Source organism: Equus asinus, chromosome 8, assembly GCF_041296235.1.
Source record: "Equus asinus isolate D_3611 breed Donkey chromosome 8, EquAss-T2T_v2, whole genome shotgun sequence".
NCBI classification, from domain to species: domain Eukaryota; kingdom Metazoa; phylum Chordata; class Mammalia; order Perissodactyla; family Equidae; genus Equus; species Equus asinus.
The window spans coordinates 18,742,455-18,876,412 of record NC_091797.1 but is presented as its reverse complement, the minus strand read 5'-3'; the positions used below and the strand labels follow the sequence as shown (position 1 = coordinate 18,876,412).

The 133,958-nt window shown below is 42.3% G+C and overlaps 1 protein-coding gene and 2 long non-coding RNA genes across 5 annotated transcripts; 2 read left to right on the top strand and 1 right to left on the bottom strand.

Moving 5' to 3' along the window:
• Positions 1 to 12,283: 12,283 nt before the first annotated feature.
• On the top strand, positions 12,284 to 36,121 carry LOC139045826 (uncharacterized). The gene is made up of 4 exons (XR_011504952.1): positions 12,284 to 12,452; positions 23,180 to 23,272; positions 35,792 to 35,893; positions 35,985 to 36,121. It is a non-coding gene; the product is annotated as an uncharacterized lncRNA (long non-coding RNA).
• On the bottom strand, positions 23,279 to 65,889 carry ADGRF1 (adhesion G protein-coupled receptor F1). Of its 3 annotated transcripts, XM_070514805.1 has the most exons (16): positions 65,495 to 65,889; positions 54,214 to 54,356; positions 53,878 to 53,975; positions 52,500 to 52,557; positions 50,336 to 50,485; positions 48,926 to 49,099; positions 47,150 to 47,250; positions 46,042 to 46,100; positions 42,235 to 42,386; positions 40,987 to 41,150; positions 39,118 to 39,306; positions 35,812 to 37,185; positions 34,067 to 34,108; positions 32,993 to 33,052; positions 29,302 to 29,368; positions 23,280 to 28,052 (listed from the first exon to the last, which is right to left on the bottom strand). In XM_070514805.1, exons 3-16 carry the CDS (start codon positions 53,944 to 53,946, stop codon positions 27,979 to 27,981), a joined length of 2,733 nt encoding a protein of 910 aa, XP_070370906.1. In that variant the 5' UTR covers positions 53,947 to 53,975; positions 54,214 to 54,356; positions 65,495 to 65,889; the 3' UTR covers positions 23,280 to 27,978. The 3 variants fall into 3 exon arrangements, with proteins under 3 accessions (XP_070370907.1, XP_070370906.1, XP_044632753.2); XM_044776818.2 differs by lacking the exon at positions 54,214 to 54,356; XM_070514806.1 differs by lacking the exons at positions 47,150 to 47,250; positions 54,214 to 54,356 and having other exon boundaries at positions 23,279 to 28,052; positions 65,495 to 65,563.
• LOC139045827 (uncharacterized) lies at positions 36,170 to 39,107 on the top strand. The gene is made up of 3 exons (XR_011504953.1): positions 36,170 to 36,306; positions 36,478 to 36,606; positions 37,123 to 39,107. It is a non-coding gene; the product is annotated as an uncharacterized lncRNA (long non-coding RNA).
• Positions 65,890 to 133,958: the final 68,069 nt, after the last annotated feature.

Here is a 133,958-nt window from a genome sequence, read left to right as displayed (position 1 = left end):
TGAACTTAACCACTATGCTGCCAGGCTGGCCCCTGAGATATGCTGGTTTTCAGTGGAATGGCCAAAATCCTACTAGTGGGCAGAAAAGAACAAATACAGCAAAGAGGAGATAAAGAAAGAGAAAAGGTGGATGTCTCAGGTCAGATGGGGAGAAGACATTTAGGGGAGCAGCGCTGTGCCTGCGGGCCTGTCCCTCCATTTGTAGAGCTGAGCAAGAGGACACGTGGAGAGTCACATAGTCTGTTTCTCTGCATCTAAAAATTATCAGTTAAGCTAGCAGTATCAGTCAGGGTTCCACCAGCGCAACAGAACCAGATGGAGACCTATATTAAGAGACCTATTGCAAAAACTGGTTTACGCAGTTGTGGGAGCTGGCTAGGCAATCCGAGATCTGTAGGGCAGGCTTTGGAGGGATGGCTGACCTCTCGGGCACAGCCTGAAGCTGCACGCCACAGGCTGAATTTCTGCTTCCTCGGGAACCTCAGCTCTGCTCTGAAGGCCTTTCAAGGATAGAATCAGCCCACCCAGATTACCTAGGGTAATCACCTTTACTCAAAATCATCTGATAAGAGATGCAGATCCTAGCTACCAGATGCCTACAGGACAAGACCCAGGTTAGTAATTGTTTGAATAACTGTGGACAATAGCCTAGCCAAGCTAACACATAAAACTGACCATCACACTGACAAACTGTTAAAGAAAATATGTAACTGCCTGCCTGCCTTGACAAATACACCATTATGATGACAATATAAAAAAGTATTAAGCAATGGTTTCTAAAAAAAGTGATAAATCAGCAAAATATCAAAGATGGCTTAAAGTAATTACTGCTCATTTCTGGGTGTTCTCTTGACCAATTAGTGAAGTTTGGATGGTTAATAAAATAAAGATATATGTAATTTGTAAATTAGATACTTATTTCCTAAAATTTATGTTTGTGCCTTAATTTCAACAAAATTACTCATTTCATTGTTAGGATCCAGATTTTGTTCTGCTGATGTAATGTCCATTTAGATAATCTTTCTCGAGTCATCATAGTTTCTAGGTAGTTTTTTGTTTTTTGTTTTTTTGGTGAGGAAGATTGGCCCTGAGCTAACATCTGTACCAATCTTGCTCTTTTTTTTTTTGTATGTGGGATGCTGCCACAGCGTGACTTGATGAACAGTGTGTAGGTCTGTGCCTGGCATCTGAACCCACAAACCCCAGGTTGCCAAAGTGGAGCACACGAACTTAACCACTACACCACTAGGCTGGCCTCAGTTTCTAGGTAGTTTTATAAATTGATTTAAATTTGGAGAAATTCTGCTCTGCAGGAGAAGTAGCAGATAGGATTGTTGATAAATGTCTTAAAGAAATATTTAGGTTGGAAATAACCATGAATTTTATATACCTTGTTTAAATGTTATAATAGAATCACATATGATAAATTAGCATTAACATAGGAGATACTATAAGATATTTTAATTTTATCATACAAATTGCTATCATATATTGTGATTTTTAACTACCTCTTCAAGCAAAATTTAGATCTATATGATATTTTAAAATTTCTTTTTCTTTCAAGTTTTTCAAAGCTTGGAAATTATAAAGAAAACTGGAAATAGCACTATGTTGCTGCCTTTGTTCAAATTGCTCTTCAATAGAGAAATCAATATGATTTGATTGATCTATAATGACCAGAAAATCATCCTTACAAAAATTTCTTTCTTTTCTTTTCTTTCTCTGTTTTTTTTTTTTTTTTTTTTTTGGTAAGGAAGATTGGCCCTGAGCTAATATCTGTTGCCAATCTTCCTCTTTTCACTTAAGGAAGGTGTGCCCTGAGCTAACACCTGTGCCAGTCTTCCCCTATTTTTTGTATGTGGGATGTCACCACAGAACAGCTTGACGAGCGGTGCTTGGTCTGCACCTGTGATCTGAAACCACAAACCCTGGGCCACCGAAGCAGAGTGCATGAGGGTAACCACTACACCGTTTCCTCCAGAAATTTCTTTGGGAACTATTTGTACAGGAACCTTCTTTACATTCATGCACACATCTTTGTTTCCTTGTTCTAATTAACTTATATTTTATTGGAATGTCACTTTGCTGTACAGGTCACATGCAGTTCTTTTGATTTACAAAAACTCTTTTTCTTTAAAACTAAAAAACCAAACATTTATAACTCTTTTATAAGTGAAACGGCCAAACTCAAGATTTTGCCAAACCGTTCGTATCAAATAAAGTCCATTCCAAATAACAAATTAACATATGCAGCTCGTGTTCAAAATTAATTTAATTTCCTGCTAAAGACCACGGTGTACTGTCTATTTGAAGCTCTTATGTTTTTCACTAACTCTGCTGTATATCTGCTAGTTTGTCCAGATTACATCTTCCTGCTTTGACCGCATTCAGTCAGCATCACCAGAACGTGTCTAAGGGTGGTTGCTGGCCAAATTTGATACTGGTTTCCTCAATTTTCCATCTTTTGGCGGATACAGACGATAACGTATATACTCTTTAAATCATTCCATAGAATGCCATTCTTATCCATGATTTGACACCTTGTCTCCTGGTAACAAATTCAAACTATGTTGAGTATTCTGGCTTATGTGTTTTTTCTTTCCCTGAGCACAATTCTCAACGAACTTTTAAATCAGTGCCTAAAAGTGAAAGTTGGCTTTTTTCAGCTTTTCATAAGAGTCAAAACTCATACTTTTTACAAAAGATGTAAAACCAATGAAATATTTGTAAATTTTGACTTCATTTCTTCATCTGGTAGTTTTTAGTAATTTTTGTGGTAAACGTAGCTCTATAGAAGACTTTTGTCACCAGTATAAACTAGTTGACCTGAGGTATGCATCCTTAAAGATTTTATGTATTAAATATTCTTATTTTATTACTCATGACTAACAATCTCTTTTAAAATTTTCCATTTTAGATAGCGATCATTTGTTTCATTACTTTTTATCTGTGTTTTTTATCTGTTTGGCCATTAACATCAAATTTTGAAGTCATTTCTGCTTAACCTAGAAATTTTCCATTGTTTTCTGTAAATATGTTCTGTTATTGCCACAAAAAAACCTCATTATGCTTGGATAAATACTGGACACGATATTATTCGTTTAAAAGTATCATCCAATGCCCAACGATCTATTTCAGTGATTAAATGCTACCAATTGTTTTCTGTTTATTCAGCCTTTTATTTTAGTTCTAATAATTGCTATTTACATTTTTTTCTTTTTGGTGCATCATTTACGTTCTTTTTATTGAGAGCCCAAGAGTTTCCAGTCACACATATCTTCCTTGGCTGAAGCTGATCTTGAAAATGGATTGTAAAACGTGGACCAGTAGTGTCAAAATGCTCTCTTTGAAGTGAGAATATACAAACTGATTAGCTAGTTAGACGGCACAGGTTTTATTTATTTTGTTAAAATACCCAGAAACTTTCATGCAAAAATGCCTGCAAATAGAAATTTTAAAGGACGTCTCTAATTGAGTACGTTAGGATCCAGTACAATATTTATATGTGTAAATAAATATGTTTGGAAGACAAAAGCCATTTTATCATACCACTCAAACTGTCAAGAAGGACTAAGGCAAAAGTTATAAGCTTTTGCTCGGTGGTAGTTCTATTTATTTGCCAAGACCAAATGTCCTCCTTTAAAATTATTTTGCCTGCAATGCTGAGATTTCAGCCTATTCTAAGTGCGTTAATGAAGCCATCTCCTCCTAGTTCAGCCCTTGTGCTAACAGCATGGCCGTTCCTCCAGTCCCTTGGGCTGGACGCTTGATGCAATCTCGGACTCATTCTTCTCCTTCACCTCATGATGGATCAGTTGCCAAGTCCTGACAGTCTTACCTCAGTACTGTCTCTCCTCCCTGTCGTCCACTCTTTGGTCTCTACTAACACTTCCATAGTTTGGGCCATCATTACTTCATGCCTAGACTCTTCAATAGCCTTCCAAATTGGATTCCCTTCTCCCAGGCTTAAGTCAACCACCCACTGGTACCACATTCATTCTCCAAAATCTCAGCCTGGTTTTCATTTGTGGATATCCTACGCATCCTTCAAAGTCAAATTCAGTTGCTTCCTCTTCCATGAAGCTTTAGCTGGTCCTCCCAACCAGAGGATACCTCTCTCCCTCTTTGAGTCTCCTAGTCTCCTCTGGGAAGAACATTCTTCTTGCTTTGTTGTTGTCTGATTCCTCCTCTTATTCCCCTTATTAAACTATGAGATTCTTGTGGTCAAAGTCATGGTCTCTCTCTTTTTTATCTGCCCTGTATCACTAATGTGATGCCATGTACACAGATGGGATCACCAAAAATTTGCTGAGTTGCATTAAACAGAGACTTATGGAAGCCTCCTCTTTTAAATGAGCCTACTTTAATATATATTCAGGGTGAATTTTTCATTAAATTTTTTTCTTTCTCTCGAATATCCAGAAATTTAGGGCTCTAGTAGAACTTTTCTGTAAGGAATTAAAGGCAATCTATCTTCACAGTTCCCCATTGTATGAGTAATGATTCAAATTCCAGATCTGTGGACAAACTCTTCTTAGCCCAATGGATTAGGGTGCTTGTAAGGATTAGGAAGCATCAGGTAACGGAAATAACTTGGCGTTGTCTTGAGCATTACAAAAAGGGAAAAGAAACTGAAATAAACTATTACTGAGTTACCCTAACAGGGGTCCTCAGTCCTCCAAATCTGAGGACATCGACAAGATAACAGTTATACCTTCTAATTCTATCTCATTTAACAGCTCCCAAAGTATTTCTATCTATCTATCTATCTATCTATCTATCTATCTGTCTGTCTATCTATGATGCTCAGAGCATAAGTTAACCAAGTTAGATCTTATTAAGCTAATTTTCAGAGGGCAAAATAGATTAGAAAATGGGAAAGTGAGGATTCCCTCCACCCATCCACTGAACTAGCATTTTTTGAGTATCTGCACTCGTGTACTATTCCTTAAATTTAAGGAATACACTAAAAATTCCATAGAATACACTAAAAACTTTCCAAAGATTTATTCTGTTAACAAAAAATAGAATCCTGGGCTGGAAAGACCCTTAGATAATATCTAGCCTTCAAGTAATAAATGGGTTACATCTTAAGCATTCCTAGTCTACGCAATTACTCAGTTGGTAGAAGCTGCCTATAGCGTTTAATTGAGAAGCATTGTAATACAGACTCAGGGCTAAGTGGGAAAGAGACCAGTGATGGATTCGTCGTATCTGCCAAGGATATGGGAGGAGAAGGGATAGCACGCGTGCAGCATATTTGATGAGTCTAATGTAGTTCAACTCCCTTGTTTTATAGGTGGGGAGACTACACCTCAGAAAGTTGGAATGACTGGGTTTAAGACACATTGCTCACTGAGAACAGAAACTGGACTAGAATCCAGAATTTCGGATGTACAGAGACATGGCATGACTACCTCAGTTCCACGTCTATATTCGTGTACACAGTTATGTCTGATGTCGCCGACAATTAGAATCTCCAGTTTGGGGAGACAATGACTCCTAAAGAACACATACAGGGGTAATAATCTAACTGCTGATTCAGGAAAGGTCTCTCAGTTTTCGTGGGAGTGAAAACACCTGTGGAGAAAGGAATGCCTACTGCTTTCCAGGGGTAGGAGACTGTGGAATACATTTGTTTTCAAAACTTCTGTTTGAAAAATCTCAACCGGAACCACAACATGAAACAAGAGAAGATCTCCCTCAGCATGTTTGTTCCTGTTTGTTTAAATGAGCATATTCTAAGATGTTTTGGCTACCTCGTCTGCTTGTTTCCATGCTGAGGGACATTCTGTCCTCTGGGAGGAGAAAGGAAAGAACAAACCTTGAGCCTGGGAAAAGTGGAAGTAATCTCTTTCCCTAAAGCTCATCTTGCAAAGCCATAAATATGACATGTTGTTAATGGAGGATAATTAATTCATTCCTCATAAATATCATTCTTATTTCACCAATGTGGGTATTTTCTCCAATGTTCTCATTTGCCCCAAAGTACAGACACCTGATAAGATGTGGATCCCCTGACGCAACTAAGTCCTTGCCTCAAGAAAGCAAACATTTTGAGATTTACTAGGGCAATTCACATTGAAGGCAAATGATACATTTATCTCAACACTTGCTCCCATCCCTCTGAAACATTAAGACAAATATTTACCCAAGCCATCAGGAAATATGGCTGTGACCAACACAAAATTGATTTTTCACATACATATCAGTCTCAGAAAGGTGAGTTCCAAGAGAGTAGATTCACAGGCACACTGGGGACTTTGGAAAAATCTGGAAAGGAAAGCTATTTTTTCTTATACAGCATTCTCGGTTTGAGGGAAGGGGGCTTTCAAACAGCATAGTGTGTAATTTTAAATACAAAGTGAAAAATCTTAAATGTCTAGAGTCAATTATTATCTTGTGTGCTTTACACATGACTTCATCACCCGAAGTTCCAACTAATACAAAATATTTGCAGAAACAACAGTATAACACACCTGTGAAGGGCAATGGAGCCAAGTAAGAATGTTGTAACCTTGAGCTGTTTGTTCTTCGACCCTTGACCACTTTGGAAACTACTGGAATCTTCAGAGCTTGCTATGAGAACCCGGGGCTTAAACCATGCCAGGCTTTGCACATTCCTCTCCAGGGTCCGTCTCTGAACTGATAGTTGCAATGGGGATAAAGAAGAGGAGGAGGATGTGAGAAACATTTAGGAGGCAAAAAGGATTTGCTGGTAGACTGATTGGGAGAGAGCTTGGTGAAGAAGAGGAAGGAGTTGAAGACAATGCCCAAGGTGGCTAGGGGGACTGATGAGATCAATGACGGGGACATTTCCTGAGACAGGGAATATAAGAGGAGGATCCTGTTTGGTGTTTAAGACAAGGAAAGAATCATGGATGCCTGTAGTTACTACCAAAGTCTTCCTCCATAGGATGTGATGGTGGAAGACATTAGCACGGAATCTGGAAGTGAGGAGAGATCTCAACCCTCCCAATCAGTGTGTGAAAGGCTCCCTACACCTCACACTCCACCTGCACCATTTCTTGTGCCCTCAGCCTGGCCAGATGGATATTCACAACACATTTAACTATTAAAGCTAAGCTGATTCAATTATACGCCATCAGAGGAGGAATGAAGAGAGAGAGACTTTAGACAGTTGAAGGGATTCTGCCTGCCACCCCATGAACATAGGTCCCTTAGTAAGTTAGAGATGGGCAGCGCCACCCCTAGATCTGAGTACGGGGAGCATTCTCCAACCTCACACTAGATGGGTGTGCCCCTGGCCCCCTCCCACCACAAGGAGTCTCACACAAAGGGGTGTGAACATCTGGGTTGGCACGTCTAACCTCTAACCACACACTCTGCAAATAACCCCTCCTTGGTCACTCTTTGGGGTTAGGGGTGTGCACACTAGCAGTAGACGCCATTCCAAGCAAAAAGCCCACACAGGCCCAGAAAACCAGATTGAGATCTTTGGCAGGGGGTTCCGGAGTCCTGGGGTGCTGTAGTGAAGTCTAGCGGGTATGGGTCATGGGCTGTGGATGGGCTTGTGCCTTTGTCCCTGTGAGGAGAGATGTGGCTGGAGGGTGACCTCTCTCTGCACTGCCACATTCTGGCACAAAACTTCAAGGACTTCTGAAAAATTTCCAATTGGATCCTACCCTCCCAGGCCGTTATGCAAGTGTATTGGTCAAGGAAGAAGGATGAAATACGTTTTATTTAACAGTTTGTTTGCTTGGTTTATAACTTCAAAATATAAGGATGTGCTCTGTGGGCCTCTATTTATATTCTTGTCCCAGTTTCAATAAATATCAAGGATAGGGTCTGCAGAAGGAGGATTGGCATTGGTTATTTCCTCTGTGCAATCCGTGCCCATGTTCCTCTCACACTGAGTATGTTTTTAGGATTAAGAGACGCATATTACTCATATCACATGCAAATCAGCTACCTCATGTGATACCAACTAGGACACAGCCATCGTTTCTAACCCTGAGAAATCACTGGTCATGTCAGGCTCACTGAGTGACAGTATGTCGTGTCTCTCTCCTGTCTGGCCTGTCAAGATGAGTATTCACATAGTTGTCTATGTCTTATAAAGGTAATTTTCAAGGTTAATTTTGCCTATATTTTATTTTCACTCTATTCAGATGTACATACTGATCGAAATGACTACCAGGCATTCTGGTGAAGATAATCCTTATGCTAGACGTTGAAATGCAAAGAGAAAAATGTAAGTGAGATGATTTGGGTATGATTTCAACTAGAAGAAAATAAAACACGGGATAATTTAGACGTTTTATTCTTTTGCCAGCCCAAAGACAAATGGGATGCTAACACACTCGTTTGAGGATGATTAAGACATCCCACATCAACCCTCTCACTTGCCTACTTTAAAATTGATGAATTAGAGCAGACAGGCAAGTGCTTTGAGGATAGGATAAATAACTCCATTTATAAAGAGTGGGAAAGAAATACAATAAAAGGTCCAGTTTTAAAATCCCATTATAACGACTGGATCCTCTGCTGTTTGATAAAAAGCCACAAGAGAACCTTCACACTCAGCCTTACGCCCAGTGATACAGCCCCTGTGCCTTGAACTCATCAACAGAAGGACAAGCCACTTTCTGATGAAACTAGTTCATTCTGATGCCTTGAAGCGAGTCTCCTGGGAACAAGCTGTTGGAGAGATAGATAGTGTTACCGAATCTATCAGGGCTAATTTTCAAGGACGGGGACAAGCAAAATTGTTTTAAGAAGGATGACAGTGCCAATAATTGAGTCCTTCTGAAGGAAGTTTGAAAAGATAGGTCAGTAAACACTCAAAGAGAACTAAGTCTTCATTTTAGGACGAGTTTCACATGGTAGAAAACAAAAGGTCTGTCTTTTCTGTCTGAAGGATGGATTCAGATGCTTTACTTTAGAAGAAATGTCAGCTATTATTTGGGAGTTGTTGATTATGTGATTCAATAGATGTAGAGAATCCAAAGTTAGCAGGAAATGAGACCATGAAAAAATCATTTAAAAAGAGAGGAATGTGTATCATGATGGTGAGGAACCTCCAGGGGTGGAATAAAGTAGACTCATAACAGAGGGGGTTGTGGGAAATATATGGACAAAGCATGGGGGGAAAGCTTGAAGATTTTCAAACTTAGCCTTGATAATTATTTATTAGGACTACTAAATGTATTTCTTTAAAAACTGTTTTCTGGGGCCAGCCCCGTGGCCGAGTGGTTAAGTTCGCGCACTCTGCTTCAGCGGCCCAGGGTTTTGCTGGTTCGGATCCTGGGCGCAGACATCGCACTGATCATCAGGCCACGCTGACGTGGGATCCCACATGCCACAACTAGAAGGACCCACAACTAAAATATACAACTATGTATTGGGGGAATTTGGGGAGAAAAAGCAGGAAAAAAAAGAGAAAGATTGGCAACAATTGTTAGCTCAGGTGCCAATCTTTAAAAAAAAAAAAGAAAACTGTTTTCTCTTTCAAAGTAAGATCTGTATATAGGGCCCCGCCCCACGGCCCAGTGGTTAAGTTCGCGTGCTCCGCTTTGGCAGCCCAGGGTTTTGCCAGTTCGAATCCTGGGTGCAGACATGGCACCGTTCATCAGGCCAACAATTATGTACTGAGGGGATTTGGGGAGAAAACGCAAAAAAAGAAAAGAAGATTGGCAACAATTGTTAGCTCAGGTGCCAGTCTTTAGAAATAAATAAATAAATAAATAAACAAAATCTGAATATAATATCAAAATAAAGTCAATTTTTCAAGAACAAATATTGTCTACTGCATCTTCAACTTTGGAAGAGGTAAGAGACATGTAAGGCACAGGTCCTGATTTCAGAAAGGTTTTCTACCTGGGAAGAATGCAAAACCAAGAATGTGAACTGAATTGTCCAGACAGAAGCAAAGAGGGCTGCCTAGCAGGTGAGCCTGCCTCTGTCATTTACTACACATGTGACGTTGAGCAAGTTTCTCAACATCTCCATGCCTCAGTTTCCTCATTTATAAAATCAGGACAAGCATTGTGCATCTCCCTTACGGAGTTGTTGTGAGAGTTAAATGAGTTAATATTAAAAAAAAAAAAAAAGAGTTGGGGCCAGCCCCTGTGGCCTAGTGGTTAAGTTTGGCACACTCCACTTTAGCAATGCAGGTTCGTTCGGCTCCCCAGCACAGACCTACACCACGCATCTGTTAGTGGCCATGCTGTGGTGGCAGCCCACATATAAAAAGAGGAAGATTGGCAGCAGATGTTAGCTCAGGGTGAATCTTCCTCAGCAAAAAAAAAGCGTTAATATACGTAAAAATACTTAGATTAGTTTCTAGCACATAGTGGGTGCTCGACACTTTTGACTATTGTTACTATTATATTGATTATTTACTTGTTAAATAGACAGGTTTCCTGCGGTGTGGAATAACATATTTTTGGATATAAATTAAAGAATCATGCTCCATGTATTCTTTTAATATTAATTACTATAATTGTGATGGTTATAACATATTGTGTACCAGGCAGGTCATGTATACTACGTTTTCTTATTTAATTCTCATAGCCACTTTTCAAGATGGGCACGAATATGTACATTTTAATTGAGGCTTGGAGAAGTTAAATACTTGCTGAAGGTCAGTGATCCAGTCAGTAAGTTTTGGAGCTGGTGTTTGAACCATGCAGTCACTCTTACGCAAATTGGGAACCGCAAGGCTCTATCACTTTTTTATACAATGCAATTATATTCCGCACACAGCCCTCATAGAGCTATCACTCCTCAAATCCTTTGAAATACAGTCAAAAAGCGGGAGAGAGCTGAGCATGAAAACAAGAGGAGACACAGCCTTCCATGGAGACTGATCTCTTGGTTAAAGGACTCGCCTGCTTGAGAAGAGAATGTACTTCTCCCTGGTTACTTAGGAGCACAAAGTGGGAGCGCTTTAAACTTGACCTGGGTTCCAAAATGTGCTTGCAGCTGTCTCCTTCTGGATCTCAGGTTTGCAACTTTCGGGAAGAGCACAGTCGGCTGACGACATTTTTATTCTGTGTCCCATCAAGTGAGGAAGTATTTAGTAAGTCACTCAACTGGAAAACTCACTTGAATGAGCTTATTTCCCCTGTAATGCTAACAGTGCAAAAAGAGGTATATCTATCCAAATGAAACAGTGTGATAAAATACTTTTTCTCCTAGTAAGTTTTGCTCAAAACATTTCTTTTGTTGAAACTAGCGGTTCTCACACTTGCAAGTCTCAGGAATGCTTTACATGAAAAATCAGCTTTTGTTTGTGTTTATGTTATGATATCGTACTGTCAATATTTATCAATATTAACCATATTAGGACTTAAATCTGAAATTTTAAAAAATATATTTAGTAAGTCATTTTAAATGACAATAGTAAACCTATTACGTATTAACAAAAATAATATTTTTTGTGAAAAATAATCATGCTTTCCAATACAAAAATAGATTGAGTGATGGGAGTGGCATTGTCTTACGTTTTTGGAGGCCTCTTTAAGGGCTTCGGTAGAAGATAGCTGGGTCCTCATGTTTGCTTCTGTATTCCATTTGTGCTGATATCACGTCACACAGCCTTTGGAAACCCTCATTGTAACATATGAGAAAACAAGAGTAAAAAAAGGCAGGTTATATTTTAACATTATTTTGAAAATAGTTTTGACCTCATGGACTTAGGGACTCTAATCACTGGACCATGCTTTGAGACCCTCTGGGTTAAAGTCTGACAATCTTTATACATTTGTCGCCAGGGTCCTTCTCTGAACTAGTTCAGGTATCTCCTGTGCAGGCTGGATTCTCAGATGGCAACTACGATCTGCACTTTCTGGTGTTACCCCTGAGATTAGGTTATTTTACAGGGTGGGGAGCGGGGGAGAGTTTGCAGATGTAATTGAAGTCACTAACCAGTTGACCTTCAGATAGGAAGATTTTCTAGTGCACCTAACCTAATGACATGAGTTCTTTAAAAGCAGAGAGTTGGGCCAGCCCCAGTGGCCTAGTGGTTGAGTTTGGCGCACTCTGCTTTGGTAGCCCTGGTTCACTTCCTGGGTGCAGAACCACACCACACATCTGTCGGTGGCCATGAGGTGGTGGCAGCTCGCATACGAAAAGAAGAAGATTGGCAATAAATGTTATCTCAGGGCGAAACTTCCTCAGCAAAAAAACCCAAAAAACAAACAAGAACAAAAAAAACGCAGAGAGTTTTCTTCCACTAGGAACAGAAGAGGAAGTCAGAAATATTTGAAGTGTGAAATGAGGGGGTGGGGGGCAGTGGCCCTAGAGCAAGGAACCGAGACAGCCTCTAGTTACTGAGAGCAGTCCTCAGTCAATAGCCAACAAGAAAATGGGGACTTTTCCTGAAAAGAGGACAAAGTTCCAGAAGAGAATGCATGCAGTGGACACTATGATTTCAGCCTGAGCGGAGAACCCAGCCACACCTAGCCAGACTTCTGACCTAAGGAACTGTAAGTTGATAAATTGGTATTGGTTTCAGCTCCTAAATTTGTGGCACCGTGTTATGCAGCAACAGAACACTGAAATAAATCTCTAATAACTTACTCTCTATGTATCTTGCTTTTAGAAAGGTAAGATATCAACTATTATACAAAGAGACAATGCATATACATTTCTCCTAACAAATACATTCCTCTAGAAAAATCTATATTTGGGGGCCTAAAATGAAACATGTTTTCCAAGTATGAGACTATTTTAGCATTGCTTAGAATTTTTGTTATTGTTTCTGTTTGCTTTTTTGTTTTGTTTTAGTACAGGTTCCAAGTTCAAAGAGCAAAAAATTTAGTGGAGTGCCATATGATGAAAAATCATAATTGAAGTTTTTGTGGAATCACAGAAATATAAAGTACTAACTTACTTCATTTAAAAAACAAAATGAGAAGCATAATACTTTCTTTTAATAAATTCAAGTTTAGTTTTGAGTATAGTTTTCTTCACTATAGTAAAGGCAAGAGTGAATCCTGAAAGCGGAAAGATAGAGAAGAGGAAAAGAAGACTAAGAGACCTAAGGAGGAAGGAGAAGGCAGCCCTGGAAAAGCACAGAGTGAAAGTCATTCAGATATTGAGAGACAGGACAGGGTAGAGACCGAAGAAGAAAATCTTGGGTAGATTTTGAAGTATCAATGTAAGTAAGGAGAACTGCTTTGGAAAGATCCTATTCAGATATTACATCAACTGGGAAATGCCGATTAGCAACTTAGCCACTGTTGACAGCTTTTCAGTTGCTCTTATCAGTCAGCCCCTGGAGGATCACCTCTCAATAGGAGCCGGGACCCAGTGCAAAATGAAAGTGCACGTATGGGCTCCTTGTTCAAAGAGTTTCAAGACAGTGATAGCAGAGCAGTAAACCAAGCATGAGCCCTTCTGAATGCAGAACCCGTGCAACTCACAGGTTACACACTTGTAAAGCTGGCCCTCCTGGGAGCAATCGGACAGGAGTATTGTTTCCTGGGCTACACTGGCAGTGAACAGGGCTCTATTATTCTTTCTTTTTTCTTTTTTCTTTTTTTTTTTTTGAGGAAGATTAGCCCTGAGCTAACTACTGCCAGTCCTCCTCTTTTTGCCGAGGAAGCCTGGTCCTGAGCTAACATCGTGCCAATCTTCCTCTACTTTATACGTGGGACGCCTACCACAGCATGGCATGCCAAGCGGTGCCATGTCCGCACCCGGGATCCGAACTGGCAAGCCCGGGCCGCTGAGAAGTGGAATGTGCGAACTTAACCGCTGCGCCACTGGGCTGGCCCCCAGGGCTCTATTATTCTTGAGCATGAACCAAATTGTTGGAAAGCCACACATCTTTTTCTCACCCCTTTCTAGGCTCGCTGAGCACATTTTCTCAAATAAAGTAATTTCTATCAATCTTTCCAAATTATCTAGAAAAGCATCTTTGGGAATCTCATATATTTGAACACTATAGTTCAGAAGGTGACTATTTCTTCCCTGATACTAGGCCTACAATTTGGGTGATAGCTTCCGTCCATTTATTATTTGATATAACATTTATCAAGTACCCTTTATGTTCAAGAGCCTGTCCTGGGCTATCGGCATGGCAAAACTCTCATGGCACGTATCATGCTATGTGATTGAGCCCCAGTAAAAACTCTGGACGCCCACGAATTGGGTGGCATTCTCTGTTGGCAATACTCTGTGCATGTTGTCACACATTATTGCCAGGAGACTTCATGCTGTCCATGATTCTGCTGGGAGAGGACAAATGGCAGCTCCGCATTAGGAATTTTCTGGGACTCTTCACTAAGCACATCTTCTCTTGGCTGATTTTAACCGGTATTCTTTCACTGTAATAAACCACAACCATAAGTACAACAGTTTTCAGTGAGTTCTGTGAATCCTTCTACTGAATTATCGGACCTGAGGGTGGCCTGGAGAGCCCCAAACTCTGCAGCTGGCATCAAAATGGAAGGGGTTTTGTGGACTGTACTCTCTAACTTCACAGGAGCAATACTGTTTTCCTTTATTCTAAGTAGCCAATGATTTTTAAATGAAACATGAATTTAAAATAGCATTTTTTAAAATAAAGAAAAATTTACATTAAGTATACATCACTTGCAATATGCATTGGAAAGGTCAAATGTGTTAAAGTGTGGCTCTTAGAATTAAGAAAATAAGGCAAATTGTTTAAATTTTTTGTAATGTAAATAATAGGGTAATGTATACTATGTACTTCTACGTGTATCTTTGATCATTTCCTTTCATTAGCTTCACAAAAGTAGGATTAATGGGTTAAAAGGCCTGAACATCAAGCTTGAAGGATGGGAAGCATTGGGACGTATAGCATGAGATAGGGGAAGGGAGGGTACAGTCTTCCAGGTGGGCCAAAGAGAAGAGGCAAATGCATGGAGGAAGGGAGGCATAAGATTCTTTTGGAGTCAGTGAAAGAATGATCTGGGCTGAACAGAATGAGAGCTTGGACAGGTGGGTATTTGAGGAAAACGATTAAGAAGGTAAATCTCATTACAGCAGTGAAATAAATCATCCAAGATGCTTAGAGGCCTGAGAGGGAATCCTTAGAGGCAGGAGATATTTACTGGGGCTCAATCACATAGACATGGCCTGTGTGACAGTGTGGCATATGCTACTTAGGCCAAGAGAATACCTCCAGTAGCCAAAGGCCAAACTTCTCTTTGGGTAAGATTAGTTCTTTACAACAGAGCCCCCCAAATGAGGGATTGGTTCAATTAAATATAGTACAACAACATAATGAAAGAGCATGCTGCTCATTAAAATTATGTTTTGAAACTTACTATGACATGGGGAAATTTGTAAAGCATAGTTTTGTATACATCTTTTAAACTGTGTGTGTGCATGTGATGTCCTTCAGCTAACCATTGATATATTTACATTCTTGTGTTTTAGTAATTTTTCCAATTGTCCACATTTAGCTTCCATGAAATGTATTTTTTAATTCCCCATTCAGATTCTGCATTTTCTTACAGAATAACAGAGGCTTCTCCTTCCTTCCTATTACCCTTTTCCCCACATCAGGTCTTGTGGCAATGTTTAAAGTCGAAGAATGGAAATTCACCTTGGAGTCAGTTGTAGAGAGAAGAGAGTTTCTCAGTAAGAATTCTCTCTGTTTCTCTGCCTATTAAATTTATTCTTTCACTCCTTCTTTCACTGAACAAACCTTAGAGAATTTGTGCTAGGACTGGGGCTATAAAGATGAGTGAGCCACATAGTCTTACACTCAAAGAGCTGAGAATCTGGAGACAGAAAGAAACATGTAGAAGATAAGCTCCCATATATGACAGAGGTGTCCTCTCACCCCGTGAAAACCCACAGTGCTCCAGCATCTTCCAGTCGACAAACTTAGAAAATCATCGAGAGGTTACTGTAGCTGGAGCCATAGAGGTAGGGCATTTACAGTAGAACTCTCTTTCCACCATGAGTCCTACACCTTCCACGCCACACGCAGATCCCGGGATGTGATATTAGGATGGGGACTCAGGCATATGCCACCCTATGGACTCAGAATCCAAATTCTTTCTTTTCATCTATTTACTTTGGAGTTTGACCCCTTTCAACTCGCATACTCAAAAGGCACATTATATTGCTATTCAAGACATTAGAGCAGCAAGACAGACATCAAAGCGGTACCTCAAGAGGTTCCAAGGTTTCTACACTTAATCTTTAGTGACTTCGCAGTCATTTACCTGGCACCATTTCTGGCCTTGCCATTTGTTGTAGAGCAAAACAAACAAAACAAAATAACGACAAAATAAACTAAAATATAAAACATGAGTTTATTTTCCATCAAAATAAATGATTGATTAAATGAAAGAATAAATTATAATTATTCTTTAATATATACAGGTATACAGACAAAGTAGAAAATACTATAACACCAGAAAAAAAGAGCACAAATACAGAAACAAAATCAGCACAGCCTACTGAGGGGAATTAGATGTCATGCCCCATCCCTTCACACCCTGAATCTACGTTAACTCCCCATATTACTCGGTATTAAGACCATAAAAATTGTCTTTGGTTCCACGTCTACTGACAGTCACAGTTGCTGTGAGTAACATCTAAGTCAGCTGTTTTGGTGCAGCGTTAGGAATTTTCTCCAGCACTCCATAAGTCAGCATTGTTATCACTAAGTTCAAAAACCAGCTCCACCCTTCTGCTGCAGTCAAAGCCCAGGGTCGTGGGAGAAATCCCTCCACCTCGAAGCCAGGCAGCGCACACACAAGCACACGCACGCACAGGTCCACAGACCAAACAACCACCGAGAAGGAAATGCGTTTCATTTTGGCTTGTTCACAAGGGCTTGGCAAACAATGCAGAGAATTGAGATGGGAAAATACCAAAAAGCTACTTGAAGTACTCCTTTGTGTGTTAAAAAGAAAAACAGCCATTTGTGACAACATGGACGAACCCCGAGGTTATTATCCTAAGTGAAATAAGTCAGAGGGAGAAAGTCAAATATTGCATGATCTCACTCATAAGTAGAAGATAAAAACAACGACAAACAAACACAGAGAAACAGAGATTGGGTTGGTGGTTACCGGAGGGGACGCGGGGAGGGTAAAACGGGTGATTAGGCACACGTGTGTGGTGGTGGATTATGAGTAGTCTTTGGGTGGTGAAACCAGAATACATAACGATGTACACCTAAAATTTATGTAATGTTATCAACCAAAGTTACCACAATAAAAAAAATAAAAAATGAAAATAAAAAAATAAAAAGAATGGAAAAAATAAAGTAAATAAAATTTAATAAAGTAAAGAAAACAAAAAGAAAAACAGAGAGATGTGAGTGGCTCTATATTACAGTGTGTTGAAGTGGATACATAGAATCATATTAAATGAATGGGCCTTACTTTCCTCATCTCCTCCACCCATATTTTCTCTACCAAATCCAGAGCTACTTTTTTCTTACATCAGGTTTACAAATGCATAATTGTTTTGACCAGAGTAATGCCCCTTTCTCAAGTTGTACGAAGAGGGAAAAGTCTGTGAACTACTGATTACTTAGTACTAGTTCACGGATTAATTGGTTAGTGTTGAGAAAATACAGGTCAATCGTCTGGTGGTTTCTTCTCTACATTTTCAACATCTGGATGATCAATTCAATCTTTTTTAGCTTTTATCCAATCACCTAGCTTTCCTGTAGACAATTCTAGCTTAATATGAGTTCTCTAAAACAGAGCAAAGCTGACCTTTCCTCTTATAAACCAAATGTAATATGTACCACACACACTCACGAATGCGAACACACGAGCAATTTCTGGTAACCAAAAGCAAGAATTACAAGGTGGAGTTATTTTTAATTTCAAAATTGTTGAATCATTTATTGGCTCATTTAGGAAAATGTGAACCCCTCAAGGGCATATATTGTGTTTTCAACTTCCTTTCTATCCCCCACAGCACTACGTCATTTGGGACATAATAGGAACACAGAATACATTAAACGAATATATATAGGAATGACTCAAAGTGTAACTCAATTATTAAAAACTTTTTAATTAGCAAAGGTACACTTTGAATGTGTACAATTCATATTCGAGTCTAATACCAATAAGTTAGCTATCATCAAAAAGTAAAGCACAGTCCTCCCTGGCGAGGAGTGCCAATCTAGTAGGTGAAGCAAGATTAATGGAGATGAAAAACAGCAAGTGATAGAAAAACTATGTAATAACCCCCTGTAATGTCTTGGTGGTTACCTGAGGACTACAAGATTCAGAGGTGAGGGGAGTGGATGGAGGCAAGAGCAGGCAGAAATGTCTCCATGAAGGATGTGGGATGCCTCTGGAACCTTGAAGAGCCAGGGAGATTTGCAAACATGGAAGAGAGAGTGTATGGGCCTTCTAGGTGAGTGAAACAACATGGTGAGTGATAAGTTTTTCTTTGGGACCTAGAGCATAAAAATAGATAAATATCAAGTTATTTATTGACTGGGCCTAAGTACTCCAAATCAATAATAAAGAACACCTTGCGAGATACAGAGGTTAGGAGAGAGCAAGGAGAGATTGACCAGACAAGCTGAAACGTTGTAGACTTGTGACGGGTTTGTAACCACGTGGAAATGCATGATGGCCGAGAGACACACAGGTTCCACATGAGCACTCGTTTGCCTCATTCTTTTTGTTCCCACTGTATCCCCAACATCTAGAACAGTGCCTGGTCCATAGAGGAGCCCAATAAATTTTTACCGAGTGGATGAACGAATCTCGGAAAGACTCAAATTGACCCAGGCTCATACATTTCCAAGCAGAACCATTTCAGGGAAGTGCAGAGCTGGTGCTATGTTTGTTTTCCTGAATAGGTTGGTCTCCCAGTGGTGTTTGCTAAAAATACAAGCCTATTTCCCTGTTAGTGTAAAGGTGAAAGAACTCAAGGAATGTTCTCTTCCCCTCAGAAGTGCGTGAGGGTAAATGGCCTTTTCTAAGCCAGTCTGTCCCCTTCCCAGGCCTAGAAGCATGAAGTTTAATTGCCCATTCCAAAGTCTGCATAACGATCAATGTTAATAAGGTCACAGAAGTGCTCAGCCCTTTACAAACAAGCCAGTTATTTATTCTGCCTGTCTCATTGGCGCCTTCTGAAGACTGAGCACGCGCGGTAGAGATTATTGTGCATAATGCTTTAAATCGAGTCAAATGCCTGGATTTAGCTTCAACTAAATACAAAGAAAGGATCTGTCTCAAGATTTGTAGAATACATTCAGGAGGAGGAAATGCTCCAACTAAGAAAATACAGAGTGAGTTGAGCTGTCATTTCATAAGATGGAAATGAAAACAAGAGCATGTTTTATACCTTACCCTGGAACTAAGGGTAACTGTGATATTTCAGTTTTTTTCTGAAAAGGACGATTTCATCTCATGCTTTCCACCTCTTTCACCTTGACCTTTTACTTCCGACAAATACGAGAAATTAAAGAGATTCTCCCCTATACACATCTCTTTTCCTTTGTGTGGTCTCATAACCACGACCTTCAGGAAAAGAGGAAGGTCAATGTCACCCATACAGTAGTCCTCAGCGTCTGCACTGGTTTCCCTTCTAGCAATATAAAACCTTTTGTAATTTCTCCACAATGCACTCTCAGTAACAATAGGAATAGAAATGATTTCTTTTTCTTCTCCTCTTTCCTTTTTTTCTCTCCCTCATGCCCTCATGCTTTCCAACATCCATTTACAAATGTCCTAAGTCAAAGTTATAGTATTGCTTTTTTGATATATTTTTAAAGTCTATTTTGTATTAACAAGGGAAAAAAAAGTAGAGATTTCTTTTGGTTTGTAACTGTTCAGTTGTTCTTTTAAGAGCCTTCTCTTTCCTAGGCTATTTTTTTTTCTCCTTATCAAGGGTCATTAAACTTTTCTGTAGGATAATGAACGAGAAAAAGAAATATACACAAGAGATCCCTCTCTCCTCCACAGCCCCGATTGTCTCTTCCCTCACCTTTAAACAGTTATTTTCTCAGCCATCTGGACACAATGCCCCAGTAAGAATGTTTTGCTTGATTGAATCCCTGGCACACTGACCTTCTTACTCTTAAAAATTTGAGTTTATTTGGGCCGGCCCGGTGGCACAGCAGTTAAGTGTGCACATTCTGCTTCGGCAGCCCTGGGTTCGTCAGTTTGGATCCCAGGTGCGGACATGGCACCGCTTGGCAAGCTGTGCTGTGGTAGGCGTCCCATGTATAAAGGAGAGGAAGATGGGCATGGATGTTAGCTCAGGGCCAGTCTTCCTCAGCAAAAAGAGGAGGATTGGCAGCACATGTTAGCTCAGGGCCAGTCTTCCTCAAAAAAAAAAAAAAAAAAAAATGGGGGTTTATTTTCCTACTGAAAAAGAGGGAGGGAAAAGAAAATCTACTGAACACCTATAGTATTTAAGGACTAAACAAGCTGCCTTATTTACTTCTTCATTTAAGCCTCCCAATGATCCTGCAAGGCCGTTGTCATTTTTCCCATTTTACAAATAGAGGTAAGACAGCCTATCTACAGTGTCAGTTGCAGAACTGAGATTTGAACCCTTGTCTATGGTCCCTGAAGATTGTATCTGTCCTCTAAGTGCACTGCTTTGAAGCAATAACAAAGTAGTGCAGAATTTATGCTTCATTGTTAACACTAGCATTATTAATATTAATAATAACCACCATTTTGGGATGCTTACCAAATACCAGGCAATATGCCAAGAATTTTCAGGCTCCTCTCACGTGCTCCCAACAGTAACTTCACAAGGAGTTATTCCTCTTTGCTTACAGGTGAAGTGACCGCGGTTGGTAATGTAACCAAACTAAAACATTTAATCAGTGTTGGAGCCCTGCCTCAAGCCCTTTTCTTTCTTCGTATTCATATTACATTGCCCAGAATACTGCCACCCGGCATGAAACACTTCTCTGCTCACACTGTTACCAAGACGTTCTTGACTCCTAAGGCTCGCGCAAGTGTTAGCTATGGAAAACGAAACTGGAACTCCTCACCCCCACCCTCACCCTCCCGCAGAAGGAGAGGCTTCAGAGCCCACCGACCCTCATCTCCAGCCCACGGTCCAGACAGCCCTTCTCTACGTTCTCTAAGTGAGTGGTCCCCAAATTTAAGTGTGCCTCAGAGTCACCTGGAGGGCTCGTTAAAATGTGGGTCCCACTCCTTAGTTTCTGATTTCAGAGGTCTGGAGTGGGGTCCAAGAGTTGGCATTTCTGACACGTTCCAGGTCAGGCTGATGCTGCTGTTGAGAAATACGCTTTGAGAATTGTTGTCTAGTCTAAGAGGAAGCAGAGTGTGAGCACTTCCTGTTATTGCAGAACTGTAATATGTAAACGATTGTCAACAGACCTTCTGGAGTGATTCCATGAATGCCACTTCTGATTTATTCCCTTTGAAATTGATGGGGAGAGGGACTGTATGACATTTCCTGCCATCAGGTGAACAGACACCAGGTGGGCCTGGCTCTCCCACCCAGCCAACTTCACGCTATCACCAAAGTCATATTATCGTCAGCGCCAGGTGAAGCTTTCATGCTGCAAAGAGTTGTCCTTGGCAGTGCCCGGCTGTGTGTTGTCATGGAATTCACAGCTGCCTTGCCTGTGCCCTGTTGGTGGACATGGCTGAGATCTAAGAGCCAGGAAACCTTATGCACAAAAGCAATGTGTTCCTTGGCAGCACATCACGCTGGGCCGCTCCTCTGCTCTGGTTTCAAGCATCAGGTCAGAATACCAAAGAGGTGTTGCCTCCCATCTGGTTGGTATTAATGTTGCCTTTGGCGAGTCTTCATCCATCATTCCTACCCGGCAAGATAAGGCCTTGCCAAACCCCCTCGGGCTGGCACTCTTTGGTGATAACTTCTCTTCTCCCACGGTGTTACCTATGAAGACACACAGAACCAGAGGAAGACAGGACCGGGAGGGGTCTCTCAGTTTATCTGATGAAGGCCGCTCTGTGGTTCTCCTGATGGGAAACTGAAATGCAGAGAAACCCCAAAGACTCTGTCCCAGAAAAGAAGCCCCCACAAAAGCCCCACAGGCGCCCATCAACTAGCATGTTTGGTTAGGATCAAGCTGGGTAAAATGTAGACCAATTCTGGGAGAATTCATGGTAACTAGTGAGCTATAGGATTCTTGCCCCATCACTTGTTTTAGTTCTTTTCTCAAGTTCCAGCCTTTCCCCCCACCTTGCCCAGGTTATCAGGAGAATCTGGAGTAGAGAATTTGGGAAAACATCTCTTCATAGTACACTGTTAGGAATGATATCCTTTTAAAACAGAGCCTCAAGGTCCAATATTTTCCCAAAGGGATAAATCTCTCTTCACAAAATATCAGGACCTGTTGCTGCTGGTGTGGAGCAAGGCCGGGAAGCTTTGGAAACAGGGGAAGTGAGCAGATGCTCCTCCCTCTGCGTTCCGTCTCTCCACAGGCAGGGTACCCAAACTCTCTGAGCCCCAGCTTCCGCATCTATAGAAGACGGGAAGTAACACACAACTTACTGTGTTGTTTTGAGGATCAAAGGATGTAATCTCTGCTGAGTCTAGCACAGAAACTGGAATATGGAAGGGCTTGATAATCTCTGTTCTCTCTCTTACCCTTTTCCTCAAGTCACACTGTGTGCCAGGCAAGCCCAGTGGTAAGGTGAGGGCTGAGGAGTAAGCGGCAAGCAGCCCTCATCCTTCCTGATGAACCTTTGAGAGCCTCGTAAATCCCTGCTCCAAATGCCGACAGATTTATGTTTGTTTGTTTTATCCCCTCCACCCCTCAGTCCTTGGCTACGAAGTGGAATCTGTGAAGAGTTTGGGTAATTCAGTCATGAAAGTGTGGCTCATGTCTGACAAAACATATAAAACTTGCCAAACTATTTCCTCCCAATGTAAGAGATGAATCCAAAAAGCCCAGAATATTCCCAATCTATTTTGCACCACATACTTGAATTAACTCTCTTTGCCCGAGGTACATAAGGTATAACCCATTGAGGCAGCCTAGATTTAAATAAAACACTGATTTTCTAGCAGAGAAAATCCTACACCAACCAAAGCTAATTCCCGCATTGCTTAGAAGCAGCCTCACTGTTCACCAGCACCCTTGGGCATAAACCCAAGGCATTGTCCCCATGTTGAAACAGCTCTTGTGTTCTTAGCGCCCCAATCTCTTTTACTGTACAATACACAGCAATACAACTGGAAATTGTTCCTAATTAGAGTAATTGGATTAAAACGCCTTTCACACCCTCAGGTTCCAGAGTGGGTCTCAGGCGTATTCGAGCTTGGAGCAATTTGTCCAGGACTTATTTCTCGGTGAGAGTCCGCCCCCTGACGTTTGACAAAGGTAAGTACAACACAGTCCCACTGCCTTCTTAACAAAAGGCAAACTGTCTTTCCATTTAAGAATCATTTGGAAGGAAATAGATTTGGGGCTTTTACTGAAATCTTCATCAGTTTGAGAAAATTCTAGATGCTACAGAATGACTATCCCTCAGCCCCTTTATTTGTTCTGGAAGCATCAGAAAAACTTGGAGAAAATTAATCTTTCTAAAATAGCTAGTTACAGATGTGGAAGAGCATATCCGATATAAGGCCAGGTAAAGGCTACACGATTCCATTCTGTATATTCAGCGTGAAACTTTCCAACAGCGAACTCTCTTTCTCTGAGCGCCTGTTATATTCATACATCAATGATGTTCATGTTTCCCACTGGAATGGGCAAGTTGGGGTCTTTTATCTTCCTTGACTCAGCGGTGTTGAACCCAATAGCTATCCTTGAAATCCGTCTTGAAATGCTTTTCTCAGCTTGTGGGACGTCACATTCTCCTCGTTTCCCTCCTGCTTCACAGGCTGCTTCTTCTCATTCCTGTTACTGGATCCTCCTCTTCTGTATACCTCTAGATGATGGGGTGCCCAGGCTCACTGCTTGGGCCTCCTCATTTCTTTCCCTGTACACACTGGGGGATCCCATCTGGTCCCGTGGCTTTAAGCACAATCTCTAGGCTAACGACTCTAGAGCATATCTCTAGTCCAGATCTACCCTTGAACGATAGATTAGTACACCCAGTGGCCTACTTGACATCTCAAATTGGAGGTCTCACAGGCATCTCAAAGACCTGAAGCAGCTGACTAAATCCACGTAAGCTTGGAGAGCACTGTGGCCTCTGAGTTCAAGCAGATGAATCAAAGGGACTTCCAACTTTAGGGTACCCCATGCTTTCTCCAATTTACACAAACACACATATTTATTTATATATAACCACAGTTACATCAATATGATTTCAAGAGTTAAATAATTATAAATCCCTGCTTCTCAGAGATGATCTCTTTTAACTGATTTAGTTTATTCTTTTCTTTTTGCTGAGGAAGATTCTCCCTGAGTTAATATCTGTGCCAATCTTCCTTTATTCTGTATGTGGGTTGCTGTCACAGCATGGTCACCAACAAGTAGTGTATGTCCATGCCTGGGAACTGGACCTGGGCTGCAGAAGCAGAGCAGGCCGAACTTAACCACTAGGCCACGGGGCCCGCCCCTGATTTAGTTTCTTCTTTTGATATGTATTTTCGTACTTCAAAATAACATGATTATAATGCCTCTTCTTGGTTTCTAGTTTTATTGATTTCCAAAAACAAAGAATGAAGATTATGTTCTCTTTGCCATCTCCCCAAAAATACTTCCTATTTTCCACCTTCCCAATATACTTATATTGTTATTATTTGGGCTATGTCAAAACCATTCTTCATCACTGGCACTCTGTATACTCTGCTCATAGCTGGCTGGGTAGTATATTACATTGCTTCTCTTGTTCTGCGCAACGTTTTGTTTCCGTTAGATGTAACACTTTGTTTTTCATCTGCTTGGATTTCTGTGTTCTTATCAAAAGTCCATCCCCCATCCACCCCCAGGTATGTAAATCTCTTCTAAACCACACTCAAATACATTAGGTGTCCCACCGCTTTCATCTTCTTGAGCAGTCTCCCCTACAGAGCCGGTCTCGACCTGCCCCACAGCTCTTGTCTCGGTAACAGCCTTTACTCCCACCCCCAGGGTTCCCTCTGCTCTCTCTTTTATTGCATCTTTTGTTTTGAGGTCCCAAGTCTTTCTCTTTCTGGGTTTATTGCCACATTTGGTACAGTCCATTCCCCAACAGCTTCTGGGAAAGGAAGCATTGCAGGAAAATTTATCGAGAATTTCTGTGTCCGAAAATATCTTCATTCTTCCTCACACTGAATTGCTTCTCCGTTGCAATCATTTCTTAACGTTTTGAAGGCATTCTCCACTGTTATGTAGCTTACGATGCTGCTGTGAAGAGTTCTGGTAATATTCTGATTTTCACTCTTGATATAAAGACAACTTTTTCTCTCTGAAAATTTTTGGACCTTCTTTTTTTCTTCTGTGACCTAAAATTTCACAATGTTGTTGTCTTAGTTCATTTGGGCTGCTATAACACAATACCATAGACTGGGGGACTTATAAACAAGAAACATTTATTTCTCACAGTTCTAGAGGCTGGAGGTCCAAGATCAGGGTGCCAGTCTGGCTGGGTTCCAGTGAAGGCCCTCTTCCACTTTGCAGACTGCTGATTTCTCACTGTGTCCTCACATGGTAGACGAGACTAGGAAACTGTGGGGTCTTTTTTATAAGAGCACTAATCTCATTCATGAGGGCTCCACCCCCATGACGTAAGCACCTCCCAAAGGCCCCACCTCCAAATACCATCAGTGGGTAGGTATTAACATATGAATTTGGGGGGTGGGAAACAAAGATCATAGCATGTCTAAGTGTGAGCCTGTTTCTATCTGTCACCCTGGGCATCATTGTAGAACATTTCAATAGAGAAACCCATGTCCATTCATGAATAAAAATTGTTCTCTATTTCTTCAATGATGTCCTTCCTTCTGTTCCTCTAGTCTTTCTTTCTACAAATCCTATTATTCAAATGGTGAAACTCTTGGCCCTGTCCCGTAATTTTCTTATCTTTGATTTTATATCTTTTTCTTTTACAATCGGCCCTCTGTATCCATGGGTTTCACATTCACAGATTCAACTAACCTTGAATTGAAAGGCCTACAATGGTTGCATATGTATGGAACATGTACAAATTTTTTTTCTTCTCATTATTCCCTAAACAACACAGTATAACAACTATTTACATAAGTAATCTAGAGGTGACAAAGTATATGAGAGGATGTGCATAGGTTATATGCCAATACTACACCATTTCATATAAGAGACTTGAGCATCTGTGGAGCTTGGTATCCATGGGAGTCCTGCAACCAGCCCCCTCGGCTGCCAAGGGACAACTATACTTCTATTTTCTAGGTCATTTCCTCAACTTTATCTTTCAACCCATCTACTGAAGTATTTTATTTATGCTATTGTACTTTTAGTTTCAAAGATACTTTTTCTCGCCCAAGTATTCCTTTTTCATAGCATCCTGTTCCTAAAGGCAATATCCTATTTGAGGACCATATTGATCCCTACCCCGCTCCCCCCAACTCCTCCTAGTCTTGTTTTTTCCCTCAAGTTGCCTTTCTCTGTTTTCTTCTTCAGTCCTCTAGTCAGCGTATAGAACAAGATTCTAGATAACACCATGCTGGCTCTTTTTGACTGTTTTGTTTCTTTGTTTTGGCTTCTGCATTTAATACCAGATGCCTTCCTAGAATGCCTAGTGATCTGTGACTGTTTGGTTATTCTTAAGTGTGGGACATTACAGAGCTGATTGGAAGATCTATGTATGAGGTGGCTATGTTGACTCTTGGCCTAACTGTAGGGTGATCTGGGTGAACGTTTCATTAGCAAATATCCAGTCAGTATCTTTCAGCGTTTTCTCCTGGTATGACCAGATTCTCCAGAGAGCACTGTCCCAGTCTCTTGCCTGGAGAAGGTAAGTCTTGCTGCTGATGTTATATGTTAACTTTCTCTGAACCCCTTGTTTCCAGGATGGTAAGCTCTCCCTCAATGGCTTCTGGAGTCTCCCAGTCCCAAAACTCCATTTTTTCCCACATCACCATATGATCTATTGCTAGGATGGAGGAAGGGACAGTTACCTGGCTGCTTGGGATTAGTGAAGGAGCTGAAAATGTTTCCTAAATTGACTCTGAGCCAACTGCACTGTTTAGTTCCACATTCACCCCACTTCTTAAGGAACCTGGTGCTGCCTAGTCTTGAGTCTCTTGAGGGATTCTGCAATGTAAAGCAGGTTGCTTCTTAGCTTTCCCCCCCGTTGGCTTTCTTAGATCTACTAAGTCAGTTAGCACTGCTTTCCACCTGCTTCCCAGAGTTCTGTTGTCTCCTCTCTCACTCCTTATCTTTGGGAGTTCACGTCTGTGGCCACCGATGATCCCTTCCCCCTACTGTTCACACCTTTTGAAATCCCCTCCCCTTGAGTGTGCCCAGGACCTGTGACTTACTTCTAACCAATAGATTATGGCAAAAGCTATGAGATGTCACTCCTCTGATTACCTGATATGATACAAGACTCTATCTTCACAGCAGAATGGAGTATGAGCTATAAAGTTATTTCATTGTATTTCTGATTAACTTTCAAAGTTAAGTGACAAAACCCAAAAAAGCAAAAATAAGCCTAAACTCCAGTGGGAAAATTGAGAGGGAAATGCCTTTTCTGTAGGAAATTTGCACCAATGACTTTTTGATAAGAAGGTAAACATAATCCATGAATTTATCTAAGACAATTTCATAAGGTTTCTTACTCCAATTCAGATGATTGGAAATGCCTCATGAATAATGCTATTTTATTCAAAAAGAAACCATAGTTTGTGGCAGTGAGAAGCTGGTACAATTGACACAATTTCCGACAAAATCTGCTCATCTTCATTTATGGAGAAATTCTTTTGAATCAAACCACATGGAAATAAATCTTTCCATTTAACTGACCATAAAGAGGGCAGTGATGTAGCCGCTGAAACCTCCCAGACTCCTCAATCAGAAAAATTCCTTCTAATATTGAGCATAATTTCTTCACTGACATTTAGCTCTAAATGTCAAGTTGTTCCAAAAAATTGTCCTTGATTTTAGGGCTCCTAGCCTTATTCGGCTGCTGAAAACTGCGTTAGCATGATGTTGCTGGTGGACTCTCCAGTGTGAGACAGTGCATAAGCGCCTGAGAGAGGAAAAAGAGGAGAAGAATTATTGCTACCACGTTGGAATCAAGCATGAGACCAAAATCAATATAAGCCTATGCAATTCCTTAGAACCCTGGACAGTTTTACAAAGATGTTAGGAGAAGATAGAGAATGCAGTTGGTCTATAGGCACAGTATTTCATTAATGCCGTAGAAGCTTGCATTGATCAGACTTCTCCCATTTGAGAAGAGAAGCACCATATCTGTCAGATATTCAGATATTCAGCTGGAAAATGAGATAAAGTAGATTTGAGATCACAGAATGTTATTGCCGGAAGGAACCTTCGTGATCTCTTAGTTTTTCTCTTTACTGATGAGGAAGAAATGCCTGAAAAGGTAAAGAGATTTGTAAAAGCACTCAGGCTGGTTGACAGCAGTGATCACAGGACCCAAGGCTTCCAGATGAGCACATGGAACATTTTGGGAGGGAGGTGACTTTTCAAGTTCAGACACTTGAAGTTTATCTGGAATTCAAATAATTTTGATTGGAATCTAAAATGAGTTGCCTGTTCCCCCACCTTAATAAGGATATTAACATAATTCACGTGAAATGGGATTGAGGCACTTAAATAAGATTTCAACTTAACTTGGAATGCCATCACTCTTCCTCAGCCTCATGCTCCACCCTTCTCCTCCAGGAATACTGGGACCATTTGCAGTGCTTAACTATCAGTCTTCCAGTAGCTGAATACCATTGTCTTTAGCAACAGCCAATATATGAGCACAGGAACCATGCATGTCGTAGGTGGAGGGGGCAGTGCTCTCTTGCCCATACCATGTAGTGGCTCCTCCCTTTCCGGGAACACTTTAGGGAGGAAGATATGTCCAACATCAGGGCACAAGCACCTGGCCCCAAGCCCACTGCCCAGCAGCTGGCACAAGAGTTTGCTTCTCCAGTAAGGACACAATTGTTGTTAGTGTAACCACACTCCTTCACCGCATGGCTCTGATGATTAATATCGCAGATTTATGTAATATTTAACTGAGGAAATGGCAGTAATTAGTGATGACATTAAAAGTGACACCTGCTAGTCTCCATGAGTGTCAAATCTCCAACATTGTTCTGTCAGCCCTGAGCATCATCCAGATGAACTCTGAACACGTGGCTGGCTGATGTCCTCACACTTGTCACGTATATTTTCTTAAAGTTGCCATTGAATTTTCCTCATATGATGCACTCATATTCCTTCTTCCTACCTTTTATAACCTTTGGTTTATTGTAACTTACCTTTGTGTTGCAATGGGTTGAAAGGCTTTGCGAATTTGTGTTTGGCAGATAAATCTGATGATTTTTGCTGCATAAAAGAAAAACAAGTCATTTGGACATTAGTAGTATTCTTTTAGTGACAGTCTGCATTTCCTGACTTCTGGATGTCATTAGCGATCTTGTACTCCGTTTACGTAGTGCACTATTCTCTTTTCAAGAAATTAGAGTCTTTACTTGCTTACTCTTCCCTCTGCTTTGATCTATTTAAATATGCTTAAGAACTTATTTCTAAGTGAATCCTGTGTTCCTATATATTCTCACAACTTTTAACAACAAACTAGACAATAGTTTTAAAGGAGATATTATCCTTTTTCACATCCACACTTACATTTCTTTGATTCACACATTTATCATTTGAAGAGGAACCCATTAAGGAAAAACAATGCTTCTGGTAAAAATGGCCTTCAATAAAGCTTTGCTTCAGTGTCGCTCATCTTCACATTCAAATCTCTCTATGAATAATCTTTTAGTTACTGACGCAGAGGTGAAACGCAGTTCAAAATTTTTAAAACTGAATTATCAAACTGAAATAAAATATTTCAAATAAAGAACATGCACTTATTGGGAAAAATAAAAGTGTTAAGATACATTGTATCCTTTTCCCACTCATTAATTGATTTCCCCATTAATTTAACGTTTCATATTGAGTGCCGTTGTGTGCCACACACTGTTTTAGACACCAAGAATATTGGAAGGAATGAGTTTCATTTCCTACTACAGAACATGTCATTAAGAAGCTAAATGAAGGGGTTGACCCCGTGGCCGAGTGGTTAAGTTCATGTGCTCCCCTGCAGGTGGCCCAGTGTTTTGTTGGTTCGAATCCTGGGCGCGGACATGGCACTGCTCGTCAAACCACACTGAGGCAGCGTCCCACATACCACAACTAGAAGGATCCACAACGAAGAATATACAACTATGTACCGGGGGGGCTTTGGAGAGAAAAAGGAAAAAATAAAATCTTTGAAAAAAAAAAAAAAGAAGCTAAATGAAGACGGGGGAAATAGGTTCTTGTTATATGCCACAGACAGCCCAGTGATCATTTCCTGATTTTCACTGAAATAGTTAAGCGGTTATCCCACATTAAACTATGAAAAAAAATTATCATAGAGACGGGAATGAGAAATGTCTGAAAGTTCCAAAGTAAAAGAATTGATTTTCTAGAATTTAAAGCTCAGTAAACATATAATACTATAACCCTCAAGAAAAATCCTAAAGTGATGATCATTGCATTTAAAACGGCATCCTGCCCCATTTAGAGAGAAGAATCTTAGATTGCAACACACTCAAGGACTCTACATGGCCTGAGAAAAAGCAACCTCTTTGGGCATGTAAAGTTGTATGAGTTTAAGCTATTGGTCAAAAATAGGACCTGAATTGGAACTAAGAATACAAAAATCCCTTCTTTGTGGAGGGGAGCCTGTAGAGGCCACCAAAGCCTACCTCTTGGTGAAGAGTCACAGAGAACACAGCTAGAGACAATGGAAGGGCCAAAAAGGAGCCTTGAGCCCGCAGCAGGGAGAGGATTTTGAGATAAACCACATTATGGGTCCATACAGCGTTATGGCGGCTTGGGGGAAGGTCCTTGCTGAGAACATTGTTAGTTTCTTCTTCCATTCCCTTCAGCCAACCATCCAAATTTTCACTGCTCTTTTCAAGATCGCTACTTCATCATCCCTTTTCCCATTGCTTCGTGGATGGCCATGTCTCTTACTTTAAAAAAAAGGTATCCAGATCTAAATTCTCTCAACATCATGACCTCACTCTGTACATGTTGATGGGAATCTGCATCAGCCTGATACTTCCTGTGTCTAGGGAAGAAGCTAATCCCTCTATCTTCAGCCCAGCCCTCCATCCATCTTCCCAGGAATCCTCTTTTCTCAGTTAACCTCCCTCTCTTTTAATTTCAAACTCTCTTTTGCTGGCTCCTCCCTCCCAACATATGGACTTGCTCACATCCTGGCAGCTCAGCTCAATGTTGTTACTCCAGGTCCCATGTCTGCATCCGGTTACCACTTTCACCCTCTTTTCACTCATAAGCAACCTTTTTGACGGGAGCAGCCATGCTGAGCTTTCTCTTCCTCGCCTTATTCCTCAACCACTCTAATCTGAGTTCCTGCTTTTTCATTCAAACTCCCTCAGAAAATTACAAATATTCATCTTTTCTTCTGCCAAATGTACTTTTATTTTAAAGCAAATGAAACACCTAATCAGAAAACAAAAATCCCATTATTGCCATGTGATTTGAAAACAACGGAGAAGGGGTGCACATCCAGAAAACGCAGAGCCCTCCCCGACCGCTGTTGCCTCGTGAAGTGTCCACGCTTTACTTTAGAAATGGGGAAAAAACAGTCAAGGACCTTTACTGTTGTTTTCACTTGATTTTACTTTTGGGTGTTTTACTCTTTGGTTTTCAAATGAGAAAAATTCTGACTTCCTGCTTTGGAGGGTGGGGGCTGTCCTGTCTCACTTTCTTAACTAAAGGTGGTCTTTAATTCAGCCACCTGTGCTGTAGCTCCCGCCTTGTCTTAAGAGAAGTGAATGATCTGCTAGTTTCACATTTTCTGGTTCAAGGGACTTTATTTCTCCACAACATAAACTCAAAATCACAGAACGTTAGCACTTCCGCTTTGAGTAACTAGTCCAATGCTTCATTTTAATTCTGGAGAAAATTGAAACCAAAACACACTATGTGACTTTCCTAAGATCACGAGACCAATTGGTCACTGAATCAGAAATACAGGGCAGGTCTGCCTGCTCAGGGGCCACTGCTGCCTAATTCTCAGCAGTGTCCTCTACCTCAAAATGCAAACCCGGGAAAATTTTTTCATGTCAAAGGTTAATTTCCTCACTGTTTTTTATTTCAACAGGTTATGTTGTCCCTTGTAAAAAATCTTTAAACATCTGCGTAGGCTTTCATGTACTTAACTCTGTTGACTTTTATCCAACACAGAAATCTCTGCCTTAGAATCCTTTCTGAAAGGTCCTTAATGTTTTGCCAAAAAACGAAAGTCTAAATCATCATCAAAAATGCAAACTATGGATGCAAGTACTTTTGTTTCTAACTGTACTTTCCTCCTGTGGATTGCACTTTTATGGCAAAGAATGAAACGAAAATCCTCTGTTTCCCTGCAAACTCATCAGTTTGTAGACTTCAGAGCTTCAAATTGCAAGTCTGTGTCAGTTATACCAGCTTAAGAGAGACAATTCAGAGAGAGTATTTTCTACATGAGAAGTTAATCAAACCTTCACCCTTTACTTTTCTGGAGAAGGAAAAATTGTCTGCAGGAGGTCCAGAAAGTCAGGCAGAGAAATGGGCCTTCCTGATTCTGGATATTGGGAGACAAGTCAGACTAAAGCAAACGATATTGTTCAAAGGCATTTGCTCACAATAGCACCCACAGACCTCAATGCTTGAGCATCCTTGAAGCTTTCCATGCTTCTTATTCATTCATTCATTCCCTTGCTTGCTCACTCAAGAACTCTGTTATGAGTATTGACCATGTGCTGGGCACTGTGCCAGATACCAGGAATATAATGGTGACAGAAACTCAAGGGGTTCACACAAAAGTGGGCTTGCTGCGGGACTGCACAAAAAGAAAAATGCAAAACTGGAACTTCATGCATTGGCTCCATGGTAGCAGGAGAGAATTACCTTTGATGCATGCTTCCAAGAGCTTAAAGGAGACAACTTGTTGAACAGCAGTTGTCGCAGCTATAAGGGCAACAAAAAAATATTGAGGAGATAAACATATACCATCATACATCAAATCAAGAACAAAACTGCATAGAAATTGTGATTTTACAGTAGTATTTTCTGGAAGCACTTAATATACCACAAGCATGAGGATCTGATGAAAGCATTTACTTTCTTTTATTTCTTTTCTTTGCCTATAAACAAATCCAGAATTAAACAAATAAAAACAGTACCAAAAGCCATAATGACTCAGATTCTAGACGTTAGTAATTGGCACTAATTCCTAAACTGAAGTTTACCTTTGAAGTGAAGTTTCCTGACCATGTGAATGGTGCAAACAAGGGAATACTTAGTCCAATCAGGAACAGAAAATTGCCTCTTTGTAAACAAGAGTTTTGTGCATGTGCAAAAATTGTGCTAATTATAAAATATCCTTGTCTTCTTATTACAACAAAGTCTATGTCTACTAGCTTACTGTCTTTACCTCTCAATAGAATTGCTCAATGCTTTGGAAAAATCATGAAACAAGTTTATTTTTAATTTTTTTCTTGATCTTTCATTTACATTGATCATCCTTCATTAGGAATTTTATTTAATGCTAGAGATTATTTAATATTTACTATATAAAACTCTACAAATATAGAGGTAGATATCTCTTTCAGTATATTCTAAGTAAATGGATAAATTAATCAAAGGAGAAAAAGGAAATTCACCCCTAAGGAAAGTACTTTTGCTCTTGAATTATTGCCAAACCATAGCTGAAGGTAGAAAAATTAACAGGAAGAACAATTTCTCTTTTTCTTCTGTAATGTTCACATTATAAGTTGTGATTGGCTCCATACGGCTTTATCATCAGCAGTGAGTGTTTAGTTCTCTTGTCTCTTGACTGAGTCTGCCTTTTGTAAAGTTATAGAATTTTATTTAACAAGTACCCGTAGTCCACCCTCTTACCACATGAACGAGGGCCCCAGAGTTGAAGGGGAAGGATTGGATGCATGGGTTGGGGATGAAGAGAGAAATGAACATACATACCTTACCATCCAAGAGGATTCCAAAACATAAGATGAAAAACCCCTTAAAAAAGGAATAAACCACATGTATTATCTTTTTCTTTTCTAGAAAAGAAAGCATTTATATGTTATAGTATTCCCTCACCCGACACTGAAGCTGTTCTCTTGTCTCTTTCCTTACTAGAGTATGGGCCCCTTGAAGTCAAGGACACTGTGTGACCTCCACAGTGCCTGGCATAACACAAAGTACTCAAAAATCTTTTCATTGAATGTATAAGTAAATGAATTATTGAGTGAATAAAGTTTTGAACACATGAAGAGTTTCGTCTTCCCCTTTGCGTTATCCTAAACCCAAAACAAATAACTTCTGTTTGCTCCTATATCTTAGTCTTTTTTCAGAACAGGCATTCAGTTAACATTTCCTAAGCATCTATGATGGCAGCAGGCACTGAAGGCCAACCCTAAGGCCAAGCAGAGGAAGTTGACCTATATCAACACCCTTTCCATCAAGTCCATCCCTTGGGGAACCCTTGGCAGAGCCTTTCTTGGACCTTGAAATCCTCCTTCCAGTCAGAGCACCCTCAGTTGGTGTCTGTTCAGACAGCACATCACCACGAACCTACTCCTGACAGGAGCTCCCCAAACCTGCCACCACTAGGTGCGTGCTCTCCATGATTGCCATCTGTACCATCACTTAAACTTCCACTGAGCTGCTGAAGAAACTGGAGAACCAGCTGCATTTAGGAGACAACTATGGAGCATTTATGATGTACCAGGCACTGTGCCAAGTGCTAAATCATCTCACTTAATCCTCACATTTACTCTGTGATGTAGGTAACATTGTCCTTATTTAGCAGATGAGAGAATTGAGGGACAGAGAGCTTAAGTAATTTGTTAGAGGTCACACAGTTGATAAAGTGACAAGTTTGAGCCGAGACCTATTTAACTCCAGGGCTCAAACGTTTAACCGCCACTTCCCTGAGTCATTGTCCAGAGGTGACCCAGCAAATCAAGATTGAAGACTCTTTTCCAGATTCATCAAAACCTAAGGATTGCTTGATCCACCTACTCGCCAAACATGCTCTAATGGTAGTGTGTAAAGCCAGCTTTTGCAGCAGGGGTTGGCAAACGTTTTCTGTAAAGAGCCAGAGAGTAAATATTTTAGGCTTTGCAGGTCATGCAGTCTCTGTCGCAACTCTGCCAGCGCAATGAAAGCAGCCATAGACCATATGTAAAGGAATGGGCGTGGCTGTGTGCCAATAAAACTTTATTTACAAAGGGCGCTGGCCGCAGTTTGCCAGCCCCTGCTCTATCTCACTCTAGGGACCACCTTTGCACCATTTAGAGTTAACCAATACTCTGGACTTTCCCTGTGGGCTTTTACAGAGGTCTGCACAAGAGAAAGAGAACTGAGTCAGCAGCCAGAGGGGTTAATCTTAGCTACATAAACTCTAACAGATTTAAAATCCTGGAATCGATTACTGGAGAAGTCCAATATTCTGCTTCAGTCAGTATGAGAGCAACTGTTGGGAAAAGTGGGTCCTTTTTTTTTTTCTTTAATTCACTGTTGCCAGACAGTTTGGGTTATAGTCCTGCTGGAGACAGGGAGATGAGAGAGCCTTCAGAGTGGTCTTACCAACCTCAGTTCTGTATAATTTGTCTAATTACCTAATGATATAACAGGTTCTTATTTTTTAAAATTATTTTATTGAGTTCATATTCGCTTATAACATTGTGTAAATTTCAGGTTATCCCTATTGTTCTCACCTGGAATGCGTTGAGTGATGCAAAAATAACGTGCCAAGCCGGATTCTGTCTGTCCACCATTATTCCTATGCCAAAGCCCCAGGTGAGCCCCAGCAGTGGGGTCAGAATGAGCAGGCTCTTCCCCATGCGGACGATCGTGGCCTTGTAGTCCTGACTCAGTCTTTCTCCCACAGCAGGCCTCCAGAGCTTCATGAGAACTAACAGAACCACAACCAAATTCACAGCCACAATAGTCAGTGCAGGAACACCGAAGGCCAACAGAGGTTTGCTCCCTTCAGCCCAGTTAAGCCAACACACATCTTTGCTTTTGTAGCTATCGCTAGGTTGCGTGACTGCAATGGTGATGACAGATATAATGAAAGGACATCCGTAGCCCAGGCAGAACCCGACAGCCATCATTGAAGGCATGGCCATGTGATGGAACACGAAGATGATCCGATAAGCCAACAGGATGCCGAGCATGAGCATCCAAAAGAACAAGGAGAGGTAGAAAAGGTGCGTAAAGAACACTGCAGCTATGCAGACTCCAGAAGGGTTTACCGTGGTATCCACAGTGGCAGCAACAATAAACCAAACATCAGCAATCAGGAGGCACAGGGCTATGTTCACCATGCAAATATGACGTGTGTGTGAGGTCTGGCTTTTCTTGACCTGCTTCCAAAACAGAGCTTCAATGATCAGGCATAAGATGAGACTTCCGATGGAGATGCCCAGTCCCACAAAGGTGATCCATTTCACAACGGGGATGATGGCAGGGGGGACAAAAGATGACATCAGCATGGAGAAGGAGGTCAGGTGAGTACATCGACACATCACCGTGTCTGGAGTTTCATTCACCAGGTGACAGCCTGCATTGTTCCATCGCAAATGACTGAAATCCCAAAACACACAACGAGGCTGGCTCAGGTTTGACTCTATCTTGGAAAAAATCAGGAAAATTTCATTTATGGTATAGTTTTGGATAACCGTAGATATCACAGGTCCATTAACTTGAGCATTTCCATTTTGGGTAATGGGTAGAATGTTCCCCATGGTCAATGAGGCCATGCTGATAACAGTTTCTGGAAGGGACCTCTGGAATTGGTCTGACCCAATTAGCACATGGCCTCTGATGGGAATGGAGATATTTTGAGGGAGCATTTCAGTCTGATAGTTGTAACCCTTCTCGAGTTGGATTTCAGACCCTGGAATCCCTTTCCAGTTAATGAACTCCCGAGAAAAATTCAGAGGCAGAGCTGTCGGAGGTACCAGCATGCTGATATTTTCCAATGTCTCTAGTAGCTGTGAGCTGGCATGCTTTTCTTCCCGCAGCAATACTGTCCAATTGGTTACAGATGATGAATTAAGAATATGGTCAGCTATCCTGATGACATCCTGAAATACAAAGATGAAAGTGAGTTTGTATTTTGAATAAACAACTCAGAGGACTAAGAGTGAATAGTCATTAATATTAAGCATAAGAAGATTGCCCAGAGAATTGGCTCAGTTGAGAATCACATGAAAACTCATCAATGAAATTCATCTTGGTTGTTCTGCACAATAGAAGCTTCGGTTTAAGAAACTTGGGTCAGCAGAATCATGTAAGTTCGGGAGTGATCACCCCAGGGCATTCATATGCACACCGGGCTTTCAGGATGAGTGACAAAGAATCCTGCAATTTGGGCTGCAACAGTGTGCGTTTGGTTCCTCCTGAGATGGCAGACATGACTGCATTGCTACTCAGGCTGAGGTTCAAAGAGTGAGACATGACTTAACTGCTTTCCCATCTTGTTTGTTTTGCCAGCATCTGGATTTCTAAATTCATGTCACAGACGGTCAAGTTTTAATTCATGTCTGTTTATGACTTTTGTTTAACAGAGAAGAATATAACACAAAAATCCTCTAAAACTGGACCTAGCAACAAGAAAGCATTGAATTGTGGGTTTTATGGGTCAGTCTCAGTTTGAGAGATTCTTTTTTCAAACAACTCCTCGAAAGGTGCTGCTTTCTCCCACAGGACCCTCTCTTGCTTGTGGCTCTGGTTCCCAGGCCTTCCGCCACAGGCATCTGTCACTCTGGCAGAGTCTCACCCTGCTGCTGTGGCTTCTGGCCCACAGTCCCATAGCACACTTCTTCTATGCACCCCCAGGAAGCTCTGCTTTTTTTTTTTTTTTTTTAAGGAAGATTAGCCCTGACATCAGCCACCAATCCTCCTCCTTTTGCTAAGTAAGATTAGCCCCGAGCTAACATCCATGCCCATCTTCGTCTACTTTATATGTGGGACGCCTGCCACAGCATGGCTTGATGAGCGGTGTGTAGGTCTGCACCCGGGATCCAAACCGGAGGACCACGTGCCACTGAAGCAGAGCGGCGGAACTTAACTGCTACGGCATCAGGCCAGCCCCTCCTCTGCTTTCTTTTGGTTTGTTCTTTGCCTGCTCTGTTTTTGCCCTTTATTTTATTTTACTTTCAGCCTTTTGCGTTTAAATTTTTGTTTTAGTCTCTTGTAAACAACACATGGTCAGGTTTCTTTTTTTCAAACAAACCTGAGCATCCTTTCTTGGATTCGGGAAGATTAACTTATTCATGTGTAATGCCATCTCTGACATAATGCTTACCTTATGTAGTTAAGTATAATTGTGTGATCATGTAATGTTATACATTCTATAATCCAGTTTTGCAAAATATTTTATTCTTTAAAATATAAAATGCATACATCCAAAATGTTTGGAAGGGATGTATTTAGCAAATATTTATCAAGTACCTCTTAGGTGTCACTTGTCATTCTTCTGGCCACTAAGGTGATACCTAAAATGTAAGCAGTGGCTATTCCAGGGTGACCAGATTACAAACTATTTTTCTTTTTGCTTATTTGCATTTCTTATAGTGACCAAGACTTATTTGTATAATTTTTGAGTTAATTTTTAAATATCTATACTAAATGATGAATTTCCCAGTTGAAAAAAGAGTTCTTAAAATATATGTTACTCAAGTCAGAGCTTATGGCCACAGGAAACAACCATTGTAGATTGCAAACAGATGTTAAACAGTTGGCACCTGTGTCATATGGTGCAAAGGCACTAAGCTTCCTCTACGCCAGGTGCTGTCCAGGCAGCCTGCCCAGGGGCAGCTCCCTCTTCCTTTGAACTCACATAATTGATCCCATGAGTTCCCGGTACACCACAGAGGAAGCAGTAAAGCTCACACAAGGACTGTTTGCTGGCTCCTGGGTCTTTCTCAGTCGTGCCCCATCAACTCAGGCTTTTGTCGTTCCTCCTGCGAGATCGAGCATTTAAAGAGAGCCCTCCAAGCACACACAGACCATACCTCCATTGTCGAATTGGACACCCTGAAATGGCGTGCCGTAGACAGGGATGAAACGTTGCCCAGAATCGACACCACCGAAGCCAGATTCCCAGCCGTGGTTGATTGGCTTTGCTGAATGACAACTGAAAGACTTCGCACCACGGATGACACGGCTGCCTCAGTGGCATTGTCTGCGATCACACTGAAATTCTAGAAATAAAGATGGTTACATTCCAAAAATCAATAAAATGCTTATGTTTCATCAAATTTCTTGACCACATATCACTAACATTTGTATGGTGCTGTATAACGTAGGATAATTACATAGCAATGATAACAACAATGGCTGTTATTGAGTGCTTTCTACACTCCAGACACTGTGCTAAATGCTTTACCAGGGATTTGCTGAGTTAATCCTTTCATCACCCCTTGAGGGAGGTGCCATTAGTATTTTTATTTTATAATTAAGGAAACTGAAACTTGAAGAGACTTATTAAAAGGTATTTGCATATGAATTATTGTCCTAATTTTACGGTTCCTGATGTTCAGGGAGATTCTGTGACTCTCCAAACAGTCCCCAGCTAGGAAGTGGTAAGGTAGGGTCTACTGGCACTAAATCCTATGCTGTATACACTATACTATGCTGAGAAATCCTTGTCAGATGGGCAGTAGAGGGACACGCGTGGAGATGTGACTACACTTGTCACTGGATTTGGAATTTTAGTTTTTCCTTGAGGCTCCCATCTGCATCCACTACACTGAGCTGTCTTGGAAGGCACCAAAGGGCTATTCCCTTCCATTCAAAACAAGTCAGCCCAGGAGCCCAGATCCCACCGGTTTTTCTTTTCGCTCTTCTCAGCGGACAGTGCAGTTCTCTGCCTGGGGCACCTGAGATCTGCCTGCCCTCACACCCTGGGGTGGACTAGTCCCAGCTGTGGTCCACGTCCAGAACTGAGGCAAAGAAGGCAAGAGCGAGGAGGCACCAGGAACCATCTGATCCAATCTCCCTCCTCCGTGTACAGATAAGGAAACTCAGGTCCAGAAAGGGAGAAGTAAACACTCTACAGTCCCTTGATAAACACCATTCTGGGGTTCTTTACTGCAACAGCGGGTCTCTGGCTGGGACAGAAGTTCTGCTCAATATGGGGAGCTATTTGCAGAACAGTATCTGTGATCGGGTCTTGGAGTCCCTCTTTCCCATGACTCAAGTCCTAATTCCTCACCATTTGCTTCCATCTTTCTATCTACCTTGTCTTAAATCCTTGAACCTTCCTAAAAGAGCATCATGTGGAGGTTACAGCACAGGACTGAGAATCAGGTGGCCATGTTTCCAGTTCAACACTATTGCTACCAAAGGGACCATTAGCCCCTTAGTCTTTCATTTCCTGATCCTTGAAAGACGTTGGTAAACCAGATGACCCTTACGGTCCATTGCAATTCTATCATTCTATATGGCTCACCTCTGCCCGACCCACTCCCTGCCCTGAATTCCGACGTGTGTACATCCTCACTCGTACTAAGCCTACAGCTTCTGACCCATGCCTTTCACTTAGATCTTTGATTCCCAGGCTTTCTGGACTTCGGAGGCCAGCTGACTTGCTGTTCTACCATCTATCATAGATGATTCAGCATTGATTCACTCTTCTGCAGCACCCCTCCCCACCAAAACCATCAACTCTGACATTTTCTGACCTTCTCAACTGCCACCTAGACTCTGATACTCATGCCCACACTCCCTGGGTTGATCAGTGTCTGATGTTACCCTCACATTCTGGCACTCAACAATGAAACAAATTGATAAATTTTATCCCCCACCTAACCGTGCTCACTGGGAGATGCCCACTGTGAAACTCAAAACCAGGGCGAGTCTGCAAGGAGGAAATGCTTTACCTTCTTCAGTTCTTCCAGCTGAGAGAGCACACAGGTCTCCCTGAGGACCTGCCACCCAGAGGGCTGGCACCTGGCAGTGACGCTGCCAGTGTAGCCGCTGCTACAGGGAAGAGTGTACTCATCATTCATAGACCCAAATCCAAAGCCAATGCTGTTACACTGGACTGGAAAAGAATGGAAAAAGAGGGAAAATGCCTCTGAATATCCTGGCACTCTATGTAAACTATATAGCAGTGCTTTAGAAATCATAAGTTCAGAGACAAAACCCAGGCAAAATTCAGGAGGAGAAGTTTGTCTCTGATGCCCAGCTTCATTCACATCAGCACATCTTTCTCCTTCCTGATGCCCTCCCCTCCCTAAGGCTGACTCCTCTCCCTCCAGGTGTCTGATCTGTGCCAACAATCTCATTTTCAGTGGACTATCAACTACTATTTGGTGCCAATAAGGTAGAGTAGGATAACCACCAGGAAATATTTTCACTCTTTAAGGGAATGCTAGAAAACCAGACAACCTTCAAGACACTATGGAACAAAGAAGTAATGACATGGTTAAAAGATGGGCAGTTGCCATCAGAGGTGACATATCCTACTTCGTACCCCTTTAAAGGTTTCTCACGCTGTGACCAGCCTCTAGCAACTCTTGCAGCTGGCCCTTAATAACATATTCTACCATGACTGGGACTGAGAGACAGAAACCTTGAATGGAAGATCCGCAGGGCTCTGATTTTTGTTTGTTTACCCCATTGCTGCGTCCCAAGTGCCCAGACACTTGGGACACTTAGTCAGTGTTTGTGGAATAAATGGTGTTGAAAGTGGCACAAATTTTGGTGGGAGAGGTTTAAGAGTGAATGTAAAGAAGTGAAAGAAAAGTAAAAATATCTGATCGGGGGGTGTGTGTGTGGACGACCTCAATGTATGCATTCCTCCCTGGATTCTTCGGACTACGATTTAGGAAGACTCTCAGCCCCAGCGACGTTTCAGCACGTACACACGTGCATTCCCGTCACAGCCTGCACTGAAACCAGTCTTCTGTGACGTTCACAGTGGAGATCAGGTCACCGATTAGCAAGGGTCCAAACTAGTTGGCTGAAAGTGAATCTCACCATGAACAGCTGCCTGTTTCTCCTGAAAGTCAGTCTTAGAATAATTCTGTATCAGAAACTTCTCCGATCTACTTCCTGAAGACGCAAACGGGCTACTAATTAAAGGACTCTCTTAACCTAAGCCGAGGATGGAAGTCCAGTATTACCTTTTCCAAAAACTCTGAAAGAGTCGTCTTCTAGTGGAAACAGCTGGTGGAGGCCTGCCTTAGCCTCCTCAGCCACCTGCTCAATGGCTGACAGCAGCTCAGCCGTGCTGCTGGAGCCAACCACCTCATACCCAGCAAGGATGCTTCCATCCCTGTCGTGATTATGTGGAAAGAAAAATGAGATTCATTAATTTAATCACTCAGGGCCTACTCTACGTGTGCATGGCATTAGATCCCTGGGAATAAATCAAACAGGTTTGGTCACTGCCTTCACGGAATATACATTCTAGTGGAGAAGGCAAGGCAAATATGAAACAAGTAACCACTATATATAAGTAATTTCATATATATATAATTATTATATATAATTACATAATTAAGTATATATCATTATATTTAATAATATATACATATACATTATTATATATACACATTATATTTAATAATGATATGTAATAATATATACATATATAAAATTATTACATGTAATAATAATATATAATTTTATATATATAAATTTTGTAAGTGTTACAACAGACAGGTACAGTAATAAGAATAACAGGTCAAGACGAGGCCTGCTTTAAATAAAGCTGATCAGGAAAGGCTTCTCTGTGCAGTCTTTGAAGCTGAGGCCTAAAAGATGAGAAGAAGAGGCCAGTGAAGCAAAGAACACTGGTGTAGCATGCCAGCACATGTGAAGGTCCTGAGGCAGGAAAACATCTATGAGTTTGACAGATTTAAAGACTAACATGATTAAAGTTCAAAGAGCAAGAGAGAGATAGGCAAGAGATGACATAAGAGAAGCAGCCAGGAGCCAGATCATATAGCGCCTTAGAGTTCGAATTTTACTTTTTATTAAAAGGTTTTAGGGGCCGGCCCTGTGGTCGAGTGGTTAAGTTTGTGTACTCCCCTTCAGTGGCCCAGGGTTTTGCTGGTTCGGACACTGGGCACGGACCTAGCACCGCTCATCAGGCCATGCTGACGCGGCATCCCACATAGCACAACTAGAAGGACCTACAACTAGAATATACAACTATGTACTGGGGAACTTTGGGGAGAAGAAGGAAAAAGAAAAAGATTAGCAATAGATGTTAGCTCAGGGCCAATCTTTAAGAAAAAAAGGTTTTTTTCTTTATTGAAAGGTAATGGCATGATCAGATTTATTTTTTAAGATCATCACTCTGTCTGTGGTGTAGAAAATAGACTGAAGGGAGATAAGGAGGGAAGCAGGAAGACTAGTTAGGAAAGAGGTGGTGGTGGCTTGAATTAGTTGGGTAGCAGTGCCTGTGGGGGGAAGCGGTCAGATCCAGGTTGCATTTGAAGACTGGCCATAGGACACGCTAATGGAGCAGACTTCCAGTGTGGGAGAAAGAACCAGTCAAGAGTGACTGCAAGGAATGGAAAACAAACCAATGTATTCGGACAACATAATCCTACTGGGCAATAGGAAGGAAGGAACCACTGATACTCAGAAAAACAAGGATGCATCTCAAAGACACCATGCTGAGTGAAAGAGGGCAGACACACAAAAAGCTACACACTGGATGACTCCATTTAAATGAAGTTCTGGAACGGGCAAAACTAACCTATGAGCGTAGAAATAAGATCAGCGGTTATTTCTGGTAGGAGGGTGGGGCTGGGTGTGGAGACCGGCTGGAAAGCAGCACAAGAAAACTTTTAGGATAATGGGAATGTTCTGTATTATGGGAGGTGACTTGTAAACATTTGTCAAAGCTAATCAAGCTGTACACCTAAGGTTTGAACACACGTATGTAAATTATACTTCAATAAAATAAATTAAAACAAAAGACGCCTCCAAGGTTTGGGTGTGTGCAACTGGAAGAATAGCATGGCTGCAACCGAGACGGGGAAGACAGTGGGAGAAGGAGGTTAAAGGTCAGGAGAGGTGAGTGGAGGACCCCTGTTTTGGACATGTTATGTTTGACACATATACCAGAAATTCAAGTGGAGATGTTAACAGGCTTTGGATATTTGGGTCCAGAGTTCAGGGGAGAGGCCAAGCTTGAGCAATAAATTTAGAAATCATCAGCATATAGATGGTGTTTGAAGTCAAGAAAGTGAGATCACATGTTAATTCTGCAATAACTCCATGAGGTAAACACTGTACTATCCCCATTTTATAGATAAGGGAATTGAGTCCTGAAGAGAAGTTGAGTCAGGTAATTATCAATTACTAATTGATGAGTTAGAATCTCTGATGCTTTCAAGTTCAAATTCTTTTTTTTTTTTTTCTTTTTCTCCCCAAAGCCCCCCGGTACATAGCTGTATATTCTTCGTTGTGAGTCCTTCTAGTTGTGGCATGTGGGACACTGCCTCAGCGTGGTTTGATGAGCAGTGCCATGTCCGCGCCCAGGATTCGAACCAATGAAACACTGGGCCGCCTGCAGCGGAGCGCGAACTTAACCACTCAGCCATGGGGCCAGCCCCTCAAGTTCAAATTCTTAATCACTACATTAAACTACCACTCGCAATAGCTAAATCCAAATAGGCTTTTATGTAGTGATGGTCACAGTGTCTTTGTGTTCATATGGCCCTTCTATATTGTTTACAAAGTAATTTCTTGCCTATTATTTCATTTTACTTAATGAAATTAAATCAAGTTCCACAGGTATTAACAGTCCTGTTTGACAGATAAGTAAATTGAGGCAGAAATTAAAATTTACTTTGAATCACATATGTAAAGAGTAAAGCCTAAACACTTGTGTTTTATAAACTTATGCCTACTTTTACTGTGATTTTGTCTACAAATTATTAGAGACAGCTTCTAAGACATAGATGATGGAATGAAAGTTGAAATATAAATAGAAAACCAGGACCGAGGAAAGAAAAATATGAGTACTGAATATAAAACCATTATGACTGAGTTTCAATTTTGTCTATGAGTTCAATGACAGCAAAGTCAAGGGAAAATATAATCAATTATATAGATCTTGATGTAAGAAAAAAAGAGGCAGTGTTTTTCCTAGCATTGAATTTTAAAGAAAATTATACATTTTATAGGGACGTGAGATGACCTAAAGGATAATGTCCAGGACAATTATTCACAGCAAATGCTGTTGAAATTTTTCTATGGCTGTTCTTTCAATTAACTGTGAAAAAAAATATGTCAAGTTTTCTCACCTCTAAGCCACTTCCTCTATCAAGCTGACTATTAATGCTTGGTAAACAATGCACACAGGGGTAACTAACCCAATCCCTTGGAATTAAAGCATAATAAATAAAGCATAATAAATAAATAAAGCATAATAAATAAATAAAGCATAAACAAAAGGATAATTTATTTGTTGTAAACAATGACTACCAGGTTTTGAACTATGGTGCATACATGATATCTACACAAAAATACAGTATTCTACCCAAAGCTCCCCTTCCGGCTCCCAATTATACATCATACCCGCTCTGTGGTCGTGGAAGGAGAAAATCTAGCCCTCTGCGGCCCATAATCCTCATCGCCACCCCACACCCCTTCCCATGCATGCGCATGATGGTCTCCTGCCTTCTTTCAAGTTCTGCCGTACTATGTGGGTTTGTAATCCCAGTCTCTGAGCCATAGCTTTGAGAATGTCATTCAATATTTAAATTCCTAAACTCATTTAAATGAGAATATAGACTTTCTTCTTCAGACTTTTTAAAGGATCACAGACTCTAGTCCAGTTTTAGTAATCCTACTAGAAAGATCAATTCTGCCTTCTTTTCTGTCAAGGTCACTTGAGAACAGCACTAGGCATTCTGCGGGCCTGGTGCACAATTCCGGGGATGCCCTTCTAAGGCCATTGTGTTACTTACCGAAATTGGGTGACTCGAACTGACTCAAAACCTGGAATTCTTTTGTATGCTTCTTTGAGCTTACAAAGAGAACAAAAGGCAATATGTTGGTCTTTGTCCCCACAGAAGAAAGACGTTTGAGCGAAAAATGGATGCAGACAATGAGCAAACCAACAGAGTCACTGAGCAAAGGAAAGAGACACAGCGGGAGGTAGTTGCATGTTGTATGAATACAGTTAAAATGACAGTTGAGAATGTATGCATACACACACACACATATAATTTACTTTTGAGATTGCTAACAAAGAGTGAAGAACCAGCTACTTAGAATGGGGCGTGAATTTGGTGCCAGTTAATACAATAAATTTACCCAAAATCTATTTATTTTCTCCTTCTCAAAAATAAACCATGAATTTCCATACATACTTAAACTGAATCTATCGGCAAAGTATTTGCACGTCTTCAGTTAGAACCACACCTGAACCATCATCTGAGGCAGAAGTACACTGATCTCATCTTTATGTGACTTTACCGTGAGTTTAGAATTTTTCTCAGTAACTCTTTAGCTGTCAACAAAAGAGGCTTCCTTTTTTCCTTTTTTTAGTGAGGAAGATTGGTCGTGAGCTAAAATCCTTTGCCAATCTTCCTCTTTTTCATATGTGGGATGTCCTCACAGCATGGCTTGATGAGCGGTGTGTACATCCGCCCCCAGGATCTAAACCCACAAACCCCGGGCCACCAAAGCACAGCATGCGAACTTAACCACTGCACCGTGGGACCAGCCCCAAGAGAGGCTTCTTTATGGAACAAATCCCAATGAAATTTTCCCAAATGAAAATTGCATTTGATAAATAAAAAACAGAAAATAATCAAGAAGGCTTAGCATAATATTACCCACATAAATGAGCAAAACTGAACACAAGTGGAAAAAAGTCAACTGCTAAACTCTCTTAGAAAAAAATTGTTCAAAATACGTCAGTTGTGCGTAATGCTGTTAACTGCTCTGTAATAACTTTCTGAAAATGAATAATTAAGAATATATATTAAATAAACATGCTAAATTGAAAACATCTGAATTTCCTGGTTAAACAGCCAACAATTTCTTATGTAGTGAGTAGAAACTGCTTACTTGAAGTTCAATTCCAGCGGTATATCTGGAGTGTGTAGCAGAGGATGAATTCAAAAGGTCTTTGGTAAATGTTTCATTAATTTTGAAAGTGCCCCAAACTTCTATGGGAATTAAAAAGAAGTTTATAGATACAAAAGCTACTCGATTGTATTATAGCATAAAATTACAGAAGTACAACTTGGAGCCCATCTATTCAACAGAGGTATTTCAATTGCTTTTTATGATGAATGCTCACCTAAAATAATATAGGAAGTGTACATAAAACCAGAGCTTTCAATTGTGGATTTGGAACATAATGGGAAAGTGCTGGTAATCAAGGCCACCTCGTAAGTAGGTAAACGTGTGATCACTCAGGTGTGGTTAAATAAGGCAGTCACTTAACACTGAAATACATCCCCATCTAGGCATTGAGCTTAAACATTGTCCCCATTAAAAATTTTTTTTAAAAAAATCACTACTTGCTAACTCCAACATACGCCTTGCTTACTCATCGCTGGTGGTTTTTTGCGCTGAGATAGGTGTTTCCCCATCTTTGCACGGACAAATTCTGTTCATCCTTCCTTCAAGACCTAGTCAAATACGCCTCCTCTCAGAGAACTTGCCTGATCCCCAGATGCAAAGAGTCTTGTCTTCCTCTAAATGCCTACAGTACTTTATCCATGCCTCCCTTATAGCCTCTGTACCTACACATTTGTGAACATGTCGCATGTATATATGTCCACACTCTACTTTGGGAAGCCCCTTATGAGGGTAATCACTGTCTGATCCATCTTTGCATCCTTGAAGATGGCGCAGACATGGACCGCCTTTCAAAAGGTAGGTTTTCATCAAAATTTCTTGAAGAAATTACATTGTCTTCTTTCTTATACTAGTAAGATACTTATACTAGTCTCCACAACTAGCCTGCTAATTCACAGATAGCAAGAGAAATGCTTCATTGTGTCCTCCCAGAATTTGACTCAGATCTGAGTATAAAAGTGGTGCTTAATCAATACATGTTGCCTTAACCTGAATTTCTGGGATCCCAGGAAAGGGAGCCAGGAATACCCAGGAAAGCTGGGCTACGTCAGGTCCTCTCTCACTCTTTGCTCAGCTCTACCAAAATCCAGAGCCTCCAGATAACTGGTGTAGTCTTTGAGGAAACTTCTTAAAGTCCTTCAAGTCCTGGAACACACATCATTTGGCTCACCTCTTCATCCACTGAACAAAAACCTGAGTCAACAGTAGTCTCTCAGCTTCCACTGGTTTCCCGAGCTAGGCTTGTAATTTGTTTCATTTTGGTAATGCATTCAGTATACATATTTGTTGGCAACTTAGAGCATTTCTTTCAATATGGTCACTATGTATTCTCCCTGCTTTCATACCTCTAGACTTCTCTTTTCCGGAAATTGATAATGGCAAAAGAGGTGAAAAGAAGGTAGGAAGAAACATTTCATTTACTCAAGCATTTCCCTTACTTGGGATTTCAGCGAATCTCCCTAAATCTCAACAGAATCATAGAATCGCAGAGCTGAGCCAGAGGCTCCTCAAGGCTAAAGTGACACCCAAACATCTACTTGCATTTCTGAATCTTCTCCACCTCTGAGGCTCTCGCTGTATCCAGCCAAGCCTAGCGGGGTGTACCATCGCTGCCCTTCAGTCTCCCTGCAAACACTAGTTCTGCTGAGGGAGGTGAAGAGTAACACATGGGCAAAGAGCTAGAGTCCCCTCTCTATCACATGCTGGGTGGAAGGGCCCCAGCTCAGAGCTCCCCTCCTGGCATCCGTCTGTGCTTACTTGTTCTCTCACAGAAATTGACGCTCTGGGTGAGGTTGTTGAGATGACAGTCACAGCTCTGGTATGATCCAGCCGTGTGAAGATAGCATTTCTGGGGATCAAGGCATGAAGGAGGAAACCAAGTATAGTCATCTTCACAGGCACACCTCAGGAACCCATTCTTGTTGTAACAGTCTGCACAAAAAACAGAACTTCATCTCATGGGGCCTAGTTAATAAATTGACTACTGCCCAGTTCTGATCTATGGCTCTGAGATAGGATCTGACCCAAATATTTCTCACCATAGGCTAGAAGGATGAAACTAAGATGGCAAATTGTTTAAGGTAAAGAAATGCTCAACTCAATGGATTATGAGGTTGGTATCAGAAATCTATCACACACTAAAATCAAATGGCTGGGACTGGCATCCAAAAGAAAAATGTAGATCCAGTAGATATCCCTTAGAATGGCAGAAAGAAGCAGAAGAAGTTACATCACCCTGGGAGTTATTTGAAAAGTTCTAGAGGGTCTTTGTCCACTATCTTATCGGAGGCTCCCCTCATCCACCTAGCACCACTCCCAGGTAGGCCCTGTAAGCAAGATAGTAAAGGCAGAGTGCCTTTTTTTTTTTTGAGACTCATGATAAAAAATTCCATCTGCGAATCCTGTATGCTCATTCCCTTCAAACTGACCTAAAATTCCCACCAAAAACCATTCCTTTTTAATAGACAAAAAAATGAGGTAAAATCATCAGACATCTTTGTGAAAATAAGCATGACAGTATGCAGTGTATGGCTCTCAAATTTGATCACGCATCAGAATCACCTGGCAAGTCTTATCCCCGAATTGCTGATTCACTATGTCTGCGATGGGGCCCAGAATTTGCATTTCCAGTAAGTTCCCTGATACTGCCACTGCTGTCAATCTGGGTACTACACTTTGAGAAGCATTGCTTTAAACAAATCATTTAACTTCTCTGAATCTTACTGTATGCTCATTAGTGCTATTTGCCAAATATGCCTTGTTTTCCTCCAGGCACATGGTAGGATTGCATATTCTGGGCCCCTGAGGTTGGATGGGGCCATGAAACCAGTCCTGGCTGATTAGTTGTGAGCAGAATTAATGTGTCCCTTCTGTATTAGAGGATTCTACTGCCAATGTGAAACCCTCCAGTGTTCCATCTCTTTTTGTCTCAGAATGGGTGCATTTGAGATAGTGTCTGATTCATCAACCTGGGTCCCCAAGTGACCACACAAACACAGCTCTTCTGCCAACTGCAATGGACAGAAAGCATGAAGAAGAAATAAAATGTTTATTCTTTTAAGCCACAGAGATTGTGGGGATGATTGTTTCCACAGCATAACCTGACCTAACCTGACTGATACACTCACCTTCCCCAACCTACTCCCAGTCCGCAGAGAGCTGACTTACATGTGGTGGCCTTTGCTCTGATAATCGTCATTGGCCCATTTGACCATAATGACGGAGGATTCAAAAGCTTCAGAAAACTCTTCAAATCTCTTTTCTCCTTGGAATCTCGATAGGCCACCTGAAGCAGCAGCTCATACTCCTGGACTGCGCCTAAAAAGAGGGAGATCATCAGAAGCCTCCTTTCTCAGTCTGGGAGGGAAATATGGCCGAGGAAGTGACTGGGAAGCAATCATCAGATTCAACCTGGAGGTCACGAACTGCCACACTGCTTGTTATTGACTTCTGCTCATCCAGACATTGACTAAAAATGAGCATCCAGAGCAAACATGCAGAGTCCCACATGTGCCTGATCCATGTCTATCTACCCTTTCGCTTCTGCCAGGCCAGCTGCCCCCACGCTCTCAGACCCAGCCCAGCATCACCTGCTCACTTTACACCCATCCTCGGGACACATCCAAAGTCAAGTTTCAGGGATCAAGATTGAAGGGAGAAGGGGTGAGAAAATCCTCGTCACTGTTCCCTCCTCCTCCCCCAGCTCTGGTCTCCTTGAAGTACCTCCAGTATAAACCCCCAGTCTTATACTTTCCTCCCCAAAGAGTCCTTCCTTCACTTGTAAAACTGTTCCATTAAGTATTTGAGTTTGAATATTTATATGAAACGCAAAAGAAAAACAAAACAAACCCTTATGCACATTCATCTCCATCCTATGATTTCTGAGCAGCACTTTTGTTTCCCTAAGGAAAGGCCATTATATGTTTTCGGCTGGGAGAGAAGGTAAGGCCTGTGAGTCTTCTCCCCCACAGAATTCACGTAGGCACAGTCACATGAAACTTAGTATGAAATTCCACGGGGTTTCAAGACCCTCTGAAGCTCCTCTATGGACCCCAGATTAAGAACGTAAGGACCTTACAGAAAAACAGGCAAAAGGTGAACATCCTTTTACGCTGGGTCCCATTTCATTACCATTGGTGGTGAAATTTAGATTTCTCAGGACACCCCCATGCTTTTTGCAGGAACAGAAAAGATGAGGAGCTTCTATGAGACTGTCTCATTTCTTAGGGGCCCTGTGGGGCTAGACAGAGGAGGTTTATAGACAAGCAAAGCACTGGACCAATCCCTAGGCTTCTCAGAAGAAAATCAAGAGGGTAACAGGAAGCTGGCCGAGGCTGCCACACGTCCCAGGACATTTACAAGAGACTTCTGTCTGCCATAGCTCCCACCATTTCACAGCACAGAGCCTTAACCGCCTCCTCTTACTCTCCCCAGCTCCTCGCAGGCTGGACCCTCTGCCCCAGGCCTTGGAAGTCACCCCAAGTGGTGGAGCTAAAGGGATGCCCATTCCCACTGTGCAAGCAGGTGAGGAGTGGGGATCAGGGGAAAGGTTAACTGTGGTCACACTGCCAGGGGTTAATGGCACTGGTTCTGGAGCTAGACTGACTGGGTTTCATCATTCCTCCTGCCCCTCAGCTCTGTGATTTTATTTTACTATCTGTAAAATAAAGATGACCATTGTACCTAACTCAGAGGGTCAGTGTAAGGATTGAATTCATCTAATGCATCTCAAATAGTGCCTGGCACGTAGTAACAGCTCAACAATTATCAGCTGTATTTTTGCTGTCAGGGAAAATGTATTCATGGCATTCCAAGTTGAATTATTTCATTTTTCTGAAGAATTATAGCCTTGCATGGTGGTAAGTTCCGTGGCACTATTAGCACATTGCTGTATGGCAGATTTACTGCACTGTAGGAAGACTTCTGTGGACTGACCCGGGAAGCTGACGACCATCTGGGTGCATCACTGTTTCCATGAGGAAATGTATTCGGTGCTTGAAATATCAGACCCACAAATGAAATTTCATAAACAACTCATTCCCAGAATGGAGGCTGTGACCATTAATTACATTGTTAGGATCAAGGTAAGGAGGAAAAGGAAGAATATGGAGCAGCTGCTTGCTAGGTATGGAGCAGGATCCTATGCCTTTGTTATATTATTTAATCCTTACAAAGTTTTACTAGCAAGAATTACTACTATTCTCATTTTACGGTTTTGGGGTGTTTAGTAATGTGCCAAAGATCACACAACCAGTCAGAAGTACTGTTGGGGTTTGAACCCTGGTCTCTTGGCACCAGTGCCCACTGCACCATCTATCTAATGGAATCTCACCTTGAGGCTTTTTCTCATTCACAATGAGTTCTCTTTTTGTTTTGATGCCATCTCTTTTCTGTTAAAAAGAAAGAAAGAATAATTACGGCGAGGCTCGTAATGTTGTACTTCATGAGGTCCTGTTGGATTTCCCAGATAAACTGAAATCGTGTATCTAAAATGAAAGCCAGGGAAGGTGGGGAGGTGGCAAGAGAGGGCCTCACTGAGGCAACTTTTAAGCACAAACCTGAAGAAGGAGGGGAAGTGAAGATCCTTAAAGACAGAACTTTCCAGGCAGAGGGAACAGCATATGCAAAGGCCCTGGGATAAGAATGCACCTCGTACATGAAGATAGAGCAAGGAGGCCAGAGTAGCTAAGTGGAGCAGGTGAGGGGAGAGGGGCAGGAAGTGCGATCAGAGAGTGTCTCTGGGGAGGCCAGCTGTGTAGATCTTTACAGGCTAGACCAAGGGCTTAGCTTTTACCTGAGTGAGGCGGGAACCCACTGGAGAGATCTGAACAGAGGAAAGACACACTCAATTTGCTTTTTGAAAGGCTCCATCCTGCAGCCATGTTGAAAATAGACAAGCACAGAATCAATGAGAACATTCCAGAAGTTATTGAAATAATATGGCTGGGAGGTGATAAAGGTGTGGATTAAGGTAGTAGCTTTGGAGGTGGTGAAATGTGTTTGAATTCCAGATATATTTGAAAGATAAATCCAAAAAAAGGAAGAGCCAATGGTTTAGATATGGATTATGAGAAGAGTCAAGCATGAAAATATGTTTTCTGCCTAAGCAGCTGGAGAGGTGGTGATATCGCTTGCTAAGGCAGGAAAAGAGGAGCAAGTTGGGTGAGAAGAAATCAAGAGTTTAATTTTAGACATATTAAGTTGAAGCGTCTATTGGGCACCCATTTGGAGATCCAAGTAGGTAGCAGCAATGTGAGTGTGGAGCTCAGGGGAGAGGTCTGAGGTGGAGACATAAATTTGGGAGTCATTGGCGTGTAGGGAACTTTAAAACCACGATCCTAGATGAAAGCATCAAGAAAGTGAGTTTAGATAGGGAAGAGAGGGTGCAAGGATTGCTAATTCCAACCTAAGTGATTTTTCTCCTTCAAAGATGCCATAGGAAAGAATGTGTTGAACTAGAAGAGATCTCCAAGATGTTTAGTCCAAGATCCTTGTTTTGCAATTAGGTCATCTAAGCTCCAAGAGATGAAATGACTCATCCAAGGCCACCAAGCTAATATTGGTAATCTTGAGACAACAACCCAGGACTTCTGATCCTGAGTTGGTTAAATTATGTAGTTTCAGTTGCTTAAAGAGTGATGGATTCTAAAAGTGCCAGAGGGAGAGAGGAGAGGTGGTAGAGAGGAAAAATGGGACGGACATCAACTCACCTCCAGGAAGCCACCACGGCTCTCGGCGATTGCGAAGATAGAGACGAGCCAGAACACTCGAACTCTCATGTTCAGCAGGTCCCTCTCCTTTTCCTGGACTGAACACAAACAGCTGGGTTCACAGTCTGTGACTGGACAAACGGTGTACCACACAAGGCTGAGCACAAAAACAAGTCCCTCAAGCCAAAATTTAAAAACGCACCCGGTGGTAGGGCTGACTGAGCTGATCAGAAGCCCTGAGTGTGGATTGTTTTTCCACTTCCTGTACACAGCCTGAGGCACCATAACCCCTGCTCCCACTGTAGAAGCAGTAAATTTCCCTCTTTGCAAACTTACTAGAAAATGTCTGAAGAGCTGTCTTCTAGGTGATCAAATTTAACTAAACACAGGCTATTTGAAAATTATGACTTGCTCAACTTTGAAACAAGGTACATTTAACATCCAGCCTTCTGTGCTTCCCTGAGGTTTCCTTTTTATCTCTGTAAAAACAAGCATTAAGATAACCAAGGACCTTTAGAACCATTAATGTAAGCGTAGAATCTGAGTGTTTAGGCATAAAAATAATAATGAATCAATCTGACAAATCTCCTTCTTTATAGCTGATGCAATTAACAACAATTGTCCTCCAGTTTATGGTGATCTCAGAATAATTTAGACAAAACTCAGCACATTGGGATGGTCACAAAAGTAGTCATTCATACCCAGGTTATTTGTGTCAATGAAACAAATCATGATAAGTTAGAACTGTTCTCTTCAAAAAGTAGTTACTAGGCACATGTGGCAATCTAGATTTTTTTTTTTTTTTTTTTTTTTGCTAAAGAAGATTTGCCCTGCCAATCTTCCCCCTTTTTTGTGTGGTGAGCCACTGCCACAGCATGGCCACTGACAGATGCGTGGTCTAGGTCTGCTCCTAGGAACTGAACCTGGGCCACTGAAGCAGAACACACTGAACTTAACCACTAGGCTGCCAGGTCTAGCCTATGGCAATCTAGATTTTAATTTTAATTACAATAAAATGAAATTAAAAATTCAATTTCTCAGTCACACTAGCCACATTCTAAGTGCTCAATAGCCATATGTGGCTAGGGGCTACTACATTAGGCAGCACAGACACAGGACATCTTGGCCAAAAGTTTTATTAGGCACGGAATATTATTCAGCCTTAAAAAAGAAGGAAATCTTGTCACAGGCCACAACATGGATGAACCTTGAGGACGTTATGTCAAGCGAAATAAGCCAATCATAAAAAGACAAATACTGTATGATTCCACTTATATGAGGTATCTAAAGAAGTCAGACATAGAAATAGAAAGTAGAAAGGTAGTTGCCGGGGGCTTGGAGGAGGGGAAAATGGAGAGCTGTTATTCAAAGGCTATGAGTTTCAGTTTTTCCAGATGAAAAAGTTCTAGAAATCTGTTGCACAATGATGTGAATGTACTTAACACTACTGAGCCACTACATTTAAAAATGGTTAAGATGGGACATTTTATATTGTGTGGGATTTTTTTTACTACAACTAAAAAAAAAAGTTTTATTGGACAGCAGTGACAGAACATGAAGGAAAATTTCCCTGCGGCCTCCCAACGTTTCTTTCACATCTCCATGGGAAAAGACGAAGAGCTAGGATTCCCAAACTCAACGGCCCACCAGTGGGCTTAGTGACTTGATTGACAGCAGAAAAGAGGCAGAGCTGGGCTCCCTCCCGGCCCCCCCTCCTTCCGAGGGGTGCTTCAGCTTCATGCCAACCCTGCCATGGCCCACAGCGCTGCCCCACACTGTACTCTCTGATCTACGAGAAAAGCGGAAAGGCATTAGAGACAGGGAGTGACGACCACAGACACGGCCTGTGTGCCAGCAGAGGCCCTTTCTAGGGCTTTCCAGGGAAGCATGAAAAATAGGCAATGGAACATATCAACTTTTGATTTACCTTCTCCCTTTCGGTGAAGGTCCTCTCGTCCCCCACTTCCTGCTTCCAAGACTCCTCCTGAATCTGTGGCTTTAACTCTCTTTGGGCAGCAGCCTGTGCTCCAGATCATTCTTCCAGATCTTGTTTCCTAAAACTTCCCTGCTCTGAGTCCTATTTCCTCTGCTCTATGCTCTTTGCTTTCCAAAAGTGATGGATATTTGTCTTTAGAGTGGTGTATTTCAAACATTTTTGACCCATAGAAAGAAATATATTTTATGACCTGATATATATGCGTATACACACACACACACACACACACACATAATAAAATGTATGAGTGTATGTGTGTGCATACATAGAGTGAGAGTAAACAACTGAACAGTTGTGTGAGACGGAACTAATTCTTTCACTGAGACGTGCCCTTGGATATTTTCTATTCATTTTGCTTCATTTCATTTTTATTGGTAAATCGTCACAACCCACAAAATTGATTTCCCCATACTTCCTGGAGGGCAGCCACATTGCAGCGAGAACTTGGGCTCTTTCCAGCCCCTTTCCCACTGTTTCTCCACTTCCAAGGAAGACTCTTTTCTGAGAACTCCTGGGTACTGTTCAGGCTGTGGTCTGCAGTGGGGGGAGCTTTCAAAGAGCGTAAGAGTCTCGGTGCATGTGGGTGTGATCTCTCATCTCTTGAGCCAGGGCCTGCTTCCAAATGGGAGGCCTGGCCCTCATATGGCTCTTTCTCTCAATCTCTCTCTCTCTCTCTCAAAAAGCTTCTTTCTTCCACGTGGAGTCCAGGCCTGAGGCTGCAAACCCAGCTCAAGAAGGCCCGGGTGACAGCTCTGGGCGTCGTGAGGAAACTGTCTCTCACACTCTGGGCCTCTTTATTCCTTCTTCCTCCTACTCTGGAGGGTGGATTCTTGGCCGTCTCCTTGGACTTGCTAGAAGAGGTAAACTGAAACTTATAGTCAGGGTTTCAGACCAGTGATTCCCAGGCACTGTTGTGTAGACCAATCATGAATAGCTGGACTACAAAAAAAGAGGAGGAGGCGGAGGAGGAGGAAAGAAAACACGTAGGAGGAGCTCATGAGAAGACACAGATGACCCCGTCCTGCCCTAAACCTACTAAATCTCGCACCAGCTGGCTCAGCCACGTGCATTATTAAGGCTACCCGAGTGGTGTTGACCTTCAGGTAGCTTTGAGAGTTGTGATTCTAGACTGGTTCTTTTCTGTTGCTGTGAGCACGGTAGAGTGGATTTCGACTCCTAGCAACCCTGTGTGCAGCAGAGGGGAGCCCTGCCCGATCTTTTTGTGCCATCCTCTCACCTTCCAGTGCTGTATCTGACAAAGCTCCAATGCTATTCACACAGTTTTCATCGCCAGTTTCTTCGGAAGTAGGCGGCCAAGTCCTTCTTCCTAGTCCGTCTTAGTCTGGAAGCTCCACTGAAACCTGTCCGCCATGGGTGAGCCTGATGGTATTTGAAATTCCAGTGGCACAGCTTCAGCGTCATAGCAACGTGCAGCCACAACAGTATGACAACCGATAGAGGATGGTGTGGTTCCCTGACTGGGAAACAAACCCTGGGCCCCAGCACACGAATCTTAACCTCTAGTTCCAGGATAGGAAAAAAATAGTTTAACACCTAACTTAATCCTGCGACTGGAATTCTTCTTTGGGATTTGGGACTCAGGCTTCAACTACTCAAAAGTTTTTCTTTGCTTCTTTGATGCATGCAGCTCTTTTTGAGATAGGGTTGGAAAATTGATTTTCTGATAAGTAACAAATAAATAATTTTTTATTGGAAGTATGCCCCACACAATACTTGGGACACTATTCATCGTCCAAAATTATTTGTTGTTGTTCTGAAATTCAAATTTAACTGGACATCCTGTATTTAACAACTAGTCAAAGGTGGGAAAACAGTCTATGAAGGTACACAGGTCAAAACAGGCTGTGTGGCCGACTGCCCAGGGTTCAGGTCCCAGCTCTGACATCTGTCAACTGGATGCTCTTTGACATTTTCTTGGACTTTCTTTACCTCAGTTTACTAATCCATAAGATGGGGGAAATAGTATCTAATTCAGAGGCTCTCAGGAGAATTGAATGAGTTATTGCATATGTTGTCCTCAGAAAAATACCTGGTGGGTAGTAATCCTCAATTCTTGTTAGCTATTAATATGAGCATTTTAATCTCATCACCAGTTTATATAGTTACTTGCTGGATTGTGCCAGAATTTGACTTCAATTCTGAGTCAGATTAACTTATCAAATAAAAAGTGCTCCTGGGTTGATGGCTGCCACTGTAGAACTGAGGGATCCCAGCCTCAAGGTAATAGAAACACGTTTTTATAGGAACCAAGCTACCTGACTCAAAGGCACGTCCTCGGTAGTGAGGATGTTAAGACATACTGGGGATGGAGGGGCGCGTCTGATAACTCACTGTACTTTGCCTTTACTAATGCAAACCTGATAATATTTTCAGCACCTCCCTTTCAAACTGGAAGAGTCCAATTATTAAAAACATTCTCAAGCCCACCCTGACGGCCTAGTGGTTAAAGTTTGGTGCACTCTGCTTCAGTGGTCCAGGTTCCAGTCCTGGGCGTGGAACCACATCACGCATTTGTCAGTAGCGAGGCTGTGGCGGTGGCTCACATAGAAGAACTAGAAGCACCTACAACTAGAATATACAACTATGTACTGGGGATCTGGTGAGGGGAAAAAGAAAAAGAGGAAGACTGGTAACAAATGTTGGCTCAGGGCAAATCTTTCCCAGCAAAAAAAAAAAAAAAAAATCAAGCCAAGTGATAAATGCAGTTCTGGCCTAAGTCCGTGTGTCCTTGCCATAGAGGAGGAGCTATTGTTGTCATTAGAGTATGCATGCTTACATCACACCTCGCTCTGTGGCAGCTGGGGGCTGGCCAGCAATGCCTGACCCGCAGCTGTGTTGGCACTGGCATCCGTGGGAGGGCTTCGCTGTGGGAGGACCTCCCTCACTTCCTTGAATTCATTCAAGTGAATTCACTCCTGATAACCCTTGTCCTTCAATTTGCAAAGAACAATCATCAGAACTACGCTTCTGGAGACTGTTGTCCATTGTCTCCCAATTCTTCCAGTTCTGTATTTATGACTCGAAATATCATTTATGTCAACAGCTGTCTCCTTACCAACAGTAGTGCTTGTTTGGAATGGCTCACACGTACACTTTCCAGCATTTTTAGCAGTAATCTAATCTCAGGCGCAGTTGAACCCTGGGGTTACTCTCCTGGCATCGATCTTTGTGTTTCTTCCTCCACAAATAGAAGAATTCCCAGTAGAGCTGTCTTCCCTCTCTTTGTCTCGGACTCAGATGTACACGTATGAGTCACATACCCACACACACACAAATGGAAAGAGTAGCTCTCCAGCTAGGATCTGAAAGAAATCATGACTCAAATAGAACTGATTGGTTTATAAGCAGAGGACCTATAAAATCTTGTTTTCATTTTACATCTTATTTTATAAGTTTTTGGCAACATTTTCATTGGGCTCTGTATTTGTATAGAAACCTGTGGGCCATCTGCCTTTGAGCATGATTTCTTTGTGCTCCTATAAGTAGGCAGATAGAGAAGACAGATGGAAAGATAGGTGGGGGACAGAAAAGATAACCAATCTCATATCTGGAAAATTGTTTGGAGTTTTGATAAATTTCATGGGCTAGACAAACATCTTCTGGAAGCACTATAATTTAAAGTTATTTAAAATCTCAATGAGAGTCTGCATAAACATGTGTGCACAGTAAAATTTTAAACACATATTTCATATTTTAGCATGTTTTTAGTATGTTTATGTTGTATAAAGCTAGCGGAAAGAGACCTAGCTGAATTAGACCCTGATCCCAGGTTTGTCCCTTATCTGTTAGAACTTATGAAAGTTAAAAAAAAAACCTCACTGGACTCGCTTTCCTCCTAGACAAAATAAGCGATAAAATAAGGTGAGCTCAGATCCATTCACATTCAGATTCTATTATTATATGGCCATCTTTCAGTTCCTGTTTATAGATTATTTATTTAATTGTTCTTTTCATTAATGTCTGTCAGTCATTAAGTCTAAGCCTGGAAAGATTAAAAATTTTTCCTGGGCTTTATTCCTGTTTTCTTTTCAAACTGGTTATTATAGTTCTTGAGCATCTTTTGAGATGGGCTGAGGACCTACGAAGAATTAAGTCATTGGGTTGAGAATAGAGGTATGGTTTTTAAGGATTCTAGAATTATAAGGCTAGAAGAGACAAAAGGAATTACTGAGCTCAGTCACCCTTTCTCTGGGACACTTTAATTTCTTCCCCAACTGCACACTGAGGGCTTCTGATCTCCCAGGCGCTGTGCCCGGCACCGGCTGTTCAGAGCACAGTCACGCAGGGTGTTCACGCATTGTGGCTCCATCCATTAAGAGAAATTCCAAAAGCAGTGATCCAGGCCCACTTTTGAAAACAACTGCTGGGTTGCTGGAGTCTCTTTGCTCCAGGGTCCCTATGTAAGTCCTCCAATGTTTCAAGGAAAGGCTCTCCTTGAAGAGTCCAGTTTGTGACCCTACCTCCTCATCTGATCCTTTTTGATCCAACAATTGAGATACTCTTTTTGCAAGTCTGTGTGTCCTTTGCCACCCATTGGAACTTCAGCTCCAGAGCATTTCTCCTATTACTGGTGCTGTCAGTCTAGCCCAGCTGTGTGTTCCCTCCTAAGAGTATTCTGGGTTTTTTAATCAGTTTAGTCTGCACTTTATATCTTAGAAAGACACAGAGTGATGTGTTGTTCTTAGCTCAATGCCCGATACTTCTTCAGGTGTCCTAGTAGAGTTAAATTCCCACAGATGACAAGTCCAGCTACATTCCATCGTAAAAAGTTCGATTGCCAACTTCACAGGCAATCGGTTGGCTCCATTCACAGGTTGGCTCTATTCCAACTCTTTGTAACTAAGGGCTTTCTCCTGTCACTCATGGTTCGGTGAAGCAGGAGTTACCACGGAGCCCTTAAAGGATGATTAATGGCATTCCAGAGAAGGTGCCAAGCTCTTTCTTCCAGCCAAGCCTTCAGCTTAGCAGTGGAGACCCAGCTTTCCCGGACTTTCCCAGGTCAGGCTTAAAGTGGGTAGAGCTCAGAGAATGTCAACTTCCTCTTGGATTGTTCACTTGAAAAAGTACCTTAACAGCACTCAAGAGAGGTGACAGTTACATAAAAATAAGAGATAAGAATAATTCTTTCTAATTTACAACTTTCGTATGTATTTATTCGATTATTTTGGCAATCTTGTAGATTAAGTGGGAATTATTTCCATTTCGTATTTTCAGAAAATGAGAAGGGTAAACCTAAATTCTAAATAAAAACAATTTATCAACTATTTTTCTAAATTTCTTTCCCAAAAGAATCTAATATTTCTCTGGACTCTGGGCCAGCTCATTTGTTGCTTGGGGCATGATTTTAATGAAGTCGTGATTGTTAATTGGGTCTCCACCTGAGTTCCTTAAAAATAAATGCTCATTGTTGAGGAAAAAGAAGAACATATGTTTCAAAGCTATCCTCCTAACAAACGTGAGTGTCATCGGTGTCTAAGGATACTCAATTGTCTAAGGATGAAAAGAACTCATCAGGCCTACTCGAAAGAGGCTACAGACGAGCCTCTGTGGGGTCTTCAGGTGTGAGTGGTCGGGTTAGAGACATTACAAACTCTTCTTGGATGGACTATTTTTAAATAAAACAAATATCTGACTTCTCATTCTAATGCTTCTCCTGATAAACCTTAATTGGTTTCAAATCTACCAAAAACACTCACTCTTTAAGCTTCCCTATGCATAGTAACAATATTTTCATCGTAAGTTCCTAAAGAGTAAAGGCAAATTTTTAAATCTTATTCCCAAAATGATCCTCCTAGAAACAGAATCAGTTGCCTGGCATTCCACCTATCCTGCAAATATCACGTCAATCCATACTCAAAAACCTTCCAGTCTCCACACTATTCAGATGAAGAGTGAACTTACTATCATGGCAAACTCATTATTTGGACTCCCACAATCTGCCTTCAACGTTCCTTCTATTAAGCTTCCTCTCGTGTATCCTTAATTCCAAGTGAGCCAGGATCTTTCTGGGTTAGAGTGAAGGTTTGCAAATTTTGAGTTTTGACATGCATGGCCAAACTGCCCTTCTAGTTTGTACCTGTTTACACTCACTGGTAAGGTGTAGAAATGTCTGTTACATCACACTGTCCCCAACATCTTTTTAATGTTTGCCAAACTGATAGGAGAAATTTTAACTACTTGTTTTAATTTTCGTGTCTTTGATTATTAGTAAGATTAGGCATTTTTTCGATGTTAGTTGGCCATTTGTATTTTTTTCTGGCTTGACTATTTGAGTCATTGTTGTAAGTTTTTCTATAGGAATGTTCATATTTTTTAAGAACTGCTTCTTAGGAGCTCTTTATATAGCAGATATTAGCTCTTGTCTGTCACTTGTGTTATAAATAATTGCTTATCAATTGTCTTTTGTCTTTTAACTTTTTGTGTTGTCTTGTTCTGCACAGAAGTTCAAAATGTAAATGAAATTGTACTTGTTAATTTTCTCCCTTATAGATTTTAAACTTGAGGTCATGCTAAGAGTTTTTTTTCTATAAAAAAATGATGAAATATTCTTCTATATTTTCTTCTAACACTTCTTTAGGTTTTTTCAAAATCCATCTAAATCTTCAATCCCTCTGGAGTTATTTTAGGTTTTGGTGTGAAATAGGGATTTACTTTCACTTTCCTCCAAATGAATAACCAGTTATCCAAACTACATCTCTTGGCTGAATGATTCTTTGTCAATACCACCCTGATAATTCTTTATCAATTTTAAAGGCCACCTTGTCATATAATAAAATTCTGACTTAAATATATTTTAATTCTACTGCTATCTGTCTTTTGTTTTACTAGTTACTTGCTTAATTGGTATCTTGGTCAACAAAACATAAGAAAGTGTTATATGCCCAAGAAATATATCGTTAACTTTCTTATCAGAAATAATTAGCCTGATTCCCTAGAGATTAAGCATAGGAAAGTATTCAAACAAAATTAGGCCAAAGTAGAAACACAAGTATGAAAGGTTTTCATGGAAAATATAATCTGCTTCATATAAAGTCTCTTTACTCAAAACTTTGCAGGTGTGACTCCGTTCCACTGTGACATGCTGTCCTAACACCACAAATTTATAGTAAATGCCAGCTTGTCCCTAGCAATGAAGAAACTCTCTGATCAGATTTTTTTTTAACTTTACCTTACGAGAAAGAAGCCAATGATAAGAAAATTATCTTAAAGGCTTTCTTTAAAGTCTTTATTTTAAAAGACTTTATTTAAAACAAAACAGAAAAACTAGAGTTTCCAAGATCTGTGCGACTCTGGAGATTACAAACTGATGTTTGCACTGAGGACACAGAGACGCCGTGAAGACCTGATAACCATCATCAACAAGATTTAACTCTATTTTGAACAGTTTTAGGACTACATACTTCGTTGCTGTTCACCTCTTTGTATTTGGCTTATTCAACTGACTGCCCACGGGGAATTTACCATAACTCTATGAAACGCCAGGGCACTTTCACACTTAATAATTCTCAGGGATTTTCATTCTCAACATGCCAGAGCCCAGATTTCCATCTGCCATTCAGCAGGAGCCTCTATGAGATGACCTGTGGCTTGGAGGGGACGGGGTGTGGGAAGAGGGCCTCCCCTCTGCTATGGTTTCACACGCTGCAGGTGTGGAATTCAGCAAGGCTGGAAGCAGCTGTGCATGTGAGAGAGGACATCTCAGGCCATGATGCTATAGACCCTTGCACTATGCCTCCAGGTTTCTAGATCATTTTCACAGCTATTAAGACCACATATCTACCCCATGCAGAACTGTGGAGACCTTGACATCCTGTGAGTACTTCTCTCCTCAGACACAATCTAGGAGAATCCATGGTGTGTTTGGGAATGTGGTTTCCCATTCTCTGTAGCTGTGGGTATCCCCTGCCGAAGAACTTTAGAAAGAGAACAAGGCAGGAGATTGTGAAAGTTGCAAATACGCATGTTTAGATTGGGTGGGACGTGGGCTTCAGTGACATTTGTCCTGGGGGTACCCTCCTCCACTTTCTGAGTCTTTTACCCTTGTGGCACGCGTCCCTACCACTGCTAATGCCCTCAATCCCAGTACCCTCTTGCTTCTTCCAGTTTACACTTGTTCCCAACCAAAGTGCTAAAATCAGTCACTAATACCCTGGTTTGAATGAATGTGTTCATTTATTTTCCTATGAGGATGTTTGCATTCTTCTAATGGCAGAATGAATGACATCAGAGAGCACATGGGTGCGAAAGTATGGTGCTCCCCTTCCCTCTCAGCACAAGCGATAAACTCTGTAAGGCGGACCCTGTCTTGTTTTTAAAAAAAATTAAAGAAATTTACTGTCTTTTTAGAGAAGCAAGACATGCATACCTATGAGGCATGTCAGCAAGAATTCATGTCAATTTGTGGTTGTGCACAAAACAGGAATGCTTGCAAGTCAAGCCGCTAAGACTCAACATGCATACACTCCCATTTTAAACCTTAATGCTAGTTCTATCATTTTGCAAATTAAGTAGCCAGAGCAAGAAAAGCTAAATAATCTGCTCCAAGTTATGCTACTTGTTAATGGTTGAATAAAGCTTTACGTGCCTATTATTGTAAAATTGTTTTTAATTTTGGTTACGACTAGATAATTACTAGTGGTTTTACTGCGGAAAAAAAAAGAACATAACAAAAGGCTTGTGCTAATATTCTAATAAATTTTAGAATGTGTGTTTATCTATTTTTGTTGTTTCTCTTATATCTATGATCTCCAGCCTATGTGTGCAATTACCAGGTTTAGTTTAATGGATCTGGCCATCAAAAAGCCTAAGTCATCATTTCTCCTCGCCTCTCCCACCTTGATCTTTTTCCTAAACCTCCTTCGTTAACTTCCCATCATTGAGTCTCCGGCATGGGTGTATTACACACGATACCTGGTTACATAAATGGAGTTTTCATGAAGAAGGAAAAAATGGAAAAGAAAAATTACAAATTTTCAAGACCTGTCCATCAGAAAATAGAGGGTGTCGCTTTATATTTATTTGGGGCAAGGAGCAGAGTGGATGGTTTTAAGGGCCAACTTTTGGATTTTTCAGAGTCTAAGGAAGGAGTTAAATTGGGAAGTTCTTCCCAGTTCAGTCAAAACTTAAACGAATTCACCCTAAATGGAAAGTAAATTTAATCCTCTCAAGCGTATTTTTATTTTAAGAGATTGCTAAAGCTAATATATTACTAATTAGGGGAAGCCATGAGATTGATATGTTTAAGAAGTATCCGTGGTGCAGCCTTCTTTATTTCAGTCAACCTACCTCCCAGGCACACCCGAAGAACACGGGGATATCCTGTTCTAATCCACAGAGAGAATGAGGAGCTTTGAGTCAGAAAACCTGGAGTCTGAGACTCAGCAAATCACCTCCATTTATATAGTTACAAGAGGCTGACCTCTGTTGTCTCTGCTCGTTGCTTTTTCCACTCTCTGTTCCTTTACTTAATCTTCTTCAGAAAGCTGGATATTGAAATCAGAGTTTTCCCCATGGGAAGGGGAAAAAAATACCAGATTAATAGGTAGTACTGGTGATAGTAATACACGTTCTAAGGAACCAAATCACAGCTGTTGGGCTTACCTGCTGATTCCTCTCCTCGCATCACAGCCCGAGGGAGCACTTCCTCCAGCGTACTTGTGGCTCAATCGCTTCTCACGCTGTTGGAAAGACAATATTAACATCTGAACCTGAACCGCAGCAGCTCACTGGCACGCAGGCGGGTCCACTGACTCATGAGCAAGTCCGGGGCACGTTGCTGCCCTTGCGGCAGACAAGCCCAGGACACACCCCCTTCAAGAAGAAAAAGAGAAATACTTTTCTGCTGACTCTCCCTCACCCTCAAGTCAATATCAGGCCTGGTAAGAGGAAGGAGCGCAGAAACCAAAACATAATGATTTTTCCCGCAGACATAGATGAACTTCTGGAATCACAGAAGGAAAATGGGAGAACAGTGCTTTAGAGGAATGCGGAACACTTCTGTCCCAGATCAGTTTGCTGCAAAATGCCACTCTGTCGAGCTTTCACATCCAGCCTCTGGACACACGGGGTCATACCCCATAAATCGGAAGGAATGCGTCCCTTCATTCGTAATTCCATTTGGGGGAGGTAGGTAAATCCAATAGGGTAGGGGTAGGGTAGATATTATTTTTCCTTCTCCAACTTTCTCACTCAAGTCTGGAGAATCAGTTTGCTATTTTCCCAGGCAAAGGAACCTTGGGCTTCTGAGTGGGGTAACGTGGAACCGTGGCTAGCAAAAAAAAGCAACAACGTGCACGCCAAGGGCGAACGTTTTCAGTATGTTCTTTGTCCTTCGAAAACCTAAAGCTAAACCTTATTAACTTCTTTAATAAAGATTTCTTTCCTTTCTAAGGAGTCATCCAATTTGAAAACTAACATTTCATATTTACAAATGACTTGAGGTGGCTTACAATGCTAATGCAGAAAATAAAACGATATTAGAACAGAAATTCTTTTTTCTGTTTCTTTAATTGTATGAGAACTATGAAAGTTCTATAAAAACTACATGAACTAGAAAAAGGGAAGCTATAAAAGAAGAGAGTCAATGAAGAAAAAGAATGCAAATAAAAACCTATGAAGTGTCTACACTGTTTTATAAATTTGAAACTTAACTCTGGGGACAGAGCTTCTTAGCAGTCAAAGAAAAGGGAAAGCAGGGCTGGCCTGGTGGCTCAGTGGTTAAGTGCGCACATTCTGCTTCGCGGCCCGGGGTTCGCCGGTTCAGATCCCAGGTGCAGACATGGCACTGCTTGGCAAGCCGTGCTGTGGTAGGTGTACCACGTATAAAGTAGAGGAGGATGGGCACGAATGTTAGCTCAGGGTCAGTCTTCCTCCACAGGGTAAAAAAAAAGAGGAGGATTGGCTGCAGATGTTAGCTCAGGGCCGATCTTCCTCAAAAAAAAAAGTGCAAAGCTACTCAGGTCCATTGTTCTTATTATCAGAAAATGGGAAGCATCGATCTTCTAAGCAAGAAGAAAATGGTCGTTGGAGCACTAAACTCTGATGGAAATATCTTTTTTAGAATGAACAATATTCCTAGTAACATTGGAACCCATTCTTTCTTGTTGAAGACCGTTAGGGCCAAACAGGCCTAAACACAACATGACTCTCTTGTTTCCCACACCAGCCACTTGGTCTACATCATAACTTTTCATGATCAAGTCTGGATCCGGTCCAATGGGAAAGCTGTCAAGAGAATGAGGCCTCCCTGACAACCCCCAATTGTCCAAGGTCATCAACTATTGCTCCTTTGTCCCCCACTAGCCGGGACAGAATAGAGCTGATCTCATAATTTGGCCAAGTTAATTCTATTCTCCTCATGTGCCTTTTCTTCAAGGTTTTGACTGTTTTCAGAATCCATGAATTCTAAGTGGAGATCAAATTTCCATTCATACAAGGAGTCAAGGACTTCTAGAAACATATACTCTCACTCGGTTGATCCAATGTCTGAAGTCCTAGGAGTAGATATTGTCTCCGTTTAGTGCTGCCCTTTTCCTATTGTCTGCATTAAAATGCAAGTGCATATGGAGCACATACATCATTCACAGCTTAGTGGGAATGTGTTTATAAAACGGGACTAATAATCAGCTAATTTTTTGTTGGTGGTGAAGACATCGAGTCTATTCCAGCTCCGAGTGACCCTGTGTCCAGCAGAGAGGAATCCTGCTCAGGAGTTTTGCGCCATCCTCTCACCTTCCGACGCTCTTTATTAGACAATGTTCTGCTGCTAGTCACAGGGTTTACGTGGCCAATTTTTGGGGAGTGAGTGGCCAGCTCCTTCTTCCTAGTCTGTCTAGTCTGGAAGCTCTGCTGAAACCTGTCCACCATGGGTGACCCTACCGGTATTTAAAATGTTGGTGGCATAGCTTTCAGCATCACAGCAACACGCAGCCGCCACAGTGTGACAACCGACAGACAGGTGCTGTGGTTCCCTGACTGGGAGACGAACCTGGACCATGGTGGCAGTGAGAGCACTGAATCTTAATCACTAGACCACCAGGGTGGCTAGAATCTACTAATTACTTAGAGTGGAAAGTCGCTGTGAAATTGGGTAAGGGTGAGGAGGAGGAGTAAGGAAACAGTAGAAGGGCAGACAACATGGCCGATCAGTGTGAACTTCACGTGGTAAGGGCTTGAAGCTCAGATGAAGCCCTGTTACTCACCTCCAGCTCATTGTGTCTTGAAGCCCAGCAACTTCCTAGGTGCTGCTGGATGGCCCTCAGAGCCAAAAGGATCCCTGTAGTTTCTGCTTAGACCAAAAACCTTGTAGCAGATACTAGAAAATAAGGCAACAAGTAGACCTCAATGATTCCGTGAGTATATTGGTTTGGGCAAAGTCTGAATCCAAACAAAGGGATGCATTTCATAGTTCATTAATTCCATATTTAACAGAAGGAGATCATAGTATGCCCGATATTTAGCTTGTTTCACAAAAAGGGTGTGCTTCTGAGATCTGATGACTCACCAATAAGCCATTTACTCGCCCCTTCTAGTTTCCTCCTAATAATCTGCTAACACATGTGATGTTGAATACCTCAGTACTTCCTGATTAGGCTCTGGAGTTACCCAGGCCCCGCAGAGGACAGAGAGCAAGAGGAAGCAGCGTGCATTTGAGCACTGGGGCAGCCCTGTGACATATCACTGTCACAAGCCCCGGAAAGCTAACCTTCTGGAAGGCAGAGCTGAGGAAGCGTTGTAATGCTCCTTCTGCCGCAAAATCTCAAGCTCCCTTACCTTTGAAGACGGAACAAGGCATTCACTGCAGCATACGAAGGCAGCTAAACAAATGTGTTTGGGTCTGGTCTACTTTACATTTCTCTCTCTGGTGATCTTGAGCAGAGAGCTTCCTTGGCGAGGCCAGTCCCAGGATCCTACAAATGCCGAAGAAGAACAAGTAGGAAGATCTAGGGCTGAGGAAGAGCTCAAGCCTTCTAATTTCATCAGTTTGTGACAAATTGAAATGGCAAGCAATAGGATATATTGGAGTATATGAGGAAGCCACTTGGTATAAACCTAATTCGGCCTGACTGTTTTTTCCAAAAGGGCCTGACCTGGCCATTGAGCATGCATTGTATATCTGCTTAGACATTTCCTATGACAAGAACAAAGGCCCTTGAGATAAAGGTGCATCTTCCCTCTCCCTCCCAACGTTGGCATTTCCTTAAGGATTAAGCATCTTTCCTTAGTCTAGGAACTGATTGCTGCGCTCACCTGTGACCACCCAGCTCGAGACAACAGACCTGCCACCCTGCTGTGTTCACCGAGACAGCAGACCTATCTGCTGTTTCCATCAATCGCTGTGCCCACAGAGCAGTCTCGCGACTATTGTAATAGGGACATTTCAATCATATGTGAAACACCCTCTTTGAGGGTATATAACCACCCTGTGTACCCCCACTTCTTTGGAGTGCTCTGTTCCTTTGTGGAAAGACTCTCCCGGGTTATAATCCTCAGATTTCAGCTCAGAATAAACTCACCCAAATTTTCATTTATAGATTGGTTATGGATTATTTTCGTTGACATTTGTGTTGGTTTCATGAACAGTTTCATGGCTCAATTTCCCAGCAAAAGAGCAGAGTCACACAAATAAACAGCAACAAACCTGAGGCCCCAAAGAAAGGAACTGGCAAACACAATCATGTTATTGGAACTAGTTATCTAAACCCTATCACGTCAACAAACTCCCTGAGCAGTATCTGAATTAGATCAGCAGGGGGCGCTGGGGAGGGCATGATCCAACCTAGAGCAGATGGACCCTGGATGGCAGAGTCCATCCATCAGAAGTGCTGGGCGTTCTTTGAGTTCGGAAGAAGCTCACCTTGAGGGCTGCAAACACAAATGGCCACCTTGAAATGATTTGGGGATTCAAGGGTGTCATGGTCCCCTGACTGTTTCAGGTGGCTTTAGTCCATCATTGTGAAGTGGTTAAACGCCACAAAAAAATATTTCAGGTGTCATTTAAAAAAACCTGAAAGGAGGAGTCAAGAGGGGAAGAATTGAGTGTAAAAAGTAAATTATAGTGAAAAGGTATTCCTAACTAATACTATAAGACAATCAAAACCAATGTCAATGTCATCTCCCAACTCTCAGAACCAGGACTTAAAAGAGAGGTGGGTGGGAATTACTGGACTATTTGAGGACAAAGCTTGGTCGATGTGACTCAGGAGAAACTGTTTTGGGTGGGGGGGGTGGCATTTCATAACAATTGTATTGTATTTAGCATTAAAATAAAGGACATTCAAATAAACAAAGGGAGAGTTCACAGAACTGTAGGCAATCTTTTCCTATCCATATCAGAAACGTGTAACCCGCTACAAACATGGGAGCAAATGAGAGGAAGTGATGAACCAGCTCACATGTATGAAGCACTGATGTTCCAAGTACTGTTCAGAGCAGTTTCCATGTGCTCCCAGGTTACTGGACCTCACAGGTTAGAGGCAGTTACCACTATCATCCCATTTGACAAGTGAGAAAATCAAGGGACAGAGCAGTTAAGTTGGTGATGGGCCAGAGCACCAACACAGCCTGACCTCAAAGTCTCTTTTCTTAACCTCTCCTCTACTGCTTCTCAAAGACAATGAGATGGACAAATAGAAGGATCCAACCCTTGCAAAATAACCGAAGAAAAGGCAAAGCAAGCTGGTGTCTCAGGCAGTAACAAGACATTGCATTCGTATCATCTGAACCTTCCATAACAAACTGGGGAGCCACCAAAACCGACAGGACCCATGTTTCCAGTTCATTCAACTAGTAAACTGCAAGTGTCACTTAACTCAAGGCCCTGGATAAACCGAACAGATCCAGGCAAGACTCCGCCCATTGCCTGTAATCAGTTCAGAACGTACAGTTTATGAATGTCAGAACTGACACTGAGAAGAGAAAGTTACAGGCTATAAAAGTAATGAGCTTTTTGGGGGGTTTTCTCTCACTCTGCCTGTCTTTAAAACAAGAATTATACAGAATTAAGCAGCCCCCTCTCCAAGCTCAGAAGATGCTCCTGGGGTTGCACAGAAGGCACAACCACAATCACCAAAACCTATCCCCTGTGTTCACATGATGGGCAGGAATTCCCATGGGGCAGGGCAGCCTCAGTAGGGAAGTTCAACCTGCTACAGATCACAAGAATCCTGCTTTCACTGTGCAGCTTGGAGTCCCAGACCCTTCATAGTAAGATGCATTTCTCCACTCCCCTAAAGCAGCAGAGAAAAGTAACACAAATGAGGCTTCTGGAGAACAGTGACGCATCTGCTGGCTTAGAGGCTAAAATCCAACAGACGGTCACCTGGTGCCCCAAGGGTGCATTCCTGTGGATGACAAGCTCTTCCAGAACAAAATAAATCTGAGCCCATCCCTGGGCAAGCTGTCTTTGACGTTGTGGCTGCACTCAACTTCCTCCTGAGCACAAACAACTGAAGAAGATGTGGCCCGAGATTAAGACATTCTTTTTTACTTAAGTATTGTTTCTTTTGAACAAACCGCCAGTTGATCCTCAGGGCAGCAGAATGTCCTTTAAGCAAAGGGAGACATCTAGTGGCCAAGATTCACAATGTGGGAGAGGCCACCTGTTTACAGAAGCACTGCAGGGTGCTGTGGTTTAGTTTCCCTGAGGGTGCACTGGGGGACTCAAGGAAGAGGGCGTGGTCTAAACCAAGTAACCTCGGAGACCCTCAGCTACTTCGTCCTGATGTTTGGTAGGGATTTTACTTGCCGCAGAGTTCATTTACTCATTCAACAATCATTCATATTAAATGTCTACTAGGTGCAAGACACTGCTAGATCCTGGGGACCTCCAAATCTGTAATACAGACTTCAAGGATCCTATTGCTTAGTAGAAACACTAGGCCACCAACAATCCCTTAAAATACATCGTGATAAGGGCTGACCACACTATGCTGTGGGAGCCCATGGAGAAGGCCCTTAAATGAATCTTTGAGGGTGAGAGGAAGAAATGTCTAAACCCCAGGTCTCCAACCGACACCCGGTTGGCCCCATCTGGCCTGCAGATGTGTTTTGCTTGTCCCATGCAACGTTTTTAAAACTCTGAAATAATTGCTAACATTTAAGCATCAGGGGATTTCACATGAAAATCCAGATTTCAGCTTCTTTTGAAAAATGGGAAGATCTGACAACACTATTTCCATATTCCTGCAGGGGGATATTTAACTGAAGCTGAGCAGAGGCTGCCCGCCTTCTTAGTTCTTTTTTTTTTTTCATAACTGCCAAGAATTTATTTATTTCAATGAATTTTTGATAGATTTCACATAAACAGGGTGCGAAACTCAAAATTACAAAAATATGTTCATAGAAAAATGTCTCCTATTGCCCTTGTGTTACAGCCAAAAAGTCACTATCTGCAAAGGCGCCACTGTTGCTAGTTAGAGATTGGGTAAATTCGTATCCTTGTCTCACACCTTACACTAAAATTAATTTCATCTGGATTGAAGATTTTAAAACAAAATATGAAAATATAAAGATACCAGAAAAAAGCAAGGGAATTCCTGCTGTTGCATTCTTTAAATAATTTGTTGATTCAATAATAAAGGCCTTTCTAAAGTAAAACCATAACACAGAGATCACAAAAAGAAAAACTTGGTATTTGACTACATAAAAAGGGGGAAAAAAATTCCTCATGGCAAAAAATACAATGAACAGCATCCAAATATAAATAATTACCTGGAAAAATAGTTTCAATTTATATCATAAATGAGTCTTCTTGAATATGTAAACAGTTTTTGTAAATCAATAAGAAAAAGACACAACTGTTGAAATAACTTTCTAGGATCAAGATGGAGCTGCTCTTGCCCAGGGTGCCACATCAGCAAACAGAAACTTAGATACTTTCGCGTTCCTGTAAATGCTCCACTTGCCCAGAAAGGCCATATATCCAGTCAGCCAGTCCCCAAAGACCAAGCCAACCCTGGCCTCTACACTTACTTCCTTATTACTTCTCACCCCAAGACAAGGTTGAGGATATGGCCCCAGCCAATCAGATATTTTGTATTTGTCTCTTCCTTGTTCTTTATTCTTTGTCCTATAAAAGCTTCCCGCCTGAGGCTGGTCCAGTGGCGTAGTGGTTAAGTTCTTGCACTCAGCTTCAGCCAGCATCCAGGGGATCCTGGGCGTAGACCCAGCCCCACTCATCAGGCTGTGCTGTGGTGGCATCCCACATAAAGCAGAGGAAGATTGGCAGAGATGTTAGCTAGGGCCAATCTTCCTCACACACCCATACAAAAAAGCTTCCTGCCTTTTGCCCCACTTTGCAGTTCTCTGCATGGAGACTGTTCACCTCATGAAGTGTTAAATGAAGTTCGTTTGCATCACCCAAATTGTCTTCTTTAATCATTTTTTAACACAACCAAAGAGACAAATGAACAAAGGGATATGAATGAGCAAAAAAAAAAAAGGATAAAAATAGTTCTGAAATGTATGAAAAGCAAGGAAATGCCTAATAGAACTTGAAAAATGAAGAGTAAAGCATTGATAAAATATTCTTTTTTCACCTCTCAAGTGGGCGGAGATCAAAAGGGTGGATTTGATTGTTGCAGGTGGTGGAACCAGGCAGTCTCTTAGCTAGCTAGTGGGCGTACAAACCAGTAAGTCACTATCAAATTTTAAAATGTACATATCCTTTGACCCAGCAATTCTATCTTCTAGAAATAAAACCTACAGATATACTTGCTCATGTGCAAAATGGTATCCAATCAAACATAAGCGATGCAGAATTATTTGTAATATGTGAAGATTGGAAGCGATATAAAAGTCTGTCAATAGGTGTGGTGGATTGCCGTTGTTTAAAATACATTTTATGCACAATACATAAACCTGTTTTGTTTTAAGTAATTGAAATTCTGAAATTGTTACTACCAGGTAACTTAGCTGACAGATATGGAAATTGGTACCCAGAGTGGGGCAAAAGCTTCCGTAAGAGAAATCTGAAAATATGTGGCATTGGCTTCTGGTCTGACCAATGGGCAGCAAGAAGACTGTTGTAGGAAACTGGAGCGGAAGCGATCGATGTAATGCAGCGAAACATCTGTGAAAATTTGGATGGCAGATAATATGCTGAACAAGCTTGTGGCCTTAGGCAAAGAAATTAGAATTCTTTTAGTACAACTAGTGGCTCTCTTGACAGTGCAACTCTCTTCAAAACATAGTTAACTTTTTACCTATTCTATTCAAATTAACCTTATGTGCCAATAGTTATGTTCCCAATTCTTTTCCAGGCAGGTACTTGAGTGGATCTGGTTTTGGCGGGAGAACCACACTTTCAGTGGGAGAGCCACACCTCTGGTCTCTTTTCCCTGAGCAGTTTTGTCCAACTGAAAGGATTTACTTAGAACCACTTTAATCATTCCGGATATTTAAGCAAAAGCTTTTAATTGTCATATCCTTGACTAGCTCCTTGTCATGAGGCTTAGTCGTAATTGGCCTTAATTTTTCAAAGCCCATCTCAGTTTTCCATTTTACTAATTAGAGACAGGAATTAGTTACATCTTCTGTCTGGCAGGTCCTGAAATTTTTGTTCTTACTTTTTTCCTTTTTATTCCTACTTGAGAACTAGCCATTTTTTTCTTGCAATACATAGTCTAAACTAGCCAATAGCAACTTAAGCATGCTAGCGACTGTTTGTTCGGTTATCCACCCATTTGTTCCAACACCATTGGTTCAATAATCTGTCTTTTCCTCCTTGATATGAGATGTCATCTTTATTAAATATTAAATTCTAATTTTGGGGGGTTCTATTTATGGACTTTGTATTCTTTTCATTCATCTGTGTCTACTCAAGCACCAGCTCGACACTTTGCTGACACTTCAGAATACATTTTCATATCCAATATAATAATTCTCCCTCAGCATTCTTCCTTCGAAGAATTTTTCTTTCCATTGTTGTTTAATAATTTTTCCATATAAACTTTAGAATCAGCTTGTCTGGTTCTCCTCCCACAGACAAACAGCCAAAAAATGTATGGATATATTTTTTGAGATTGTGTTAAATGTATAGATAAATTTGGGGATAATTAATGCCTTTCGAATGTTGAGTTCCCCTAACTAAGAATATGGCTTGATTTTCTGCTTGTTCAAGTAAAATAAAATAAAATATTAAGGAGTAATCCTAACAAATAGGCAAGATTGATATGAAGAAATCTTTTTAAATCTACTAAACAACACGAGAGAGGATTCCTCAGTTACATTCCAAGGCTTGTGAGGATGACTGCATGCCCACATATATCGCTAAAGTACGAAATGAAATTGAACGTGATGCTGAGAAATATTCCCAATCAGGATGACGTTCCATCGCAAGTTTAACATGAAATTGCAAAGAGGAGCTTCTGGGACAAATGGGCAAAAGATACAGCTTTAAAAAGAAGTAAACTCCTTTCACAAAGACAGGGGAGAGAGGAAGAAGACGGGGAGACAAATAGAATACATGCATTTTTGCACCGATTGCTCTGCTCAGGCGACTCACAGTGGTGCCTGCCCCTCTTCATGGCCTGGGCATGTGATGTGTATTTGCAGGCAGCTTCCATTTTCCCTCATCCAGGTGAAATTTAAACAGGGTCAAGGCATGCTTAATTGTCAATCTATCCCAGTTACCCACTTTCCTTTCCTCTCCCTTTCCCCTCTTCCTCAACTGTGCTGTCACCTCGGTCTTGCTAGGGCATGATGGGGGCAGGGGCCTGCAAATGAAGAGGAAAAAAATCCAAAACCTTTCCTTTGAAATATGTGTTCAGTGCCTAAGTAAGCACTGGTGCTTATTGGTAAGTGAGTACAAACAATGAGATGAGCAAAACTAAAAAATAGCTTCCTTTGAAGCAGTACCCATTACAGCATTTGTGACTAACAAACTTGGAGTCTAATTTCTGCAAGGTATAATATTATCCATGTGTTATTAACTCTTAAAAGTTCTACTTGATGAGAATACCATATATATCTGTATATTTATATATATATAAATACATATATATGTGTATGTATGTATTTATATATATAAATACATATATGTGTATACTTATATGTATGTATAGAAATATATACATATATAGGGTGTTCTGATCAAGTAAAACTTTTAACAGTGTGCATATATGTGTATTCTTAGTTTATAGAGTTTTGATTGTGTGGCGTTGTCTTCCACTTATGCAGCCCAGAACTTCCAGACTAACAATATAAAGCGTTGACAAGGATGCTGAGCAGCTAGAACACTCATACATCGGTGGTGGAGATGTAAAATGGTACAACCACTTTAGAAAGCAGCTTGGCAATTTCTTAGACGGTTAGATATACACTTACCATGTGACCTAGCAATCACACTTCCAGATATTTACCCAAGGGATGAAAGTAACATATCCATACAAAGAGTTGAATGCAATGCTCATAGCAGCTTTATTCATAATAGCCCAAATTTGAAACAATCCAAGTGTCCATCAATAGGCAAAGGGACAAAAAAATTCAGATATAGCCAGACAATGGAATACTACTCAGAAGATACATAAAGTTTTTAGCAAGCTCGCTGGACCTGTAAGAAGAACAGTGCTGTACAAATGCAAGGTGTTTCTTTCCTTGGTTTTAATCTTCCTAACGACCCGCATCACTCACTGCCTACCTTGGATTCTAGTGCCTCGCTGCCTGTTTTAGTGGACGAGAACCTCAGTTCTATTCAACAAGTGTGTACCGAGAGCCTCTGTGCACGGGGCCCAGCCCTCGGCCAAGCACTGTCAGAGACACCATGAGAAGTACACTAGGTCCGGAATGTAAGGAGCTGACAATTTTGCATGGGAAACAGCACTAAGGCATAAAAATAATTGAGAACAGTATTAGACATTACAATAGACATTTCCAATGCCTATTTCCTGCTTACATTCAATAAAAGCAACAAGAAGGAAAATAACCACAATAACATAAGAATTTGATTAAAACCTTAAGATATGCCTCTCTTACTGGCCCTCTCTCACGTTCATAATTGGCGTAAAAGGACATGAAGTGAGACAGCAAATTGTCCTATGATGTCACCTTCTAGAGACTGGGGGTCTACTTTTGGTTTTCCTGCTTATCTTAATAAACTATTGTGGAGTTATCATATATTAAATTTTTAACCCTTTGCTGAACTTATCTTGTCTTCAGCACGTAGCAGCGTCGCATGTAAGTTATTCTAACCTCTGGAAAAGACTTCCTTTAATTTGACTTAACTTTAATTTTCAGAACTCAAAGCAGACTCTTTACATAGAGTATCCTCAAACCTAGTGCTTCCTTCACATATTCTGTAAGCCTTTATTCATAAATTTGATCAGATACATTCTCACACTTTGCAAGCTAGAGGCTTAATTTGTAATTCATCTTATATAAACTTTTTAATAAAAACTTTTAAACAAAATCCACATAAATTTAGAGGATTTTAGGAGGAGGTATAAATTTATCTCTATAAATCCACATTTGCTTTCCTCATTCCCACACATCACAGGCCCATGTTTGGGGTGCAATTACTTAAATGTGGGAAAGTGAATTTAAATGGCCCAAGAAATGCCAGAATATGCTAATACAGCCAGACAAAAGCATGTTTAATTTACCAAGTGTTTTAGTCAGGGTCCTCTGCAGAAACAGGACCAATGGGATCTACGTGTATATCTACATAGACAGAAAGTTTTATTATAAGGAATTGGCTCACATGGTTACGGAGGCCGAGAAGTCCAAGATCTGCCATCAGCAAGCTGGAGACCCAGGAGAGCCAAGGTGTAGTTTGAGCCTGAAAGCCAGCAGGCTCAAGACGCAAGAAGAGCAGATGCTTTAGCACAAGTCTGAAGGCTGGAAAAGACCAATGTCCCAGCTCAATCCATCAGGCAGGTGGCGTTCCCTCTATTCGCAGGAGGGTCACTCACGTTAGGGAAGGCCATCTGCTCTATTCAGTCTACCGGTTCAAATGTTGATCTCATCCAAAAACACCCTCACAGACGCACCCAGAATCGTGTTTGACCGAGCATCTGGGGACCCTGTGTCCCAGTCAATCTGACCATAAAGTTAACCTTCACACCAAGCTAACTAACCATAGACTGTTCAGCCTAGAGTTCTCCAATCTATGGTTCTAGATTTTTCATGCTGCTTTTACAGGGTTCCACATGATTTCCACTACATTCCCCCCAAATCATAAAATTGTACTATTTTATTGAGACTCGTCTATTTAGCCAACGAGAAATAGATAAAAATCAGTGAGGAATCAGGCATTACACAGAGCCACCTGTAGATCAAGAGCCTACCATACTTTGTCAATGATACAGAAAATTTCCGGTACTTCTCCAAGGTCACCTTAGCCACTGATCCCGCAGATGACTCCTACGACCTTTGCAGATGTCAGGTCGTGGATACGCAACACATGAAGGGCTCAATACTAAATTCAACTGCCCCAACAACTCTGACTAGTTAAAACAACATCTGGACCCTTCAGGCTCACTCAACAAGCATCATTACTGTGTTTACCATGACCCTACATTCCAAGAGATCTCCAAGGGCAACATCTTTTCAGAGTAAACAGTTAGGAATGGGGAATACACTGAGCATTACTAATAACAATTCTTCCAGTGGTCAGGGCCCTTTACAGTGTTGGGCTTGCATACTGAATACAAGAAATAAAAGCAAAGGAAAAGACAAGAAGCTTTTTGCTGAAGGTAGACTATTTTGGGTGGTCTTTGGGAAAGACGTGTGATGATTCACAGAACAAGTTTTTATACTAAGAAACGAGGAGAACCACCCTTCAGAGAAAATGTGAGTACCCACCTTTCTCGTGGGAGGAGGGGCAGTGGATTTCCTTCAGGCATAACAATACCTGGGCAATTCCCCCACTGACTCATGGAACCTGTTGAAGCAGCTTTTCCATGCTTTTGTCCCACAACAAACACACCACAACACTTCCACCCCCACCATCCCCCCGCCCCGACCCACTGCCACCTACTCCTTCCCAGGAGACACAAATAGCCTTTGAATGGAAATAACTGAGGCAGTTCCACTAATTTATTTCACTCCTAATTTCACATTTACAGAACAATTACTCACGCCAGGAAATACTTTGCGTGTATTTGCTCAATTAAATTTCACAACTACCACCTACAATGGGTTCTATTTTTTCCTCCATTTTACAATGATGAAACCAAGGCTTTGAAAGGTTAGCCAGCTCACCCAAGGTCACACGATCAGTGGAAAAGCTAACTCTGGAAATCAAATCAAGTCTGTCCACCTTGGGTTCCTGAGCTTTTCCTCATTTATCTTGAAGTCATACTTAGCACCCCTCTATGCAAATTTGGAAATCACAAGACCTTAAGTATATGGTTTAAAGCAAACTGTACAAGAAGTCTTGCGAAATTTCAAAGGATGAAGTTCCCCACCATGTGTGCAATGCAAAAAGTTTCTGGACCTATTGGTTAAAAGAACTGTCACTACAGAGGTTTTACTTGGGTCCCAGAATATAAATTTAAAATTTTTGTTGTTAGTGCTGTGGACTCAATTCCAACTCCTAGTGACCCAAGGGACAGCAGAGCTGAACTCTGCTCGGGATTTTTGAGCCATCCTCTTACCTTCTGGCACTGTTGAGGCAATGCTCCGCTGCTTTTCACAGGGTTTTCATGGCCAATTTTTTTTGGAAGTAGGTGGTCAGGTCCTTCTTCCTAGTCTGCATTACTCTGGAGAGTAGGAGTACTCTAAGAGTACCTGGATGAGTCTTACTCTGATGAGCAAGACTCATCCAGCTCATTTCATTAGCCTCCCAACGAGCTGACCTTGCATCACATCAAAATGAATTTTGGGGACTCTATTTATATTGTTACAGCAGGGTTTTCCACAACATTAGGATAATGGCTAAGTGTTAGAGCAGGAGATGCCCAAGGGAGTACTGAGCACCTAACCCATGTCCGACCACAGAAAATGTGTGTAAATTGCACCCACTCTGCCAATCTAACTCTGCTCCCCATTTCTTCTCAGAACAGCCTCTTCTCTCTCTTATTCCACCATGTGAAGCAGTATAGTGCAGGGGTTAAGAATAAGGGCTCTTGAGGACAACTGCTGGGTTTGACTACAATTCCACTTAATGAGCTGATGATGCTGAATGAGGTATTTCACCCCCCAAGTCTCTTCCATAAACCTAGAACAATTCATGCCTGCTTCATAGGGTTGCTGTGAAGATTAAACAAGAAAATATATGTAGAGTGCTTTGTTAATGACCAGCATATAACAAAAGCGTTTTAATAAAAATAGCTTCCTGGAATGTCCATTTCCCTCTTCTCCATCTCATTAAATCCTATGAAGACTTTAAAGACTGAATCAAGTTGTCTTCTCCACGGCTACTTTCTCTCTGACTACTCCAGCCCTAATGGGAATGACTTCCCCTAAAAAGTCAACGCCACACACTTACGCCTTAAATAATAAGTTTATTAGACGCTGGCAATTCCTGAAAAGCAGGTGGTGGCAGGTGGATGGGTTGAGTGGGTAAACGGCAGACAGGCAAGTACTGTTTCCACAGTGTTGCTCATGTCGGTCCAGGCTGGCTAGGTTGCCAGTGTCCCCAAGAGGGAAGCAGAAGGGACTAGAGGCTGCATTTCTACCTTACCCTCCTTCCCCTTCAATCCACTTTCTAGCTGTATAACCTAAGGTAAGGCAAGATCTTGGTTGCTTTATCTGTAAAATGGAGAAGATCCCATTTTCCCTAGCTGAAGTCAAGAACTAAACCTTATCCTAATGTAAGATCTCTTCCTGCTGCAGATATGGGATTCTCCTGGCACATGTGGCCCTGGGTGTGGGAGGTGCATCACCCTGAAGCCTGGTAACCTGTACATCAGGCCACTCTAGAGGCCTCCATACTCTCTGAGTGAACAGCACAGGTTGCTTTTACTTCCTTCCACTACCTCCAGAATCTGGAATAGCTCTCCCATCAGGCCATGAGCCAACAGCCACTAGCACCCAGGCTGCCAGTAGGGCAGTGCCCAGGGCTCGCAGATGTAAATACTGATGAGGACTGATTGAAGTTTGGTTCTGCCTGTCCCTTTCTCTGCTATCTTCAGCCAAAGGCCTGCAGGCTTTCATCTGCTGATCCGGCAGTGTTAAACAACAACATTATTCTTCCTTCCTGTCTTGACTCCCACCCTTCCCTCTGGCCACTGTCTCAAAGGAAATAACCAGCAAGGACCAGACAGCCTCTGCCATTTAGACTTCTTGCAGATGGGTAGGGTTTAGGGAGAGACAGCCAGGTTCTCTGCTTCTTTTAATACTGGCCTGGTGACTAACCTCAAGAGGAATGAGAAACAGACAGAAGAAGGGACTGGAGACTTCTTTTGGCTGAAGAAGAGGAGGATATTCATGATCAAAGAGCCCTCTAACCAAGAAAGGACTGTCTGCCTCCAGGTCTTCCCTAGACATTTGCAGGAGAAGGTTCCTGGTGAGACTAACCAGTAGCCCAAGGCCAACACTATACCTAACACACAACAGGAAGGCAGCTGTCCATGGAGGCCATTATCAGGGCACTGCATGAAAACATGCAGGCTGTGCCTTTGCAAGGGCACCTGGACCAGTCAGGGCTGACTTGCCAAACCATGTGCCACATCTGCCCAGAAGGGCTACCTTGTCTGACTTTTACAAAGGCTCCATAAAGGCTAGTGTAGGCGCTGTGTGCACTCGTGTGTCTGTGCCTCCTCATAGCCATTCTGGGTAGTTTGCAAATAGAAGATCAATAGCATCCTTACAGCCAGCTGCTCTCCCACATCCTTACCTCTAGTGCCGTGACTTATTGCTTCTTCCTTTCCTTACCCTTCCCCAGTTATTCCCCTTTTTTTCTTCCCCTTTCCCATCCTTTCCCTTACACCTGCTCCCTTTCTCCTCCTCCTTGCTCCTAATCTATTGTCACATGCTAGATGGCCAGATTCCCGCTTCACACTCAGAAACACTCTGGAAGGGGACAGGTAAGAATGGAAAGGAGCCATGGAGAAGAAAGTCTTTGTATTCAGAGTAGAGCCTTTTTTCTTTTTTTTTTAACTTATGGCCTTAGGATTCAATGGCAGGTCATTCTGGGAGATGGCAGGAAACATCAGGAGGGTGTATTTAAGAAACTTTGACCAGAAAGAACTTGAAGAGATTATTCAACTCTGCTCTACAGAAATTGATAGACACAAATTCTGAGAGCTAGTATGCCTGAGTTCTCTTTTCCTTCCTGGTTGACTGCTATGGTGGGCAGAATAATACCCTCTCCCATGCTGAAGATGTCCATGACCTCATCCCCAGAACCTGTGAGTATATTACCTTACATGATCAAAGAAACTTTGCAGATGTAATTAAATTTAAGGTCAACTTTGCAGTTAACCTTAAAATAGGGAGATTTTCCTGTATTATCTGAGTGAACCCAATCTAATCACGTAAACTCTTAAAAGCAGAGAACTTTCCAGATAGAAGCAGAAGAGATATGTGGCAGAAGATAAAGCAAGAGAGATGCAGCAGGAGGGGAAGTGAGAGAGATTTGAAATGTGAGAGGGCCTGACACACCATTGCTGACTCTGAGATGTACGGGCTCAAATGCAAGGATCATAGAGGGGCCTTTAGGAGATCACGGAAAGCATGAGAATGGATGTGGGCCCTTTTGGAGCAAAGACCAGCCCCTGGCTCACAGCCAGCAAGGAAACATAAACCTCTGTCCTATAACCACAAGGAACTAAGAAACTAAGAACAGAAAACCAAAAATAAAATGGTAGGCTTAAGCCCAAACATATCAATAATTACCTTAAATGTAAATGATCTAAATACAGCAAATAAAAAAACAGAGACTAGCAGGATGTAGTAAAAAACATGACCAACTATATTGCTATCTGCAAGAAACTCACTTCAAAATATAAGAGTATGGGTAGGTTGAAAGTAAAAGAATGGCTATCATAGAAACATTAAGGAAAAAAATGCAGGAGTGCCTATATCAATATCAGATAAAGTAGCGTTCAGAGAAAAGCAAATTTTGAGGGAAAGAGAAGGGCATTACAAGATAATAAAAGGTCAGTTCACTGAGAAGACATAGCAATTTCAAACATATGTGAACCAAAGAACGCAGCTACACACTATGTAAAGCAGGAACTGATAAGACAAATGGACAAATCCACAATTACAGCTGGAGACTTCAACGTCCTTCACTCAACAGTTGATAGAACCACTAGACAGAAAATCAACAAGAATATAGAACTCAATACTGTCAACCAGCAGGATCTAATAAAAATGTATAGGGTACTCCACTCCACAACAGTGGAATATACATTCTTGAAGTGCCCATAGAACAAACACTGAGATAATCCTTATCCTGGACAAGAAGACAATACTCAAAAAATTCAGAATAATTAAAATAATACAGAAAATGTTCTCCAACCACAATATAATCAAACTAGAAGTCAATAACAGAAAATCACAAGAAAATCTCCAACTTTTTGGCAACCTAACAATACATCTTGAAATGATCCATGGTTCAAAGAGGAAGTTATCACAGAAATAAAAGAATAGGCTAAACTGAATGAAAATCAAAATATAACATATCAAATTTGTGGGACACAACTAAGCAGTGTACAGAAAGAATTTATAGCACTGAATGCATTTATTAGAAAAGTGGAAAAATCTCAAATCAGTATTCTAAGCTTCCATCTCAAGAATCTAGGAAAAGAAAGGCAAAATAAACCAAAGCAATTAGAAGGAGGGAAATAATAAAAATAAGAGCAGAAATCAATGGAACTGAAAACAAAATAATGATAGAGAAAATCAATGAAATGAAGAACTGATTCTTTGATAAGATCAATAAAATTGACAAACCTCTAGCAAGACTGATTTAAAAAATAAGACAAGACAGAAATTACCAATATTATGAATGAAACAGGGGATATCACTATAAAGTCTGGAGACATCAGAAGAATAATAAAGTAATGCTACAAACAACACTACATATGTTAATTTGACAATTTAGATTAAACAGACCATTCCTCAGAAAACACAGACCACCACAACTCACCTAATACAAAATAGATAATTTGAATAGCCCTATAACTATTAAGGAAATTGAATCTGTAATTTAAAAACTCACAAAGAAATCTGCAGATCTAAATGATTTCACTGGAGAATTCTACCAAATGTTTAAAGAAGAATTAACATAAATTCTACAGAATCTCTTCCAGGAAACAGAAGAGGAGTGAACACTTCCCAATTCAGTTAGTGAAGCTACACTGATAGCAAAATCAGACAAGCACAGTATTTAAAAAAAACAAAAAACAAAACAAATAAACAAAAAACTGTAGACCAATATCCTTCATGGATATAGACAAAAATCCTTAACAAGATATTAGCAAATAGAATTCAGCAATATATAAAAGGAATTATACACTATGACCAAGTGGAATTTATTCCAGGAATGCAAGACTGGTTCAATATTGAAAAATCAGTCAATGTAACCTACCATATTAACAAGTGAAAGGAGAAAAATCACAGCATCATATCAACTGATGTAGGAAAAAACATGTCAAAATTCAACATCTATTCAGGATTTTAAAAAACTCTCAGAAAACTATAAATAAACAGAAACTTCCTCAACTTGATAAAAAACATCTACAAAATGCCTTCAGCTAATAGTATGCTAATAATAAAAAACTGAATGCCTTCCTCCTAAGATCAAAAACAGGACGGGGACATCCACTCCCATCATTCTTACTCAACATGGTGCTGCAACTTCTAGCCAACACAAAAAAGAAAGAAAGGAAATAAAAGCTATTTGTGGTTAGTGCCCTCGTGTCGATTCCAACTCCAGTGAACCCTGCCCAGTCTTTTTTGAGCCATCCTCTCATCTTCCACTGCTATATCAGACAAAGCTCCACTGCTATTCATAGGATTTTCATGACCAATTTTTTCAGAAGTGGGTGGCCAGGTCCTTCTTCCTAGTCTGGAAGCTCCACTGAAACCTGTCTACCATGGGTGACTCTGCTGGGATTTGAAATTCTAGTGGCCCAGCTTTCAGCATCACAGAAACATGTAGCCGCCAGAGTATGACACCAAACAGATGGGTGCTGTGGTTCCCTGACTAGGAACCCCAGCCACAGCTGGGAGAGCCCCGAATCTTAACCGCTCAACCACCAGTGTTGGCTATCCAATACAGTAGCCACTAGCTATTGAGCACTTAAAACGTGGCTAGTCCACTATGTAAAATACACATAGGTTTCAAAGACATAGTACTAAAAAACTAAACTATCTTATAAATACTTTCATATTGATTATATGCTGAAATGGCAGTGTTTTGAATCAATTAGGCTAAGTATATTATCAAAATTGAATTGACTCATTTCTTTTCACTTTTTTGGAATGTGTCTTCTGGAAAATTTTACATTACATATATGACTATGTGGCTAACATTGTATTTTCATTGGACAGCACTATTCTAGCAAATTTGAAGCCCTTTTCCAAATCAAGGCCTCACACTTTCCTTAAAATAGCATATCTCCCAGCCAACTGTGACGAGATCCTTTCCCACTTCATGCCTTGAATTTTACCCTAAGACTCCCTTTGGGTAAACAACACTGGCACTGTGTGACATAATTTCAAGAAAGCATTTAATATGAATTTTCAATATGAATGGGAAAGATAGAGACTGTCTAATCCTTCCCCCATTATCCATTAACATAGATTAGTTTATAAGATTAGTTTCTTTGATCTTGAAAAGAACATCTGGCTTTTGAATTTCAGAGGTGTTGAATTTCAGGGGATGAAACAGACACCTAGGTAGTCGGGAAGCGTGGAAACTAGTAGGGTAACAAGTAGGGAAGGATGACACAACCAGGTCTTTATGCTGGGTTGTTAGAGAAGGACGAAGGTCTCAGGGCAGAGCCAGACCCAGAATGATTGGCAGATATTGGAGGCCAGTGATTACAAAGGATTCCCAGACAAGCATACTCCCATTCCCAGACAAGCATACCATACTCTGCCCAAAGGCATCATCAAAAGCAAAGTGGGTTCTTAATGAACATTAGACATGCATAGAGCCTCAGTTTCCTCTTTTGTAAATGAGCCTCTGTATCCTGGGGTGGTCGTAAGGATTAAATGAAATAACATAAAGTCCCTGGTACAGAGTAAATGCTTGGTAAATAGTGGCAGGTCCGATGTGTCTTTCCTCTGCCACCTTTAGGCAAATATTCTACATAGATGGACCTGAGGATGTGTTCCTCACAGCTATCAAGGCAGGAGCTTGTGAAAAATTCAATAGCAGACCACACATCCAAATTACTTATGTTGCTAGTACGTAAAAGTCAAATACAAATCCATTTGTGAAACTTATAAATTCAAATTGGTAAACTTTTCTCTAACTAAAAATTGTAATTTCATCCTCAGAATATTAAAGAGCATTAAAAGCACTTATCTTGACAGCAGGGAATATTTTCGTGCTGCCTAACACTCAGTAAACACTCCACAAATGCTAAATAAGAGAAAATCCATATTCTTTTTGGGTTTTTTTCCTGGGAAAGAATAGCCCTGAGCTAACATCTGTTGCCAATCTTCCTCTCTTTTTCAATTCTTTTTCCTACCCAAAGCCCCAGTACATAGTTGTATCTTTTAGTTGTAAGTCCTTCTAGTTCTTCTGTGTGAGTTGCCACCACAGCATCACTACTGACAGATGAGTGGTGTGGTTCCACGCGGAGTGCACTGAATTTAACCACTAGCCCATCAGGGCTGGCTCAAAAGTCCATATTCTTGATTATTACAAATATCAGTGAAGCCAAAGGGCTTTGTCTCTTTTCTCAGAGCAGATTGATCCTCTAGAGCAAAACTCCTCAGTTGTTAATACTTGAGATTTACAAGGTACATTTGTCAGGTTGGAAATGGTAAGAGTCCATTCATTCATTCAGGGAAAGATTTATTCAGATCTGGCACTGTGATAAGTGCTGAAACAAAACGAGCAATGCTGCTATTGAAGGGCTATTGATCCCACAGCTGAAGAAGTACAGAGTGCCATGTGGCTCAAAGGAAGGAATAGTTGTACCTGGAGGTAGGGGATGGAGTATTATTCAGGAAAAACCTTCTAGTGCTTCGAGGTGAAATAACCCTGGAACTGGATCTTAAAACAGATACATATGCAGACACAGTCATGCACCACATAACGATGTTTCAAAGACAGACCACATATACAATGGTGGTCCCATAAGATTAGTACCACGTGGCCTTGGTGTGTAGTCGGCTATATCATCCAGGTTTGTGTAAGTGCACTCTCTGATGTTTGCACAATGACGAAATCACCTAATGACGCACTTCTCAGAACTTGTCCCCATTGTTAAGCAATGCACGACTGTAATGTGGCATTTGAAGTGGGTTGAGGGTAGAGGGAAATGGACCAATAGCAAGTAAGGAAAGTCAGAAAAGGAAGAGTGTCATTCTGGGCAAGGCGTAAAGAGAATGTATGTTTAGCAGGTGTCTGTGTGGCGAGTGGAGTGCAAGTGGGGCTACATGACATCAGGCTTTATTGGTCCCCCTAAGGAGTATGAACCTCATCCTAAAAGCAATAGGGAACCTTGACAGAAGTTCACTTTAGCTGCTTTGCGGGAGACAGATTTCAGATGAAAAAACTGGAGGCAAGAAGAGTATTTTAATAATCCAGGGAAAAGTCAGGAGCTGGGGAAAAGGAAAGCAGCAGATACATATCAGAGATGCTAAGAAGGTTGAGTCTACAAGACTTGGTAATGGATTGGCTATAGGAGGTGAGAGAAAGAGAGAAAGCTAGGATGACCCCTCAGGTGTCTGACGTGGGTGAGTAGATGGATGGCGGTGTCATCTCCTGGACTCGGGTACAGGAGGAAGAACAGGTTTCCCAGGAAAGGCAAGTGAGATTTTGAGTCTGTTGAGTTTAAGCTGCCTATGTGACACCCAGGAGGAAAGACCTTGAAGGAATCATTTGGAACTCAGGGAAAATGTCAGGGGTAGAGACATAAATAGGCATCATCAGTATGCAAGAGGAAGGTGGAACCATGGACATGGAAGAAATTACCAGAAAAGAGTAAGAAGGGACAAGACTCAACGACCCTGAGGGACATCAGCATTTGAGGGTGAGGGTGGAGAGGACCATCAGAGAGACAGAAGGAGAATTAGGAGGCGGTGGTGAAAATCAGGAGTAGAATTTTAAGAAGAAAGCAGTGATCAATGTAGAGAAGTGCTATACAAAAATCAAACAAACTGAGGTTAAAATGAGTCCTGTGGGGGCCGGCCCAGTGGTGCAGCTGTTAACTTCACACGTTCCGCTTCAGCAGCCCAGGGTTCGCCAGTTCAGATCCCAGGTGTGGACCTACACACCACTTGTCAAGCCATGTTGTGGCAGCCATCCCACAAAATAAATAGAGGAAGAGAGGAAGATGGGCACAGGGCCAGTCTTCCTCAGCAAAAAGAGGAGGATTGGCAGCAGATGTTAGCTCAGATGCTAGCTTCCTCAAAAAAAATGCAAAATTAATTAATTTAAAAAATGAGTCCTAGGTCTTTGACAATTAGAAGGTCGTTAGTGCCCTATTCCGGATCATTTTATTGCAATTATGGGCTGGGAGTGGGAATGTCAATGTCGGGGAGGTTGAGAGTTTAAAGAGGAAACCACAGTCAAGAAAAGTATAGCAGCAAAGTGTGGCTAAAGGTGGAGATGTCAAATATAAAGTGTCCTTTGAAGGATCTTTTTTGGGAAGAGGAAGAGAAGAGAAAGGGAAGCATTGAGGAGAGGGAGAGAAAGACACAGGTTAAGGGAGGGTGTTTTTAAAAGACAAGAGAGACCTGAGCATTTTTATAGGATAAGGCAATGGAGCCAGCTGATGGAGATAAGGACAAAATAACACAGAGCAGAATAACTTGAAACAAGCTCCTGGAGGAGACATTAGCTGAAGAACACAAGAGAGGGGACCAGCGATAAACTGGAGAAAGGCTGCCTTTGTCTGAAACTGGAGGAAAAGCGAGAGGTGTAGGGTGGGGTCACACGGGGAGACCAGCAGGTCCGCTGGCAGAGGAAGGCTCGAGGACAGTGAGGAAGAGTCGAGAAGGCAGATGTGAAACAGACAACATGACCACCATTGTCACGATGACAGGAAAGAAACCCTCCAAACGCATAAGACATTCTGTTAAAATAAAAGGAATTTGTTTAGGCTGCAGCCCCTGGGGGCGGTTTTCTTCTGAAGAGACAACCAGCTTACTTGAAACTTCTTTTGCCCTTTATTTTTTCACACTTCTGTGTTCATTTTCATTAAATCGGCCTTTATTCTTGTGAGTAATCAAGGAATATTCTGGGATGAAGCATGTCACAGCATGCAGAACAGCCACACTCATTTCTCCCTGTGGATTCAGTTAGCAGCTGCCCGGGGCTCGTCATCATACTGCCTGTTCCAGTGGCCCCACTGTCGTAATGGCAGAGAATCACTAAGTCTGGTTTGGCAAAGTGCAGAGGCTGTTAAGGCTCCTTGTGCAGGGGCCAGGTTCCTGGTACTGAGGGGCCAGGTTTGCTCTGTGTAACAGTATTGTGGTAGAAAAGCACTGACAGCAAAGGGCACAACATCTCCTTTGGAGACCAGATCATGGGGCCGAGGAAGACACTATCTGGGCTTGTCGGCCTCGGAAAAAAAGATGGTCTTGAAACAATTTGGGCAGGAAGACAATAGGATTCTTTATTTCTTGGCACAGGAATGAATGAATCTTTATCCCAAATGCAAAGCAGGCATTAAACCCAAGGACAATAAATAGTGAGACCAGCATCCCAGGAACAATCATGGGCTTTCTCTGTGCGCTCACAATGAACACGGTCCCACAGGGCTTCAAAGAGCCATGTGGACTTCTTTTTCTCTTCTTAAGTAAACAAAATTAAGAGAGAACAAGCACTTCCTACAGCTGTGGATGCCCAGAATTTCTCCCTACCCTGTCCCAACCCTGACCCCAACCCAAGGAGCCCTCATCATTTCTAGCTCAAAGCAGCGTGTACGCATGGTGACCTTGATATGTGTAGTGTGACCTTGAGGTTGAACATGAAGCTATCTGGGCGCCCCTTTTGAGAGCAAGGTTGAAATATTCTCCAAAGCATAATGAACTTTCCGAGACCCTCTGGACCTCGCCGCCTCTTTCCTATTCTTTGAAGATAAATATATATTTCTTTGAACAAACCACAATATTGACCACACGTGCTTACAAAATAGATGAACTTGGGAGGGTTAGTTCTGGTCAGATAGTTCACACTGAAAATGTGCACACTGGGATACTTTGAATTTCAAGCTCTTGGATGCTTTTTAAAAAATTAGTTTTTATTTATAGAAAGAAATGAATTTGGTCTTCCAGTATAAAAGGACATACCAGCACTCCTTTAGCTCAGCTTTCAACTCCTAAAGGAGAAGCTTCATACTAAACACTAGCCTGAAAAAAGCTGGTGCTGGTCAGGTTGGGATGTAGCGTCAGCTGCCCCTTTGTTTTCCACTTCCTGTGAGTCTGGCAGAGGGCCATGCCCAAAAGGAGTCTTTGTAGAGGCCGGCAAGGCTCTCTGTGGAGTCACCTCTTGCCACTTCCCAGAAATCACTCCTGAGTCAGGGAATTGCAAACAAAGTTTGCCCCACATCACATGATCCCCTCCTCCCACACACACCCCGCCTTGAATTTCATGGTTTATATATTCCCACAAGGTCAGGTCAAGGACATTTGGTCACATGCAGTTATGGAAACTGCACGTGTAGGGCCAGCCACGCAACAAACTCAGAGATTAAAAATTTCTCTAATTCCACGTAGGATTTCACAAGGGACTGCATCCCTTTGACAACAGACTGTCCTTTGCCCAGAGCAAGACCAAAGTGTGCCCAATCCTTGAGGGCAGACAATTCCTGTTCGGTTCCATCAATATCCCTGCGCCAGTCCTCCTATTTGCAGAATATGAAGGTCACAAAAGAAAACAAGTTCTGGGCCTCAAGGACCTTACAATCCAGACAAAAAGACAGGAAACACACCCTCATGAAATAGTTTGTTGATTCATTCATCCAATCAACAAATTGTCATTAAGAATCTCCTTTGTGCCGGGCACTATACAAGATACTGGAGAAATAACAAATAAGTCTTGATCCTGTCCTTAAAAAGCTTGCAGTCTGGTTGATGGAAACAGACTCATCAGTAAACCCCTATTGATAGGAAATGTGCCAGGGCCAGTGGTGGCAGGAAATTGTTAGTGGCAGAAATGACTTACACATCCAATAAATGCTGTAAGAGTTCATTGCAGAAGAGATGGGCAAGTGCAGCAGAGATCAGACCTACACAGGGAGAGAGAAGCTTTGATGTGGTTAGGAGCTGCATAGTTAGAGAGAAGCAGTGAGGCCATTCCAGGAAGAAAGACCCATCTGAGATCATGAGCAGGGTCCTTCCCAGGACAGGGAGGAGGCAGTCACAGCTGGAGTGAATTACCCTGCGTACTTGTAGTTGTTTAAAATACAGCCCCACGCTGAAGCAATTGGCACCAAATTGGTAATCACTGAAATGACGATTAAAATATAATGGAGACGTATGTCTAATTCTTCCAGCTCTCACTTGCTGTGTATCCTTGGATCAGTTATTGACCCTCTCTGAGCCTCAGCTGCCTCATTTGTAATGATAGTGCCCACTAGATAGGATTGTTGTGAGGACTAAGTGAGTTGTACATGAAATGTGTTAGAACAGTGCCTGACACACATAGTATGTGCTCGATAAATAGATATGATTATTAAATATAGAAAAAGTGCTCTCGGGTATGGTAATAATGGCTAGCACTTCCTGAGTGCTTACTATTTGCCAGGGAATGTACTAAAAGCTCTACAAGCATTAGGTTATTTCACGTACCCAAAAATATTAACAAAGCTTCTCCAGGCAGTAAAGGCATCAAGAGACGGCTTGGGAAGATTTCTTCCCCACACTGCTTAAATCTTCCATTAGTGCCTGTTCCAGGTCAGGCACCCAGATGCAGAGCTTGAGACAGGGATTCCAGCACCTGTGAAATATTTAAGGCAGTCTCAGGAGAAAGGGAGGGATATAAGGGGACGGGGCAGGGAAAGAGCTAGACAACAATGTGGCCTCACCAATGTTCCAGCTTTAGGTTAATCCCACAGGGAACACTAGAGTGTGAGTTGATTCTGCCTTGAGGCAAGGGGACCATCTTTTGTAGCAATCAGTCATTGGTGCAGGCTGCCCCTGGCGGCAGGGGGAGGGGGGGATGGGGGTAACCTCCCTTGTACCTCCAGCCAGCCCAGGGCAGTTCTCTGGAGAAGGGAACAGCTGTACGCAGTGAACAGCCCACGCTCACAGCAGCGGCAGCATGGATACACTGGCTTGGTAAAAGGGATCTGGGCTCTGCATAACGAACCACCTCAAACTTAGTGGGTGAAAACAATAACAATCATTTGTTTTCCTTACACATCTACAATTTGAGGAAGGTTGGCCTGCGACAGTTTGTTTCCGTGTTACATGGTGTCAGTTGGGGTATCTCGAAAACTGAGGGTGACTTGTGTGGGGATCAGAACCACATGAAGAGTCCACTTGACTGGCAGCTGGTGCTGGCCGTCAGCTGGAACACCTACACGTGGTGTGCCCATGGGGCTGCTGGGCTTCCTCACAGCTCTGGATTCCAAGAGCGAGCGTCCCAAGAGAAGGAGAAAGTTCCTGGCATTTTTATCACCTAGGCTTGGAAGTCACATAGTGTCACTTCTGCCATACTCTTTTGGTCAAGGCACTCATAATGGTCCACCCAGGTTCAAAGGGAGGTGCTATGGACTGAATGTCTGTGTCCCCTCTGCCAACATTCATATGTCGAAGCCTTGATCGCCAATGTGATAGCATTAGAAGTGGGACCTTTGGGAGGCAATTAGGATTAGATGAGGTCAAGAGGGTGTAGTCCCATGATGAGATTAGCGCTCTTGGAAGAAGAGGTAGAGACCAGAGCTCTCTCTTTTAGCCAGGTGAGGATACAGCAAGAAAGCAGCCAGGAAGCCAGGAAGAAGATTCTCACCAGAACCCCACAGTGCTGGCACCCTGATCTTGGACTTCCCAGCCTCCAGAAATGCAAGATATAAATGTCTGTAGTTTAAGCTACCCAGTCTGTGGTATTTGTTATAGCATCCTGAACCAAGACAGGAGATGTATTAACTTGCTAAGCTTGCCATAACAAAATGCCACAGACTGAATGGCTTAAAAAACACATTTATTTTTTCACCGTTCTGGAGGATAGAAGTCCAAGATCAAGGTATTGGCAAGGTCCTTTCTTTTAAGACCTCTCTCCTTGGTTTGCCGATGGCTACTTCTTGCTGCGTCATCATACGGTCATCTCTGAGAGGGTGCATGTGTCTGATGTCTCTTCCTGGGTGTCAAAATTTCCTCCTCTCATAAGGACACCTGTCATTGTGGATTAGGGAAACCCAAAAGAACTCATTTTAGATTAATCACCTCTTTAAAGACTGTATCTCCAAATAAAGTTACGTTCTGAGGTAGTGGGTGTTAGGACTTCAATATATGAGTTTGGGGGAGGGAGACCACAATTCAGCCCATAACAGGCAGGAGGGAACACAGAAACCTTGCCTCAAGGGGAGGAACAGTGTCACATGGTAGGAAGAGCACCTGGGATGGGGTACACTGTGGGGGCCATCTTTGGAAAATACATTCTGCCTCAGGGACCCACATCTACTTCAGGGTTCTACCCCTTTGATCTTTGATAAAGACAAATCTCAATTTAAATAAAATGTTTAGCAAATGAAACTTTAATACTCATCTTCTTAGTTGTCACCTTCCAACTAGTTTAGTGTCTTTAAGCTCTTCCTACATAAAAATTCTGAAGCCACCATTATTCTGGGTGATGGAATTATGGATGTGCTGTTATTATTTATTAATAACAAATGTGCATTCTTACAGATAGATTACGTGTTATACAAAGTGCATAGATTTAGAAAAAGCATGTTAGGGGCTGGCCCCGTGGCCGAGTGGTTAAATTCGCGCCTTCTGCTGCAGGCGGCCCAGTGTTTCGTTGGTTCGAATCCTGGGCGCGGACATGGCACTGCTCATCAAACCACGCTGAGGCAGCGTCCCACATGCCACAACTGGAAGGACCCACAACAAAGAATATACAACTATGTACCGGGGGGCTTTGGGGAGAAACAGGAGAAAAAATAAAATAAAATAAAATAAAATAAAATCTTAAAAAAAAAAAGAAAGAAAAAGCATGTTATAGGGCTGGCCCTGTGGCTGAGTGGTTAAGTTCACATGCTTCGCTTCAGCGGCCCAGAGCTTCACTCATTCAGATCCTGGGCATGGACCTAGCACCGCTGGTGAAGCCATGCTGAGGTGGTGTCCCACACAGCAGAAACAGAAGGACCCACAACTAGAATATACAACTATGTACTGGGGGGCTTTGGGAAGAAGAAGAAGAAGAAAAAAACGATTGGCAACAGATGTCAGCGTAGGTGCCAATCTTTAAAAGAAAAAAATGTGTTACAAAAATAATGCACTGAGGCTGGCCCAGTGGCATAGTGATTAAGTTCATGCACTCCACTTTGGCAGCCTGGGGTTCACAGGTTCGGATCCTGGCATGGACCTACACACTGCTCATCAAGCCACACTGTGGCAGTGTCCCACATACAAAACAGAGGAAGAATGGCACACATGTTAGCTCAGGACCAGTCTTCCTCACCCAAAAAAATAATAATAATGCACTGATGGAATGTAGCACTGATAAAGTACTGCTTAAACTCTCAAGCAGAATCTGAATTGTAGCAAATTAAAAGATTGTTCTACCCACTGTATCTCAGGAATAAAGTTCCTCAGTGGGGAGATGGTTATCTTTTAAAAATTTTTTTATTGTTCTTTATCCAATTAGAAACCAATACATGCTTTGGCGGTCACTATTGATGGCTTATACAACATTTCCCATCTTTTCTTTTTAACATACTTTATCTTTTTTATTAAAAATATTTTTGAATTGGGACTACTCTCAAAAAATTGGAGATCTTTCCACATCAGTTCATATGGACATAGCTGTGACACATTCAACATATTAGATTGCTCTCCATGGAGTCTTGCAACAGAACGTGTGTTCAAACTTTTGTATTTTTGTAGATCTGATTGGTGAAAATGATATTTTTGTTTAATTTGAGTTTATATTTATCTTACTCAGAATTATCATGAGCATTATTTTACATGTTTAAGAATCATTTGCATTTCCTCTTTTCTGAACTGCCTATTTTTTTCCTTTACTCATAGTTCTAGTGGACTGTTTTTATTTATTTCTAGGAGCCCTTTATATGCTAGCGAAATAAGCACTTTGTCAAGGACACGAGTCCCATTCGGCTTCTAAACCCTAATTTTGTTCAGATATTAGACTACTTCCAGTATCCTGATATAAGTTTACCATAGAAAACTTGCAAAAAGAAAAAGAAAAAATAATTAGCATAATCCCATATAAGAGACCTCAAAGCTGATTTAAACAGAGAACTTTTCTTGACCTATTTCTTTAAAGAGATGAGAGTTGCAGCAAAGAAAAAAAAAGGAAGAGAATATTTACTGAACATCTACTATATGCATTTTCTTCACGGAATCCTATTTATATTTACATATTTATAAATTTTGATAAATATTTATATATTTATAGTGCTCACAACAGCTCTATCAGGCACTTTGTTTCCACTGCATAGCTAAGAAACTTGAAGCTCAGAGAAGTTTAAAAACCAGACCAAGGTCACACAGCTAATAAGAGGTGGACCTGGGGTTCCAACTCTGATCTGTCAGATCCTGAAGTTCTTCTCTTTCTATAGCTTCCATGGCTTCCCAGCCACCTGTGTTTCAAGAGCAGGCTGTTACAGCCTTGAAGATCCATAACAATTGAATAACAGGCACCAAAATCGAGAGGCTAACAATCCTAAGAAAGATGACGAAGACGTTGTTGTTGTTTGAATACCTCCAGAATTCATTCACTCCCGGTCCTGGAACATCCACAGGTCTGGAACTGTCACAATTCCTCAGGAAGTAAGGCCCAGCTGCCTGCCGCTGGCTCCTAGCCGTATGTAGACAACCCCTGGTCATTTGTCAATGTTCCCGAGGGGTGCCTGCTTCGTGTTAAAATCCTGGCAGTGTGCCCCATTGCACTGTATAATTGCACTGGCCATTGCAAGGCTGACTAACTCCTCTTGATGCTTCTGTTAATTCCACGGGCCCTGCAGGCTAGAAGGGCCCAGAAACAGAACAGGGCGCACCCAATGTGGAATCCAAAGGCTGGAGGCTCCTCTGGTTTCTTGACATGAGTAAACATTCCATTGTCAAACTGTCAACATGCAAATGCAGGCAAGGCTTTCTCCTGGGCCAGGACACAACGCTCGAACTAGAATTGACATCAGTGATTCCCTAACACAGTGTTTGAAACTGTGCTTTGAGGAGCCCTGCGGTGGTGGAGGGGTTTTCCACAGGGCTTAGGTTTTCCTGAAGGGATTAGGAAAAGCTGAACAGGTGAGGGTCTCGGTTTCACACCCCCAAGTTCAGCCAGATCAGCCCTACTTCTCTCTAGGGCTGCCACAGAAGATTTATTCGGAGAAAGGGCTCCCAGATAACACAAGTCTGAGAACCACTTTATTTTACTGATGTGGAAACTGAGGCTCAGAAAGAGTTCAACATGGCTGCATCCCATGGGAAGTGAGCGACAGGACTCCGATTAGTAGCTGCCTCCTCAGCCAGAGCTCTCCCCACTATCTGGGCTCCATCACCCGACGGATGCCTCCTGTTCTCTTTGTTTAGGCCCTTATTCTTATGAATTTCCAGCCAGCTATTTCCCAGACCTTCAGCTGTGAATCAGCTCATCCTGGATTCTCAAAAGCCCCTCTGTGAAGCAAGCTTTCCGTAAGAGTGCTCTGGGCTTTTTCTCCTCCGCCCTGCTCACAGCACAACTTGTGCGTGACAGGCCGAGCCCTACTGGAGCCTGAGGCAAAGGAAAAGTGTGCACACCTATGTACACTTGTCAAAATATCCCCCCACATTTTGAACCAAGTGGAAACATGAGTGAAACCTCTACAATTTAAAAAAAACAAAACAAAAACTTATCTTTGTATAAAGCCCTGTGATGTCCAGTTTGTTCACTCACCATTATCAACCCTCATGACCCACCCAGGGGGACGCAGTGGCCGTGCAGACCCAGAACCAAGGGCTGATGGGAAACGGCTGTCGCTGCAACACAATACCACAGGATCATCAAACAAAGAAGAAGTAACAGCTTGTTTTTCTTGTAAAATTTTGATATTTTGTTCATCATAGATTTTCACTTGAATTTTGATTAAGTATTGCATTAAATGTTTATTTTTGATGAGAAATTCTTGGTTCTTGATTTGGGGTTCTGAGTTTTTTTGGCGCTCCCTTAAATTTTGTGCCCCGCTTGCCTGACCTTGCTCCCAGCACTGGTGCTCGCTTGTGCTGTCCGACAGCTCCCCCCACCACAGGGCTTCCCGGACCCCCGTCTAGTCATTTCTAGAACCCAAGGATACAAGAACCCACACGTGAGCTAGTAGTTTATCTCCTGTGTCCTCCTGAAAACTCCTGAAGGCCCACGTTAGTATTCTATTATTTATCTCAGCCTTTCCCCCCTCCCAACTCCAAATAAGGAGCTCACTTTCAAATCATAACTCCTTCTGAAAAGGGCTATGTTCTTACTCCTCGCAGTTCCTCCTCCTGTGGGTGCTGAGTCAGAACGGGACAAGACGGGGTTATCGTTAGGACGGAGCCAGATATGTAGATTCCAGAACACCACGTGAAGGTGTTTCCAACATGCTCCCATATGACTAGAGTTTCCAATTGAATTTGTACCCCTAAAACTTCGTCAGTCTCTGCAGTTCCTCGCTTAGACAAAAATAACGTGGAATTTGGGGCTGGCTTGGTATGGACTTCTCAGTCACCTTCATTCTCCCCTCGTTATGGATTTTGAAATAACCAACACTGACTTGGAAATTATATCCTAAGGGAGCATGTGGTGTGTGAATAAATTGAGGGGCTGATGGCAACTAGTTATGCAACTTCCCCTGCTTTGTGACGCACCAACACAGGTGCAAAAACACCAGGTTGAAGAGGGACGAAAAGGTTGCTTTGCCCTTTTCCTTCCTTCCGCAATATCTTGGAAGCGTGGTTAGCAACATGCTTAGCCACTTGTTTACCCAAATTAATCCAAAGGGCTGGTTGTGGCTGGCTGTGGCTGGCACTCACCTCCCCCGGCCTCACCAGCCTTCTCTCAGGGCTGGGGCCACAGCTGCAGGAAGTGGCCTTAAAGCGTGAGCACCCCGAGCTGCTTACTCCTTCCCCAGCCTTCCACTCCAGTCACTCTGCTCTTTGTTTATGTGACCCTAGCCTTGCTCATGTGCCTAAATCTGGGATGTCCTTTCTGAATTCTATTTCTTTCTTCCTCGTTCTCATTGAGGCTAGAGGGGGACTGGTCTCTGGGGAGCCCCCTTTTGCTCTGTGGTTATGATCTGGGACTGCTGCTGGGTGGGCCTGACAATCTGCTATGGGAAGCATATCTGAGAGCACGAACGAACCGAGATAATTTAGAATTCCACTTTAACTCGCCGATTGACTTCTTAGCTATTCCTGCTGCATTTTATTTTTAGTGTTCACTCTAGGGATTACTATACACATTCTTAATTTTTCACAGCCAATTTTAGAGTTAATATTGTACTACCTCATATAAAATATAGAAACCCACCTCGTTTATGCTATGGTTCTAACATGCGTTACATCAACATACATTATAAACTCCATATCACATTGTTATAAATTTTGTGTTTCCTTACGTATAGATCATGTGTTTCTGTTTCTTCATACATCAATTAATTTTGGGTTATATCCCAGACATTATGGGAAATATGTTATAGAAACTCTGAATTCTGTTATGTTCTTTGGAAGACTATTGATTTTTTTTAAGTCAATTTCTTGCACGTACGTGATTCAGAGATTAGCCAGAGATTTAGGCAGAGTTTAGAAACAGAATTTGAGGCTCTCCATCTCTGATTTTTCCCACGTTGTCCATGAATTGGCTCTCTTCCGGTATCTGTGTGCTTGTATTCACTGTCTAGTGCCTTCAAGTAATTGGGTTTTTTCAATATGTATTGTCCAGAGTTCGTAGTTTTTATCTTTATGAGGGTTGGCCCCACAGGGGCTACTTGACCAAACCAGAAGCAGAAGTCTCTCACATGGTGTTGGTTTGATGTGAAAATGGGATGGGGAGGTAGGGGGGCAATTTGAAGTTTTATTAACAACCAGGTGATATTTTCAGCTTCATAAATATTTTTGGAGTTCCTTCTAAGCTCCAGGCACTGTGACAGTTCCCGAGAACACAAAGGTAAAGCCCACCAGCCCTGCCTGTGAAGCAGTTTCACTCCGGTTGAAAGGAAAATAAAATCTTCTCTTCCTCCTGGCCTGCAAAATGTGAGCTCTTTATTGGCTTCAGCTGAAAAAAGAGGTTACATTCATGACCACGACTGACAGGGACGGGTAGAAGGAAACACAAGTCTGTACCAGGTGTCCCCTTGCCTCTGCTGCTTCACTTTCCCCCGGTACCAACCCCAATGATGTCAGTGATGCTTTGTTCTTCGCCCTTCTCTTACAGATGAGAAAAATGAGGCCTTGAAAGGTTCAGCGTAACTTGTCTGAATTTAAACCACTGGTAAAGGAGGAATTGGCTCTAACTTCCGGTTTCTTGCCACTTCCATTAACCAAACTTGGAAATATCCTCTCGCTGCCTCATCCTGCCTCTGTGACTCTGAGCACGTCAGGGGACTTCAATTTCCTTGTCTGTAAAGATAAAACTCACACGTGCTCTTGGTACCCAACCTCGCCCTTCCAAGATAGACCAGATGATTGAAGGATCCTTCAAATACGTCAGGTCTACCCTTCAAATGCTATGAGGATGAATCACCTGTAAGCTCTTTTGTTTTAATCTAGGAATCTCTGAGTTTCAGGCACCCTGCAAACGTTACCCTTGATGCATCCTTCTCTGAACTCCTCTGGCTTCTCTTCTTGTACCCCTTCCTCGTCACTTCTTACGTACTGCCTTCCAGTGTGTGTGACCTCTCAGGCTTCTCTCTGCAAGGACTGCAGCATCTTAGATGCAGCAGTGTTCTAATAATACTAAAAACATTATAATAATAAATAATAACAATGCCTTATGTCTAAAACATGTCTTTTATTTTCCGAGCTCCTTTTTTAGTCACTATTTCATTTGATCTGCACAACACTTTCGGGTCACCCTCTGTTTTCTTTTCTCCTTCTCCAAAGGAAATACTAATTACCTTTTTTAAATGTCTTTTTTTTTTTTAATCAGAACATTATTTCTACTTTAGAAAAGCAATTGTTATGTGTCAAAGAACACAAGATCCCTGAGAGCTTCTCAGTCCCTCAATGTCAGGAATTGTTTCCTATTTTCTTTGCATCCCAAATATCCAGCCCTGTATTCATAACATAATCAGCACTTGGCAAAAATAATAATAAGCCTCCTACTTATTAAGTTTTAACACAATATCTCATTTTATAAACGGTGCAAAAACAAACGTTGAAAAATCCAGGCTCAAATTCCAAGCCTGCCACTCACTGGTATCGTGATTTCAGCCAAATTATTTACCATCTCTGGAGTTCCATTTCCTTATACATAAAATCTGAACAACTATCCAGGCTTGTGACAAGTGAGGTGACATTTCAAGGAAAACCTAGCACAGTGTCTGGTACAGTGTGCTCTCCAAAACACTAATTCATTGGCTTTTAAGTGGGGAGAATGGCATTTTTCCCATTTTTTAAGACGTAAAAACTAAGGCCCAGTCAGGTTGATTCATCCAAGGAACACAGAAGTTGGCAGTGACCAAGATCTACCCCAGTTCCTCTGCACTGCCTTTCAATTAGACTGCAGCTGCCCTAATCCTGACCCACACGGTAGATACTTAAAAATAACATAATAATACTAATAACATTTGCTGCCATATACAAAGACTCTGCTATCTGCTGGGCACTGTTAGTTTCCATGCTCACATTATTCACACATTAACAACAACCCTGCAAGATAGTTTTTATTGTGCCTGATTTACAGATGAGAACAAAAACGGAGATTTTGAAAAGCTAGCCCACTCACTCAAGGGCTCACAGTCCATAAATGGCAGGTTTGGGATTTGAACCTACATTCCAAGACTCATGCTCTTTCCATTGATTCTTTTCCCTTTATGCTGTCTTTCTGCAGGAAAAGCGACACAAAAATGCAACAAATTATTGGGAAACTATTCAGCCACTTGATGCAGTGTATTCAGGGGACAAAAAATTAATCATTTATTTTCTGCCTTGTTGCCTGAGTTCTCAAGTAGTTTATCTCCGGTGCTGTTTTCATCCAGCCCTGAGGTGCAAAGCAGGGGAAGGATTTGGAACAGCAGTTCACCCCAGCACTGATGGGCAAGGTGGGTCCAGTGTAACAAGTCCACCAAATGAGTGCCAAAGGCTCATGGGGCTCCGACACTGTTTTGAGGAGGAACATGCTGAACTGAGCTGTTTGGGTGTAAACATGTGTTTCTTCTCAGTAGAGCCAGACTCCTCCAACAAGCTGTTTCAGAGATAGAAGTTGGACCAATCTATTTGCTTGTGAAGGTCGACTCCCAGCTGATGTATTAGGTTGTTCTTGGCTCTCCAAGCACATGCCCATAAGGGAGTGATTGCTACGGCTTCCCCAACTTGGCAACCAAAGTTCCTGGCTGTTTACTGGGTGTGTTCAACCCTGACAGCACCTTTCGGCTCTCAGGAGAGACAAAGGCAGAGAGGCAAAGAAGAAAGCCAGGTAGGGGGCAAAGAAGAAAACCAAGGTCAAGCTGAAGATGGACAAGGGATCGTCCAATGACCCTGAAAACACGTAGACTAGACGAATGAGATCTATTCTGAACTTCCCTGGAACTTAACACCTGTACTGATTCGGATGTTTGCTCAGAGCTCTAGATGTAAGCTCTTCTCATGTAGAAACTTAGATATATACATCTGAGCAGCCGTGGGTAACTACTTTCAAGCCATTTCCCTACAGGCCATGCTGACCACAGAGGTGGAAGAGGCATGGGGCGGAATTACTGAGTTACACCTGAAGTGCGCTTACAGACCCATGAGCCAAGTGGCCAACTGACCACAGCGGAAAAAGCAAAAGGACAGTTTCTAACCTAAGCATTAACTGTATACACCAGGACAAAATCCTTAGCTTGTTCATGGCAGCAAAAACAAGGCTGAAGAACTAAATACGAGAGGACCTGGTTCCAGTACCACCTCTTTCATTATCCAGCTTTGCAGCTTTGCCATCTTAGTTTCCTAAAATCTTGGCTTTTGGGTCTTGTTACAGAAAACAAAGAGGCTGCACAATGTGATGAAAAGTCCATCATATTTGGACTCAAAAGGCCCGCGGGAAGTTATTTATCCTCTCGTAGCTGTCTCAAGGTAGAAGTTATTTTCCAGCAATTATTTATGAAGCATTTATGAGGCTCTGTAAATGTGGCGAAGAGAAAAACAGACCAAATCTCTGTTTTCATGGACCTTACCTTTTAGACACGTAAGTAGATAAAAAGAAAATAAAGATGTGGACATAGGAGATAATGCTGACAGCAATTAACTCTTGTGAAAAAACAAATAATTAAGGATAGGGAAGGAGGGAGAGTTTGCCATTTTAGTTGGAGTGGCCAGAGGCAAATAACGTCAACCTCAGAAAGTTATTGTAAGGAATGTAAAAGATAAAGTATTTCAACAAATTACATCATGCAGTAAACGTATACTATTATTTTTTTCAAATGGCTAAAAGGACTACTTCCCATTAGACAAGAGTGGAGTTTTCAGGCTCTGTCCATTACTGAGAAATAAAGCTCAGCATGCCAATTGCGGCCACTTTCTTTTCCCTGGTTTCTTTCAATGCTGCCTCCTCAGGTTTTTGGACCTCTTTTTCCCATTCCTGCACTGGGAACTTGACCTATGGGAGCAGGAACTTAATGAATATAAAAACTTCTTAGGAGAAGTGGTATTTGATGCCACTGATGATGAGTCCATGGTTCGTCTCTGTTCCCCACTGTGTGGGGCTCAGCGCAGGGCTCAAGGCTTGGGCGCGAGGCCTGTTTGTTTTGGAGAGATCTGTCCACCAGGTGGTAGAAGCTTCCTGTTCAGGAAACGAGCCCTGAAGCAATCAGGCCAGTGAACTCCCTTTGCCCAGAGCACAACAAAGGGCTCCACTGTGCAGCCACGTCCTGGCCCAGAAAACGCCTACAGGTAGCAACACCCAGACCATGCCCAAGCCTGACTCTTGGGCTCAATGTTCCGACTTACCTCTCTGAGAATTCATCAATTTTAGGGTTTCAGAAGAATGCCAGTCATCTAAGAGCTGACTCTTCCTCGTCAGAGGAACAACTCTCAGTTTGCTGAAGTGTGACTCGATCATGTTTCTAAGGAGTTTCTACCTCTATATCAGCACAAAGCTTTACTGTGGGTTGTAGAACATTTGACAGAAATGTTACAGATCATTACTCATTTTCATAGATAGCATTATGGGAAATTACAAAATAAGGAAAACATTTTAATTGTTTCTGGTTGTCCAATCAACAGGCAGTTTCCAGCGTAATTTGAATCTGTTGTAGTTTCATATGGTTCTTACCTAAAACCTTATATGGAATGAACTTTGCCCTAGAAACCCGTAGCAACCAGCCTCCAAGATGGCCCCTTGTGATTCTCACCTTCTGCTCTTCAGGCCCTTGTGAGCTCCCCTCTACACTGAATCAGTACTACTTTGTGTGACCAACAGAACAGAGCAGAAATGACAGTATGTGATTTCAGAGGCAAAGTCAGAAAAGGCATTGCAGCTTCCACCTTGACCTCTTGGATTGCTCACTCCAGGTAAGTAAGCCACCATGTCATAAGGATGCTCACGCAGCTCTGCAGAGAGGCTCATATGAAGAGCAGCTGGGGCATCTCACCCACAGGCAGGCTTGTAAGTAAGCAACCTCAGCAGAATCCTCCGCCCCAGTCAAGCCTTCCAGTGACTGCAGCCCTCACCAACATCTGACTAAAACCTCCTGAGACACCCTGAACCACCGCCCAGAGAAGCAGCTCTTGAATTCCTGACTCATACTAACTGTGAGAGGTAATAAATGATTATTATTTTAAGCTACGAAGTTTGGGGTAACTTGTTACATAGCAAGAGATAACTAATGCAAACCCTATTCTGAGGTACCAGGATGGAATGGAAGAGGTTGCAGTCTGCTAAGCCCACCAGGCTCGAATCTCTTGAGGCTGAGCACTAGATTCCATTGGATGCTATACCATCTTGCCCAACACCACACTCATGATTTTTAGAGAATTATTCCCTGAAATTGGCATTGGATTTTGGAGTACTGATAAAGGACCAATATTTGCCTTTAAGACACTTGTGGGCATTCTAAAGGAATCAGCATTCTAAAAGCATGGCTTCTGAGCGTGGTCTTACAGATGTATGGCTTTCATATTGTCCCTACATTCTGTAGATGATATGTTGGATTTCTACAGTTACTGGAAATGTAGAGATGGACATCAACTCCCTGGCACTTCTGGCTTGCTATGCACGTGGCCAGAGTGGGTTCCTGCCGCCAGAGAAAGAGAGCGGGCAATGGGACACAGGTGCTGGTGGTTGCAAGATGAACCAGTGAGCTCAGAAATGGTATGCATGGAGAGGACATAGGTGGGGTCACCAACTGTCTACTTCAGTTACCAACTCAAGGCCTCAGCCACAGTAAAGAGGCACAGATCTAGTCACCAGAATTATGGCTACGAGATGGTTACTGAGACTTAGGAACACCATGAAAGCCCAGCTCTCCAAATGGGCATTCAAGTCAGGGGCAGACTAGGAGCAAAGGCTCCCTAGACCTGATGGTAAGTCTGAGCTTCCTAAATCCTCTTGCTGGGAAGGAAAAGGAGGAGGCTTAGAGAATGGGAATCCCTCTCCTGCCCCTCAGCCCTCACCACAGGCATGAGATTCACCAGGCTCACCCTGTTGGGCCTGTGCTACCACCTGATTTCCTTGCTGCTGCTGCTCTCCTGAAACAGCTCTTCCTGCCATGGAAGGGACATCCTATTTAAAGAACAAGTTGGTCATTTAGAAATAAACTCACCCAAGGACTTAAAAAGAACCAAAGGATGTATTCCTCTTCTTAAAGAAATCAGTGAGTTAAAGGAGGGCCCAGCACGCAGTAGGTGCTCAATAAATGTTAGGCCTCTTTGTCCCCAGCCCCTGCCACTGCTGACTTAGGACTGCCAGGCAGAAACAGAGCCGTAGGGCTAATCCATATGTGCTCTCTGAGCCTTCTTGTATCTTAACAAAGAAAACACAGAGAGTGACACTGACCCCTCCATGTGTGGTGGTATTGCCTCTTCACCGGGAATCCCTCCCCACTGGTGAAGGGTCATTGCTGAGGCCACATTAGCTTGAGACAGGTAGTAAACATGATAGAACATTCCAGAAGATCCACCATGGGGAACGAACCAGCAGCTTGGGCATGGATTGTAGGAACCACTTGATTTCCTCATCACTAACCCAGTGGTTCCATGATATTTCACACTTAGGGTCACACTAGGAAAAAATGCTCCTCCAAAATGCCCCCGCCTTCCTTCTAATGTGCTTTGAGGCAGGGATGCAGGTAAGAATGAGCAGGGGCAGAAAGCTCTTTGTGTATCCTTTCTTCTCTTGCATTTGCTTCTCTGACTTCAACCTCCAGAGGGCACTGATCTTCAGAAGACTAAACCCAAACTCGAAGCTGAGCACTGCAGAATGCCCGCTGTTCACCCTCCAGGGAGGGGAGAGCCTCAGCAGTTGTTAATTCCCTGTGAATAACTGATACTGGTGAAATCGAACCAGAGGCTTTATTAGCACTCATAAATAGGGTATCTTTCCTCACATAATACAAGGAAGTTCGAAGCCGTGGTTTCTGCTGCTCTTCACATCTTCCTTTCAGGGAGTTTCCCTCACGGCACCACTATTAGCTCCATGCATCTGGTGGCCTTTCTCTGGAAACAACTCTACATTTCCCGGTCGTGTTTAGTATCTGGATAACATCAGAAAGTAGAAGAAAACTGGTGGCCCCAGAGCTGGCCCGGAGATGTTCAGGGCCACCAGGAGGCAGCTGTGATGCTTCAGGACAACCATTAGCAAACAAGGATGGAGGTTTTAGAGTTTACTAAACTTAGTTTCAAACCCCACCTCTGCCTCTTACTAGCCATGACTTTGGATAGTTATGTAAGCACATCTCAGCCTGTCAATGGAAATAATAATCTCGTAATATTTTGGCATGGAATACATTTATTTGGACACGTAAAAAGCTAGCACCGTGCCTTGCACAAAATAATTGCTTCGTACGTATTAGTTCCTTCTCCACCATCCTTCTCTCTCCCTTTAATAATATCATATGGGATGGATGGATTCCTGCAAGTTTTCCTACGGAAGCCTCCATCACTTACTTGAACCCAATCTTGGTCCCTTAAAAAATAAACTTTTTTCATTTGTCTGGCATCTCCCAAACAACAGGAAAGAGTGAAGGCCACGTGAGAGTCAGAAAGCCAGCTGACCTAGATGCCCTAGGGCTGTCTTCATTTTTGGACCCTGACTCCTGTGGAGTTGAGGGACGGATCCAGAGTCCCCAGGATGGATCAATCTTTGGGGAATGAGATTGGAAACTCACTTAGCAGGAAATCCTCCTATAATGTGAGGCACCCTCCTCCCCCAACCCCACCTCCAGTGCCTTATGTGTTTTAAGGATGATACCAAAGCCAAGTTTCATGAGGAATAGAGAAATTTCAGAAACAAATCTTGGGCAAATGTACCTCCCACGTGTCCCAGATGCTCCCCAACAAGTCACTGAGCTGCTGCCATGGAACAAGCCCAGTTCTAAATCCTGAGACAGCCGGGTCCTTGTCCTCATGATCTTTCTGTCTACCAAGGGAGACGAGCAATAAACAAGCAATGACAACATGGTGCAATAACCTCCATGTGTTTGAAGCCAAGTATCAGATGTCTGGGACTGAAATTATAAGAGATGGGAATCCCGGCTGTGTTGAGGATTACCCACAGCCTTCATCACTTGCCATCTTTGGCCGCCAAGATGACTTGTCTGGGCTGAACCTTCTTTGAATTCCCTGACCCTGTCCTGTCATGTGACTTCTGTCCCTCAGCTTAGTTGTCTTAAGGAAGGGTCAGTAATTAGACCAGGACACTACAGGGATAGATCCAACCAGGCCTAAAGAGACGGAAAAGGTGAACAAAATTGGATGTTTTAAATTCTTTAAAAATGTGTTTTTAGAACTTATTCTGAGGCTTTCATTACACAACTGAAGCTATCTTTAAAAAAATAAAAAGACAGTTGCATTTACCAACTATCCTGGTTTATCTGGGACCATCCCAGCTTCAGCACTGAGAGTTCCACGTCCTGGGAAACCCCTCTGCCCAGGACACGCTGGAACAGTTGGTCACGCTAGCTCTGTTCTGAACACAGAAGTACCAGCACAGCAGGGAGAATGTCCTAAGCTGGTCCTTAAGCCCTGAACCACCAGTGCATAAAATCGTAGTCAATCCACAAGGCCCTGGTTGCTTCCTGAGTATGACTGGGGAGATCCGTAATATTTAACAAACACACATAACGATAAGTAATGAATGACTATGAGACCGTGTTCAAGAATACAAGAAATTTGGGTATCTTGTTCTTGACAAAACTGCCTAGAGCATAGGCTTCCAGGTTCCTGGGAGTAACTGGGATTTACATTTCCCTGGAGAGGCTTAACAAAACAGCATAAAGGTTAATAGCCTGGGCGTTGATATACGATAGATCTGCCCTCATGGCTTTATGCTCACACACTGCGTGACCCAAAGTAAATTTCTTAACTGCTCTGTGCATTAATCTCCCTTTCTGTAAAATAAAATTAGCACAGCACATGGAATATAATGATTACTCAATCAATATTAATTGCTGTCAAAAAAACAAAAGCAAGAACAAAAACCTAGCATTTTATCATCTCTGGGGTACCATGTAGAGTTAATAGGGGCTAAGAGACCACTCATGAAAACAAGTTTGCCATGAAATCTTAGGAATATAGCTTTAGATCACTTTTGAGTACTGTTATATTTTCGTATATCCCATAGCTGAAAAAGGCCTTGGGCTGGAATCTTCATTTGCCCTTCCTGTTTCACCCTCCATCTTTTTCCCCATCCTTCTTTGAGCCCTTGGAGGCCGGCCTAGGTGGTCTATATCAGTGGACTTCCTGGCCCTCTGGATTCTAGTTGGATTTGGCTCAAACCAGCTGGTTGTTTCTCTCAACCAAAGGTCATAGCTCCTGTCAAGAGGCCACCTCCACCCAGTCATCTCTGCCTCCAGGTTTTGGGGGCCCCACTCCTCTCATTCCATCTGGCTTAGAGATGTTAATGATTGTCCCCTGTGACCGGCCTTGGGGTTCCCTGAAGGGTTTCCTAACTGCCTTTCCAAACCCTTTGGGGTTTCCCAAAAGCCTGACCACACATTTGTAAACCCTCCCTTTGTAAACTCTCCTCCTTTTATCCAACTGAATGTGCCTTTTGTTTTCTGCTGGAATGCGGACAGATACAAACATCAAGAGAACATCTAGCTCAGTGATTTCCAAACATAAGTTTGGGAACAATTCTTGACTGGCCACCTCAGAATCACTTAGGAAGCTTTTTGAAAACACAGATTCCTCACACCTGGTGGACCTCACACTTGGAGTACTAATTCAGAGTCTTGGGTGAGGCCTCACACTCCGTATTTCTAATGGCTCCCCCTGCTAATTTTGCTGCACAGCCAGATCTGGGAAGAGTTCACTGCTAAGGCCTCTGCTGCAGCTGGGCCCTCTTGCCTCATCAGTCTTTTTTGTTCTTGCTTCACATTTTACTGTATTCAATTTCATTTTGGTTATAAACTAAAAACACAGCAAACACAAAAACTATATGCATCCTCCATAAAGGTGATCTCCATAAGGGTAGGAAATTTGACCTGTTTATTTCAGGTCTAGAGCATTGCCTGGCACAGAATTGGCACTCAGTAAATACTTGTTAAGTGACTGTTGAATGAATAATTTATTAAGAATGTTTGCAGAACTTTATAGGGCTTAGGTTAGTTCAAGTTTGTGACCTCGAGGAGAGATGACCTAAGCTCTATATTTGACTAAGATCCGAACAAACAAGAAGTGATCCTGATAGAGAAAGATGAATTCATCATCAAAGCTGACTAAGTTGGTGAATATAGGTGTAATTTCAAACTAGTGGCTTTGCTGGAATTTTCTTCCAACTGTCCTTCAAGCCTGGTGTATATGGCACTAGACAGCGTGGCTTAAGCTAAAAGAAGCCAGAAAGCTACTGTAGACAATGTGTCTCCTTGCCTTGTCTTGATTATTTTTAAGAACAAAAACTCTGAAAGAAATTTTGACCCTCCCCCTAACTGCCTAAAAGAAATTTAAAATAAAGACCAGTCCCCTGGACAGGCCATCACCATAGAGAACTCTGGGAATCCAGCAGACTGGGAGGATCCTTGCTAAGCCCACTCTTGACAAAGTTCTATTTACCAAACATTTGCTTTTCCATTTCCACGTGAATTGCCTTCACCTTTGAAGCCCCAAAACACCACCCCCAACATCCTTCTTTGTAGCCAAAGATGGTATTTAAGATGAAAGCCTCCGCCATTTTGGCAAGTTGCTTAGTTTTCCTGAGCCTCTCCCATGTATACCTGTTATAAAGCTTTGTTTGATTTTCTCCTGTTATTCTGTCTCATGTCAATTTAATTTGTAGCCCAGCCAGAAGGACCCACAGGGTAGAGGATATGTCTTCCTCCCCTACAACATCAATCAAAGCCATGAGGAGGGACTTTTACGTCCAACCTCAATTTTAACTTCCCCCTACTCCATACTATGACACACATTCAAGATACTCATGGTGCCATTTTTAACCCAGACTTCACTGTACATTTCAAATTGAGTTTTCAAAATAAATTTCTGTGCAAAACAAAAACCCATCTTCAAGTACATCCTTCCTGCCCGCTACCTAGTCCTGCTTAGTCCTCAGCTATTCCTAATTGCCAAAGGTGACTTGTCCCTCCCCTTCACTCCCCACTTTCTTTATCTTTTTGAGTTTGCCGACAGAAAAATCTCTTGGCTTACATTTTTCTGACAACATCCATCAGTAAAATTTCCAGCTAACTGACCTCTTTTCATGCCAAGACCAAATTTACTTGAACACATTTGGTTGGAAAGCATTCTAGAGTGAGAAACATACTTCTTCAACTCTTTAAACAACTTATACTGAGCATACCCTTTGTGAACAGCATCTTTTCTAAATGACCCATGCTCATCATTATGAAAATCAATTATTGATTCTAAGGTATTTTAAACCCACTCACTGGCTAGGAACCAAGAAGACGTACAGAGATATTTGATCCTCTTATAACTGGCCCTAGCCTGGTGCATTTTGTCAGTCTGTTGTCCTCTCTTTACAGCTTTTCTGTCATGTCCATTGCTAATATGGCTTGCTGTTGTCAGGATCCTAAAGGTGAAGTTGCCAGAAAAGAGCTCTCTGGGTAAGTAAAGTGTCATGCAGGGCTTTATGACAAATGGGTATTTCTGCCCGAGTTATGCAGAAGCTGATCTGAGAGGAATCTTCACAATTTGAGAGATGTCCTGAAATGAGAAAGTTCTAGAATTAGCTGTGAACTAATTGATCAGATGTCTACAAATATTTTTAAAGATTTGAAGAAAAGATTAAGAAATTTGTGCTAACTTAGAAAATAAGCCTGATGATGATTACATCTTGCTTTTGAACTATTTGTTACTTTTTGGAGAATATGCAGCTCTGATTAGAAAAAAGGAGACTTAGAATGAACAAAGACAAAAAATAAGTATGGGGATTGCTTGAAATGCCCTTCTGATCGTTATAGAATCACCAGCCCTTACAATCTCTACAATTAGCTTGACTCACTAAATTTACATGTACTCCTGCCTGAGGGGTGTGGGGTCGGGGCAGGGGACGATGACACTATGGATTCTCCAATTTCCTTCTAACTTCAGAATTCAGGAATATTTTCCCATGCTCCTCCTACAACTTCATACACGTTTAAAGTATGTTGGCCATAGGTTCATAGTTAGGTCTAATCTCTTTCATAGCTTGGATTTTATCAGAGTGTTACAGAGAATTGAAGCCATCCACTGTCTAGGAGAAATAGAGAAATAGGAGAAATGGAATTCAAGGCTTTTAAAATATAGCATTCTTTCTAGTTTTTGGAAGTACTTGAACCCCAAAACACCCTGACTCAGTTATCCTGGTCCCAGTCTCTCAGCAGCATCTGAGACATCCTTTGCATTACACAGTGAGGAAGCATGAAATATTAGGAAGAAAACTATGCTGAAAACCAGGGTTTAGCAGAGTACCCCGTATCTTCTTTGCTGTTATTAGTGCTGTCAAGTGGATTCCGACTCCTAGCAACCCTGGGTACAGCACAGCAGAGCCCTGCCTGGTCTTTTTGCGCCATCCTCTCACCTTCTAGGCTATATCAGATGATGCTCTGCTGCTATTCACAGAGTTTTCATGGCCAATTTTTTTGGAAGTTGGTGATCGGGTCCTTCTTCCTGGTCTGACTTAGTCTGGAAGCTCAGCTGAAAACTCTCCACCATGGGTGACCCTGCTGGTATTTGAAATCCCAATGGCACAGCTTTCAGCATCACAGCAACATGCAGCCGCCATGGTATGACGACCAACAGACTGGTGGTGTTGTTCCCTGAGAGCCCAGGCCACACAGGCGAGATTGCAGAATCTTAACCACTAGACCACCAGGGCTGGCTCTGTGTCTTCTCTAAGATACCAAGTGCATACATTCACATATGAAGAAACATGGCATCTTGGAAAAGTCTGGGCCCCTGAGGTTCTATCTCACCTCCTCTATCATGAACTCTAAGATGTTCTTGGCACGTTACTTCATCTCTCAGTGTTGCACTTCCCTCTATAAGACATGGGTCTCTTACCCTCTGATTTCATGCTTATGTCTCAAGAGCTGAAATTCAAGCAGTGGAACATGGAATGCCTGGCCCTTGGGCACCTAGAATTGGTCAAGCAAGGTATTTTCTGTTCAAGAATAAAACGTCCTCCCATAACTATCTGATGGCCTCCCCTGCCCTGTATGGCCTTCCCTTAACTTAGTCATCACTCCACCCAGTTCTGGAGGAGTCATCAAACAAATGATTCAAAATGTTTTCATTCAAAAATAATAATAAAACTGACAATGCCTTCCTTTCATGCCGCAACAGGAAAATCTTCATTGCCATGGAAAGAGACGGCTTGTTACCTGACCGAATTGGCAAATAGGACCCACTGCCATAGGGGAAGTTTATCTGTGGTGCTGCAGTGGCTGGGAAAGGGCAAATATACCCTTAGAGCAACTGTTTGCTCTAATTGCCAAGAAGTCAATCTAGCCAAAACTACTTGCATTTAGCAGTTTTTGTTGATTATAGTTCTCTGAGTAAATATCAGGTGACAGAAGACAACAGGGAAGAAAACCAGCTTCAGGGCCAAAGGAGGCAAAAAAAAAAAAATCGCAAAAAGAACCAACTCACCCCTCCATTCTCCCCAATACACTGGTTTCAGGCTGCTCCACCCATCTTCAGGTACCGCAGGCATTGAGTACCCTGGGTCAGAGTTCCAATTAGGGCATAAAAATCGTGTAATTTGGGAGCTTTAGAGATCATATGGTCTACCTCTTTCATTCTACTGACAAAGAAATAGACTCAGGGTCTGTTGCTTCCCAGTGACTGTAAAGTGACTTCCTGAATGTCTCAGAAACTAAGCAGGATTAGAACCCAGGTCTCCTAATCCAGCATTCTTTCTAAGCATCATTCAAGGAGATCTCCCGGCCTAATGGCCTAAATTATGGAACACAGGCTTTAGGCTAGATCCACTTGTGGAAAGGAGGGGGGCCGTGGAATGCCAAGTTTTTTTTATAGGGACCTCCCAAGGAAGCCTCAGAGTCATTCTGTACCCAAGGGGGACCCAGGACCTCCAGAGGACATATTTGTTTTCTCTCGGAGGCCCAGCAGAATGTTGAAATGTGTTTTAGGGAAATTCAATGGCCCTGCTTTTGATGGCAGCCCAGAATTCCAACCCTCCAATGACAGCCTACCTGCCAGCCCTGGAATCCTGGTTTCCAACACTTTCAGACAGTTCCCTGTAGCCTTTGAGAGAGCCAGTGCCTTGAGAGGCCACAGCCATCCTAGGTGGCCCAGGAGAAGAAGCCAAGACCCCATTTCTCTTTGGCCTTCCAGAACTAGCCCCTGTGCACTGATGGGGCAGGAGAGGATGAGGGCACAAGGAGAGGAAAATGGAGGAGCTCCTGTTGCCCCTTCTTGTCATTGTTACTGTTGCCTCTGGGCGATGAACACCTCAAAGTGTCAACCATCCCCTCTGTGTGGTTGGCTTCCTCTTTAGGTCTCCAGCCCAAACTTTTCTCTCAAGCTACAGCTCTGTATCTCTAGTGGTCTGCTGATGTCTCCATTTGGATGTCCTCTGTCACCTCATACTCACCAAAGCTGGAGCTGAACTCATTCTTCCCTCTGAAAGACGGACTTTGTTAAAGGTTAAAAAAAACTTCTCCATTTCTGTTAAAAAAGAAACACTACTATTCTCCCAAAAGTAACTCTCTGAGTTATTTTTTGATCCAGTCCCCCTTTCCCACTCCCACCTGGCATATCACCTGGTCCCTAAGTCTTATCAAGTATCGCTTTGTAAAGTCTTTGTTTTAGTGCCCATGTCAGAGGCCTGGAGTGCTGGAACAAATCACTAGCCCTGGGCTCCTTCTCACCTCTACCTCCACCTTAATCCACGCTGCGTGCCCAGTGCATACGAGACAATAAATTTCTGTTGGTTAACCACCCTGTTGGTGGTATTTTGTTAGGGCAGCCCTAGCAAGTTAATACACTGCCCGGCCCTCCCTGTGCAGCTCCAGAGCACACCCCGACGTCTCACTCCTCCCTGCCTTTGCACTGGCTGCTGGCTCTGCATGGAATGCACACCACCTCATTCCCTTTGTCTGATTTGGGAAACTCCCATTCATTCTTTAAGATTTAACTTAAGTTTCCCTTCTTCTGTGATTCTTTCACAGAACATCCCCTCCCAAGGCAAAATATTGATCTCTTCCTCCTCTGTCATAACCAGCCAGGACTCACACATTCCTCTCATAGCACACAGCATGTGGAGTGGCAATCACCTACCGGCTCTGCCTTTGCTTTTAGACTATTCTCCTCAATCTTTGCTGCATAGTGGAGTCAGTCTGTGTGATTTTTAAAAACACCAAGGGGTCGGCCCTGTGGCGCAGCAGTTAAGTGTGCACGTTCAGCTTCTCGGCAGCTCGGGATTCGCTGGTTCGGATCCTGGGTGTGGACATGACACTGCTTGGCAAAAGCCATGCTGTGGTAGGCATCCCATGTATAAAGTAGAGGAAGATGAACATGGATGTTAGCTCAGGGCCATTCTTCCTCAGCAAAAAGAGGAGGATTGGCAGTAGTTATCTCAGAGCTAATCTTCCTATAAATAAAAAAAAAATACTGATACTCAGACCCTACCCCCAAGATTCTGATCAGGTGGTCCGTGGTGGAGCTCTGGCATCAGTACTTTTCAATTGGCCCCCAGGTGAGTCTAATGTGCTCTAGGAGGAGAGCCACTCTATCAGACAATGCTCCCATAGGATAGGGCTTCTGCCTTACTCTTTGGTCTGCTATCACCCGAACAGTGGCGAGCCTCAAGTAAGCACTTACTAAATGTTCGTTGAACTGGATGAAGGAGCCCAGGCCCTCTGTCTGTCCTCTGCTTTTCTCTCCATTTCTTCTCATTTAACATCTTCACCTCTCCTCAAAAAAACACCTGAAACAAAACCTCTGTAAAATGCCTATTTGAGGTTTATAGAATTCGACTGTCTGAAATCAGCATAGGCAGGGGGACATAAAAGTATGATAATAGGCTTTTTTTTGGTGAGGAAGATTGGCCCAGAGCTAACATCTGTTGCCAATCTTCCTCTTTTGACTTGAGGAAGATGGTCCCTGAGCTAACATCTGTGCCAATCTTCCTCTATTTTATATGTGGGACACCACCACAGCATGGCTTGATGAGCAGTGTGTAGGTCCGAGTCCAGGATCTGAATCCATGAACCCCAGGCCACCAAAGTGGAGCATGTGAACTTAACCACTACACCACCAGGCCAGCCCTAGTATTTTTAAATAAGGTAAAAGAAAAATGCAGAAGCAGCTCATTTGAAATATCCATTTCCCCACCTTCTAATATTTAAAACCATCTCTTTTCTCTTTCTGAACAAAGAACGTGGGAAAGTGTTCCATCAACATGACATTTCTCCTACTCCCACTCCATGCCTTGTCCCTTGAGGGACTTCAGGAAGGAAATGCAATTCTATATTTATGCTTTCTAATGTTCTTAACCAATCATGCCTCAGGAAAAATGGAGGATGGGAAGATTTGGGACCCCCAGTTTCCCCTTCTAACACCTCCTGTAGCTCCTCTCAGATACTCAATGTCCTCACAGATACTCAATGTCCTCAAAAGTCTTTCTCCCTTTCTTCTCCCTCGGTATAAACACTAAGATGAAAATAACTCATAAAGGGCTGTTTGCTTTAATTTTTCTCGGTATAAAATTAAAGTTTATTCCTTATACAAAATTTAGATAATACAAAAAAAGCATTACAAGTAAAACTGATTGGCAATCCCACCATGAAGAATTAACAACTGTTCAGATTTTGGTATGTTCTGTCATACATTGCACATCTACATAAGGAAAATGTTCCCATAATACATAAAATGTATAAACAAGGAAGCGTGTATGCGTGAGAGAGAGCACATTGACTGTCTCCTGGTGAGGAGATCTGTCTTCACACTGTACGGTCTTGCTTCTTTATAAACTCAAAGAACAAAAACTCAACCCCACAAGGCATTAGACTGAAGATGTTCCTGAAGATTCCAAAGAGGAGATGGAAGACAGTTCTCATCTTGCTCACCACAGCACTCACCATCATTGTCCCCACCTCAGTATGTCTCCTCTCTTTAGCCTCCCTCTCAACACCCTGCCCAACTTCATTTCCCATGGCACCAGCCTCCCCTTGTCCAGTTCCTTCTCTTGGCTTCTCCATGTTTCTTTTCTTAGGTAGAGCAATTTAGCTCACCTTTCATTCTTTCAAGCTGATATTCCCACACCTATCCCATAATTAGGTGGGAAAAGGACCCTCTGGTCCCTAGGATATACCATCTTAGAAAGAAGTAGGAGATTATTAATACAAAAAAGAGAGAAAGAAAGAGAGAGGGGAGAAAAGGAAGGAGGGAAGGAAACAAGGACGGGAGGGAGGGAGGGAGGAATCCTGGAACAAATATAAATATACGTGATTTTAGAAAACCCTTAGGTGACGTCACCTACAATTTTGCACCCTTTTTCTTCAGCTCTACACTATATTAGGATAGCTATCCTTTTTTTAATTAGAAGCTACACTGAAAGTTAGGGGAACCGAATCACAGAGGGTGAACACGCAGACGGTAGCCCTCTGGCAGTGGTGGGATTTGGGGCACAGAGGACTGGCTCTTAGTCCAGGGACATTTCCTATGTGAGAGCACAGGCCTTATTTCACACGGACTATACCAGTGACGCAGGTATATGGTGTCATTTTTACTGCCAGTTATTTAAAGATGTTGGCTTCCCTTGATGAGGACTAAAGTCCTGTCCTTGAGTAAACGGGAGAGGAATCCTGAAAGACACACTGTCCCACAGGCCCTTCTTCCGGAGTTGAGTGAGTAGACTTGCCCACACTGACACACCTAGACATGGTCGAATGACAGGTCAAACTCCACAGACACGCGGCTGTCTTGAACAAAGCTCAGATGCATCATTCTCTGCAGATTCCTAGGTCTTGTCACAGAACTGCTGGTAGGCGGCTGTTTGAATATTGGAGGTGAAGACACAGCAAAAAGTATTCCAGGTGAATATAAAACTGAAAAAAAGAGCAAAATTATGCTCTTCTTGCTCTGAACTGGCCATTAGAGAGGATTCAGTTTTAGGCTCTAGAACAGGAGTTGACAAACCACAGCCCACAGGTCCAATCCAGCCACATTCTTTTGTCTAGTATTGTCCACACTTTTTCTCGCACGATGATGGCTAAATTGAATAGTAGTGACAGAGACTATATGGTTCTCTGTCGTAAAAGCCTAAAATAGTTACTACTTGATCTGGTGTAGAAAATGTTTGCTGACCTCTGACCTAGAGAAATTCATTCTAGTTCCAGGGACTCCCAAATTGAGGATTCCTAGTGTGTTTTTGTTGTAGCGGTTTTCTGGTGGAGAGGAAGCTTCATTCTCGGTGGAAGGGAGGAAGGATAGCTGCCAGTCTTCCAGCGGTGGCCCAGCGGTGGTAGGCAGGTTTGCTCAGAATCCAAGACTCTGGACCTGTTAGGACAGAGTCTGTAAGGGGAGGAGGGAACAGGTTCCTTAGAGCCAGATTAGGAATCAACATCCCCAGTATCACCCCACCCTCCACACACATAACCATAAAAACACTGCTTATCAACCTTCCATAGGGACCCAAGGGGGTTGAATTATCCTAGTGCTAACCAAAGAACATTTCAGAAGCGTGAGACACCAGGAGGAGGTTTTACAAGTCACAAAGCTTTCCATGAAGGATTTGTTCTTGAAAAATAATGTAGTATGGTGGTGAAATGCTTTGCCTCTGGAGCCAGATAGGCATGGACTTGAGTTTTGCTAGCTGAGAGATCTGAGGCAAGTCACTGTACCTCTTGAAACCTCAACTTTATCATCTGAAAAATAGGAAAAACAATAGTAGCCTTCTCATAGGGTTGTTATGAGAAGTAGATTAGATAAGGTATGAGAAATATTTAGTACAATGCCCAACACATTAACAGTGTTCAATACGTGTTAGCTATTAGTATTACGAACACGGTCTTTGACTGACTCATGTATTAGGAGCGTTGTCATTGTCATTTCCTAAAAAGTTTGTTTAAGCACTATTATTAATGGGGCTGGAAATTTTTAGGCATTTAATAAACCGTAGTAATAAAGATTTAGGTTGTAGATTACTTTAACTAATGGAGAATATTTAAAACTTGTTTGTGGGGCCAGTCCAGTGGCACAGCAGTTAAGTGCTCACGTTCCACTTTGGCGGCCCAGGGTTTGCCAGTTCGGAACCCGGGTGTGGACCTACGTACGCACTGCTTGTCAAGCTATGCTGTGGTAGGTGTCCCACATATAAAATACAGGAAGATGGGCACAGATGTTAGCTCAGGACCAATCTTCCTCAGCAAAAAGAGAAAGATTGGTGGCAGATGTTAGCTCAGGGCTAATCTTCCTCAAAAAAAAAAAAGTTCATGAAATAATGCATATCCTTCCTAAATGCAGTACACTTGGATTTTTTTCTACTATTTTTTAAAATGGTGGACATAATCCAGTCAATTAATTTTACAACCCAATCAGGGGTTGAGACCCACAGTTTGAAAAACATGCATCATGGGTCCATCAAACTGGAAGTCCTGAGGCACGATTCTCTCTCATCTCTAACGCAACCATTCTTCGCAATTTTGAGACTTATAACATCTTCCATTATTATCCATCTTATGTTTTTGTAGCTTGCATCCTTAATTATATCGTCGAAATCAAAATCAAGTTGTATGCTTTCCTAGAATCTTGCGAAATTCTGTATCATAGTGGTGGAAACAAAAAAAGCTCTCAAAAAATGTTTTCAGGTACAATTGAATTTATATTTGCAGAAAATTTAAGAAATGGATTGTTCTGCTTCCACAAGAAATTTTATAACACAACTGATAGAAGATAATCAGATGCCAAAATTATCTGTCTATTAGGGCCTACCCCAGGATATGAAAGTTTCTCAGGGAAGAGATACTGAGCAAAATATACAGGAAAAAAATATATAGCCAGTTCTACTAGTTCCTGTCTCCACCTCCCCCCATACCACGTTGCTAATGACAATTGCTCAAGGGCTGGAGGCCAATGACTTCTCATCAAGTAGTTGAAGATTTTCTGTTCCATCTTGACTCTTCTCTCTCTAACTCTACTCTTTGAAACATTCTAAATTATAGTTCCCTCCATCACTGACAGACACACAACCAATGTCTACTGTTTTTGTGCAGGTGACTTAATCAGAACCGTAAGACTGTGCAGATCCTAGGAAGAGATCCCAAGACTCCAAGGCAAACTCCAGCTCCAGGATCCATCTGCATTCCAGAGCCACACTGTGCGTTAAGCACAGTGGACTGCCCACAGTCCTGAGTCAGACGAGACCAGCTCACAGAATTCCCAATCCTGAGACCTCCTTTCCTTTCTATTTCACACACATTTTCTAACCTCAGTCCCTATAATCTATTGACCTTTGCTGCCATTGGATTTCCTAAACAAACTATACACAATCAACCAGGTTAGGGAACTACTATAGTGTTGACTCCTTTTTTTCCCTTTCTTCTTGCTTTTTTTCTTTCTCCCAATTTACTGAATTTCTTACCTTTTCTTTTCTTTTGAGGAAGATTAGCCCAGAGCTAACATCTGCCACCAATCCTGCTCTTTTTGCTGAGGAAGACTGGCCCTGAGCTAACATCTGTGCCCATCTTCCTCTACTTTATATGTAGGACACCAACCACGGCATGGCGGCATAGCTTGACAAGTGGTGCCATGTCTGCACCTGGGATCCCAACCGGCAAACTCCGGGCTGCCAAAGCGGAGCTTGCACACTTAACCGCTCCGCCACCGGGCCGGCCCCGTTACCTTTTCTTCAATAAATTTTGAGGTGAAAGATATAAAAAAAATTGCTTAAGAAAAAATTATACTCTTCTCCCTCTTAAAATTTCAGGGAGCTTGTGGAGGACTCGTCACTGCTGCTGTGTTCACAGCTGAGGATCAAAGGCAAGGTCAGGAGAACAGGCCACTTTCAAGTAGAGCTGTAATTAGAGGGAAGACAATCTGGGGTCCGGTCCTTCTTCCCTTTGTTATTTTGTAGCTGTGTGACTCTAGAAAGGTGCCTGACCCTACCTAAGCCTCAGCTTTTGTATCAGGAAAATGATGCTATTAATAGCATATGACTCACACTGGTCTTGTGAGGGATTATATAAAATAATCATGACGAGCCCTTGGCTCACTCACTGGTCCCAGGCAAGCACACAACAAGCATTGTCGTTATTATTATTATTATTATTATTATTATTATTATTGTTGTCATAGGAGTCCTCCTCCAAAGTCAGAGCCCCTACAGGAAGAAACTTCTGGAGGTGATGGAAATGTCTATTATCTTGACTGTGGTTCCCCAGGTGTGTGCATACGTTTAAACCCATCAAATTGTGTGCCTTGAATATGTGCAGGGCTTTTTTATACATCAATTACATCTCAATAAAACTGTTTCAAAAAAAAGTTGGGTGGCTTGCATGGAAAATGTGCACGGGGCACCAATAGCATCTGTTTCCGTTAGAAACTAAACAAAGCTGTTAATAAATAGGTTTAAAAAGGATTCCTGATTAAACAGTAGAAATGGCAAAAAAGAAACAAAAAAATCAAACGAACAAGCAAAAAACCCACAAAAGCCAGAGCCCATAATCCTGGATGGAAAGAGAATTCCAGCAGCCTCGCAGAGGCAAAACTGCACTTCCCGTCCCTCCAATAATTTCCCCCCAACGAACAGCCAGCCCTGTGACTGAAAGCTACGGGAAGGACCTCTAAGAAGATGTGACCCAGAGAAGGTCCCGTAATGGATCCTGAAACCCTTCACATATGACTGGCCTGCCGCTCCAAACCAACTCCCCGGGGCCAAGGGCTCCCAGGAGTTCACCTACCCTTTCCGACAATCCCTGAAATCACAGTGTCCTGATGGATTGAGGCTGAGTGGAGGAGCGTCCCTGAAGATTCCCCGCATCACTGAGGGGGAGAGGTTCCCACGACGACATGGTTATCAGGAGCAGACAATCAGAAGCAGGATGCGGTAGCTCATGTTCTGCAACATTACCCGGATTTCCCCAGACTCCACAACTTTGACCCTACGTCCTAGAACCATGAGCTGGGAGCACATGAACTTGGAACAGGAGGTCACATATGTCCCCTGCTCCCAGAGTTTCCTGCCAAGCTTCCTGGTGGCTGGGAATTCTTTGCAGGCCCCTAAGGAGGGGTGAAGGCCTGTCCCAAGTTCACTAGGCCTATTGAAAAGATAACTTTCTGGCTGGGATGCTCAAAGTAGACCGCCTATAATGAGGAGGGAGAGACCTTCAGATGTCCCTGAGGCCAGCTCTCTGCTTTTTTGAATGCCCTGAGCGGTACCTCAGCCCTGAGAGGGAGTAATGAAGTAAATGGTGACCTCTGGCTACTCTCTCAAACCACAAGACTAGTCTAGGAAAAGTTTTCACAATATGGACGTTACAAACTGATTATCTAAGCCTCCATCTGAAGAAATAGAGCTGCAGACATATGTCATAACCGTCTCGTGCATTTCCCAGTCTCCAACGTATTGGCCCTGAGCCCTGGAGACCCAGGAGGCTGAGAACAGCAAAACAAGACGTTTTGCCTCATGCTGAATTCCCATCTCCTACAATTTCCTGTGAAATCTGCAGCTGTTCTCTATGCCAGGGCTTCACAGGGCGCACAGCCACATCTCTCAGCCTGGGGAGGACTCTAGGGATCCACCAGGCCGTCCACTGCCCCTTAGGAACTACACTCAAATCATAAGATAACGCCCTGTGGCTTTGTGAATTTGGCTTCCCTTAAACATCTTCCACACTCTCTCCGGGACGAGGCTTTCCTAGATAACAGGGTTGGACATGCTGATACAGAGTCAGAAGGGAGGAGCTGCTTCTCAAATTTTCCCCAGCCTCCCTCCCATGTGCAGAATCTCTGATTTGCACTTAATAGGAGCATATCCCATTGCCACATATTACAGAAAGCTCAAGTTTCTGGTCAATGTCTCTGGATTGGGCAAGGCCACTGTGTGATGGACAAAATCTGGTTGTATCTCAGGACTTGGAGCTTTGTGAAATCTAAGGAATGAAGGAGGAGAAGATGAGTGAAAGGTGACTTTGTGGTTTTGAGCTGGATGACTGAGGTGTGGTCTCTGACAGAATAAGCAAGTCAAGAAGTCAAAGAATGTTGAGGGCGTGGGGATGACAAGAGAGCAGATTCATGGATTCCTTCAGCATGGAGTCATTTTAGAGGGCATTTAGACCTTCCTTCCGAATCCAGGGAGGATGGATCTCATTAGATAAATGAAACTATCTCTGAAGACTTGAGGTGGGGGAGGTTTTTCTGCTCTAGAAGCTATTATTTGTCACAGGACAGAGCTAGAAGAATAGGAAGGAGATACTATAAGATAACAGTAAAAATTACTTGGTATTTATACATATAATAAAATAACAATCTTTTTCCATTTCCAGTATAATCTCCAAGAGAAAGAGAAATTTTAGGGGAGATTATAAGGGGGAACTAATGATGCTCCCCTCCTGAAGTCAGCCCTGAGTTCTCAACTGATCTCAGTATTTGAGAGTAGTTCTCGAGTGTCCCAAAAGCCTTCTATTTTTTTAGCAGAATAACCCCAGTTCCATGAAGAGTTTCTCATACATGATTGTTTCCCAAACCTTTAACACTCACTTTCCTCTGAATATATTTTAGTTTGTCAATGTGCCTCTGAAAATGTACGATCTAGAATTTTAGAAAAGTCTCTAAATGCAGTGAGATCTAAAAAAAAATGAACAGACTCATCACCCACCCTGTGCTGGCCACATTTTCCGCTTAATACAAACTAATGCCACATTGGACTTTTGGCAGCAATGTGGCAGTCACAACTGACTTGTATTGCCTTTCGGTCAGTTAATTTCAGTTTGTCTTTTTCAAAAAAATTACTTTTTTATACTTACTTAGCTGTTTGGGTTGTGTTGTTTTGTTTTTGTCTAACTAAAGGCAAAAATTTACCCCTGTTAAATTATATTACATAGGTTTTAGATGCCTGCCAATCTAACTTACTGAGACCACTTTGAATCTGGATTCTGACTTCTCATTAAGCATCCTTCCAAGCTTTATGTCATCGCCAAATTAATAATCAGGCCACTTAAGATTTCTCTCAAATGTTTGATGACAATATTGAATTGAGGGAAATGGGGAGCCAGATCACTGTGGCAGAGGACAGCATTTTCCTCCTTCGTGACTGGGTTCTTCAGGATCATATTGTTCATGTATGCTTCATTTACTTAGAAAATAAGCCATTATATTATAGATATAATTGAAAACTTTATAAACTATGTTCACAAGGCCTGTTTAATGAACTTCATTGGATTGAAGAAATATGTAAGTAGCTATTTCATTATAAGAAAAAAATAAGCCTATGTTATTAAATTGGAATACAAAAATAATAAAGCATTCAACTGTAGGATCCCATTTGGGTTCATGACATAATAACTTTCTAGCCCTAGTCAAAAATTAAGGCTAAAGGGAGAGTTGAGAACCCATAAAATGGATGTTGACAATGGGCTGGGAGAGGTCACTACTCAAACCTCAGCAATGTGGCGACAACACAATTACTTAATGACATTCTTGGATATTTTATGGTTGCATAGGCACATGAATCACTCTGGGGCTTGACATGAATAGAGTCATAAAAAGAGGCCATTTAAAATACCATTTCCCTCTTAAAATGATGTTTCCCTTTGAACATAAGCTAAGGAAATGGCATAACTGAGGGGCATATTTTGGCATGATTATAAACAGGCCAGAGGGATATTATTGCTATTCACTTAATAAATCTTTGTAAGTGAATTGAGTTTCTTCCCAGCTATGGATTCCTGAAGGATAATCACGGTTCCTCAGTGAAACAATCTCCAGCCAAACCCACACTCTTATCTCTTCGAGTCTCCCTAGAAGAAACGGGCTTGTTTGCAATCACAAGGTTTGGCTGCTGAGACTGGTGTGTGTTCCAGCCCTGCTATGGCCTCCCCAGGCCAGCGGGTTTATGAGAATCTCCTCTCACTGCCAGGGTGTCAGAGGCCAGCTGCCCTGAGAAGATCCATGAGAACGTGAGAACGTTAGAAACAGGCACAAAGAGCATAGGGCTGGGTGGGGAAGCCATTGTGAGTTAATGACTCTTCTCCTTTCTTGGGTCCGCCTGGCCTGAGTGTGGCAGGAATGTGTCAGATTCATGCACAGAAACCTCACACTAGGGTGACCAGCCATTCCACTTTTCCAGGAACTGAGAGGTTGCCCAGGTCATGGGACTTTCAATACTAAAACTGGGGAAGTCCCAGGCAAACAAGGATGAGTTGGTCACTCTACCTCATACACACAGCTGGACAGCAGGATTATAGGGGCTGATCCACGTCACCAAATCCATTCTCTTAATTCCCCTGGGAATCCCAACAATTACAGAAAAAAAGAAAAGACCTGTTCCTAATATTTGTCAAAGCACAAGATTTTGAATTCAGCCCCTTCCAATGGAGTCCTGAGGGTATGCAAGGTTGGTGGTTTATTATGGGTTATTATCCAAGCAGTCATGTAACACAGAGGGTGGGAACTAGACTCTGGCCCCAGACTGCCTGAATCCAAATGCCATGTGACCTGGAGAATTTTTCTTAACCTGTCTGTCCTTTAGTCTTCTCATGTATAAAATGGGAATGAGAAGAGGTCCTACCTCATACATTTGTGAGAATTAAGTGATTTATAACAGAAAGTGCTTAGTATAGGACTGATCGTGTGGTACACAAACATCTGCTATCATTTCTATCTTTGGCAATCCAGCAGATCTTTGCTTGATCTTTGTTTCTGACATTCTCTATATGATCCTTCTTTCTCAGCCAAGCACTGTGCAGGGTGCTAGGAACACATTGATTCCGGTTTTGAAGCAATCCACAGCCTAGTAAGCCAGATACACAAACCAGCGATTGCACTACAGTGAAGTAAGAGGGCTATTAGGACGTAAGTTACAAATGTTACGGGACACATTAGGAGGTGGCATACCTGTCTTCAGAGTTGAGGAAGTGACGTCCAGATTGAGATCTGAAGGAAAAGAAGGAATTGGCCAGATGAAGATGGGCAGGTGAGTCGTGAGAGCATTTCAGGCAGAGGGAAGAGACAGCATGCTCCATTGCTGTAAAGTTCGGGAAATTTATTGTTAAACCTTAAATTCCATGCTCTGTGAGCTCCACTGATAGACTACAGGTTGTGGCAGAAACTAAGTATTGTCTCTTGTTCTCCCTTCTTCCTTTTAGGAATAGGACTCTGATCTTCTCTGGGTTTTAGCGGAGCAGACAGCCCCACAGATTCACTTGAACCTAAGCATGGCCTTGTAGCTAAGTTTTGGCCAATGTGCCAACTTCCAGAATATGTTTTTTAAAAAGGAATTTGCTTGCCCTCCACTCCCTCTCTTGCCTTCCTGTGGGCTGGAATACGTGGGTGTGGAGTGAGCCTGTTTCAACCACACAGATGAACACAACATCCTTGGAGATGGAAGACCAATGTGAAGGAAGGAGTCTGCATCTTCAAATGGCCTGGTGGAGAAGACGCCTTGCCCCCCTGCTCCTGGACTAGTTCATAAAGTGAAACAAACAAACTCTTCTTCCTTTTTTAAGCTACAACATTTTTGGGTCTTTTTGTTATAGCAGCTTATTCTATATCCTAACAAAACAAAAGACAAAGGGAGAAGAAGGAGAATGTTGGAAGGGAAAGGGAACAAGAGAATAGAAAAGATGAAGGAAGACGTGTGAAAGCTGGGGATGAAGGATAGGACTGAGAAGAAAACGAAAAGCTCTTTAAGTTTTCCAGGGCTTAAGTGACTGAGGGTAGCACTATTTCCAAATAAGCAAATCTAGTGATTGAGATCATTGAAGGCCACAGGCAAGAGCAAAAGAGCATATTAGTGAGCCTGCCCTGGGGCTGGTCTCCATCCTCACTGGCAGAACTGCCTCCTCTTCTCCAGTGCTGAAGGGCTTTATGTAGATTTCCCCCATTTAACACTACAATGGCCCTAAGGATAAGTGCCATTATCATCCTCATCTTACATTTTACGACTAAGAAGTTAAACAATTTATCCAAGGTCACGCAGGTAGCAAGTGACCAAGACTGGATTCAAATCCTGTTTGTTTCCCTGCTACATGACACTTCATAGTAGGTTGGAGGCTTCGGGGGAACCCCTGAAAGAGTACTGAGAATACTCTCAGTTTCAAAAGAAAGTTTCAAAAGGAAGTACAAGATTAATCATAATGGGGTAAATTCTCAGCCACATTACAAAGAACACAGCAGAAATACACTTTGTACCAGGTGACCCACTTTACCACCCAGAGCTGATGGGCTCAGAGGAGGCATCTGACCCAAGGGCAGCTGATCTGTAGTGTTGCCAGTGAATACGCCATGACCGGCACAAAAATATGACCAACTAGAGTTCTTCACTTATAAATTTGACCTTAACAACATTAAGAGAATGTGCAGTTATCTATAGGAGCTCAAGCTGAAATGACTTAATATTGAAAGGGAGGCTAGAGAAGGCATGAGTAAGCTTGCAGTGGAGGGAGCAGAGAGTACAAGAAAGGAGGGAAAAGCATGGAGGTGGTAGGGTGTCATGGGAAAGAGGATATGTAGTCTGTGAAAGTGAGCCAGAGAGAACTGCACAGGTCAAGGTCAGGCTATTTATATCCATAAAATAAAGCCATCTTTTCTGAGATAGCCTGAGCAAGTCTACTCAAGGAACCACAAGAGATGAAAGAGAAAAAGAGAGAGAAGGAGATTCTTTTCCTAGGACAATGGTTCTCAAAATGTGTTCTAGGAACCCTTGGGGACCCCTAAGACCTTTTCAGGATGTCTTTCAGGTCAAAACTATTTGAAGAAGCAGCAGGAGAAGATATATTTTCCCTTTTCACTCTCATTCTTTCACATTTGTACACAGTATGAAAAATTAATTGATATAATTCGAAATTTCACATTGCAACTAATCTTTAAGAATCGAACAACTGTCAAATTTTGGTGTATTATTTAAAAATATCCATAATTTCCCGAAAGTCTATACTTCTCCCTTTTTAGTTGGAAAAGTTTGTGTGACAAGCTAGATTTTCAACCAAAACGATACATCACAGTTGACTGAATGAAGAAGCACATAAAAGAATCCAACTATCTACTAAAAAGCCAGATATTAAAGAGGTTTGCAAAAATGTAAACAATAACACTCTTCTCACTAATTTTCTTTGTTTTGGAAAATATAGCTATTTTTCATAAAACATGATGTGTTGCGATCAAGAAATAGGTTTTTATTATTTTGAACTGAATTAACAAATAAATATTTTTAAATGTTCTCAGCTTTAATACCCAATCAGGTACATATGATAGAAACAACCCAGATAAACAAAAGCTATTTGAGTTCCTCAATAATTTTTTAAGAGTGAACAGGGATGCTGAAACTGAAAAGTTTGAAAACGGCCGCTCTAGTGTGTTTTTTTTTTTTCCAAAGATTGGCACCTGAGCTAACAACTGTTGCCAATCTTTTTATTTTTTCTGCTTTATCTCCCCAAATCCCCCCAGTACACAGTTGTATATCTTAGTTGCAGGTCCTTCTAGTTGTGGAATGTGGGACGCCACCTCAACGTGGCCTGATGAGCAGTGCCACGTCCACACCCTGGATCCAAACCTGCAAAACCCTGGGCCACTGCAACGGAGCAGAACTTAAGCACTTGGCCACAGGGCCGGCCCTCTAGTGTGTTTTAATCCCCCTTCATCATTTTGCTTTTTACCTGTCTGCGTCACACACTGGCCACAAAACACTGGGTAGCTGCTTTTCCACCACTCTCCTCCACTGCACTCTCAGGTACATTAAGGACGTTAGGAAGAAAAAGTGAGTCTGCACCGCCCTCTGCACCACTGAACCTGCTGGCACAGTTTTTAATTTGCCCTTTAATTATAACCTTAAGTTAGGGCTTTCCAGCTGATTTCAGTTAGCAGGAGCTTGTTGACAAATTCAAATGAACTCACTTCATAAGTAAGATTCATGTAGATTGCCTCATATTGAAATATCCTTCCTCCTGATAAATTACTTATTTTGCTCCCAAGCATGCTGATTTCACTTTGTATCCTCTTTGGGGACACAAAATACTAGGTAGCCTTGATTGAGTCTTAGTATCGCCAGGCACAGTCTTAAGGGCTTCTCACACGTGGCTTAATTTCCTTAAACGGATAACCTTCTTGGGGTTGTTGTGGAAATGAAATGCTTAGAAACAGAAAGTGTTCAATATGCAGGACACGCTCAAGAAACAATGATGGTTATTAAAGACTGCAACAGCTTTGGGAGTTACTTATTGTTATCACATCCATCTTACAGATGAGAAAACAGATGTTAAGCAGCTCCTCCAAGGTCACCCAAGCAGCATGGGCAGGCTTGGAACCCACACACTGGCTTCTGAGCCCATGCCCTTCCCCACTGTACTTAGGACTTTCACTTGCCAGAAATTTGTGAAAGTGTCAGGTAAGACATATTTTTTTCAAAATTTTATTTTAGACTCCTAGTGGTCTCTAAAATTGGAGAAATAATCTTCCATTTATATTCCTTTGTATGGTTTTTCAGAAACAATTATAAAGAAATTTACAATGACTTAAGGCTGTCTTTACCAACACTGAAAAAAAGGGAAGCAACCAGTTGACAATTACCTAACATTATGAAAGATATGTGGATAATTTGCCCTAGATTTCTTCTCTCAAAAGGCGAAATTTCTCTGCGGGTAAAATTCTTTCTCTTTCTCCAGATCACTAGTAACTCCCTTATTTGGGGTTCTGGCTTGTGGATTCTACAAGTTGCAAAATAAGATCTATTGATTTGGCTGAGTTCACACACGTCAATGGCAAACCCAGGACTCAAGTTAGATCCTACAGCGCTCTCTCCACCTGACTGTGCATTTAGCTGATGCTCAGAAAAACTGCCACACAGTGTTAAACTATGCAGGCAAAAGTTAAAAGACTGGTGGAGGAGAGGCTCTGTATCTTCATGTTGGTGATGTAAATTTCTGTCATTACTAATTATAATAACCATAGTGATACTTATCCTTTACCAGGCACTTTGTTCTGAGAATCACAACACATGTCACAGTTCATACCTGCCTTCTATGTACCCACTGAATAAGGACAATTCCCATTTCGCTAACTGGAGTAGTAAAAGGATTAAATAGAGAGCTAAGGTCAAAAACAGTAAGGTGAGGGAACCTGAGGGATGTGTACTCTGAGAATTGGGTCAATGACAAATAGCCTATTTAATCAGTAAACATTGGAATCAAAATTACTTATGCCCAAGGACATAGCTCAAAGTTTATCAGGGATAAACCAAGGCAGTGCGAGAGAGCACCTGAGTTCTCCAACCAGCATACTCTTTAGGAACAGAGTTTAATTTTATTTTATTCCAGGGGAAATATGCTCTCAGTTAGAATGGGTGGGAGAAGGAACCAGCCCCTTGGTTTCTCTAAATGCTTACAATTAACAAGAACAATAAATAAAAACAGAAGCAACGTCAGAAGAGAACTGAGGGAAGAAATTAGGAGTCTCGTAACGTATAAAAGAAGCAGGGAAACGTTGTTTTTAGGGAATTGGCAACAAGTGAATTTGTACATGTTGAAAGGAAAAAAAGAGCAAAGGAAACCAGCGCATTGCTATAGGTTTGATAGGCGACTAAGGGCGAGCAAAGCCAGCGTGTGTGAGGTCTCAAGTTTCAAAACTCAAGTCTGAAGACGCACAGCTCTGAGGACTTCCAGCACGCTTGCCTCAGACCCCGTAACTGGAAGGTCCGTTGAGAAGGCACACAAATGTAAATCGAAATCATTTACAATCGTAGAAGGAAGTGTTTTAACTCATCACAAACTGAGCTTCTATTACCTGAGAAAAAGATGGAGAGCGACACATACCAGCGTGCCAGATGGGACCTGGGTGGGGAACACCTCAGCCAAGCGACGGGACATTTGACGGTGACAGAGTGGTACCTGCGAGGCTTTGGCAAATGCGACGGAGACCAGCAACACCTGACAAGGGGAGTCAGAACTGTCCCCGGGTATAAAGTGCCCACCGTGTCTGGAAGAATGTTGGGTTGGTGGGGCAGTGATGCTCAGTACTTCATTCAAGTTGGCGTTTAGCAGCGTAAGCAGAACACGGAGCAAAATCTGACGCAAAAAGGCAGAAAGCTGACATCTTGGCTTAGAAGACAAAGACCTTCACGCTCTGGAATTGCTTTGGGGAGACGCAGGTGAGAGGAAGTCCTCCTCAGCACACGTTTCCGTGTCCTCCTCTGCAAGGCCCTGAGGTGAGGATTTGCAGGTTCTCTGTGGGAGCGACAAACATTTTGAAGCACATTGGAGACATTTTTATGCAGAATGTGGAGAGCACCCGCCGCTCACTGCCTCCCCCTCCCAGCATGGCATAGGGTAAACCAGGGCTGCATAACCCCTTGCACTTTGGAAAGCATTCCTTCCTTTCCACATGATAATAATTCTGCCAGCCGAGCAGGAATGGCTGTGCAGGGCAGTCACAGGGGACAGCTGCAGCTGGTGACTGTCATCTCTGCTTCATCAGACTTGCAATAGATAAAAAGCAAGAGAGAAAAGAAGAAGTAAGAAAGAAATTTCAAGGGGAAGAAATATGGCCGTCCATCTCCCCCGACCTTGGCTTAGAAACTGGGGTACATCAGGCTTCTTTCTTTTTTCTGTGTTAATGACACCAGATATTAAGAAGCACCTGTGTAGCCACAGACATAAAGCCACCCAAATTGCTAGAGGCATTCCTCTGTCACCCCCAGCGCCACCAGAGACAGCAGAAGTGTTCACAGATGATACTTTCTTCTCTCCCTTTGTGTTTAACATATGTGGGTACACATCATTTCCAGCAATGCCAAGCCCTTGGCAAATGGTGAAAAAAACACCATGGACAGCCAAAGCCCCACTTTTGGGACTGGGGAACGGACCAGGGAGAAATGGCTCAGTGAGCCCCGCCTACCTTTACACACAGGTGACAGCAAGTCAAAGGAGCCTCAGGGATGATCAGTTCACAAACAAGTTATTGGTTTCGCTTTCAAACTGCAAAAAGCAACAGTGTGATTTGCAATAGGCCAAACAACATTGAAACATCACGTATAAAGCCAGAACACTCCACCTGCCATCCTGCCCTGCCCTCCAGGGAACTTATTAACAGTTTGGTACGTATTCCATCTACTGTGCTTCCGTATAACCGAGCAAGCATACACATGCAAATCACATGGTGATTTTTTTTTAACTCCACATCCAACCCATCAGGAAATCCTATTAGCAATACTTTCATAATACATCCAGAATCTGACCACTCACCCTCTCCACGGTCACCACCCAGGTCTGAGCAGCAGCATCTCTAGCCTGGATTATTAAAGCACCCTCCTAAGTGGTCTTCCTATTCTCTTTAGGATTTTTTTTTTTTTCCCTGAGGAAGAGTTGCACTGAGCTAAAGCATCTGTGCCAATGTTCTTCTATTTTGTATGTGGGTCACTGCCACAGCATGGCCACCAACAAGTGGTATAGGTCCATGCCTGGAAACCAAACCCACGCCACCAAAGCGGAGCGCACTGAACTTAACTACTAGGCATTGGGGCCAGCCCCCTCTTTAGGATTTTTTTTTAAGCAAAAGATGCACATTCCTTCTCTGCCTAAATCCTCTAAACAGTCCCATTTGCCTCAAAGTCGAAGCCCTTACCCTACCCCACAAGCCCTGGCCCATTGCCTCCTCTGAGCCCCTCATCTGCTCTAGCCTGAGCCCCAGCCCCCTGCTCATGTTATTCAAAGGCACCGGCCACACTGCTCCCAACCAAAGGCCTCTGTCACAGCTGCTCTCCTCTGTTCAGAATGCCCTCGCACAGATTTCAAAATGACTCTGTCCCTCATTTCTTTCAGCCATTTCATCAAATATTGCCTTCCCAGTGAGGCCCATCCTGCAAACCGTGTGTTACAATTAAAATGCTCTGCCCTACTCCACCTCCCCCCGCCTCCACTTTATTTTGTGTACAGCAGTTGTCACCTTATACCATAGTATGTAATTTTCTTAATGTACAGAATTTAGTAGTTATTGTTTCTCTCCCAGCTAGAATGTATGCAGAAGTTTTCATCTGTTTGTTCAGTATACAAAGGCCTAGATCAGTGCCTGGAACACAGTTCATGCACCATAAATGTTGAACAATTAAGGATAGTTATTTTTGCATAATTGTTGAAAATTATTACATGATTCTCCATAGGTGTGTGTGCTATGATTTATTCCCTCATGATGGGGAACTAAACAACTAGAACAAAAAAGGATCTTGACCAAGACGTGGAGTAGAACATGTGGAATAGAATGGGGAAATCATAGAAAGTGGGACCGGATGCCTCAACTATATCATATATTAAGACTGGGAAGTGTCAAGATGGCGGGGCAGGCAGACTCTGGACTCACGTCCTCCCACAGACACAACCAATTTACAACTATGCTGGGAACAATTACCCCTGAGAGAGAACTGAAAACCGGATAAAAGAACCCCTGCAACAAGGGACAGTCCTGACTGAGATGGAAGAGGCAGAAATTCCTTTCTGGAGAGGAAAAAGCCAGCTTCATGGGCCACGGTGCTTCACAGCTGGCCAGGAGCGATCCTAAGGTACACAGCCTTTCCTGGAGGAGTGAGGGACCGGAGCAGGGGAACATTACTGCTATAAGCATCCTTTGGACTCAGCACAACTGAGACGAGTCTCATAATACCTAGCTTTGCTGGCCACTAACAACAATGAGGAATACCTCCAGAAAACCTGTAGGACATAAGGGGGGAAAGCCAGGTCTTAAAGGGCCCACACACAAGTTCACCCATTTTGTAAAGAAACCTAAAATCCCCAGAAGGAAAGGTGCACAGTCTTTGATGAAAAGGGACTCACCTGATAGGCTCTGGGTGCATCTCAGTGAGAGGTGAGCCCTCTCCAGGGATGGAGACATTGGCAGCAGTGATTATTGTGACCTAGTACAGGCATGCTGACACAGACCCTGGTAGATGATCATTGGAGATCTTCCCCTGAACTGTTAACCCAGGGTCTGCCCCATCCACTAGAGCACTGATGTAGTTGAGTTCAGCCAGGGCAGGCAGCCCTCCTCAGGACTGGCCCCACACAACAGCAAGCTCTCAGGCAACTTGTGGGCCTGCATAGGCTGGGTTCCTGGATCCTCTGCAGCCAGGCAAGTGGGTCCACCTCTGTGGGCAGGGTGTGCACAAAGAGTGGGTGGAGTGTGTGGAGCATTGGTGGAGTGTGTGAGGCCTCTGCAGTGAGGTGACTGGGTCTGCTTCAGGGGGTCAGGATGCACGCACAGGGCAGGACTGTGTTGACAGTGTATGTGGCCCTGTGGGTGGTTGGACTTGTCAGCTGCAGAAGACTTGTGCTTCTCAAACAGCCACATAGAGGGTCAGGCCCACTTTCCAAAGCCTAAAACAACTGGGTGATTTTGTGCCTGGGGCCAGCCCCACTCAGCTGAAATCCTGAGAGAGCTAACAACAGCCTTGCAGGCTGTAGGCCTACAGCAATTGTAAGCCCCTGAGCCTAGCAACCAACCATGCTGGGGGCCTACTCACCTAAAAGAAAAACTGCAACAGGAATGCACTATTAGAACTTGCAGCCAACTGCACTGGGGGCTCCCCATGCCTGATAAAGTGACGAAGGGTCCATAGCAGCCACATGCAGCTGAGCAATACAATCAGTTGGCCAGGGGGACAGCCCAGCCTCCCTGGGCACCTGCAGCAAGATCAACCCTGCCCCAACAGAAGGACACACATAGCTCACAGATGGGTCACTCCTGGAACATTTGAAACTGGTGAGGAGAGGAGAGCACACCACTGGGCCTCATAAGGTATCTCTTACATAAGGACACCTCTGCAAGATCAGGAGACATAGCTGACCCACCTAATACATAGATATAAGCACAGAGGAAGAAGCAAAATGAGGAGGCAAAGGAATAT

Bases quoted from the DNA above. Each gene is read 5' to 3' on its own strand.
- ADGRF1 (XM_044776818.2), bottom strand. From the start codon at position 65,516: ATGCGAGGAGAGGAATCAGCAG. The intron at 50,486-52,499 runs GTGAGATTCCAT...CCCTCTTTTTAG, and splicing joins GAATGAGAAAAAGCCTCAAG to GCGCAGTCCAGGAGTATGAG. The intron at 29,369-32,992 runs GTAATTCTCTCC...TCTTTTATGCAG, and splicing joins CTTGGAAGCATGCATCAAAG to CAAAAATCATCAGATTTATC.